Raw genomic sequence first — 112,736 nt, forward strand, 5'->3', positions numbered from 1 at the left:
CGTCGTCCCCACAGTGACTGTACGTACATACCCCAACCAGAGACCATGGATTACAGGCAAAATTCTCACTGAGCTAAAGGGTAGAGCTGCCGCTTTCAAGGTGCGGGACTCTAACCCAGAGACTTCCAAGAAATCCTGCTATGCCCTACGACGAACCATCAAACTGGCAAAGCGTCAATACAGGGCTAAGATTGAATCATACTACACCGGCTCCGACGCTCGTCGGATGTGGCAAGGCTTGCAAACTATTACAGACTACAAAGGGAAGCACAGCTGCGAGCTACCCAGTGACACGAGCCTACCAGATCAGCTAAATCACTTCTATGCTCGCTTCGAGGCAAGCAACACTGAGGCATACATGAGAGCATCAGCTGTTCCGGATGACTGTGTGATTACGCTCTCCGTAGCCGAAGTGAGTAATACCTTTAAACAGGTCAACATTCACAAGGCTGTGGGGCCAGATGGATTACCAGGACGTGTGCTCCCGGCACGTGCTGACCAACTGGCAAGTGTCTTCACATGTCCCTGATTGAGTCTGTAATACCAACATACTTCAAGCAGACCACCATAGTCCCTGTTCCCAAGAACACAAAGGCAACCTGCCTAAATGACTACAGACCTTGTAGCACTCACGTCTGTAGCCATGAAGTGCTTTGAAAGGCTGGTCATGGCTCACATCAACACCATTATCCCAGAAACCCTAGACCCACTCCAATTTGCATACCGCCCAAACAGATCTACTGATGATGCAATCTCTATTGCACTCCACACTGCCCTTTCCCACCTGGACAAAAGGAACACTTATGTGAGAATGCTATTCATTGACTACAGCACGTAACCAAGACTAAGGAGATGGTTGTGGACTACAGGAAAAGGAGCACCGAGCACGTCCCCATTCTCATCGACGGGGCTGTAGTGAAGCAGGTTGAGAGCTTCAAATTCCTTTGTGTCCACATCAACAACAAACTAGAATGGTCCAAACACACCAAGACAGTCGTGAAGAGGGCACGACAAAGCCTATTCCTCCTCAGGAAACTAAAAAGATTTGGCATGGGTCCTGAGATCCTCAAAAGGTTCTACAGCTGCAACATCGAGAGCATCCTGACCGGTTGCATCACTGCCTGGTACGGCAATTGCTCGGCCTCCGACCGCAAGGCACTTCAGAGGGTAGTGCGTACGGCCCAGTACATCACTGGGGCAAAGCTGCCTGCCATCCAGGACCTCGACACCAGGCGGTGTCAGAGGAAGACCCTGAAAGGTCAAAGACCCCAGCCACCCCAGTCATAGACTGTTCTCTCTACTACCGCATAGCAAGCGGTACCGGAGTGCCAAGTCTAGGACAAAATGGCTTCTCAACAGTTTTTACCTCTAAGCCATAAGACTCCTGAACAGGTAACCAAATGGTTAACCGGACTATTTGCATTGTGTTCCCCCCCAACCCATCTTTTACGCTGCTGCTTCTCTCTGTTTATCTTATATGCATAGTCACTTTAACTATACATTCATGTACATACTCCCTCATTTGGCCTGACCAACCAGTGCTCCCGCACATTGGCTAACCGGGCTATCTGCATTGTGTCCCACCACCCGCCAATCCCTCCTTTTACACTACTGCTACTCTCTGTTCATCATATATGCATAGTCACTTTAACCATACCCACATGTACATACTACCTCAATGAGCCTGACTAACCGGTGTCCGTATATAGCCTTGCTTCTGTTATTTTCAAATGTCTTTTTACTGTTGTTTTATTTCTTTGCTTACCTACAAACACACAGACACATTTTTTTCTTCACACTATTGGTTAGAGCCTGTAAGTAAGCATTTCACTCTAAGGTCTACACCTGTTGTATTCGGCGCATGTGACAAATAAACTTTGATTTGGTTTGATTTGTTGAGCAGCTAATTACTAAAATCAGGTGTGTTAAATTAGGGTTGGACTGAAAACCCACAGGACGGTAGATCTCAAGGAAGAGGGTTGGGCAGCCCTGATTTACAAGATATATTCTTCAAGAATCAATTGGTATGTATCATTTTTTAAATTATCATTGTACATCAGTAATTGTTTAGAATGTTCATTTATTTTTTACACCTAAGCTTTTGGAATGAGACCACACCTATGCATGGTCCTTGTGAGTGTGGTCAACCCCTCCTACACCACACAATAATCTAAATAAATTTAACATAAAACTCACTGTTCACTTGCTAAGCACATGGTTTCAGCCGGCGGAGAGCATCAATTTACAGTGGATGCCATGTTAGATCCGGAAGCCACTTATTCTGGATATCTACAATGATGAGTATTATCAGTATCTCTAACCTCCTCTTTTCTAGATAGTGGTGAATTACAAGAAAACATGGAGGGGTCTTAAAGATTTTTTTAGAGCCCAGAGTAGACTGCCCTTCTCCTTAGGTTTTATTGCAAGGTCTCAAGTAAGCTAAGCAGTCTGCCCTGAACCAGCCATCTAAAGCTATCTTTAGCCCATGCAAGCAAGTGAATGGAAGTGCCCAACTTATCTTCACTGCTGTCATCAAGGCTGATGGTATTTTTAGGGGACAGCAGCAGCTGCAAAAGCATTTAACGTTCTTCCACGAACAATGACACTCGGGGTGTCTCAGGGTTGAACGCCACAGAGATTGGGGGACCGCTCTGGAGTGTAGAAAGGGCGCTGAGGGGGAACTACTCAAATTCTCTTTACTTTTCTTGGATGGGTCTGGCACAGGCCCGTCAATATATACTAAAAGATCACTTGGAAACTGTGAAAACAAAGCTCCACATTGGTTGATATTTGAGAGAAAGAACCCCAACCGGATTACAGTTGGTGTCGGGGAAAGAATCGACCAGTAAGTGACATTACTCAGCAGTTTGGAGGCGGGGAATATAGCCTCAGTGGCTTGAAGAAGAGTGCCAGTGCGGAATGTATGTTGACGGTCGCTCCTTGGGACCAAAGAGAGGTAGGTCATGTGAGGAGTACGTAGTGCAGATTCACTGGGGGCAAGGGTCCTTCCAATTAAACCAGATGAGTAAACACAAAGGTTAATCTCCTCTTAAACCCCCAGGGGGAATATTGAGACCACTTTCAATGTATTGTCCTCAATCATTTTTGTGGAACAGGTGGCTAACAGGGAAATAATTACTGGCACCTGCCATTGGAGGTGATAAAGTGGATATTACGAGTTCTGACTGATGAAAGGGTTTTTCAGCATATTGACGTCGCACAGGTTCGGGATGAGAGAAAGGGTTGAAAGGGTGACAGAATAGCGATGATTTTAGAGGTAAACCAGACTACTACACATTGTCATATTGGTTTCTAGTTATACAATTTAAGATTCAGTACATGTATCACCATATACTACTCTTATTATATGTGCCTTTGACTGTGTGTGTGTGTTGCATGTGTGTGCACACTGTGGCCCATGCAGTAAACTGGTGGACGCATTGACAAACATGGCTCGGAAGCATTCTAGATTTGGCTCACCTTCCTTGAGACCCTAACCATGCATCAGAGCTTACAGAAAGCAAACATACACATTGAGCTTAAAGTGAATAAAGTCATAGCCTGACTATAGATGGCTCCAATGTCCATCAGGGCAAACCTTCAACTGCTTCTACCAAAATTGAGAAAGCCGAAAATATATACAATTGAGAGGACCAGGTTGTTCAATATGCCATAACACTGTGAAGATAATTTATTTATGCTAGGGAATTGTTAATCCCTGCATTCTATTTATTTTGGAAAATGACAGAGAAAACCAATTTTAACAATGATATTTAGAGTATGAATTCTTGAATAAGAGTGCCAACAACGGGTGTGATGAAGGCTTAGCATATTTTGACTGTAAGTTCTCTAGGGGTGTGAGCACTGAGTTAGATCTATGTTTGTGTGGGCACACTGGTTCCAGGGTGTGCTTTGTGATACCTGACACAGGCTCTCTCACAGGTCTTTATTTAGGGCATACTATATTAAGCACTTTCCCATTGAAATACAGCACCAGCTGTGCTGGCTATGTGTTGTGGTGGCTGCTGTTGCAATAGGACTAAAGTAAAGGCCGTTCACCCCTGAAAGGCTAACTTGCGCCTCTGTCTTACACCCCCCCCCCTGTAATTCAATTAACACTAATAGTAATGCCACCTAATCACCCAAAACACATCATGGATACTAAATGGTGCAATGTTTTAATGATACAAATATTTTTTACACTAACATTTTAGTGTTATAAGCTGTTATGCAGTCTCCACCCTGAGACAATATATACTATTCTGAACTAGTGTAGTTGTCCAAGTTCTTACGCTGTATTGTCCTTTTAGTTACATTTTAAGTAAAAAAAATAAAATTGATCAAATAAATGATATCCTCGGCAATCTACACACAATGCCCTGTAATGACAAAGCGAAAACAGTTTTTTAGAAATCTTTGCAAATGTATTTACATAAGTATTCAGCCCCTTTGCTATGAGACTCAAAATTGAGCTCAGGTGCATCCTGTTTCCATTGATCATTCTTGAGATGTTTCTACAGCTTTATTGGAGTCCACCTGTGGTAAATTCAATTGATTGGAGATCATTTGGAAAGGCACACACCAGTCTATATAAGGTCCCACAGTTGACAGTACATGTCAAAACAAAAACCACATCATGAGGTCGAAGGAATTGTCCGTAGAGCTCCGAGACAGGATTGTGTCGAGGCACAGATCTGGGGAAGGGTACCAAAAAATGTCTGCAGCATTGAAGGTCCCCAAGAACACAGTGGCCTCCATCATTCTTAAATAGAAGACGTTCGGAACCACCAAGACTCTTCCTAGAGCTGGCCACCCGGCCAAACTGAGCAATCGGGGGAGAAGGACCTTGCTCAGGGGGGTGACCAAGAACCTAATGGTCACTCTGACAGAGCTCTAGAGATCCTCTGTAAAGATGGAAGAACCTTCAAGAAGGACAACCATCTCTACAGTACTCTACCAATCAGGAATTTACGGTTGAGTGGCCAGATGGAAGCCACTCCTCAGTAAAAGGCAAATGATAACACACTTGGAGTTTGCCAAAAGGCACCTAAAGACTCTCAGAGCATGAGAAACAAGATTATCTGGTCTGATGAAACCAAGATTGAACTCTTTGGATTAATGCCAAGCATCACATCTGGAGGAAACCTGGCACCATCCCTACGGTGAAACATGGTGGTGGCAGCATCATGCTGTGGGGATGTTTTTCAGCGGCAGGGAAAGCAAGACTAGTCAGGATCGAGGCAAAGATGAGCGGAGCAAAGTACAAAGAGATCCTTGATGAAAACCTGCTCCAGAGCGCTCAGTACCTCAGACTGGAGCGAAGGTTCACCTTCCAACAGGACAATGACCCTAATCACACAGCCAAGATAACGTAGGAGTGGCATCAAGACAAGTCTCTGAATGTCCAGCCAGAGCCCGGACTTGAACCCGTTCGGAATCTCTGGAGAGACCTGAAAATAGCTAGGCAGCAACTGGTTTTTGCTTTGTCATTATGAAATGTAGATTGACTATGGAAAAAAAAACAATTTAATCAATTTTAGAATAAGGCTGTAACATTAAAAAAAGTCAAGGGGTCTGAATACTTTCCGAATGCACTGTATATTCCTTGATTACCTGTTATAACATTGAGCCATTATACTTTCTTATAATTTTATTGTCTTACTATGTCATGTATAATCATGTAGTTGTATAGTCACAATCATATATGAAGTAAGACATAAGTAGTTCATATACTTATGACACATCTTACAATGCATTTTTACTGCAGTATTATCGCAAATAGCTACCGTACTGTCCATTCTGTCATATATTGCCACCCACTGAAATGCCATAATACAGATAATTTATCCTACAACGCCTGTGAGCAGCTAAATGTGTACAAATGCATAATTATCAGTGGCCTAGGGTGGTCTAGTGGTCTAAGCCCCTGCCTCTGGGACACATATGTACTGCTGCAGCATGGGTTTGAATCAGGCCAACAACTATTTCAGCAGCTCTCGCCTCTAAATTTCTTCTCTACTCAATAAACAATATATATAGGTGAGGAATGTCTCTGCCCCACTCCTTATAAATGCATAATTATCTAAGAATAGCAGAGGCTGCTTAGGTCAATGTGTCAGAATAGTTCAATGTTCCTGATTTAGCCTGATTTGAATAAATTACACAGCGCTCTTAACATTTTTGAAAATGAAAATTCCGTAATTAACATGGGCATACCCAGAGAATGAATCAAAACATATTTGAAGAGTCTTTACATTTTTTATATGAAACAATTCCTAGTTATTTCTTTGTTCATTCCTGCTCCATTCCATCTTCAAAAGCAAATTATCAAATTGCAGCAACACACAGATGCAGGATGTAGGGGTGCTGAAGTTGCTGCAGCCCCCCCTGAAATATTTGAATAAAATCAAATCTTAATAAATAAAATAAAAACATTCTCAAAAAAGTGCACTGGTCCTTTACTAGTCCTGTATTAGCGGACCAATATAGCCGTCTGTAACGCTGGCAAAAAACATAGGTATGCCAACACATTGTCTGCCAGGTATTGCATCATATTGTATCTTTCTGTTTCTTTTCTTTTAGAACCTTATACAGTACATAAGTGGGCAGCCCAACTCCAGTGAGGGAGCAACTGCATGCCGGTGGCCTGCCTATGGTGAGGTGAGGCTGGCAAACTAGCAGAGATGGATGTGTTTGGTGGTGCCCCACGTTTCCTGGCCTACCCTCGCCCCGTAGTAGTGCAGAGTGGCACTGATGCTGTCCTGAAGTGTCAGATTGGCGGGGACCCCAGGCCAGCGGTCATCTGGGAACGAAACAACGAGCAGATCCACCCAGAGGGTCGCTACCGTCTCTTCGAGGATGGAAATGTCTACAATCTCATAATTTCATCGGTGACCACAGAGGATAGCGGCCAGTACACATGCAAAGCCAAGAACAGCATCGGGGAAACATATGCCGCGGCGACCCTGAAGGTGGAGGGTGAGGCCCAAGAGATGGAGCTCCGGGAGGAGAACAAGCCTCGTTTCCTGATCAAGCCCCTCTCCACCCGGGTGGGCCGCGGCGAAGACGCCGTCTTCTCCTGTAAGCTGTGGGGAAACCCGCGGCCGGACGTGGTCTGGGAAAAGGACGGGAGAAAACTCAATGAGATATTTGAGAGTACACATTTCAATGTGGGGTACCAGGACGGGGGATGGTTCCAGCTTAAAATCTTCAAGACTCGTGCACCCGACGGTGGAGTGTACACATGCAAGGCCAGAAATGAGTTTGGAGAGGGGCTGGCTGGAGCAGTGTTGCTCGTCGATGCAGGCCCGGGTCACGAGGAAGAGGGAAACCGTAACGGTTACACAAACGGCCACTGGAAAGGCCATCAAGGCAAACAGAGGAGTGGTAGGCAGCTGACCACACGGCTCAAAGACGACCCAGTGACCAACCAAGCCAAGCAAGTGAAAATGTTTGCCGTGACAGAGGGCAAGCATGCAAAATTCCGCTGCTTTGTGACTGGGAAGCCCAAACCAGAAATAATATGGAGGAAAGATGGCAGGCTGATCATGTCCGGAAGACGGTACCTGTTATATGAAGACAGGGAGGGTTACTTCACACTTAAAGTGCTGTATTGTAAGCAACAGGACAACGGGGTTTATGTTTGCGCTGCATCCAACACTGCAGGACAAACCCTCAGTGCTGTACATCTCTCTGTGAAAGGTAAGTCAAACTGATATTTGTCCATTGCTACAGAGTTGGCTGTTAAAATACTTCAGTAGAGAACTAGAATGACTTTCATGGAACAATATAACATGTATAAAAATATAACTCCATCCAGGTGTGTACATCTCCCCTTGACTTAATACCATATATAAGCCTTTTAACAGGTAATCTAAATGAATACGCTAACAAGTCAATTAGCTGCATATGGTCAGTGTAATCAGCAGCCAAATCATTTGGCTCCTGCAAAGCAATTCAATCCCTAATCCACCAGAGGATTAATGATACATCTTAATTATCTGAAACTTGAACAGAGATATTTCAAAGTACCTGACCTGGCCAAGCTCATCGACATGAAGTGGATTCCAACCGGTCCAATGTCTGCAAAGTCACTTAGGTTTTTAAAGGTCTGGGAGGGGGGGGATCCATGTGATCGAAGTCTCTAGAGGTGGGATCATGTTTCGCACATGGTGCAGAGAAAAGCACTGGTGGCAACATTGTATTGGAGCTAGGGCAGGCTACAAAGCAACGTTGTGTTAGAGCTATGGCAGGCTAGAAAGTATATGTTTACACACTGCTATCCTGGTAATGCAGATGGGTGTAGAGGTTTAAATAGGTGAATTTGTTAAGAGTCTTTCCTCAATTATTGGATCATCAAGCTCTTTGTGGGTCAGATATAGTCAGCTAAATACACATATAATTCAAAGAGCAGTTCACATTCTTTAGTTTATAACTGGTACTGTCTGATGGTGTCAGTTACAAACAGTTTATTGCCTATCCAACGCCCCAATGTGTTAATGGTCTTTCCATACCAACTGAATGAAGCCACTTGTCTCATATTATTCTTCTTAACTTGTTTGCTATATTGGTATTTACTATGAAATATATTTCAATTTACAGATTATAACATAGTTCTAGACCAAGGACACAGATTAAGTGCAGTTGTCAGCTATTTTTGGAATTTCACATGGACAGTATTTACACGAACAGTAGTGAGTGTTGTCTGAATTTAACAGGAGTTATTCCTAGTGTAAACCAGCACTATATAAAGTAACATCTTTACCATGTTTTAAAACTGCAATTCAAATATTTAAACCAATAGAATAAATACAAATGAGCATGATTTCCCACTGGGTACAGTCAAGACAGTTTTGGGGTAACATGTCTAAAACACCACATTATAGTGCACTAAAGTGATTTATCAAAAAATAACTAGTCTTGCTAAGTCAGTAGACTTTGTTCTGTGTCAGAGCTACCTCTTTACAATGTTATACTACTGTATTAGCTTTGAGGCCAGGCATCTCTGATAAAAGGAACATATGAATTCCTTGTCTGAGTAATTTTTTCTTTTACCATGTCCTTCGATTGAGTCCTACGTAGGTGGCCGTTAACCCGCTTAATGGTATCCCTCTGTCTCCTTAATGTCAGAGCCGCCTGTGCGGTTTAAGCAGCCCCTCATTGATCTGGAGGTGTGGGAACGGGACCTGGCTGTTCTGGAGTGTGAGGTTCCTGAGGACTCTGTTCCCATCACATGGTATTTGGAGGACAGGCGGCTACAGCCAGGGGCCAAATATGGGATGGAAGAGTGGGGAACAAAACGACGACTCACTATTCGTGACATCGGAGTCGACGACGATGGGATTTATCTTTGCGAGATGGCGGATGGGGGGAGGAGTATTGCTGAGGTGGCAGTTAAAGGTAAATTCTGTATTTATATATACTACACACAGTATCTGGACTGATACACACAGGAAGCCATCATTAGAATGACATGGATTTAGGAAATTCATGTAAGATCTGGTTGAGTTGAATGAACAAATTTGGCACGCTTACAGTTTGACGTCACACCACAGTACAGCGCAGTTATTATTTTACAGCTATTGATGTCCTTACAAGTTACTCTGTCCCCTTGTAGGCACAATCGTGCGTAAGCTTCCACGTAAGGTGGATGTTTTGGAGGGGGAAAATGCTGCCTTCTGTGTTGAAGTGGAGGAGGAGGAAATGGACATACACTGGTACAAAGAGGGGACGGAGCTGCGTGAGACTCATCAGACCATCCTGAAGTCCTTTGGAAAAACTCACATTCTGGTTTTTGTCAACACAACGCCCCAGGATTCTGGCCTTGTGACCTTCTTTGTGGGAAGATCCAAAACCTCCTCTCAGCTGAGGGTAAAAGGTACAATACTTGTGGCATCTGTTTGGGATTAGATTTTGTAGGTGGTGAATTTGTCAGACAAAAGGGATAGAAATTGTGTTCCTAAGGTGGTCAAGCCTGATGCTACTGAATTCATATCCAATTTCACCAATATGAATCTATATCCAAATATAAGAACATGTGCTAGCGTTTTATACATTACATACAGTATATAGTATATTCTGCTTTCAGCGGCCAGGCATAGCCCACCCAGCTGTCCAGTGGGTGTGCAAATCAACACAGAGCGTGCCAACGCTGCCCTCCTCTCCTGGGTTCCGGCACAGGACACCCGGAAGAACCCCCCATCGGGTTACGTGTTGGAGAGGCAAGAGGTGGGCACCGGCTCTCAGGAGTGGCTGCAATGCTTGACCACCGACTCGGCCACCTCAGTGGAGATTCTTGGTGACAGCGTCCCCTGCGAGGCAGATTATCGCTTTCGCATATGCAGTGTCAACAAGTATGGCAGGAGCAACAATGTGGAGTTCCCAAGGGCAGTTCACCTGGGTAAGCAGAAGCCCTCCCAACTGAAAATCTGCTACATATACCTTTCGATTGGCACATTAGCGCCAAGCTGTATTCAAGCCAAACTGGACTAGATGGCAAAGCTTAATTTGTATTTCCATTGCTATGTTTTTTTTACATTGCTAGCTAGCTAATGTAACACTTTAGCTAGCTAGGTATGCTAATGTAAATGGTGTAACATGATAGCCATTGCTAGACAACTAGCTAGAGCTAGTATGATGTCTGTCAAAATAATTCACTACTGTAACTACTCCCATTCTGCTAGCTAGCCAAATGTTTAGCCAGCAAAACATTGGTTAGCATTATCATCTACTAGCATAATATTAAGCTAGTATTGGCTAACTATCATTCTTACCATGCTAGCCATTCGGCAACTAGCTAATGATCCAAACCTGATCCCTAAAAGCTAGCTAGCTAGCTACTCTGAGTTCAAATGACTGAACTGTGAGATAGTTTGAATGCTGTGCTCAGCAAACACCATTAGAACAAGTGTAGACAATCAGAAATCAAGCCGGCTTGAATGTGGAGCAGCTCTTAGCGGAAACAAAACCCTAAAGATACTTAACATTGTAAACCTTTTGAAACCTGCTTTGCATAAGGGGTGACCGAATTTGAGTTTGAAGTAGAATGCAGAGCGTAATTGAGGTGTAATATTGCTATGTTTTTCAGTCCCTGTGACCAGAATACAAGCCCCACTGCAGGATGCCTTGGTGCCAGAAGGCCAGGATGCATGCTTCTCAATTGAGCTCACTGCCTCAGTTATTGGCTCATGGTTCTTGAATGGCACTCAGCTTCTGGAGGACGACCGTTACTCCATGCGGCGGTCTCGAACGCACCAATCCCTACGCATACAAGGGGTACGAGACACCGACAACGGGGCTGAGATCACATTCATTGCCTATGGAATACGAGATTCAGCAGCACTCTATATTCAAGGTACGTATTAATTACTGCCAAAAATTAGGTGTATGAGAAAAATGTCCTTTCTTACTGTATTGTACCAATTGAATTTTGGTCAAAGTGTTATAATTGTGATGAGAAAAATGCTCATGATTTTTCTGAAATTTGCAGCTCCTCTAGTGAAGTTCACACCACTGTCAGAGATGGATCGTAATAAATTTGTTGAACTTGGCAACCCCATTGTACTCTACTGCGAGTTGTCAGACCCCGCAGTTCCAGTACACTGGTACAAGAATGGGGTGGAGGTACACACAGTCGAGGGTCTTCATATTCAGTCAGAAGGCACAATGAGGAGAATTGTCATCCAATCGTCAGAGTTCTCCCATTCCGGAGTGTATTGCTGTGATGCCATTGATGATGTCATAAGGTTCAATGTGGAAGTTGAGGGTGAGTGGCAAGTGGTTTCTGTTTAACTCATTTCTTCTGGCAAGGTTACTAACACATTTTCGTGTGATCTTCTGACATGATAGACATCTGTTCCACAAGTATGTGTTAAATTTGATGATTGCACTTGAACATCACAAATCAAACATAAGATGAATGTAACACACAGACAAAAACACATCATAACATCTAAACACCCATAGCTCCACCTGTGAGGTTTTCAGCACTTCCAGAAGCTGAGAGGAACAAGTCCATTGAAGCAGGCTGCCCCATTGTACTACAATGTGAGATCTCAGATCCAACTGCCCAGGTGTACTGGTACAAGGATGGAACAAAGCTCCTACCTCAAAGTGGAATAGAAATCCAGTCAGATGGCATCACAAGGACACTAGTTGTCCAGTCAGCAGAGATATTCTACTCTGGGTTGTACAGCTGCAAGACAAAGGGTGATGCCATCAAGTTCAATGTGGACGTCAAAGGTGAAAAAGTTTTATTTTGGGCTCTACAAAAAATTAACAAGATCCCTCTTAACAAAGCTACTAACAATGATGGTCTTGTACTGTATGTTTTCTGTCGCTCTTTTTCTTGCTGCCTATTAACAATGAGCTTTATGATCATCCCTTCTTTTATTACAATACAATGCTTAACCTGCTTGATCTTCGATAATAAAAAAATTTTAAACTGCCATTTTAAACTGACAAAAGTCATGAAATCATGATTTCTCTAATCAAACCAACAATGTAATTATGGATTACCATAATCTAAGACTTAAACATATCTATAGTTCCGCCTGTGAGGTTCTCAGTACTTCCAGAAGCTGAGAGGAACAAGGTCATTGAAGCAGGCTGCCCCATTGTACTGAAATGTGAGCTCTCAGATCCAACTGCCCAGGTCTACTGGTACAAGGATGGAATACAGCTCTTTTCAAACCATGAACTAGACATCCAATCAGAAGGCAACATGAGGACGTTGGTTGTTCAGTCAGCAGAACTGACTCACTCTGGCACTTACAGTTGTACCACAGTGGATGATACCATGGAGTTCCATGTGGATATCAAAGGTGATATTGCCCTTTCTGCCTTTGCTTTACATCCTTTAACAGTCGTGTCCTTTTCCAAATGCAACTAATAATCCCTGCTTTCTCTGTGTTCATGAACAAATCACTTTACAGAACAGAATACTGTATATAGCCTTGCTTCCTGTGCTCGATTGATTTGCAATGCTGTGGCTATCTATTTACACATACTTGATGATCACTTTACTCATTTTGTATTCTCAAATCATTTGAAGCCACATAAAAGTGTATATACTGTATGACATACATTTAAATATGTATCTCTATAATATGGTATTTCATTCATCCTCATTGCTAGCTGTGCCAGTGACCTTCTCAGCTATCTTTGATGTTGAGAAGACCAAGTCGGTTGAAGCAGGCTGCCCTTTTCAACTGCAATGTGAGGTTACAGATCCCACTGCGCAGGTCTACTGGTGCAAGGATGGGGAAAAGCTCCTCCCACAGACTGGAATGGACATCCAATCTAATGGCACCATGAGGAGGCTCATTGTCCAATCAGCAGAGGTCTTTCACTCAGGGCTGTACAACTGTGAAACTTCTGACGACACTCTCCAGTTTACTGTGGATATCAAAGGTGATTTGTGGCTTTTTGGTTCAAATCTCATACAGAGTAACCCTAGACAGTTTTGTGGAGATTAGATGCAACTAACATTGGTGGCTATTTGTGTTGTCTGTCTGTGGGGACTTACTTCTTCTTCTTCTTAAGTTAATTGAGACAGTTGCTTTTCATCTCATTAAATAAGGAAATATTTGTTGTTTGTTTACTGTTGAAGCAATAGGTTTACCTCTTTGAAACTGGTTTGAGAAATGACAGATTAGTCAGCTTGGGGAAGCTTTACTGTAAGCCCCCTCCCTCCCCCAAAATATTGTTAACTGTTGTAAATTCCACAATTATAACATGGATAATCATCTTTAGCTCCACCAGTGAAGTTCTTACCTTCACCAGAGGTTGTGAAGAGCCAGCCGTTTCAAGCAACCTGCCCCATTGAACTACCCTGTGAGATCTCAGACCCCATTGCCCAGGTGTCACGGCAGAAGGACAAAGTAGAGCTCATCTCTGACACTGGACCTTTCGAAAAGGGGGGAATCAGGAGGAACCTGGTTGTCGAACCGGCACACCCCTCCAACTCTGGGGCGTATTATTGTGCTACAGCGGAAGATGTTGCCCCGTTAATTGTACAGAACCAAGGTGATTTTTGTCAAATGTTTGTTTTTCTCTAGTTTCAGTTGCGACTAACTCTCTTTTTGTAGCTTTTGGATTAATTGTCTTCTTACATGTTCTGAGCTAATACTTAAAAAGCTAGATGCTTTTGTGTTGATATTGTCTCTTTACATTAGCCATTTTATAACCACTCAAAATAATTCACACTGAATTATCCCCTCAATGATTACCTATAGCTCCACCCATGACATACTTGGTTGCCCCTGAAGTTGAGAAGAACAAGTCCATAGAAGCAGGCCTCTCAATTGTACAACAGTTTGAGATTTCAGACCCCATTGCCCAGGTCTGCTGGGACAAAGATGGAACACAGATCTACCCACATAGTGGACTTGACAGACAATCAAAGGGCAGCATAAGGACTTTGTTCATCCAACCAGATGACATGTCCTGTGGTGGGAGGTTTGACTGCCAAACAACTGGCGATACCACACAATTTAATGTGGCCATCAAAGGTGGTGCTCCACATAAACCCTTTTCTACTCCATATCAAAATCTGACAGAAGCATTTACATGGTTGAAGCTATCATCCAGCTTACTGTTTTCTCTGTGGCTTTGTTCAAACAGCAGAGCTGTCTCACCCTGGCAGTGAGAAGGGTGAGATATCTGATGAGTCTTCCCAATACACTATGGATATAAAAGGTGATATAATGCTATTTCAACATTAGCACTCTCCATTTTAACCCAACATATACATGCCACTAACAATGGTGGTGAATTAGCTAGTGTATTCCATCCTTCAAAGCATATAAAGACAGTAGTTTAAATGTGTTTCTTTTTGTGATCCTTTCACCCCCCCAATCTCATCTGATTCCCTGCTATTTTGGCTTTTAATCAAACATCTGAATGGTCTGTGAGCGGCTGAATTTCTTCATACTAATTCATGTTAATTGTTTAGTATATCATATCGTCATTCTTAACAGAGTCAAACAACAATGACGCTTGTAACAAGCAGCTTTGCCATTCTTATGTCTTGCTCATCATCCAATCTTCACATTCCCTTTGCTGCCCAGAATCTGTACCTGTCTCAATGAGCCTTTATCACAAAATGTGAAAATGTTTGAACGAGTGGCTAAACAGGAATGAGTGATGTAGTGAACTGAGTTCTGTGTTAGGAAATGTACTGTTAGGTCTTATTTATCTTGTCTTTAGACCAGCTCTTAATCTGGTCGCCTCTCTTAATTGTTAACCTTTGCCATCGGTTTTCTCTTAACTCATCCATGCTAACACACAATGATGTGTAGTACCTTTAGAAAAGGATTTTTAAATAAGAGAAGGCACACAGAACATCAATTGAAAACCTTTCTCTGTGTGCACCACAATGCATATAGCTGCACCTGTGAGGGTCTCAGCTGACCAAGCGATTGAGAAGAACAAGTCCATTGAAGAGGTCTGCCCCGTTGAGGTTCACTGTGAGCCCTTAGACTCTACTGTCCAGATCCCCCACTACAAGTACGGTCAACATCTTCAAACATATGGAATATATTCCACAGAGACGCCAAGTCTCCAATCTGTGGAGCACTTTTCCATAGAGACACCAACTGTCCAATCAGCAGAACACTATTCAATGGAGACAGCAACTCTACATTCACCAGAGCTCTATGGCTCCATGGAGACAGCAACCTTCCAATCAGCAGAGCTATATGGCTCCATACATACACCAACTCACCAATCAACAGAGGTCTGTGGCTCCATGCAGACACTAACTCTCCAGTCTGCAGAGCTCTATGATTCTATGCAGACACAAACTCTTCAATCAGCAGAGCTCTATGGCTCCATACATACACCAACTCACCAATCAACAGAGGTCTGTGGCTCCATGCAGACACTAACTCTCCAGTCTGCAGAGCTCTATGATTCTATGCAGACACAAACTCTTCAATCAGCAGAGCTCTATGGCTCCATACATACACCAACTCACCAATCAGCAGAGGTCTGTGGCTCCATGCAGACACCAACTCTCCAGTCTGCAGAGCTCTATGATTCTATGGAGACACAAACTCTTCAATCAGCAGAGCTCTATGGCTCCATACATACACCAACTCACCAATCAACAGAGGTATGTGGTTCCACACAAACACCAACTTTCCACCCAACAGAGGTCTGTGGCTCAATACAGACACCAACTCTCCAATCAGCAGAGCTCTGCTGCTCAATGAAGACACCAACTCTCCAATCAGCAGAGCTCTATACCTCCATGAAGACACCAACTCTTCAACCAGCAGAGCTCTATCAATTAGGAGAATGTGACAGTCAATTGGATGACGATGACATTGCATTTAAGGTGGATGTTGAAGGTGATTAAATATGGTTAGCTTTATCAAACAAAACAACTGACAGGCACAATGTTGACATTGTGTAAAAATCAACTGATTGCTATAAGTAATCTTTTACACTTGACAATTGCTACATTTACTCTTATTCAATTTATCTCATACTAAAATAATACTGAAAATTAGTCATTGTGATACTTTGAGCTTGGGTGCTTTATAACGATTTGTCTGATTATTCTATATGTAAGATTCAAAGTCACATTAACTTGTATTCATAGGTATCACAGTCTAACCAAAAATATCCTCCCCTTACATTTTATATATCAACTCTAATAAAACAATTAAGTTATAGTTATATGGTAAACGTGACAGAATTAGTGATATTTGCTTATTCATTTGAGATTCTTGAGAGTTATTGGCATGACTAATCTCGGTAGTGATATTTGCTCTTAAGATACTTGAGTCATTTTATTGTAGCACATATTGCTTAATGGTGATGCGATTCTCTCTTAATACTACTTCACACACCCCCAGCACCTCCTGTGAGGATCACAACACCTTGTGAAGCTGAGAGGAACAAGTCCGTTGCAGCAGGCGGTCCCATTGTCCTGCGTTGTGAGATATCAGACCCAAATGCACATGTTTCCTGGTACAAGGATGGAACACTGCTACATGAAGAGAATGGACTAGAAATGCAATCGAAAGGTTCCATAAGGACATTGGATGTGGAATCTGCAAGGCTGTCTGATTCAGGGAGCTACAGCTGTAAGACAACAGATGATGCAATGCAGTTTCATGTGGATGTGAAAGGTAATCATTTTTTCAGTTTTTTTTGGACAGTTTAATAATTTACTAATGAAAGGATACAGTAATTAGACCTTTAGAGGTGTGTTAGGTCCAAAGCTAATGGCTAGGCTTTAATTTATCCCTGTGGTGTGCAAGAGACCTGGAATCACTCACTACAGTGACATATAAAATCGTCTTCCTCAATTGTCTTTACGAAGACCTTGCTCCCGAGTAGTACAGCTGTCTACGGCACTGCATCACAGTGCTAGAGGCATCACTACAGTCCCTGGTTCGAATCCAGGCTGTGTCACATCCAGACGTGATTGGGAGTCCCATAGGGCAGCGCACAATTGGCCCAGCGTCGTCTGGATTTGGCCGGGGTAGGTCGTTATTGTAAATAAGAATTTGTTCTTTACTGACTTACCTAGTTAAATAAAGGTTAAATAAAATAAAACATATAAAGTAAATTGACAGATGTAAATGTATGTAGAAGAGCACCATTTCAGACTTCAAATTGTAACCATGACAGCACCACAGAGTTAAATACATAGTTTTCCGTTTTTACCCCAATATGTTGTCTCAAATGGAGAGAAATCCTTTGACGACTTCAGAGCAATCCACCATTGGTATGTTATAGTGTTCATGTTAGCATATTGCTACTATTGGTATCCAATTTATTTGCATTGGTTCTCTAAAAACATCCTAAAACAGCTCTTTCTTTATTCCAATTTATATCAGGATTATCGCAACAGAAGAAAAAGTTGAAAGCCAGTGCTAGCCAGTGCTAGCATTAGCACAACATAGTAATATGCTAAGATACATTGCATGTAAAAATGGTGGATTGATGTTGTCAAATAACTTCTCTTCTTTTTTTGGTGACCAACATTTTCTTTGTTTTGTATTTTTTGTTGGGGGGGTATAAACAACCTCCCAACAACACCGCGTCTCATTATTTATAAATCGCATCATTGGTTTCCCAAGGGACTCCATAGCCAGCATAGCTGACCTAAATTGTAAATATTGAAAAAAAGATATGCCTGTTAATTTGTGTCTTTCAAATATTGCAATATTCTCAAACCATTACTGTCCATGATATCAGCAAGGGGATAGATTAACACATTTGGACCATTGGGCGGATGCAAAAGGCCACCCTTCAGATCGCAAAGCGTTGTTGTGAAATATTTGAGAATGGGCAAGCCAGTTCCCAGTTACATTGTTTTAAAATGTTGTGCCAAATAGAAATTGTGCGCACAATAATAGGACCAAAGCATAGTTTACATTATTTAAAGGATATATCAGCGAAGACCACCTCTTTCAATGCAATAGGAGACACCATATGTCTCTCTATACTCAGCCAGGGGGGCGGAATAATCATGTCTAAACAAATTTAGGATGGGACTAAATGCAATTTAAAGTTTGGTACAGATAGTACTCCTACGTCTTTCCCTCTTTGCTTTGTTAATTTTATCCGGCCCGATTACCTTGCAATATACATGTTTTAATCCGCACTATGGATTTTATCCCAAAAGCTAGAAGAGGGAGTAAAGGGAAGCATTGAAATACAGAAATGTTGATGTCGCAATGTAGTATATTTGACAATAGATATTAGTCGATCTACTGAGGATGAATTTAATTGATTTGAGCGTTCTGTTAAAGTTCTGCCAGTGGTTTTATTGAAGGGAGGACATATATCTATTCTCAAATATCTAAATTGGGAAACGATTGGGATTCCATAATTAGAGTCCTCCATCGGGGTCTCGAGAGGCAGTCAGGCAGATTTCGTTAGATTTATTTTAAAACTTGACATCGAACTGAATTTGTCTATGGTCTTCAGAGCTTTTGGGAGGGATTGAGATACATTGCCGGCATATAATGAGATGATGTGATCCGTGGAATTGAGAGATGATGTTGTAATTCTTTTCAGTTGTCGAATTGCCTTGGCCAGGGGTTCCATAAGCAATAAAAATAGCAGAGGTGGGATGGGATCACCTTGCCTACAACTTCTAGTTATTCTGAACGGAACAGAGCATTTATTGCCTGTTATGATTAGGGCTGAGGGATTGGCATATAGTATTTTAAATATTTGAATGAAATTGGAGCCAATTCCCCTATGTTCCAAAACCAACCGAAGATATGACATTTTAGTCTATCAAAATAATTTTCTGCATTGAGAGATAGAACTGCCCAAGGAGCTTTCATTTCTGATGAAGCATGTAAGATATGTAATAAGCAACGGAGGTTATCTGAGGATAATATTTTTTTAACAAACCTGCTTTGGTCCAAATGTTTTCTCTCTATAAAAACAAACATTTGTGCTGTGTTAATAATTTCAATTAATAGTGGACCTAACTGGTTCCAACATGTTAAATAGACCTCAGGAGGAATACCAGCACAACCAGGTGATTTGCCTGTATTCATGTTACCCAATGCCCTTTTGAGTTCATGAAGAGAGATGAGGGCTCCCAGCAAGCCAGCTTCCTCAGTTGAAAGAAGAGGAGTTCTTATATATATTTTTGAATTACTCAATCGATGTATTTACAATACGAGGTGTACAATATACGAGGTGTACAATATAGACGCGGGATAATCTTTGGTTGATGAATTTTGGTTCTACATTTACATTTAACATTTTAGTCATTTAGCAGACGCTCTTATACAGAGTGACTTACAGTTAGTGCATTCATCTTAAGATAGCTACTGTAGACAACCATGTATCACAGGCATTGTAAGTACACTTTTCCTCAATAAAATAGCAATCAGCAAAGTCAGATCTAGAAGGGGGTGGGATGGGGGAGTCAAGTGCAAGTATTGGTTCAGGATTTTAAAATTATATATATACTTTTTTTCTGATAGTAATTCACCTGATTCAGATTCAATACTTGCAATATCCGCTAATTGGAATTAATGGTTGCGTCTAATTCGATGGATGGAAAATTCTGCTGTTTGTGTTACCAGTAGATTTAGTTCTGTCTTGACTTTGATAAGAGTAGTCGCTACCTGGTCTGAAAAAGTGTTCATAACTTCTCCAATTCTGAAATTTTCTTTAATTGTGATTTATTCAGCACAGATGTGAATGCAGTTGCACTGGTTTTAATAACACCTTTAATGGCATCCCATAACATCTGGATCATTGAGGATCATTGACTGCATTTTTGTTAATCATTGTGGATACATTCAATGCAGTTTCAGTGGTCACCCCCCATTCCCTTCACTACCCCCCCCGACAGATTTTGGGTGGATTAAACCCTCTCTCTTTTACTCTTTTCCTCTCTGCTGTAATTAAAATAAATTCCACTCAGTCATACTCAGTCATTTTATTGAATCTGACAGGTCCCACTTCCAGATGCCAAAGGATATATAACTTTTCTCTGGAAACAGTGTTCAAATACTCTTTGAACCTTAGTGCTTGGGATAACCAATTCTTTTTCCACCAACAATTTCATTTGTTTGGCTTAGTTTTGAAGGCCTCAGGGTCAACTTGATCGTTAAAATAATTCTGAATTGAGCCCAACCCTGATTTAAATCAGATATAATTGTTGGTTTAATGTTACAGCAGGTATTAGGTCTGTCATGCTTGTGACAGTGTTTTGTAGGCGTTATATCACACATTTCAGTTTTTCCTTCAGATTTCTCGATATATGAAACAAGTCAATGAATATTCAGTAGAGAATGTTGCAGATGATTTCAGATGATAAGCCTACATTACATGTTCAGTAACCCACATTTTCTTCATATCAAACCCTGTAGCTCCACCTCCGAAGTTTTCAGCAATTTCTGAAGCTGACAAGAAAAAGTGCATAAAATCAGGCTACCCCATTGTACTGCAATGTGAGCTCTCAGATCCTACCATCAAGGTGTACTGGTACAAGGATGGAACAAAGCTCCTAACCCAAAGTGGAGTAGACATACAATCAGATGGAACTATGAGAACTCTAGTTATCCAATCAGCCGAGCTGTCTCACTCTGGAGTGTACCGTTGCGAGACAATGGAGGATGGCCTCCAATTCACTGTGGAAGTAAAAGGTGATGTCAAAACTATCTATAAATTAATTAAAAATCAACCAATCATGTTCTGCAGTGGTAACTAACTGATGGCTGGTGGTGTTTGGTGTTGCTTGGCAGAGTATCTAACAGAAAAGATATTACTTGTCCGTTTCCATTGTTTGTTGATCTTATACAGTAGATACTCACACCTGAGATCTGCACGCATAACTCACAATTAATAATTAACGTGAAAGTTAAGTGCACAGATCTCTAGTCTGTATACTGCCCTAACTGGCCGAAGCCAAACTTAATCATGTTACAGATAGCCTTGATGATGGGGTACTTATTTCAGCCACACAATTAGTGGATAGTCTTCTATGAAGGCTAAACAATCACATGAAGACACAACCATTACTAAGATGACAATATGTTCAAGTAATATGGTGACAGAATATGCAGATAAAAATAAGGTAGTGACGACTCAATGGACAACATTTGAGGAGAATTTGTTCATACCTATTTGGCTATTGAGATTAGTGTACTGGTACATAACTTACAATTGGTTGTATGGGGGATATTGCAAATGCCAAACCATTCTGTAAGTATCCATTGATACGCATGTGAATTATGCCCTGCTGCCTACTTACCACATCTTGACTCATCTTTTATTTAAACAATTACCTTTATCTTTTGTTTAACAAATTCCTTTTATCCTCCTTCATTCTTATGAAGACACCTCTTTGTCATTTGTTGCCTCACTTGCCTGTCTCTTGTCCTTCATGTTATTCTCTGTAAACCTTTAGTGGCTTTGAGATTGCACAATCCTTGACTCTTGCACTCTCTGCTCTTCGGTTCTTGTTTGTTCCTGCTTTGTGTCTTATCTTTGTTAACTGTGTCTGGCATCTCGTTTTAATGTTTTTCTGTCATTTGAGCCAGGCCTTAATCAGTTTGCTGTGCTTGCAGTTTCTTCCCTCATAATGAAATACATGTATTGCATATCTTGAAAATCTTTGAATAATTTAAAAACATGTAAGAAAATTAACATTGTGATCCCCTTTATAAACATTGACACCCATAGCTCCACCTGTGAGGTTCTCAGCACTTCCAGAAGCTGAAAGGAACAAGTTCATTGAAGATGGCTGCCCCATTATACTGCAATGTGAGCTCTCAGATCCAACTGCCCAGGTGTACTGGTACAAGGATGGAACAAAGCTCCTATCTCAAAGTGGAATGGAAATCCAGTCCGATGGCATCAAAAGGACACTACTCATCCAATCAGCTGAAATATCACATGGTGGAACATATGAGTGCTCAACAGCAGGTGATACCATCACATTTAAAGTGGAGATCAAAGGTGATTTGCATCTATTTTGTAGCTACACAACACATAATAGGAGCTTATGCTTATATTCTCATTGGTGTAGCCACTGTTCATTTATTGCAATATTTTCCTTAACTCTTACAGTATCTAATGTGTTCTTATATTTGATGGTCTGGGAGGACATTAACTACTACTTTCCTTCCACAACTACTTGAACTTTAGCATCGCTAGATCAATATGTGTTTTTTAATCAATGAAGTAGCCTAACGTCACGTGCACACAGGTTGCATTATTACATTGCCGTACAGTACATTTTACGTAGTCTTCTCAGTCCATGCGCCACAACATAACAAGAAGAATCACGCTACACATTAGCAACTTTTTCGATGGTTTATCTACTTACGTGTCTGATACCACACCGCAAAGCAAGTTGGTAAAATCCTCTGTGTGCGACACACAGAGCTATGCACCGCAACCTAGTCCGGCAGATGAGTCAGAGCAGTTGCGGATTGCCTTCCATTGAAATAAATGGACTTCCACCAGAACACATACAGTTTGACGCAACCGGTGTGCACAAGACTTAATACAATTGTCTTGCAACACAACTTCAAAGCCATACCATTTTCTCCCCACACATATTCATACCCTTTAGCTCCATCACAGAAGATCATGCCACTTTCACCAATGGAGAGGAACAAGTCGGTAGAAATTGGGACTCCCATTGTACTGCAGTGTGAGCTCTCAGATCCTCTAGCCCAGGTCTGCTGGTCTAAAGATGAAATGAAACTATTTCCCAAAACTGGCCTCGATATCCAAAGTGAAGCCAATGTGAAGAGACTAGTAATTCACTCTGCGGAGCTCTCTGACTCTGGGCTCTACTGCTGTAGTCTTGCTGACGATGCAATGACATTCAAGGTGGATGTTCAAGGTGATTTTCCTCTTTATGCATCCCTTTTTAACAGCTTTTTAGGGGTGTAGCACATGTTCTATATGACTTACAAAGAACCAATAGTAATATCCATTTCATTACGTTTTTGTATTGTAAACTAATAGTTGTGATACAGTATATATATATATATATCTTTGTAATAATGAGTGTATGCCTGAAAAACGGGGATCTACAGTAGGTTTTAAAGGTACCCATAACTTTTTAATATAACATAGAACAAGAATCAGCACTTTGAAACAGGTGCATTTAGTGTTTTGTTAAATATTTTTCCTAAATGCTTTGAAAACCCCATAGCTCTTCCCGTGAGGTTTTCAGCACTTCCAGAAGTTGTGAGGAACAAGTTCATTGAAGCAGGCTGCCCCATTGTTCTACAATGTGAGCTCTCAGATCCAACTGCCCAGGTGTTCTGGTACAAGGATGGAACAAAGCTCCTCCCAGAGAATGGAGTCGACATCCAATCAGAGGGCGCTTTGAGGGCTGTGATCCTCCAATCAGCAGAGCTCAGTCACTCTGGGGTGTACAGCTGTGAGGCTTTAGATGACTGCATAGCATTCAAGGTGGATGTTGCAGGTGATCTAAGAATTTTGAGTTTGGTCAAAATCACTAACTAATATGTTGATTAATGCTTTGTAATGTGTGCAAGCTTTCGGTTTGTATTGAACATCAAATCTTCATTTAAATTCCATCAGTTGTTAGTAGACCTAAGCATCGTTTGGAAGAGGTAGTTAAGTGATATACACAGTAGAAAAGTGGATCCTTGATAGTATTTCTAGTAGCAGATTCGATTAAGAGAAATGCTGATTTTGATTGCATGGAATTAAATGAATTCATTTAATTCAAAGGATCTGTGAGATTTACCACTAAATACTCTCGGAAAAGCAATACCTTTTCAGGTACAAATTGGAAAGCTATACTCAAAGCAGTGTATCTAATAGCTTCAGCATTCAAGTGTCTAACCTCCTGTGATGAGTGAAGTACCACTATCTCCTTCAAATCATCTCGTGATATTTACAAAATATAAATTTGTTAAAGCAATAACTTCAACTCTGGTGACTCTAGACACAACTATTAATCAATTGTGCCCTCTTTTTATTATCTAACAAGTAGGCAGGACGGTAGCCACATAATATCATACATCTTCAGATTTACTTAATCCAATTGCTTTTGTATGTACATGTTAATGTTAGAATGATACCTCCATTGAATATATTTCTTTAAATTAATTAAAGCACCTATAGCTCCACCAGTGAGGTTCTCAGCTGCCCCAGAGGTTGAGAGGAACACGTCCATTGAAGCAGGCTGTCCTATTGTACTGCAATGTGAGCTCTCAGACCCCAGTGGACAGATCTGTTGGTACAAGGATGGAATAAAGCTCCTCCCACAATATGGAATACACATCCAATCAGAGGGCACCATGAGGACCCTGGTTATCCAATCAGCCACATTTTCAAGCTCTGGGGTGTACAGTTGTAAAACAGCAGATGATATCAGCGAATTCTATGTGGATGTGAAAGGTGACATGTAAAGCTTTTCCGTTAATGTCAAGTTCGGCGTGACTAATAACTTCATGTTGCAGATAAAAAATTCCTTTTCAGAGCACGCAATCTTTGGACATTGGACATGTTCATTGAGTTTTGCTTTTAGGAGCTACTTATGCATCTACCCTTAGAAACACATAACGTAGGAGCCATTTGTGTTCTTACACTGAGCTATGGTCATCATAATAGTTTTTTCCCTTTTGTCATCTCTTGTTGCCATTCATAAGATATTTTGATACTTTTCATTAAAGGCTAAACACCTGAAGAGGCCATCGGAGGAGAAAAAAAGCATGTACCGTGATCTGTCATTTTCCCAATGACTTAATTGCACTACAGTTCATCCTTGCACAGCTTTTATTAACCGTTTATCTTTGCTTCAACAGTGGACGCAGACTTCTCTAGAACTATCCAGGCAATCCTCGGCAATGCTTGAAGTCAATGCATCATCGTCAGTGCTTGAAGTCAATGCATGTTCAACCTGCACAAAGCAGGCCTTTTACATCTAATAAGACTTCTCTTGTTATTTCACTCCACTGAACCATTTGCATTGCTTTCTGCAGCACCTCCGGTGACGTTTGTTGATATACCTGAGGAAGACCTCTTCAAAAGTGTTGTGGAACAAGATCGTCTTGTTATGTCCTGTGAGGTTTCCAGGGTTGACGCCATTGTCCAGTGGTACAAAGATGGGGTTGAAACGCAGTCTAGTGACAACATTGCTGTACAAGCAGATTGCACTGTTAGGATGCTGACCATCCAGTCAGCTCAGCTGTCAGACTCTGGGACATACACATGTCGTGCCGGAGACAGAGCTTTAATGTTCAAGGTTAACATACGAGGTAATGACTTAGCAAGGACATTTCATTCTTACTATGAATGAAGTACAACATCAAATCAAGCCTACAGAATATCATTTTTGTGAATGATTCATAATCTAGTGGCATACTGCATTCATAAGCTATGTGACTAACTGTAAAACAAGCATTTGGCAATTGTGAATTGCGCTTTGAAGACTATGCTATGACTTGTGATACTGAGATGTCATGCTTGCTGTGATGTTCTCACTCACGTAACTCTGTGTCATCTACAGAGCCACCAGTGATGATTGTATACCCTAAAGAAGATGTCCACCTTGATCGGCATGTGCCGGAGGAGATCATTCTCAGCTGTGAACTCTCACGTCTAAATGGTGTCGTAAACTGGTTCAAGGATGGGCAAAAGTTGCAAGAAAGCGAAAACATTAAACTTAAGATTGAGGGCCCTTACAGGCGACTGAAGATTCTTTGTAGTGGAGTCGAAGACTCTGGCGAATATGTCTGTGACACGGCTGATGATTCAATATTCTTTAATCTCAGCATAACAGGTAAGGAGAGCAATCAAGAGCATAACATCTTGTTTTCATGCAGGTTCACAATGCTTGCTGTAGTAACTGGCTTTCTCTGTCACGAGATCACTATTTACTCAAACAATAAGTGTTTTGGTCATACTGCATGTCTTGATGCATTGTCGGTGCTGTCTTTTTCTAGAGCCTCCAGTACAAATTATATCTCCAAGTCAGTCGCAAATGGAGCTCTGCCAGCAAACATCTGAGAGGATGGTGTTGAGCTGTGAGATCTCAAGGCCCAATGCTGTGGTGCGCTGGTATAGGGACGGGCTTGAGGTGGAGGAAAATGACAACCTCATCTTAGAGGTGGATGGGGTCTACAGGAGACTCATTATACCTGAGACCACAGTCAAAGATTCAGCCGAATATGTGTGCGATACGGCTGATGACAACATGACGTTCTTTGTCAACATTGCAGGTGCAGATGTCTACTATCATATACTTTTTTCAAGGGCACTTGATATCCAAAGTAGAAACAGACAGATTACTTATGAGTGTTGACTTATTAATGGTACCTTAGTGATCTGTTGCTGGTGCAGAGTGAATCATATGTCACAAGAATAAACCCCTTTACTGCTGAAGAGATGCTTAATTTTTAAGTGATTATTTTTTATGCACAGATCCTCCTGTCCGTTTCGTACGCCCAAGAAAGATGGCAAGTCGGGTCGAGATGTTTGTTGGAGATTCTTTGGTTCTTGACTGTGAGGTGTCCAGATCAAATGCCACTGTAAGCTGGAAGAAGAATGGGGAGGAAATGGAAGAGAGCAGCAATGTCACCGTTATTGAGGATGGCGTCATGCGGCAATTAACCATCCACTCCATGACATTGGAGGACGCTGGGCAATATGTCTGTGACGCCAAGGATGATGTGATGGACTTCCAGGTCAAGATCAAAGGTAGATATATAAATTGAATCACATATTCATGTTAGTTCATACAACTGCCTGTTACAGTACCTTTCACTTGCTTTGTCACTGTTCATGTTACTCTTATACAGATGCCCATTAGAATACGTTTCACTATATGTTAATCCATACAGCTGCCCAATAGAGTACCTTTCACTTTATGTTACTCAATTCAGGTTCCGATTAAAGTACCCTTCACTTGCTTTCTCACTGTTTTCATTCTCAGAGACACCTGTAAAGATCCTGAGCAAAAACGATGTGAATACTCAAAAGCAGTTCTTCGCATCAGATGACATTGTCTTAGGGTGTGAGCTTTCAAGAGCCAACTGCATGGTCGTCTGGTACAAAGACAACAAAAAAATAGATGACAATGAGCGCTACTGTAGTGAGGAGCAGGGTGTTTTCCGTTCACTGGTGGTTTTAAATGCTGAGATCGAGGACTCTGGAGAGTACACCTGTGATGCCGGGGATGATAAGATGGTGTTCTGTATCACCGTGAAAGGTACAAATTCTTGTTTCGTAGGTTCATGCTATCTTGTTTATGTAACGTCACATTCTAAAAAAATCCTGAAGTGTCTATATGGTCCTTACGAAAGGTTTATGAAGGCTTCATGAAGCATTGCATGTTTGTGTTAGTTAACAGAGAAATAAATACACATGTCAACTTCATATTCATCATCTCCAGCACCACTCCAACATCAACATATGTGAAAACAGCACATTTCTATGTTTTGTAGTGAAAAAGATAGAGGAAGACAAGTGTTACCGCCATCATCTGGTGTGATTCATGATTTTTTACTAACTTTGAGAAAGCAAGGGGGACTTTACTAACCTTTGCCTGCTCATAATGGGTTAAAAGAGTAAAGTCCCTGATCTGTTTATTTGAATTGTTTTATCAAGGCAATTTGCTTAATGAATCAGTCCCTGTAAAGCCTATTAACTTCCAGACGGTTTTGTCTGAGAGCCCCGTTTATTTATTATTTAATACATTTTTTAATTTAGGGGGTAGACCAGCTTTAATATTACAGATAGATTGTAGCTTCGATCAATGTAATTGTCTGCATCATTTCCAATCCCCCATATACAGTTGAAGTCAGAGGTTTACATACACCCTAGCCAAATGCATTTAAACTCAGTTTTTCACAAGTCCTGACACTTAATCCAAGTAAAGATTCCCTGTCTTAGGTCAGCTAGGATCACTACTTTATTTTAAGAATGTGAAATGTCAGAATGAAAGTAGAGAGATTTATTTATTTCAGCTTTTATTTATTTCATCACATTCCCAGTGGGTCAGAAGTTTACATACACTCAATTAGCATTTGGTAGCATTGCCTTAACTTGGTTAACTTGGGTCTAACGTTTTGGGTAGCCTTCCACAAGCTTCCCACAATAAGTTGGGTGAAGTTTGACCCATTCCTCCTGACAGAGCTGGTGTAACTGAGTCAGGTGTGTAGGCTTCCTTGCACGCACACGCTTTTTCAGTTCTGCCAACAAATGTTCGATTGGATTGAGGTCAGTGCTTTGTTATGGCCACTCCAATACCTTGCATTTGTTGTCCATTTTGCCACAACTTTGGAAGTATGCTTGGCGTCATTGTCCATTTGGAAGACCCATTTGCGACTAAGCTTTAACTTCATGACTGATGTCTTGAGATGTTGCTTCAATACATCCACATAATTGTCCTGCCTCATGATGCCATCTATTTTGGGAAGTGCATCAGTCCCTCCTGCAGCAAAGCACCCCCACAACATGATGCTGCCACCTGCGTGCGTCACGGTTGGGATGGGGTTCTTCAAGCTTGCAACCCTTCCCCTTTTCCTCCAACCTTAATGATGGTCATTATGGCCAAACAGCTTTATTATTGTTTCATCAGACCAGAGGACATTTCTCCAAAAAGTACGATCTTTGTCCCCATGTGCAGTTGCAAACCGTAGTCTGGCTTCTTTGTGGCAGTTTTGTGGCAGTGACTTATTCCTTGCTGAGAGGCCATTCAGGTTATGTTTATGTAGGACTTGTTTTCCTGTGGAAATAGATACTTTTGTACTTGTTTCCTCCAGCATATTCACAATGTCCTTTACTGTTGTTCTGGGATTGATTTGCACTTTTCGCACCAAAGTACGTTCATCTCTACGAGACAGAACGCATCTCCTTCCTGAGCGTTATGAAGGCTGCCTTGTCCCATGGTGTTTATACTTGCGTACTATTGTTTGTACAGATGAACCCGGTACCTTCAGGAGTTTGGAAATTGCTCCCAAGGGTGAACCAGACTTGGCCTTGAAATACATCCACAGGTACACCTCCAATTGACTCAAATTACGTCAATTAGCCTATCAGAAGTTTCTAAAGCCATGACATCATTTTCTGGAATTTTCCAAGCTGTTTTAAGGCACGGTCAACTTAGTGTATCTAAACTTCTGACCCATTAGAATTGTGATACGGGGAATTATAAGTGATATAATCTGTCTGTAAACAATTGTTGGAAAAATTACTTGTGTCATGCACAAAGTAGATAACTTTGTAAGTCCTAACCGACTTGCCAAAACTATAGTCTGTTAACAAGACATTTGTGGAGTTGTTGAAAAACAAGTTTTAATGACTCCAACCTATGTGCCTGTAAACCTCCAACTTCAAATGTGTGTATGTATGTATGTATGTACGGTATATACAAAAACATGTGGAAACCCCTTCAAATGAGTGGATTTGGTTATTTCGAGCACACAGCCATGCAATCTCCATGAACAAATGTTGGCAGTAGAATGGCCTCACTGAAGTGACTTTCAACGTCGCACCGTTATAGGATGCCACCTTTCCAACAAGTCAGTTCATCAAATTTCTGCCCTGGTCAACTGTAAGTACAGTTATTGTGAAGTGTAAACATCTAGGAGCACAACGGAATGGTACCGCCGAGTGCTGAAGTGTGTGGCACCTAAGAATCGCCTGTCCTTGGTTGGAGCACTCACTACCGAGTTCCAAACTTCCTCTGGAAGGAACTTCAGCACAAGAACTGTTCATCTTTGAGTCAGACTTGTTCCTTCAAATTCGTGGTGTAGCCATGAACTCCCCTTTTGTCCCCAACTATGTGAACCTGTATGTTGGACAATTTGAGGAAGCACTCATTTACAAAAGAGAGACACACCACCTACTTTCTAAAATCATCCTATGGAAGAGATACATAGATGACGTCTTTGTGCTCTGGGAAGGAAGTCAGCAGGAACTAAATGAATTCCAAACTCCGGAGCTCTGAATATCTCAAATTCACCATGCAGATTGATGAGATAAAAATAAATTAACTGGACTTATTGATCATCAAAGATAATGATGCATTACATACAGATTCATACACAAAGCCCACAGACCGCAATACCCTGCTACGTGCGGATTGTATGCATCCCCTTTCCCTCAAGAATGATCTACCATATAGCCATCTACCATATAGGTTAAAAGAATCTGTGGCCACCAGTCAGATTTTTACAGTAATAATAAGAACATGAAAGATACATTAAAAATGAGAGGCTATGAAGACAAACCTCTTAATGCTGCAATGATGAAAATATCTCAAAAACCAAGAGAGGAATTGGCTCAAAATTAAACCAAAGAAGAAAAACAACACAACAGTGTTTTGAAACTAAGTACATCAAGTGTTTGGAGAAAATGAAAGCAATCCTGAAAAAGCACTGCATATTCTGCAATCAGACAAAAAAAATGCATACCTCTTCAAGGAGCCCCCACTGGTGGTCTATAACCATGGTCGCAATATTGGGGATAGATTGGTTAGATCTGACCTGGCCACTCAGACATTCATTCACTGACACTCAGCCACTGACCCCCATTACAAATGGGAACTACAAATATTGCTCATGCACACAGTGCAATAGCACTACAAAGACATCCTTCTCCAGACACCCACATACGGGCCGAAAAATCCCTGTTATGGGCATCATCTCATGCAAGACAAAGGGAGAAATCTATCTCATCACCTGTACACATGGGAATGCCTACGTAGTAGAAACAAAAAGACAATTAAACAACGCATAGCTGAACACCGCAGCTCAATCAGGTGACTATCCAGTAGCAGCTCACTTTGTTGAAGCTAACCATCCCAACTCCTCCTCAAATACACAATAACATTGAGATCCTACCTCTACAGAGGGAGGCCTACTTGATATCATATTTAAAAACATTGACCCCCAGTGGTCTGAATATTGACTTTGATCTCTGGCCCTTTGTATGACCAATTGTATTTTCTGTCATTAGGTCTGGTAAATGAATGTATTCTTTCTACAGCTCATCAGAGAACACCCGTATGTTCACCCTGTTGATGATGCTTATTATGCATTATGGTTGAACCAAAAGATTACATGTAAGAATTTTTGAATGAAATTGGAAATATTTAATAAGTGAAATTAAATCATTCATGCTAATGTTATGCTAATGCTAATGATAACAATGGCATAATATATTCAATATGCTGTAGGTTATTGTCTTTTAACAATTTAGCTCAATTAATTCTGATCAATGTAGCAATTATGACACACCCCTTACCTATTGTCATTGGTTGCACTAATTGCACTGTTTGGCTACATAACCTGATTCAAGCATTCATGACAATACCCTGAAGAAGGCACAAGGATGCCGAAACATTGGTGTTTTTTTACCCAATAAATTACTGGGAGGTTATAAATATGGAGTGTGCGACTCTCTTTGTTTTTATAGTCGGGAGCATCATGAAATGGGTTTCCATGGCCGAGCAGCTGCACACAAGCCTAAGATTACCATACGCAATGCCAAGCGTCGGCTGGAGTGGTGTAAAGCTCACCACCATTGGATTCTGGAGCAGTGGAAACACGTTCTCTGCAGTGATGAATCACGTTTCATCATCTGGACGAATCTGGATGTGGTGGATGCCAGGAGAACGTTACCTGCCCCCATGCATAGTGCTAACTGTAAAGTTTGGTGGAGGAGCAATAATGGTCTGGGGCTCTTTTTCATGGTTCAGGCTAGGCCTCTTAGTTCCGGTGAAGGGAAATCTTAATGCTACAGCATACAAATACATTCTAGATGATTCTGTGCTTCCAATTTGTGGCAACAGTTTGGGGAAGGCCCTGTGCACAAAGTGAAGTCCATACAGAAATAGTTTGTCGAGATCGGTGTGGAAGAAATTGATTGGCCTGCACAGAGCCCTGACCTCATCCCCATCGGACACCTTTGGGATGAATTGGAACGCCAACTGAGAGCCAGGCCTAATCGCCCAATATCAGTACCTGCCCTCACTTATGCTCTTGTGTCTGAATGGAAACAAATCCCTGCAGCAATGTTCCAACGTCTAGTGGAAAGCCTTCCCAAAAGAGTGGAGGCTGTTATAGCAGGGGGGACCAACTCCATAGTAATGCCCATGATTTTGAAATGAGATGTTCGAAAGAGCAGGTGTCCACATACGTTTGGTAATGCAGTGTACTTACATGATTTAGAAAATATTTAAGACCCTATACAGCCTTTTTTTCATGAAAAGGCTGTTCATAGCATATGAAATCATCACATTTTCATAATTGATCATATTTGTACTATTTGCTAGTAAAGTGGTGAAAAGTGACTACATCTCATGAATAAATTAACCTGAAATGTGAAGATCAGATCAGAGCTAAGTATTGTTCATGGCACTCTTTAGGAAATTATCTTATCCAGGCATAGCCAAACAGGTTTGAACCTTTATTCTGAACAGGTTAAAATCACTTGATGCTGACCAGAAGACAAGTGCTTCCTACATCATCCAGAAACACTTTTGTTTCATGTGGTCTCTATCTTTTTATTACAAAACTTAGAGTGCAGTCATTTTCACGTGTTGATGTTGGGGTGGTGCTGGAGATGATGAATATGAAGTAGAAAAATTGGGAGATTTCAATTTAATTAAACTGGTGATAAAATAAGACTGTTGTTTTTCTCCTTAGAACCCCCTGTGACCATCATTGGCAACTCGGGTAACCCAGAACATCATAGCCTGGTCGCAGGTGACAAACTCATCTTGGAGTGCGAGATATCTTGTCCGAATGCCACTGTCCAGTGGCTTTGGAATGGAAAGTTACTGAGTTCAGACGCTCGCACTCACATAGACAGTGACGGTGCCACCAGGAAACTTGTTTTGTCAGGACTTCAGCCCTCGGACTCTGGAGAGTACATATTGGATGCCATCAATGACAAAATGGTAACCATAGTTGAGGTCCAAGGTAAAAGTGTTTACATTTTCAATGCATGTAATAAATTACAAAAACATACCTATGTTATTGACATGACATAAACATAAAAGTCACAAGATGCCATGTTCAAATTATGTTGTACTCCTCAGAGCCCCCAGTCAAGTTTGTGAACAAACAAGCCAGAACCACCATCTCAGGCTACGAAAATGAAAGTGTGACACTGTGTGCCATGGTAAACCGGGAGCAAGTCTATGTGCGATGGCTTAAAGATGGTGAACTATTGAATGGGGATAATATTCACATCTCCAGTGCGGGTAAAATGCACACCCTCACCATCAACCCCCTGAAACTATCAGATAGTGGAGGGTTTGTCTGTAACATCAACACGGATGAAATGTATTTCATTGTCCAGGTCAAAGGTAAGATTTTTTGGACAAAATGCCTAAGAATAAGGTTTAACATAGTTAAACACAGTATTTATGCTGCCATAACTGGAAAACTGATTATTAAACTTGTTTTGCTAGAAATGAAAGTGAAATTCTCCAGACCTCTGCAGAATATCGTAGCCCTGAAGGACAGTACCCTTACCCTGAGGTGTGAGGTCAACAAACCTAAAGGAGATGTTCAGTGGCTCAAAGATGGCCAGGAGATTAAGCCCAGCCGTCGACATACGATAAGGGCACAGGGTCGGGAGCGAAGCATCACTATCCACCAGCTAATGCTAGACAATGCTGGGGAATATGCCTGTGAATCCACAGACGATAAGACTTTTGCCACTGTCGGCGTAGAAAGTAAGGATATGGGCAGTTACGGTTATGCTAATATTTTAAATAACTAAATTAACATTATTGGGTGATAATCATATAAATCAAACTTTGTTTTTAATGTCAGCGCATGTCTAATGCCATGCTCATTTGCTATCGGAATTATCAGATGCTCCTAGTTCCCAGTGGGAATTTCACTTGAATGACCCTCCAAGTTGGAATTACAAGTGGGAAACTGAGAAAATGTTGTTACCTGACATTTCACCACTGACCTTTTTTTTTTTTTACCTATTCAACCAAAAGATTAGAACAAATCAGTTTTTGACAATTACAACCTCATCAATATGTATAATATAGCTAGTCTGAACATATTGTCAATGTTAAGCAAGCTAGCTAACTTTATTATAAGCAATTTTAGCATGCTTATACTCCAAAAGCACTTGAATACAATCATGTCAGACTAACTGCTTTCCAGTTTCCTATATCCAACGAGCATGTGAAGCCAGCATGACTCACATTATGTAAAAGGCTCAGTGAAGTTAAAAAGCGTGATTTTCCTATGTTTTATACACAGTACCAGTCAAAAGTTTGGACGACTACTCATTCATTTTCTTTATTTATACTATTTCCAACATTTTATAATTATAGTGAAGACATGGAAACTATGAAATAACACATATGGAATCATGAAGTAACCAAATAAGGGTTAAACAAATCAAAATATATTTTATATTTGAGATTCTTCAAATTAGCCAGCCTTTGCCTTGATGACAGCTTTGCAGACTCTTGGCGTTCTCTCAACCAGATTCACCTGGAATGCTTTTCCAACAGTCTTGAAGGAGTTCCCACATACAGTATGCTGAGCACTTGTTGGCTGCTTTACTTTCACTCTGCAGTCCTACTCCAACCCATCTCAATTGGGTTGAGGTCGGGTGATTGTGGAGGCCAGGTCAACTGATGCAACACTCCATCACTCTCTTTCTTGGTCAAATAGCCCTTAAACAGCCTGGAGGTGTGTTGGGTCATTGTCCTGTTGTAAAACAAATGATAGTCCCACTAAATGCAAACCAGATGGGATGGCGAATCGCTGCAGATTGCTGTGGTAGCCATGCTGGTTAAGTGTGCCTTGAATTCTAAATTAATCATAGACAGTCTCACCAACCAAGCACCCCCACAAAATCACATCTCCTCCTCCTCCATGATGGGAACCCCACATGCGGAAATCATCTGTTCACCTACTCTGCGTCTCACAAAGACACAGCGGTTGGAACCAAAAATCTCAAATCTGGACTCATCAGACCAAAGGACAGATTTCCATTGGAAATTTCTCGTGTTTTTTGGCCCAAGCAAGTCTCTTCTTCTTATTGGTGTACTTTAGTAGTTGTTTCTTTGCAGCAATTGACCACGAAGGCCTGTTTCACGCAGTCTCCTCTGAACAGTTGATTTTGAGACGTGTCTGTTACTTGAACTCTGTGAAGCATTTATTTAGGTGCAATTTCTGAGGCTGGCAACTCTAATGAACTTGTCCTCTGCAGCAAAGGTAACTGGGTCTTCCTTTCCTGTGGTGGTCCTCATGAGAGCCAGTTTCATCCTAGCGCTTCATGGTTTTTGCGACTGCACTTGAAGAAACTTTGTCAAGAAAGTTCTTGACATTTTCTGGATTGACTGACCATGTCTTCAAGTTATGATGGACTGTCATTTTTTTATGCTTATTTGAGCTGTTCTTGCCATTATAAGGACTTTGTATCTTACCAAATAGGGCTATCTTCTGTATACCACCCCTACCTTGTCACAACACAACTGATTGGCTCAAACGCATTAAGAAGGAAAGAAATTAGTCAAATTAACTTTTAACAAGACACACCTGTAAATTGAAATGCATTACAGGTGACTACCTCATCAATTTGGTTGAGAGAATGCCAATAGTGTGCAACGCTGTCATCAAAGCTACTCTGAAGAATCTCAAATATAAAATATAATTTGATTTGTTTAACCCTTTTTTGGTTACTACATAATTCCATATGTGTTATTTCATAGTGTTGATGTCTATTATTCTAAAAATAGTAAAAATAAAGAAAAACCTTTGAAATAGTAGGTGTGTCTAAACTTTTGACTGGTACTGTGTATATATATATTTCCACACCATGAGGTTGGAATAATACTGTGAAATTGTGAAACTTTTGACAATGCCCCTTTAGTATAAGAGCTGTTTAAAAAAGCTGCCTGTGTCACGAGTTACTAAGGTGGGTGGAATCAGGCGCAGAGAGCAGGTTTCAATTATTAGACAGTTTATTCTCCGGCACACAAAACAACGGTCAACCCAACACACAGGGTGAATAATCCAAAGCAGGACCAGAATAGTCCGGAGAATAAAACTCATGAACACCACCAAATAACAGGAATACAAAAACAATCCCGCACAAAACAAGGGCGGGACAACCTACTAAATATAAGGAGGCTAATTAAACTAAAATACACACAGGTGAAACTAATAAGACAAAACCAACAGACAAACGAAAAAGGGATCGGTAGTGGCTAGTAGGACGGTGACGACGACTGCCGAGCACCGCCCGAACAGGCAGGGGAGCCAACTTCGGCGGAAGTCGTGACAGCCTGAAATGTTTTTGTGGGATGTAGTTTTGGCCTTCGATGGTGATAGTTTTGTAATTTTACATTTTTTTTATTAGGGTCCCCATTAGCTAACGCCATCACGCTAACTAATCTTCCTGGCGTCCAACAAGACTTCAAACATTCAACATCTAGACAATACAGATAATTAAAATACAGTAAATTAGGTCATAGACCAAAAAGAAAGTGCGTTCCAAACTTCTCTGCCAATAACAGCTAATTTTCAGTTTTCCCCTCCCCACTCAGACTACTTACTCTCAGACAGTCCTAGCAAAATTCTTCCTTGAGAAATTGTCATTTGCTAAGAAGCTATTTTTGTTTATTTTTAACCTTTTTAATTGTAAACAATCACAGTAAACTACTTAATTGTTACCCAGAAATTATTTTATACTGAGATAATAAAAAAAAAGCTGCATTGGACCTTTAACTCTCAATGGGACAAATCCTTTGAGAGTAAACACATTTCCGAGCAAGGCTTTGCAACAAATTAAGTTGTGTACTGTTTTCATACCGCCCATTGACCTCTCATTGCATGATTTACGCAGGATTTATGCAGAAGTTGTGTGAGTTAAGCGCATGGATCTCATGTTAGGATTTGAAAGAATGATACAATGTCTCAATGATATTCATTGCAAATCAACCCTGTGTGTCATTTTCATGTTCTATCCCTTAGTGCCTCCACCTACTGTTGAGATTATCGCAGAGCTACACAATATCACTGTACTGGAGGGGGAAGATGCTACATTTAAGTGTGTGGTTTCGCCAGAGGACACACAGCTAGTGTGGAGCCTGAACAGCCGGCCTATAGCTCCAAATGAGAGGTTTGTCATTTCAAGTAATGGACTGTGCCACATGCTGTGCATTTACAACTGCCAGGTCTCAGACTGCGCCACGGTGACTGCCGAGGCAGAAGGGCTGGTGTCTGAAGCAAACCTCCAGGTTCAAGGTGAGACACCGTTGGTAAACATTGTGCTAGCTTGGTACTCAAGATATTCTGGTCCAGTTTTAAATGTGCTATATGCAACAATTCCACCTACAAATAGACCTAAATGTCAACGATATATTTGTAGTAGTAAAGAAAAAAAATCCCACGGGATAAAAACATAATTTTAGAATGGCATTTGAAGCTAGTAAAGTTGCTTGTTTTTCCTGGAATGTCACCCTTCAAACAGCAGCATCTTCCTTATTCTCATTCTTGGAGGTTGAAAACAATGGATGTCTTATTTAAATGATGATGAGATAAGAAAGTAATGCTAACCTATTTCAGGTTTCTCTAAGCTAACCAAAATATAAATATCATACAACAAACAGAGCACCTTTAAATTGATAAGTAGCCCCATGACTGTGCTCTTATGATTATATAGTTACAGTTTGAGAAGATGTTATTTTCCCTGATTAATTAGGAAATTGAAATTTCCCCCCAAACCTTTTATTAATTGTATTAATTTCCCTTGATTCTCATAGTTGCGCTGTTGAGACCATTGAACAACAGTGTATGTCAATGTTTTAGAGACATTTCATTGTAATCGTCATTCCACATTTGCAATAACTTTATACAACTGTTGATTCCTTGAAGTCATTTTTAAGTAAGCTTTGGCAAAAATGACTTTCATCATCCTTGCCTCCCCTTCCCTCCTTAATGACACAACATATTTTCAATAAATAATGACCTCTTCAGGCAAGATCAAATTGTTGAAGGGGCGCCTTTGACGGCTAGCGCTTAGCAGCGTCTCCTGTTAGAATTCCTGGGGTAACTGACAGAGACAAATGGTGCCGGAGACATGCCACAACACTTAGGAAATCAGGACTATTAAGATGATTGAATCGCCTCTCCTTAACAGAACTTGTGCTACATTTTTGTTTGTTTATCATATAATTTTATTAGAATCTTTATATAGTTATAATGTAGCTTACAAAGCGCTCTTTTTTCACTTTGTGTATGGCAGTCTGGATATGTAGTTTAATGTCAATTAGAGTTCAAATATAATACTTGTGTGATACCAGTTGCTTTACACACACACACACACACACACACAGTAATTGTGGGTATATCTGTTCAGAACAACAAGTGTTGTTCACCAAAAACATGGTGCCCGTTGTGGCTGAGCAATTCGGGGAGGCTACCCTGGAGGTGGAGGTGGGTCTCGACTCTGGAGAGGTGCAATGGATGAGGCAGGGTGTAGTCATCCACCCGGGGCCAAAGTTCACCCTGAAGCAAAAGTGCCGGCGACGGAGCCTCACCATCCACAAGCTCGCCCTTTCTGACCGGGGCACCTACAGTTGCGAAACTCTCCACGACCGCACGCAAGCCCAACTCATCGTGGAACGTGAGTGTGCACGTCTTGTCACTATGCGCTGTTGTTGTTTGTTTACCTCCGTTGCCGGCAACATCGCTTTCGCACGCTGCCCCTGTTGTTGCCGTTGTTGCTTTTGGAGCAACGTCAATAACTGAGTAAGAGTAATTTGAACGAATGGGACCGGGGTGGCACTTGTTCCTCCATGGTGATGGCTGCAAACAGGTGACGCACAGACAGACCGCTAGCCCACCCTCTGGTTCTCAGGGAGCAGATTTGTGTATTGACACAGGATCACTGGAGCCATAATGATTTCATTGAGTGTGTCAAAGGGGAATCAGATTGGAGGCTATAAGGAAGTACTTGTCAGGAACTATTTAAGCCCCTTTTGCTTGGCACTGAAGATATAGATGTTATCAGACGAGCACTAGGATTACATTCACACAAGCACAGCTCTCTGAGAGCGTTCTCTTTGCTTACTATTGCAGAGTCGAGCTATGTCTAAGGGCTGCTTTAACCCCAAAGGGTCTAATAGTTAAGATGTACTGTAGCTCTTTTCTTCTTACTTGTTTTGTGGGTGAGTTAGTGCTGTGAGGTGCGGGTGAGATAGAGCTTGTCTTTTCAGCAGCAGCTTGGTTGGGAAGGGGTAAGTCTGGACTTCGGCTGCTGTTGGCACCGCTTATGAATTTGGATCTCCTCTCATTGCATCTAAATTTATGCACTGGCCTTCAAAATCGAGTTTGTTGTCATCAAGTCTAAGAAATGAATGCTTCTTCTCCTTGGGGAATGCATATCTGTGTTAGAATAAGTAAAAATGTTGGCAGATTTGAAACAGGCTTTGGTGTAAAGTACTGTTTTTGAATGATAAAAAGACTTGCTTCTTTCATTCCAACTGGCTACATGTTTTATTTGTCTGTCTATCACACATAGTGTAACATGACTTCTGTTATAGTGACGTTCTATATGAAAATGGAAGAAACATGAAAATAAATGCTAAGAAATAGCCTTTGGATTTGGTATTTGTAGTACTTGCAGAGGGATCATATTGTATTGAATGCTTCTAGAGATTAAATACATGAAATAACAGATGATTGAATAAAACACTTCTATAAGGGAAGTTAAAACCATATATAAAAAAAAAGGTATATATCGAGTCCCTTTTTGCCAAGTTCCTCTCTAGGTTTCTTCCTTCTAGAGTTTTTCCTAGCCAATGTGCCACTGCTTCTGCTTCTGCTTGCTCTTTTTGGTCTAGGCAGTGCTACGGTAAAAGCGACTGCTGATATAAAAATGGCATCATACACATGATTTCTTTGTTTGTCCCTGTCAAACATGCAACATGTAAATCTGTTGATTTAATTATTGATCAGGGGTAGGCAACCCTGTTCCTGGAGTATCACAGGTACTGCTGGATTTTATTCCAACTAGACACCACACCTGACCAACTGAGCTAACTGATCAGTTCAGTGAGTGCCTGAGGCACTCCAGGACAAGTGTTGCCTACCCCTGTTATAGATGATTTACATGATTTATATGATTAACTTACTAATTAAGTGATTATTGTTGTTAATATTGCTTTTGGCTACAATACGATTTTCTCCATTCAGCCAGAAAAATTACAATTCGGAGAGGACTCACTGACATCCAAACCATTCAACGTGAAACAGCATCCTTCGAGGTGGAGCTGTCTCACAGCAATGTAGAAGCCACTTGGCTAAAAGATGGGAACCAGCTAAAGCCCAACAACCACTGGCGCATGAGTGCCAAAGGGTGTGTCCACAGCCTCACCATCACCAACCTCACCTTGGACGACACAGGCACATTTGTGTTATCTGCGGAAAATGTGAAATCATCTGCAAGGCTCATTGTTAAAGGTAGGGCACGGACATAGATGGTCAGACAGCAACAGTACACTAGTTTGCTGTCAGAGTGGGCAGCCTAGCCACATTCAGTGTACACAAACAGCAGTGTCTTTCTGATTCAGCATCGGTTCTCAAAATAACAATATTTTATGCCACTACGCTTTTTCTACATCAAATGCAATTATCGCAAAAGATTTACAGACAACAGCTTTATATAGTAGTGTTACAAGCAGTGTGAAGGTGTGTATGCAATACAGAATGAGAATATGTATTTGACACCTAAGCTTTTGATGCCGAGGTGTCATATACAATTCTAGGAAAGCCTGAATTCTCGTGTTGTCTACTCCACTGGGGTCTGCCAGCCAGGGCTTGTAAGGCTTAATGACAAGTTTGTTTTTGTCAATGTTAGAATAAGTGACGGCATGATAAAGAAATGGAGTGACTGCTCTGCTACCGTTCTTACTGCGCCTCATGTTACAAATACAAAATAGCCACGTACTATACATCGCAAGTAGGTTACTTATTCTTCTCAGTCACTCCCTAACTTAACCTCACACTGTAAAGTAATCTCTCCCTTATACAGCGTCACTCAATACGTCCCATCCAATTGGAATAAAATGTCATCCCAGTAAATAATTCAGTTGCCATACCAAACACGTCTTAACACTAAAACACAGGCTATTGTACTGATGATGTCGTGGTGCAGAGCGTGTGTACTGTAAGTATAGTGCTCCCAAATTTGTGTCAGGCATTCAGTTTGGCTTGAACCTCTACTAACTCCCCATCCCGCATGCGGGAGCGTAATCATCGCCTGACACTAATTTGTATAACGCATCGGACATAAATATCCCTAGAAAATATTCCTATTCATGAAAATCACCAATGAAATATATTAGCCTTTTGTTAATCACCCTGTCATCTCAGATTTTCAAAATATGCTTTACAGCCAAAGCTAGACAAGCATTTGTGTAAGTTTATCATAGCCTAGCATAGCATTATGCCCTGCTAGCAGCAGGCAACATTTTCACGAAAATAAGAAAAGCAATCAAATTAAATAATTTACTTTTGAAGAACTGCGGATGTTTTCACTCACGAGACTCCCAGTTAGATAGCAAATATTCATTTTTTCCCAAAATATTATTTTTGTAGACAAAATAGCTCCGTTTGTTCTTCACGTTTGGCTGAGAAATCGACCGGAAATGAGGTCACTACAACGCCAAACTTTTTTCCAAATTAGCTCCATAATATCAACAGAAACATGGCAAACGTTGTTTATAATCAATCCTCAAGGTGTTTTTCACATATCTATTTGATAATATATCCACCGGGACAATTGGTTTCTCATTAGAAGCGATTGGAATAATGGCTACCTCTGTACTTTACGCAATATTTTCTGCGGGAGCCATCATGTGACCACTTTCTCAATGTGGTCCCTTACGGCTATTCTTCAACATAAATGCGTAAAAAGACGTCACAATGCTGTAGACACCTTGGGGAATACGTAGAAAGCGTAAGCTCATTCGTAGCCCATTCACAGCCATATAAGGAGTCAACACATTTTCCAAAAAGTAGTAGCATTAGTCACGTAAACACAGAAATAAACAAATGGCACATTGGATTCCTAATTTAAAAAATAAGTGGTGCTTTTCTTACCGAGGAGACAAAGTTAAATAAATTACTACCATGCAGCGCTTTCAAAATATGGGGCACTTCCTGATTGGATTTTTATCTGGGTTTCGCCTGTAACGTCAGTTCTGTTGCACTCACAGACAATATCTTTGCAGTTTTGGAAACGTTAGAGTGTTTTCTATCCAAAGCTGTCAATTATATGCATAGTCGAGCATCTTGTCGTGACAAAATATCCAGTTTAAAACGGGAACGGTTTTTATCCAAAAATTAAAATACAGCCCCCTAGTCACAAAAGGGTAATTACTGTCAGAGGACATTGTAGTTGAGATTTTAAGTTAACGGGAGAGCACTTTCACTTTTCAAATGATTCATACTGGTAAAACAGCACTGTATGAATCAGCTTGGAACTCAAACAAATAAGTTACAATTTAAAGGTTTGAGGAAATACTTTCAGTATGAGAGCAACAAAAGCAAAGTGAAATTTAAGTAACTGTCCAGTGAAAATCTCACTGTTAAAAGTTCATATTCTGTTAACTCAGGGGCTCCTGACTGGCGCAGCAGTCTAAGTCAGTGCATCTCAGTGATAGAGGCATCACTACAGACCCTGGTTCAATTCCAGGCTGTATCACAAATGGTGGTGCACAATTGGACCAGTGATGTCTGGGTTAGGGTTTGGCTGGGGTAGGCCGTCAATGTAAATAAGAATTTGTTCTTCTTAACTTACTTGCCTAGTTAAATAAAGATTAAATAAATAAAATAAAAACTCATACCAGTATTGTAGTACTCAAGACTGGATTTGTCTTGGTGTTGTGTAGGATAAAGTTGTACTCGGTCTCGGACAGTGAGGCCTCCTAATTTCTTCCCGACCAGCCGAGATGAGTGAAAAAAACTCATAATTATCACCTTCCATTCATTCAGCACATAAAACCACTTCACCAGGCCAAATATATATACTCCTTTCTTGAAACATTAATATCAGCTTTTATATCTATTACAGGTAATTTTGCACAGTGGCAAACCTATAGGCCTTCAGTGTGTGTGACAGGTTCGTGATTCTGAAAGGACAGCAACCATAATCAAATCAAATTTTATTTGTCACATGCGCCGAATACAAAAGGTACCTTACAGTGAAATGCTTACTTACAAGCCCTTACCCAACAATGCAATTAAAACAACAAGTGTTAAGTAACAAATTTAAATAACAAATAATTAAAGAGCAGCAGTAAAATAACAGTAGCGAGGCTATATATAGGGGGTAACGGTACAGAGTCAATGTGTGGGGGCACAGGTTAGTCAAGGTAATATGTACATGTAGGTAGAGTTAAAGTGACTATGCATAGATAATAAACAGAGTATCAGCAGCGTAAAAGAGGGGGAGGGGACAATGCAAATAGTCTCGGTTGCCATTTTATTAGCTGTTCAGGAGTCTTATGGCTTGGGGGTAGAAGCTGTTAAGAAGCCTTTTTGACCTAGAATTGGCGCTCTGGTACCGCTTGCCATGTGGTAGCAGAGAGAACAGTCTATGACTAGGGTGGCTGGAGTCCTTGACAATTTTTACAGCCTTCCTCTGACACCGCCTGGTATAGAGGTCCTGTCTCTCCTACCTTACCTGCCTACCTTAACACCACCTGGCGCGATAACCAAAATACAGGGGGGGGGGGTGGTCCGACCAGGTCTTACCTTGTGTGCATAGACAGAGTACATACTACGGGTAGGCCTCTTGTCTAAGCACTCCCAAGTTGTCTTCCCCTTCCCCCCAGGAACAAAATCAAAATAAAACAAACTTAAAGTGAACAATTTCAATAATCAAAAACACTGATTCCTATTGGCACACACATACCTCAGAAGTAGCGGCTACAAAATACTTAACAAAACCTGTCTCTGCGCAACAACCACACAGGACATCCAAGAAGCTCTATCTCCTAACAAAGGAACACTGGCTTTTCAAGCTGTCGCAGGAGTCGGTAATTTCCGACAGCTGTATCCCCTAACGAGAGGGCGGGATCCAATCTGCAATGGGGCCGACCAAGCAGTTGCTTGAGGGAATCCAGGAAGCCATTTCCTGAAATACACACATACATACACAAACCCACAACACAGAAACTGGGGAACGTCACACGCCCACCCCAAAACCGTATCAAAAACCAACACGCATCCCCAGTTACTAAACCCGTGATAATGCTTCGGCGATCACATTCGCCGAACCATTCACATAGTTAATCTGTATATTGCATCCTTGTACAATCAGAGCCCACCGCATAAGGCGGCGATTCTTATTGTACATTTGCTTCAAAAACACCAAAGGATTATGGTCCGTGAAGACAAGTACAGGCAAGGCACTGGAGCCCTATATATACCTCGCAAAAACTGTAAGGTTAGCAATAAAGCCAGCGTCTTTTGTTCAATTGTGGAGTACCTTGACTGACATGAGTTGAATTTACGGGAGAAGAAACTGACGGGCCGATCCACTCCCTCTTCATCTTCCTGCAAGAGAACCGCACCCACCCCCACTATACTAGCGTCTACCACCAACTTAAAAAGTTTGTCAAAGTTGGGGCGGCAAGCACTGGGGCATTATAAAGTAGCGCTTTGGCGGACTCAAAAGTATAGTTACAGTCCTGGGACCACTTAAATGGTACTTTGGGACTGAGCAGAGATGTAAGGGGAGCTACTACCGAAACATTCTTACAGAACGTATGATAGTACCCTACCATCCCCAGGAATCTGCGCAACTGGCGGTGAGTTGTGGGAGCAGGAAAAGCAACAATTGCTTCCACTTTGCCAGTTACTGGGCGCCCTTGACCTAGTCCCACTTGCTTCCCTAAGTAAGTCACAGAAGCCTTCCCAAACTCACACTTGGCCAAATTGAGGGTTAAAGAAGCATTCTCCAACCACTGAAACATACATAAAGGTGGCGAGATGATCAGACCAAATAGACGAATGAATCACCACATCGTCAAGGTAAGCAGTACAATTTGGCACATCCGCGAACACAATGTTAACTAGGCGCAGAAAAGTAGCAGGGGCATTACACATTCCAAAGGGCATCACAGTGTATTGTGCTAAGTTATCAGGCGTGTGTCCGGCAGGGTAGCCTAGTGGTTAGAGCGTTGGACTAGTAACCGAAAGGTTGCAAGTTCGAATCTCTGAGCTGACAAGGTACAAATCTGTCATTCTGCCCCTGAACAGGCAGTTAACCCACTGTTCCTAGGCCGTCATTGAAAATAAGAATTTGTTCTTAACTGTCTTGCCTAGTAAAATAAAGGTAAAAAAAAAAAACGAAAGCTGAGATGTCAGAGGCACCTGTCAACCTTTTAGCAAATCTAACTTACTAACTTAAGCAGCAGAGCCAATTCTATCAATGCAGACATCTAAGTGAGGTAGAGGAAAAGAATCAGACTTTGTAATGGCATTCACGCGACGACAGTCCATGCATAAGCGGGACGTACCGTCAGGCTTAGGAACAAGAATACACGGGGAACTCCAGGAGCTGTTACTGGGTTTTGCCATGTCATTCTGTAATAAATAAGCTACCTCACTTTTCATTACCTCCCTTTTCTCAGCGTTAACCCGGTATGGATTCTGATGTATAGGAGCAGCGTTCCCCACCTCAACGTCATGTTCCAAGATGGACGTACGACCTGGAATGTCCTGAAACACATTGAGAAAACTATTTATCAATAGGATAAGATCATTAGTTTGATCTTTATCCAAATGTTCCATTTGAGAGGGTAACTTTTTCAGCTTCTCCGAATTACATAAGCGTATGACGTTACTCCAACCCGTCCTCCTTATATTCCTCTAGGTCCCAGCCAGGCTTCAGCACCACAACAGCCACACTGGAGATGGGCTGGACCAGCTTACCTGAGGAGCTGTCTGGAGAGTCACACTTATAATATGCTTTCAGCATTTTAAGATGACACACATGGGAAGAACGCCTAGGATCTGGGGTCTTTATCACATAATTGGTGTCACTGAGTTTCTTTTCCACAAGATATGGCCCAGAAAAACGTGCCGACAGAGATGAGCCAGGGATTGGCAAAAAAACTAAAACTTGATCCCCTGGTGCAAAAGAACGGCCAACAGCCTCTTTGTTATAATTTGTTATAACTTCATGCGTTTTTGAGATGATGAGAGAGTCTTTTGGGCTAACGCACATGCGGCATGCAGTCTCTCCCGCATCTTCCTGACATAATCCAACACATTTAGGGGTGCTACTGGGTGTAGGAGATATGATATGCTCCTTCAAAACTTTTAGCGGACCTCGTGGGTTGTGTCCAAACACAAGGTCAACAGGGCTGACCCCCAGGGCTCTTATTGTATTGTTTCCCTGATAGCAAATAGGACAAAGGGCACCCCCTCATCCCAATCGGTACTGGTGTCCATGCAATATTTGCGTAGCATCGCCTTTAGCGTCTGATGCCAGCGTTTGAGGGCCCCTTGACTCTCCGGATGATACGGACTGGAGACATGATGGGAAATACAACCTCTTAAGCTGACCCCCTACTTTTTTGAACATTCTGTTAAAAATCGCGCAACATTTTGGCGTCCTGCTACTCATGCCAGGAATATAGTATATGCATATGATTAGTATGTGTGTATAGAAAACACTCTAACGTTTCTAAAACTGGTTAAATCACGGCTGTGACTATAACAGAACGTCTGTTTCATCGAAAAGCGCAGGAAAATCTGATCACTGGAGATGGAAAAAAATATCCATGCGCCACTTCAACCCATTGTTAAAGGTGAACCGTATTAAATGAGGCCGAGGTTGCAGTACCTACAGCTTCCACAGGATGTATAGAGTCTTCTCATTTGATTCTGATTTGATTCTTGGTAGATCCGACCAAAGGGAACCGATTCCCTCCGACCACCAACTTGATGCATTGGCTCTGTGTTTTTCCGGACATTTTTTCCAGACGACCAGCTATCGAATTTACATCGCCTCCTGATGATTTTTATAGCTTATTAACGTGTACTAATACCTAAAGTTGCATTAGAAAGGTATTTCGAAGTGTTTTGTGAAAGTTTATTGTCGACTTTTTAACTTTTAAAAATGACGTTACGTTATGAAACGCTATTTTTTTCCGTTTATCACACAGTCTTCATAGATCGATATCTAGGCTATATATGGACCGATTTAATCGAAAAAAAAGACCCAGTATTGATTATGGGACATCAAGGAGTGCCAACAAAGAAGATGGTCAAAGGTAATGAATGTTTTATATTTTATTGTGCGGTTTGTGTAGCGCCGACTATGCTAATTCTTTTGTTTACATCCCCTACGGGTCTTTTGGGGTGTTACATGCTATCAGATAATAGCTTCTCATGCTTTCGCCGAAAAGCATTTTAAAAATCTGACTTGGTGCCTGGATTCACAACGAGTGTAGCTTTAATTCAATACCAAGCATGTGTATTTTAATGAACGTTTGCGTTTTAACTAATACTATTAGCGTTTAGCGTAGCGCATTTGCATTTCCAGAGCTCTAGTTGGGACGTCTGCGTCTCAAGTAGGATCAAGAGGTTTTAACACATTTGAGAACAGTTTTCACATAAAGTTGGTTCCCTGATCAGTTTGGATTACTTTTGGGAGTCCAAACGTAAAGAACTTCACCACAGTCTTATCCGTTATATTACAGAGAGGGATTGCCTCTGGGTATCAAGTAGCACTGCACATTATTGTTCGTAAGTACTGGTTACCTGACCTGGTTTTCGGCAACGGACCTACACAATCGATTATCATGCGTTCAAATGGTTCCCCCACCACAGGAATCGGGCAGAGCGGCGCACCAGGAACTGTTTGATTCGCTTTGACATGTTTTACAAAATTGGACCACGTCAGACTTCAAACGTCAAAGGACTCGGTTATAAGTCTTCATGATCCCCAAATGTCCGGACCACGCCTGGTCATGGGCGAGTGACAGCACCTGTTGTCAGAACTACTTGACACACTTTACTCCAGGCACTAACTGTGTTATGAGCTGCCCATTTACGCATCAAAACTCCTGCTTCCATAAGTAGGCGGTCTCCCTAGTTTTAGCTTCCTCAATGGAAATTACCAAAGCAAAACACTTGAGAAGACTGGTGTCTCCCTTTTGACATTCAATCAACTTCTCGGGGGTGGCAGACAAAAGGATGTCATGTAATTGGGGTGCGATTTCGCTTTTCGTTTTTGTCTCTATACCCTGCAATATGACATGCGAGCCACAATACGGTTCAGGAAACCAGGGTAAAGCAGCAGACAAGCCAATGACTGCCAAAGACTGGACTAAACCCACGCTTTTCAATTTAGGGGATGGTGACAGGGACTGTTTCGGTTTATTTTTCAAAACCGGGCAGTCCGCAATCACGTGACCCTTTTAGTGACAGTAAAAACAGTCATGGATCTTGTGTGAAGGCTTAGGGTTGTCGGAGGAAAATTGACCCGAATGAGGCACTGATGACGTAATCGTTCGGCCTTCAAAACGAGGCGCACCAAAGACAGTCTTGTGTGTCAAAGTGTACTCATCTGCCAACACTGCCTGGGCCAATGTCACCACTTTCTGTTAATTTAAATGAACGACAATTCTATCAGGCAGGTTGATTTTAAAGTCCTCCAACAGCATCAACTCCTGAATATCAGCAAAGGTGTTGGCCGTTTTTGGCCAGTTTTTGTAAAAACGGTCCCATCCAAGTCAAAATGTGATTCGTTGATTCCACTGTCACTACAACATTTTGCCCTAATACAGTTGAATGGTAGATGCCATTATCTAGCTTCTGTTGGCCTAGCCAATGGTTGACTTAAAATCAGAACATCATTGAAAATAGTAATAGAATTATTATTATTATTTATAATTCCTTAGCTCTTCTCTGAAGGCGTAGAATGCCCATTGTTCACCACTGTGTTTGGGTTAGTAATAATTTGTAGCGTGTCTCTATTTTCCATCAGCATGCATTTATTCTATCTGAATGTCTAAAGAATCCATATGTTGTTCTGAAATATGAACACAGAAATACTGGACATTTTGATCTCTTATTATGGTGGTGATTTGACAAAATTACAATCATGGTTTTGAATTGGACTCGAATTTTTCTGGTCTGGGTCTTGACTCGGTCTATCATATTACTGCCACAACGGCGGTCACGAGACATGACGGCAGTCAAATTCCACGTGACCATTTTAGTCACGGTGATTAGGCTTCTCCAAGCTCTGATGCTGCTGATTGTCATTAGTAGCCTGAAAAACTTGCTAACTGCCTGGTACCCCGCACTCTATTGTTCCTCTAATCACTCTGACATCAATGCAAATGTGATCAAAAATCTAATCAAACACTTCATGATAGCCCATGAGCTCATGTTGCGCAACATTTCTGTAGGATATGCAATTGCGTGAGAAAACAGTGATTGCCTCTATTAAAAAGAGGAGGATCCCATCAGCTTTCTATATGCTAGGCCTACTATATTTATTTCTCAACTTTCCTAATATTAAGCCTGGCTGGCATGAAAATTAACCATGGGAAATTTGCTATTAACGTGCATCGATGACATGTATTTTTTTCCCACAGCCCCTGTTCTGAGACAGGTGCATGATAATGGTCCATTTTAAATCAAAACAAATTGCACACATATACTAAATAATATATGTAAAGATTATATCGAGAATAGTGTGATGGGTGACAATATTAACCTATCACTTGAATGATGCCCAGCTTAAGGCAAACATCACATGCTTTTTTTTTTTGTTGACTTCTTCAAATCATAGTTGCACGCCTCATGTAGCCTACCCCGTAATCATATATGCTTTAATTTGTATCACAATGAAACTGGCCATAAAACTTCTTAAAATGATGCACAGAAATAGCCTAATCGTTCAGCTTAAAATGTTGATAAACTTTCTCATCTGTTGCGTCAAGCTCCTTACTTTAAAACAGTTTCTTTGATACTTGTGGTTGTATTAATTTGGGATCTATCGCATCCCACTACTGTCCCAGGCTATGTTTGGAGTATTTATTTTCATCTGCACTGTTCCTAATGTAAATGTGTTTTACAAAAATGTTCAGTGGTAATTGTAAAAAGTAGATTTCTGCATATAGGTGTATGGTTTGTTGAACTTTGCAATCAATGGTTTTTGCTTGGCATACATTTAAAAGTTTAAAAGTGAGTCTCGGCGTCAATCTGTTACCGTGTAATTGCCCAGTAGCAAGGGAAATCCGGCCTTCTAAAGACTTCCTCGGAATGGTATTCTCAAAGCCAACAAAAACCTTACTCCTTTGAAGGGTGAGTAAAGTCCACAAATATGAGCAGTTTATCGACTTAATTAATGGCTATTTCGAAGCTTTTTAAGCCAATAAATTCTCAGCCCCAGGTACACCAAACATTTCCCCAAATGCTACTTTTTCTTAAAGGGACACATTCACATCCCCTTTTAAATAAAGGGACGTGCAACATAAATGGTATATGCTAAGTTGCTAAGAGGAATCCTTGGGATGACCCCACCAGAACCCTAACTTTAACCCTTACATTTACCCAAACCTTAACCCTTACCTAACCCTAAACGTAACCTTAACCCTTACCTTAAACATTTTAAATGTCAAATTCAATGGGGTGACATCAGAGTTGGACGTCCCAAGGATCACACTTAGACTTTTCCCAACAGAAATGGATTTGACCAGTCTTGGATTTTGCCAGTCCAAATAATGCAGTCAGAACTGGCAGATACTTTACGTAAACATTATGAAAATGAAAAGATACAAAGGTTTTATAACTTTAAGCCAGTGAAATATGTATGTGCTCATGTCACCTCACACTCGAGGCAGTGTCACAGTACACAAAGCTTTTAAAACTCATTTCAGACTCACACTAATTATACAGTTTCATCTCTACTCTTTCTCTCACCTTGATTTTGTTCTCATTTTGTTCTCAGAGCCACCAGTGACAGTCATTAAAAAACTGGAGGACTTGCGCTTTCCAGAAGCAGCTGTGGCATCAATGGATTGTGAGCTATCAAGGCCTCATGTTGAAGTGAAATGGATGAAGGTAAACAATTCATACCCTTTCCACCCAATAATTACACTATTTTGTTAGCAACCTTCCACTCAATAATACTATGGTGCATGATGCATCGCATGAAGTCATATTCATGGGTTGTACGTTTCGTCACAATGTTGTTTTAAACGGTAGTTTTGGGACTGAGCATTCTACTCAGTTAGGGGTTAATTAAGATTGAGTCTAAAGTGCATTACTGTGGCTTGGAAACATGATGACATTTCAAAATTAGGTATATATATTGTTTATTAATCTGGTCAGTCAATGTCATTGAAAGAGCAGTGGTCCTTAATGTACACTAAGTTTATAGACATACATACATACATCCATACACACACACACACACACACACACACACACACACACACACACACACACACACACACACACACACACACACACACACATACACATACATACATACATACATACATACATACATACATACATACATACATACATACATACATACATACATACATACATACATACATACATACATACATACATACATACATACATACAGTGCATCCGGAAAGTATTAAGGCCTCTTGACTTGTTCCACATTTTGGTACGTTACAGCCTTCTTCTAAAATGGATGTAATAGTTTTTTCCCCTCATCAATCTACAAACAATACCACCATAACACATTTACATAAGTATTCAGACCCTTTACTCAAGTACATTCTTGAAGCAACTTTGGCAGCGATTACAGCCTCAAGTGTTGACGCTACAAGCTTGGCACACCTGTATTCAGGGAGTTTCTCCCTTTCTTAACTGCAGATCCTTTCAAGCTCTGTCGGGATGGATGGGGAGCATTGCTGCACAGCTATTTTCAGGACTCTCCAAAGATGTTTGATGTTCAGGTTCAAATCCGGACTCTGGCTGGGCCACTCAAGGACATTCAGAAACTTGTCCTGAAGCCACTCCTGCATTGTCTTGGCTGGGTGCTTAGGGTTGTTGTTCTGTTGGAAGGTGAACATTCGCCCTAGTCTGAGGTCCTGAGCGCTCTAGAGCATGTTATCATCAAGGATCTCTCTGTACTTTGCTCCGTTCACCATTCCCTCGAATCTGACTATTCTTCCAGTCCCTGCCGCTGAATAACATCCCCACCCCATGATGTTGCCCCCACCATGCATCGGCGTAGGGATGGTGCCAGGTTTCCTCCAGGCGTGACTCTTGGCATTCAGGCCAAAGAGTTCAATGTTGGTTTCATCAGACGAGAGAATCTTGTTTCTCATGGTCTGAGAGTCTTTAGGTGCCTTTTGGCAAACTCCAAGCGGGTTGTCATGCGCCTTACTGAGGAGTGGCTTCCGTCTGGCCACTCTACAATAAAGGCCTGATTGGTGGAGTGCTGCAGAGATGGTTGTCCTTCTTGAAGGTTCTTCCATCCCCACAGAGAAACTCTAGAGCTCTGTCACAGTGACCATTGGGTTCTTTGTCACCTTCCTGGCCAACACCCTTCTCCCCAATTGCTCAGTTTGGCCAGGTGGCCAGCTCTAGGATGAGTCTTGGTGGTTCCAAACTTCTTCCATTTAAGAATTATGGCAGCCACTGTTCTTGGGGACCTTCAATGCTGCAGACATTTTTGGTACCCTTCCCCAGATCTGTGCCTCAATCCTGTCTCGGAGCTCTACAGGCAATTCCTTGGACCTCATGGCTTGGTTTTTGCCCTGACATGCACTGTCAACTGTGAAACCTTATATAAACAGGTGTGTGCCTTTCCAAGTCATGTTCAATTAATTGAATTTACCACAGGTGGACTCCAATCAAGTTGTAGAAACATCTCAAGGATGATCAATGGAAACAGGATGCACCTGAGCTCGGTATCGAGTCTCATAGCAAAGGGTCTAAATACTTATGTAAAAAAGTATTTCAGTATTTTATTTGTAATATATTTGTAAACATTTCATTATTGGGTATTGTGTGTAGATTGATGAGAAAAAAACTATTTTGAATTAACAAACAAAACAAAAAAAATCAAGGGGTCTGAATACTTTCCAAATGCACTGTACATACATAAATATACTGAACAAAAATTTCACGCACCATGCAACAATTTCAAAGAGTTACAGTTCATATGAGGAAATCAGTGAATTGAAATAAATTCATTCGGCCCTAATCTATGAATTTTGCATGACTGAGAATACAGTTGGTCACAGATAGCTAAAATAAAATGGGCCTCACAGTAGGCCTTAGGATTTCATCATGTTATTTTTGTGCATTAAAATTGCCATCGATAAAATGAGTTGCGTTTGTTGTCCGTAGCTTATGCCTGCCCATACCATAACCCCACCGTCACCATGGGGCACTCTGCTCACAACGTTGACATCAGCAAATCGCTCGCCCACACAACGCCATACTCATGGTCTAAGGTTGTGAGGCCAGGTGGACGTACTGACAAATTCTCTAAAACAACTTTGGAGGTGGTAAAGGATAGAGAAATGAACATTAAAATCTCTGGCAACATCTCTGGTAAACATTCCTGCAGTCAGCATTTCAATTGCACGCTCCCTCAAAACTTGAGACATTTGTGGCATTGTGTTCCGTGACAAAACTGCACATTTTAGAGTGGCCTTTTATTGTCCTCAGCACAAGGTGCACCTGTTTAATGATCATGATGTTTAATCAGCATCTTGATATACCACACCATTCAGGTGGATGGATTATCTTGGCAAATGAGAAATGCTCACTAACACGGCTGTAAACAAATTTGTGCACATAATTTGAGAGAAATAAGCTTTTGTGCGCATGGAACATTTCTAGGCTCTTTTATTTCAGCTCATGAAACATAGGACCAACACATGTTTCATATATATATTTTTGTTCAGTATACATACTCCGGTATACATTATATTATGTGTAGTGTTTTCAATAATACCATTACCGACCATGAGCTCTTTAATCCCACCCCTCAGCTACTCTCAGCCCATCCCACCTATCACCGTAGACCACCCTCGTTTGGTTTCCATGTGCCATATATTTTACTGTGCTGTGATGTTTTACATATATTTTTAACCTTTCTAACCGCATAGTATCCACAGATCCACTCCCGAGTTGTGCATCGGTTCAAGGCACTGCATCTCAGTGCTAGAGGCGTCACCACAGACCCTAGTTCGATGTAAAACAACTGGCCGTGATCAGGAGTCCCATAGGGCGGCGCACAATTGGCCCAGCGTCGCCCGGGTTAGGGTAGGGTTTGGTCGGGGTCGGCCATTATTGTAAAATATTAATTTGTTCTTAACTGACTTGCCTAGTAAAATTAAATAAATAAAAATATTGTGAGTTAAGATGAAAGCCTTTCCTAAGAGTATTATTATATTGTTGATTGATTGACTATGGCTTTCAAAATAATTTGTAGGACAATCTTTCATAATCATTGTGATGTCGCCAGATTGACTTTAGATGCAGTACAACTTTAGTTAGCTAGCTAAAATTGAGGGAAGAACGGCAGATTTTTAGTTAGAACCTCTTAAGGATCGTACCCTTTTTTTCAATTCTTGCCTAAAATGACATACTCAAATCTAACTGCCTGAAGCTCAGGACCTGAAGCAAGGATATGCATATTCTTGATACCATTTGAAAGGAAACACTTTTTTTCCACAAACACCAGTTTGTGGAAATGTAAAAGTAATGTAGGAGAATACAATACATTAGATCTGGTAAAAGATAATACAAACAAAAAAAACATGTGTTTTCTATTTCTTTTTTTTCTCCATCATCTTTGAAATGCAAGAGAAAGGCCATAATATAATATTGCAGTTCAGGCGCAGTGTGTGTGCACAGTTTCATATTGATCCAGTGAAGCATTACAATACTGGACAATATTTTGTACCAAGTCTGCCCAGATGTGCCGAATTGGTCAATAGCTACATTTTCAAGTACATAACCACAGAGAACATACAAAAATGATATGGCAATACAACATTTAAGTTTACATCCTCCCAGGAATGTCATAGATGATGGATCATTAACTTATACACTAACTTTCACACATCTAGATAGCCGGGATGGGTGGGTGTGGAGCCAGAGACTGTAGGGGTTCAAACTGTAGAACCCAGTTCCTACATTTGAATATAAAAATAGATTTTATCAGACCAAACTATGCTACGTTTTATCTCTGGGACCCTCAGGAAGACAAATCAGAGCAAGATTACTGAATGTAGTAAGTACATTATTTACCTTCAGAGGTGAATGTATCAAACCAGTTGCCATAATCATTTTTGTGGTTGTTGTGCACTCTCTTCAAACAATAACATGGTATTTTTCACTGTAATACCTACTATAAAGTGGACAGTGTAGTTAGATTAACAATCATTTAAGCTTTCAGCCCGTATAAGACGTCTGGAAAGCTTGCTGTTACTTACAACTGTCATGTTAATCACGTTAGCGCACGTTAACACAACCGCCCCGGTATAGGAACAGCGGTCCCGTAGAGGCTCTAGCTAACATTAGTATTGCTAGCTATTTCTGACAAACTTTGCTAGCTCATGGCAACATTGCCATCTCTCTAAAGTAAACTTGATTACGTCATAATGGTGTCAAAATTGTTTCCTACTAATTATTTGTCAACTTTAGCAATGTCATTGTATTTCCAGGTCACGATAGTATAATTTTTACCAAACAGTCATTAACAACCGTTCAAAAAGACTGAGCATTAACCATCAGTCGTACATCAATATGCTGCGGCATCTGTAGAACGTTGATAACAATGGCAATGACGGGAAGTGCAGTCCATGAATAGCTAGGTTTGTAAAATACAACATTGACAATGGTCAGTTTACTTATACATTATTCATTTACTCAAATGATATGACAGATTTCTGTGGATATGATGACTATTTCTCAATTAAAATGTTTTATCTTCAGAATGGGATCGAGGTGAAACCACGCAAGGATTTGCGTATTTATGCTATGGGAAGAAAACACTACTTCCAAATCCTGAAGTGTGAAGTCAGTGATTCTGGCACATACACATGTGACGCTGGAGACTCCAGTACATCCTGCAATATAGCGATCTACGGTACTGTCTGCCGCCTTAATAATCTCCCATATGAACAATATTTTGATGACTAACTAAGCTTATAATAAAACCTGCTAGTCATTCATTGCCTCACCTCTAGGTTTGATCAGATATACTGTACTTTATGTTAACACTTCAGTGTTAAAGTATGGCAACACTACAGTGTTAGGGCTTTGTTTTCGGCTGGCGTTAAGGCGGAGCTAGTGTCAAACACAATTTCGTCATGTACAATCTGGGGCACTGGCATTTTCCAGCCCTAACGCCAGGTTCGGCAATTTACCTGTCTTATATCAGCTCGCTTGTGCTCAGATGGGCGGGATGGAAATGTTTGTGTCCTTAAAAATATGATCCAAAGAGCTAATTTCAGGCAGGGATATTTATGACCAACCAAATGCTGGTTTTAGCGGTAACACAGTTGGTTATGGTATGAATTTTGAAAGCGTAAATGCAACCTATCCAGCCGTGAAACATACTGCCCTAATCTGCTTTTGGTGCCTGTATACCTTGTACTTAGAAACATATTTTTTTTAAATAATATTTTTTTTTTAAATTTGATTTAAAACCAAGCATAGCCTCCCCTCCTCTCAATTCAGTTTTTTTTGCCCAATGCAATCGCGAAGTAGTTAAGATTGTCGATAAAGACTTTGGCTCTTGAGACCACTTGGAAATAAATCTTAATCACCAAAGCTTTATTAAAATATTAAGTTTGAGAGGAGTAAAACAGTTAGCTGACATTCCCATTTTATATCTGCGTTGTAAGCAGGCCCGCATTTTTTAAACCATGCAGGTCACGTTTTGGACTTACGTAAAACCCCCTCCATGATGTGACCTACGTGTCCATGCCCATCATGAAATGAGAGATGAGAATGTAGACGTTTTCTGTAACCTGTAATAATTTGATGTTGGAGTAGAGGCAGTCCACATCCATGGTGAATAGGAAGTCGCTGGTGCCAACCTTGGCCAGGAAGGCCACCGTGTCCTATGAGCCTCTGGTAGTTGTCCTCCTAGCCGAGTTGGCGTTCCACCTTCTTCACGTATTGACCCCTGTCCAGGATTGATGGTGATCGTCACGTTCCTCTCCAGTTGCCTGAGGGCGGTCACGTCCTCCTTGGGCAGGTTGCTCCGTGCCCCTGGTGGGAGAGGGACGCGACACTCTGCAGCAGGTCAGTGTCGGGTGGTTCCCACCCTGAAGGTTCCGTGAATAGTTGTTTTCTGGTGTGTCCATTCGTATCTGTCCACAGAGCTCTGTCACCGCGTTCATGAAGATGGCATTGTCCAGGACGTTAAGGTCCTCTTGATCCATGGGCGAGGGGGTCCATGAGGGGCAGAGGGGAGACAGTTATGGTCAGAAGATCACCGGGGGGCGGACGGAGAGGTCATTGGAACATTGGGAGGCCATCCCCCTTGGCTGCCAGAAGCTCAACCATCCTCCCAAACCCCGGTGTCACCTTGTTTGGGGTATGACGGATCGGTCCGGTCGGCGTTCTGCGTGGGGTATGGCTCTCTGTCTCCTTCCGTCCCTCACTGATGTCCATGGGGTCTTCTGCCCCCCTGGTTGGCGTGTGGCCGAGGGCCTTTTTGTGTCCAGTCACCCTGGTCGGGGCATGGTCTGGGCCGAGGTCAGACTGTGTCGTGTTCCTCATCGGACGCCCTCCCTGTGCCACCCGGGATTGGGTTTGGCCGGGTCTTGGGTGTTCTGGGGATGGTGGTGTCGGCCTATTGGTCTTGCCGGTCCTGTTTCCTCCTCGTTGTGCGGTCTGAGGGGCTCTCTCTTTATTCCCGCGTCTGCGTGTCTGTTCAGGTGGTGTCTCCCAACGTCCTCCTTGTGGCCCCTAGTCTCCTTTCTCCATGCGCTCCAGCCAAGTGGTGTTTCCGCCAGGTTGCATCTGTTCTGCCTTGAGTGTGGAGATGGACTCCTCTCCTCCTCTTCCGATGAGGCTTCCATTGTTGCCGCCAATGCCCGTGTGTCGCCCTCGCTCCATCAGACTCCCCGTCCTCCGCCTTACTTTCTGTCAACGCCCAGGTGAGAGGCGGGACAGAGCTGCTCCTGTAACTATGCCACAGCCACTCCGACGAAGCCACTGACAGTCCATCGATCATCTCCCTCGCCTTCCGCTGGTATCCTGGTGACAACGGCTCTCCCTAGAGGTGGTTGTTGATCTCCTCCAGGTAATGTCAAGATCTGATGAGCAGTGTCTTGGCAGGGCCTTGACACTGGGGTGGAAAAAGAAGGTGGCTACCGACTCGGCCCTACTGTGTTTTGGATCATTAGTCGGTAGTTTATCCTCCATTGTGATCTCCTGCCTCCGTGTCGTGTCCAGTGTCGTGTCCGGTGCCATTTGACACCGGACACCGGTGCCGTCTGCTCCGTGCCTGCCAACCATAGGGTGTCTGCTGGAAGATGAGGGGAAGGAGGCGTAACCCCATACGGTTGGCAGTGCGCTTTCAGAGGCATCGGGTATGTGTCGGAGACTGTTGCCTCCCCACTGTCCCTGGCTGCCCCGCTCTGAAACAGGGGGCCTTCTAAGTTGGGTGCCTTGACCTCCATTTTCCTATTGGTCTCTCTATAGAGATTTGGGAGTGATGTACTCCTGCTCCCGTTGTGAGGTAGCGACAGGCTCAGGACCTGTTGGAGGCAGTGGTCCACCCTTGTGGAGTTCTAACCAGCCCAAGGGGAAGCCTCTGTTCGGTGTTCAGCAACCTCACAATGTCTTCTAATTTGGGTTCCGATGTACTCCTCCTGTGTTCTTTTGGTTCCAACCCATAGTGTGGGTTAGCGACAGACTCCATAAGTGTTGGAGGCAGTAGTCAGACCTTGTGGGGTTCTAACTAGCCCAGGGGGCAGCCTCTGTGAGGTGTTTTGTGGTCCCATGGGATCTCCATAGCTGTGCACCTTGTCCTCTGTTTGGTGAATGGTCGCTACCTGTGAGTCATCTGTTCGTTCAGTGTGCCACCAATGCTAAGAAGATACTTACCTGGGGTGGGCACACTTGTTCGAACAATACTTACCTGGATGGGTCCTCATGGTTTTGTCCTCTTGGTGAAGTGTTGAGGTTCTGTTGTATGTTTTGTATGTTTTGTGTGTGTGTGTGTGGCCCCATTCCAATGAAAGGTGTCTAATGAGCTCAGGTTCCAAATCACCACCTCTAACCTCTTTCCCTGTTGTTATCATCCAACCACTGAAATCCACCATAGACACCTCCATTGTTGTGTTTAACACCCTGTGTTGACCCACCATGTGTCGTAGTTGGTTCTCCTGTTGGGCTGTGTGTCCAGCCGTTGTCGAGTGTTGGTCACCCATTCATAGTAGCCACTCCTTCGGCTAGGGTAAGGGTGGTAGTTCCATTGCGTTGTTGAGTGTTGGCCACCTGCCCGTCTTAGTCACAAGGTGGTGATTCCATCCCTTTTGTGTTGTTGCACCAGCACCCATTGTCCCACACCTGTCCGTTCTGGTCCACCTTGTAGCCGTAGAGTGGAGGATTCTGTGTTAGTGGGGTCTTGAGTAAAGATGGTGGTTCCATCTCCTGTATGTTGTTGTAGCACTTGTTATTCAACACCTGCCCGTTGCAGTTGCCTTTCTATCTGTAAAGCAGTGGTTCCGTTTAGTGGAGGTTCCGTTTGGTGGAGGTTCCGTTCGGTGCAATGGAACGATGCTGGGACTGACTATGTCCAGGCCCCCAGGTGCACAACACCCAAGAGTCTGGCCAGGTTATGTTTTGGATTATGAATCCGCATGGTCGATCTGACACCTTCAAGCTGTGCAGAGACCGGGGGGAGGGGCACTCTGCTTGCCGAGCAGGAGCGCCAGGGGGGACCAGGCACAACCAGCCCAGGACTGTAGAGTGGGGTCTTGAGTGAAGGTGGTGGTTCCATCCCTTTAGTGTTGTAGCACCAGTTGTCCTACACCTGCCAGCTGTAGTCAACCTTTATCCATAGTGTGGATACAAGGGGGAGGTGCACCATTCCGCTTGCCGAGCAGGAGCACCGGGGGGTCCAGGCACAACCAGCCCAGGGGTGAAGAGTGTGGTTTTGTGTACATCCTGTTATTGCAGCAAAAGTTATCCATCTCATGCCACCGCCAGCACACCAGCCGCCCGCGTCTGGCAAGTTGTTTATGGGGTGCGATGGTTAAGTAGATGTGTTGTGGGTTCCTCCTGAACATGGGTTCCATCCATTCATTAGCGTTAGGGTAGGGCCAGGGTTAGGGTTAGGCTTAGGTTAAAGGTTAGGGTTTGGTTTAGGGTAGTGTTAGGGTTAGGGAAAGGGTGTTCCCCTTGCATGGGGACAAGTGAGGTGGGCGATCCCCGGTAAGGAGGCAGCTCCTGTTTGGGACTGTCACTCCCCGTCAGGTGCCAAGTTTTTTGCTTCCGGTTGCTCACCGTCCATTCCTGGGAGCGATTGTTTGTCTAGTGTTGGAAGGTGTCCAGATTGGGTGCAGATGCAACTGTTTCCTTCCTCTTATGCAACTGAGTTAGGAATGACACCTGTATCTTTGTATTGACTGGGTATCAATACACCAAGCTCAAATTGATATTCAATGTCTGCGGTCTCACGGTATATCAGCACGGTCAAACTCAATGTCTATAGTTCATTCTTAATGTCTAATTTAAAACATTATTGGTATTGTTGAAGTTTATTTAACTTATAGCAATCTTGGATTAATGGTTTGGTTAGCTAAACTAGCAAATTTGTTTGCTTGGTTACCACAGCAACTACTATAGCTCATTTAAGGACCAAACAAATCAACAGCTGTGCCAACGCTGTGTACTACTCCCTTCACAGAGCAGTGCAAACTGCCTCTAACCAGAAAAGAAAGAGGAGTGGGAGGCCCCAGTGCACAGCTGAGTAAGAGGACAAGTATATGAGAGTGTCTAGTTTGAGAAACAGATGCCTCACAAGTTCTCAACTGGCAGGTTCATTAAATAGTAGAAGGCCAGCATCCCGGAGTCGCCTCTTGACTGTTGACATTGAGACTGGTGTTTTGTGAGTACTATTTAATGAAGCTGCCAATTGAGGACTTGTTAGGGTCTGTTTCTCAAACTAGACCCTCTAATGTACTTGTCCTCTTGCTCAAGCAGAAAACTTGGTCCTTAAATGAGCCAGACTCCCATCTCATCGTCCAGGAAGCGGTGGAAGATCGCACAGGGGGAACACGGTGGCTTCCCATTCTGCCAGGTAGATGTTGGCGTAGGCGGGGGCGAACCGCTTTCCCATGGCCACTCCTTTGACCTGCAGGTAGGTGTTTCCATTTAACTCAAAGTCGTTGCAGGTGAGCGAGAGCTCTAACAGCCGCAGCAGTTGCTTGTCCGGTCTACTGTTCTGAGAGTGGCGCTCGAGGTGAGCGCTGACTGCGGCCAGGCCGGTTCCAACTTTGATGTTGGTGTAGAGGCTGTCCACGTACATGGTAAACAGTAAGTCGACCGGCGCCCACCTTGGTTGCTGCCACCTTGTCCAGGAAGTCCACCATGTCCTTGATGTAGCTGTCGTGCCTCATCGCCAGCAGGCATAGGTAGGCGTCTAGCCACTCCGACACGCCGTAGGTTTCGCTGCCGCAGTCGGACTCGATGAGTCAGCCGTGGGTCACCGCATGGGGCACCTAGTGGATTTTTGCAAGAGGTAGAGGTTCCTGCTCTTGACCAGCGTGGTTCCCACCAGGTTGGCGCATTGCTTGGGCCCCAGGGTCCCGTCCGTCACCAGCCCATCGAGCACACCTCTGATGAGCAGAGCCATCCGTTGGAAGATGGGCTGCTCCAGCCACCAGTAGGTCTCCTCCTGGTCGAGTTGGAGCTCAGTCTTCTTCACGTACTGTCCAGGATGACCACAGCTGACCCTTTATCCGCCGGTTTGATGATCATCGTGTCCCTCTCCAGTTGTCTGAGGGCGGTCACCTCCTACTTGGGCAGGTTGTCCTGTGCCCCTTGTAGGTCGGGGAGGGGGGGTCGAGTTTAAGGTTTTCCAGTTGGTTTCCAGTAGGTATTGGACGGCCTGCGGCAGATTCGTGACGGGCGGCTCCTTCCTGAAGGTTCTGTGAATAGTTGTTTATTTTCTGGTGGGCCCTCTCCACGGTCGCTGTTCCCTCTGGGTTCCGCGGTGTGCATTGCCTTTGCGGCTGTCAAAGTAATCGGCAACTTTGAGCTGACGGTGGTAGTCGGCAATCTCAGGGAGGAACCGGATACATGCCTCCTTGCCCGGGTCGAGCGTGGGCATGAATGAGAGGCCTCGTCGGGACAGGGAGAGTTAGGGCTTTATGGGTGTGAAGATGCATGACAGGACCACTACCTCTATGCCGGTCTCCCCCGTGCTTCGATCAGAGTGTGGTGGGTGCGGTGTGGTAGAGTCCAGCCCCCTGTTGTCCTCCTCTTAGTTCGGAGGTGTGGTGGTCATCGGCGGGGTTGCCCGTCAGTGTCGGTCTCCCTGAATTTGGGTCGGAGGCGGGCGGGTGCGTGGTCCCCGGCGCCCGAGTCCATCTGAGGGTCTTGGTCTTGGTCATGGTGGGGTACGGCCCCGACGGTCGGGGCATGGGAAGGTGGGCAGGTGGCTTGGTGCAGTCAAGAGGGTCACACTCCCTCTGGTCTGGGCCAGTGAGCGGAATGCTTAGTTTAAACAGCGGCTCCACAATTGCCACATCGCCATGACCGGGGTCCAGTGCAGGCCATCCTGTCGGGAGTGGAACTGTGATGAAGGCAGCAGAGGGACATGTTGTCTGTGGCCGATCAATCCATTCAGGATATCCAAGTTGATCCGGTCGGCCAATGGCATCGTAGGAGAGTAATTGATCTTCAGCACGAAGATGGCATTGTTCGGGAAGGCTGGGATAGTTGAGGCCTTGTGGGAGGTGGTAGTCATTCCCTTTTCTCGGTTGTTGAGGCCAAAGGAGAGGATGACCTTGGCCACCTCGGGACAGCCCTTGGTTCGCAGGTAGTCGAGGAGGAGGATGCCGTGGCAAAAGCGGGCGACGGGGATGGATTCCACTTAGATCTGGTCGGAGAAGATCCGAAGGAGCCTGGCGATGTTGGAGACTCCCAGGATGAGGATGGGACAATGGGGTTGTACCCTCCACTTGGGCTTGTAGCGAGCCCCGGGATGACACAAGAAGCGGCTTGTGTCGGGCGTCGACGGTGCTTCCGTTACTGTTGGTTTGGTTGGAGTGGCGGCGTCGGAGGTGGTTACGGCGTTGGGCCGATGTGGCTGACAGGGCTGTTGCGGTGGCAGGTGGGCCAGCCCGGGGTCTCGCTGCTCAACCTTTGATGGGGAACAGGGGAATCCTGCTGGCCGGGGGTTGACAGGCCTTGACGAGTCGCTGACGGATGCTCTCCGTCAGAGTCGAGGAGATTGCCGGGGATTTCCCCAGGTCCACCACCGGATGGTGATATTCCAGAGGCAGCAGCGAGGTCGGTGGGATGTGGGGAGGCATTAGAGGGGGAGGGTGGGGGGTGACAGGGCTGACAGGAGTTTGGAATTGGAGGCGGTGTCTCCACCTCCAACCTGCCGGTGGGGTAGCTCCATCTGTATCTGTTGGGAGAGCTCGGTCTGTTGGGAGAGTAACCGTGCTCATCACCGTCGTCCAGGATATTGAGGTCCTCTTGATCCATGGGCGAGGGGGTCTGTGAGTGGCAGAGTGGAGACAGCGGTGACCCCGAGATTGCTGGGGGGTGGACGAAAAGGTCTTAGAACGTTGGGAGGCCATCTCCCTTCGTCGCCAGAAGGTCGACCCTCCTCCCAATCCCCGGTGTCACCCTGGTCGGGGTATTTCGGAAGGATCCGGTCAGCGTTCTGGGTGGGGTATGGGTCTCCATCTCCTTCTGTCCATCACCGATGTCAATGTGGTCTTTTGCCACCTCGTTCCAGGCCTGAGGTCTGGCTAGGCCTTTTTCCTCGTCGAAGTCCCTCCCCATGCAACCCTGGTTAGTGTTTAGCTGGGTTCGTGGTGCTCCGGGACCACAGTCACTTACACAGGCCTCTCGTGTCCAGTCACCCTGGTCGGGGCCTTATCTGGGTTGAGGTCGGACTGGGTCGTGTTCCGCATTGGAAGCCCTCCCTGTGCCACCCGGGTTTGGCCGGGTCTCAAAGTGTTTTCCGAGTATGGTGGTGTCAGCCTGTTGGTCTTGCTGGTCCGCTTTCCTCCTCGTTGTGTGGTCTGAGGGGCTCTGTCCTCAGGGCCACATCCCCTGGTCTGTTTTGGTGGCCCCCGATGGGGTGAAGACGGCGATTAGCTCCCTCGCCTTCCGTTGGTATCCTGGCGGCAAGTGCCTGTCCAAGAGGTGGTTGTTGAGCTCTGATGAGCACAGTCTTGGCAATATGAACAGAGATGAGGTAGTCATTAAAAAATCATGTTAAACACTCTTATACCATGTTATTGTTGAATACTTGTTTCTTCTTCTCTTAAAGGGCATTCCAGTGCATGTTGAATTTAAAACATTATTGGTAATGTTGAAGTCGATTTTCACTACAGCAAGCTTGGACTGATGGTTTGGTTAACTAAACTAGCAAGTCTGGTTGTTTCATTACCACAGCGACTACTGTAGCTCTCGAGTAAAGTTGTTGGCTACTTCAGTTGATGTTGAACAGGAAGGTCAGAAAAACACATTCCACGTTGTTCATTTTTTCTCTTACTTGACCAATCAGTTCAGATGGAGCAGATTGCTATTGAGAGCAGCTTGTTATTTCCTATACATATTTCCTGTACATTTTTACTCCTGAATTTATTTAGGCTTGCCATAACAAAGGGGTTGAGAACTTATTGAATCAAGACATTTCAGCTTTTCATTTTTTATTAATACATAAAAAATACATAATGAATAAATAAAAACAATTCCACTTTGACTTTCTGAAGTATGGTTTGTAGGCCAGTGGCAAAAAAATCTAAATTTAATCCATTTCAAATTCAGGCTGTAACACAACATTTTTAAAAAGTCAAGGGATGTGAATACTTTCTTAATTAATAAAGCATTGTACATCAGAGGGTCATATGAAGACACCACAGCACTGTGGATTACACACATTTTTGCACACGACCAACATCTTTCGGGGGAACTAAGGAACTAAGTATTTTCTTTTTTAATTATGTCACCGTAATCCCCCCAAAAAGAGTTTAAAAATATCACCTGTTGATATTCTGTCGTACAGGCAGTAACTACACTTTTGGTCAACATTTAGTTGAGAATGAAATTAGGCTTTTTAGTATCTGTTTTATCTTGTGACAAAGTATCCGGATTCAATTATGTTCTGTTTCAGGGAAAATGGCGTGTGAAATTTTCAGTAACTACAAAATCCAAGTAAAAACCAAGGCAAACAGCAGAAACTAAAGTTACTGTACTTTGGCTTTGTTCCACTATGAAACTGATAAAAATAGCTTTAAAGTTTATTTGCTGTCCAACAAAATATGTTGTAGGTAGACACGTGACAATACCCCGATTTATTATCTTATTATGAAGTCATTTTTTATGCATATCAACCATAACCACTGATTTGACCTATGACCCCAAAGTCAAATAAATGACCATACAAAGCTAAACAGAAAAACAACAATAAAGTTGGATTAACACATTTAGATTGTAGATACTGCACTTTGCCCATATAGTTGTTTCAGGTCATACAAAGGTATCTGCATTTAAGGGGTCATAGGTCAAATCAGTGGTCATGGTTGATATGCATAAACATTTTTAATATAAAGATGATACATCAGTGCATTATCACTTTACCTACCTACAACATATCTGGCTGGTTAGCAAACATATTTTAAAGCCATTTTTCTCAGTTTTACCATTGGCATAGTTACTGAGTTTTGCCTTTGTAGGGCAGTATTGTTACATGGGGTCTTTATGAAAAAAAGTACCTTTTTCCCACTATTTTATTGTTTTGAAGGGGTAATATATTGGGCTTGCTAAATGTACAGTAGACCTTATCCAGCTATCCAGTTAGCTAAACACTCATTCGAATAACTCCGTGGGAAGCAGGGTGCCGTTTTGGAAGTTTACTTGAATCACAGTGTTAAACTGCAACAAACACAAAAATACATGTTTTCAGTTACAGTAGTATAGAGCACAGAATGTCTTCCACAATAACTGCACTAAATGTACAAAATAAGGATTAAGAGTGCTCAATCTAGAGTCAAATATAAAATGAAGTTACTAGGATGCAACTGAATGCTTGATATTGTTCAGCTAGGTGTCCCTAGTGAGAAATAGCACTAAATCTAATGCAAAGTAGCTAACAGCTAACTCAATTAATATTTTACAGAAAAATGACAATTAAATGTGCTAAACATGTATCTTGTGTTAATAAACAAATGTACTTACAGACATTGCTTTTACAAAGCTTATAAAGAAGTGCGTTGAAAGATTATAACTACTCTGTCACACTTGCACATCTAAAACATCGCTTCCCTTCTGAAACTGCTTCCTTTCACATGACACAAACAGGTTAAAAGAAAATTCAACCTTGTAAAATATTTGAATGATGTGTTGACATGAGAGCTTCTGTCTTTACCTCCCTTGGCAGAACGGGAGCTTGTGGTCCTGCAAGGCCTGGAGGACCTGGACATACAGGAAGACCAGAATGCTGTGTTTGTAGTTGAGATCTCCCTGGAGGATGTGCCTGGAGAGTGGTTCAAAAATGGAGTGAGAATTACACCAACCAGCACCATCAAGATCCGCCAGGAAGGTCATCCTTACAGTTGTTATCATCTCTTATGACACGTAGTAATCATTTGGGGGTTTACACTTTATAATAACTTTCATATATAAGCCTTTATAAATTCTTAGAAATTCTTATATATATTATCAATCCATATGCATTTTAATGCTTATAAAAGTATTTATGTTTACAACTAATGATATACTCATTTATCAATAGTATGTGCTGTATTTATAGTTAGTAATGAAAGTTATTATAAAGTGTTACCTGCCTACCTTTGAAAACTTACATTATTCTGTCTTGGTCCAGTAAGACATCTGACTAGGATTTAAACATGATATAAAAGTCTGTGCATGTCGATCTGTAGATAGTGAAAATACTTTCTATGAGCAACTAATTTATTTATACATTATAGGTATTTATATATGTTTGAATAGTCGAGGATCAGCTATGAGTGTTTAAAACAAATATTATGATACATTTTACCACCTATTATAAGTGCTTATAATACATTTTATAATGCCTTATGGGGTGACACTTCGCACCTTAAAGCTAGAATCCTTAGTTGCTAAATGCATTTTTGGACTAAATTCATGATATATTCTTCAAGAATCAGTGGGTATACAGATATAACTTATAAATGCCTCATGAGCTTAGTTCAACTCATCGTACCTCATCAGAACCCAATATATGAGCTGGTTTTACTGGTTAAAACTATACATTTTATATCATGTATGGTCAGTCCCTTGCATCCATAGCGGTCTAAGAATTTGAGAGTTGTTACATTTGTCCAGCCCCATCCCTTAGCTTTTTAGCGAAACAGGGGCAGGGAAAAGCTTTGTTATTGTTTAAATTAAGGATTCTAGCTTTAAGTGCATGTCTAATGCTTTGTAAACATGTGGCTCTTAAAAACATGACTTTATTCTCAACACACTAATATAGCCGGGAAAAAAACAAAGCTTCTATGGTAACTAAATTTTGCATGTCTTTTTAGGGACCAAGCATTTTCTTCTAATGTGCAACGTGAGAGGAGAGGACTCCGGAGAGATCAAGTTTGTCGCCAAACACGTGGAATGCACAGCCTATCTGGAGGTGGAGGGTAATATGATTACTTCATCTTTGTATTCCCACTCCTTTCATACTTGTGTGGTTTTATTGAATGGATAGGCCAGTGAAGAGACAGGAAAGGTAGGAGCAGTGCGAGTCGGAGGGGCAGTGGTTCAGATTTAAACCCCGGTCAACTCTGGTAGCACTAACCATTCTAGACCACCTCTTCTTTCCTGTACATATCTAATGTAGTCAAATCTCCTGATGTAGTGTAGGCAGGAAAATACTGGCCCACGTTTAAATATCAGGTAAACTCATCCCTGTAGCTCAGTTAGTAGCGCATGGTGCTTGCAATACCAGGATAGTGGGTTTGATTCCCGTGGACATCTATACGTAAAATGTATGCACTCACAACTAAGTTGCTTTGGATAAAAGTGTCTGCTAAATGGCATATTATATATATGTATTATAAGCTGGATGGTTCGAGCCCTGATTGCTGATTGGCTGACAGCCGTGGTATATCAGACCGTATTACGCGGGTATGACAAAACATTTATTTTTACTGTTCTAATTAGGTTGGTAACCAGTTTATAATAGCAGTAAGGCACCTCTGGGCTTTGTGGTTTATGGCCAATATACCATGGCTAAGGCCTGTATCTAGGCACTCTGCGTTGCGTTGTACATAAGAACAGCCCTTAGCCGTGGTATATTGACCATATACCACAACCTCTCGGGCCTTATTGCTTAATTGTACCAGTCAAAGTTTGGCACACCTACTCATTCAAGGTTTAAAATATATGTATATATTCTACATTATAGAATAATAGTAAAGAGGTAACAAAATGTGGAAAAAGGGAAGGGGTCTGAATACTTTATATATATATATATATATATATATATATATTATTGTAGTAACAAAATAATATTTTTGGGGAAAATGGCATATGGGGGCGGATATAGAAAATCTATGTCAATATCAGATGCTTTGTTCCCAATTGGATAGACCTACTGTACCAGTCAAAAGTTTGGACACACCTACTCATTCAAGTTTAAAAAATATATATTTACTATTTTCTACATTGTAGAATAACAGTGAAGACATCAAAACTATGAAATAACACATATGGAATCATGCAGTAACCAAAGAAGTGTTAAACAAATTAAAATATATTTAAATTTGAGATTCTTCAAAGTAGCCTCCCTTTGCCTTAATAATGACAGCTTTACACACTCTTGGCATTTTCTCACGAGGTAGTCACAAGGAATGCATTTCAATTAATAGGTGTAGCTTGTTAAAAGTTAATTTGTGGAATTTCTTTCCTTCTTGATGCGTTTGAGCCAATCAGTTGTCTTGTGACAAGGTAGGGGTGGTATACAGAAGATATCCCTATTTGGTAAAAGACCAAGTCCATATTATGACAAGAAGGGCTCCAATAAACATAAGAGAAATGACAGTCCATCATTACTATAAGACATGAAGGTCAGTCAATCTGGAAAATTTCAAGACCTTTAGAAGTTTCTTCAAGTGCAGTCGCAAAAACCATCAAGCGTGATGATGCCACCCATGAGGACCGCAACAGGACAGGAAGACCCAGAGTTACCTCTGCTGCAGAGGATAAGTTCATTAGAGTTAGCAGCCTCAGAAATTGCACCTAAATAAATGCTTCACAGAGTTCAAGTACCAGACACATCTCAACATCAACTGTTCAGAGGAGACTGCGTAAATCAGGCCTTCATGGTCGAATTGCTGCAAAGAAACCACTACTGAAAGACATCAATAAGAAGAGGACTTGCTTGGGCCAAGAAACACGAGCAATGGAAATTAGACTGGTGGAAATCTGTCCATTGGTCTGAGACTTTTGGTTCCAACCGCTGTGTCTTTGTGAGACGCAGAGTAGGTGAACAGATGATCTCCGCATGTGTGGTTCCCACCGTGAAGCATGGAGGAGGTGTGATGGTGTGTGGGGGCTTTGCTTGGTGACACTGTCTGTGATTTATTTATCAAGGCACACTTAACCAGCATGGCTACAGCATTCTGCAGCGATACACCATCCCACCTGGTTTGCGCTTAGTGGGACTATCATTTGTTTTCAACAGGACGATGACCCGACACACCTCCAGGCTGTGTAAGGCCTATTTGACCAAGAAGGAGAGCGATGGAGTGCTGCATCCGATGACCTGGCCTCCAATCACCCAACCTCAACCCAATTGAGATTGTTTGGGATGAGTTGGACCACAGTGACGGAAAAGCAGCCAACAAGTGCTCAGCATATGCAGGAACTCCTTCAAGACTGTTGGAAAAGCATTCCAGGTGAAGCTGGTTGAGAGAATGCCAAGAGTGTGCAAAGCTGTCATCAAGGCAAAGGGGGGCTACTTCGAAGAATCTCAAATAGAAAATATATTTTGAATTTTTTGTTAATACATGTGTTTTTTACAATTATTCCGCAATGTTGAAAATAGTAAAAATAAAGAAAATCCCTTGAATGAGTAGGTGTGTCCAAACTTTTGACTGGTACTGTAGGTAAATATAGAATTATTGATATTGGTGCCTGCCACTTGTCCAAATCAATTATTGTCAGGTCTCAGAACACACCTTGCGACACATTCGGAAATTAAGCAAATTTGTATTTTATCCTTGCAGAGCTTCCATTGAACATAACGAACCCTCTCCAGGACAAGGTAGCTCTTGAGAGGAGTCGTGCAATTATGGACTGCTCAGTATCCAACCCTCGGTGCAGTATCCGCTGGTACAAAGGCAGCAATGTCATCCTGCCCTCAGAGCGCTTTGAGATCTGCAGTGAGGGCTGCTATCGCAAGCTGGTCATTCAACAGGTGGCACTGGACGATGAGGGAACCTACAGTGTGCAGGTTGGAGAGCACACATGCTCTGCGAAACTGACTGTAGAAGGTAAGATAATCTATTAAAGTGTCACTCCACAATCAAAGTTTTTCAGATGTTTGACATGAACATTTGCCTTTGGTCATAATGAGGCCACGTCCCACTCCATTTATTGTGTTGATACAGCCACAGTATTTGTCTCAAATTCAAATGAATAGAAATTGTATTCAGTAATACAGCAAGATCAGTAATATAAGTTAAGTTTTGCCTCCCCCTAATTGTTAGGATTTGGGGAGAGTAGGCTGATCTTAGATCTGTCTAAGGGCAACTTCTACCAGGAGCGTAGAACGATCGGTATCCTGAATATCAGCTCCATCTACTGGGAACATGGCAGTAAGACATTCCTATTCATTACACACTGCAGCTCACTCAGTTCAGTATTTGATAGGATTATAGGTCAACTCTAGTTCTGTGCAATTATAATGCAGTTACTAAAGTACTATGTAACAACATTGTATCAACATGTTGTTCCTAGTGTACTTTGTGTTACTCAGGTATGAAAGTAAAGTGCTATAAATTCAATTCAAGCATTGTTCCATGCCCCTTATCTGCAATTAACTTGTGTACTTTTAAGTGTTCCCTCAATGTATTTATCTTTCTCTGGCCAACACAGCCCAGTCTCTCCTGATGGTGAGGGAACTGAAGAGCGTGGAGGTGGTTGCCCCGGATGAGGCCTGCTTCGAGTGTGAGGTCTCGGTCCCCGTCCTCAAAGCCCCCGTGTGGAGCCTGAAGGGGGAGGCCCTGCAGCAGGGGCCCAAAGTCAGCCTAGAGAAGATGGGCATGGTCCACCGCCTCACCCTCCGACAGACCTCTGTTGACATGAACGGCTTGGTGGAGTTCACATCGGGAAAAGCCAAGAGCAGCGCCGAGCTCCACGTCAAGAGTAGGCAAACCCTTTAACTTTTACATGTGATTTGGCATAACAGCGGCACATGGCGAGAGAAGTGTGACATACTGTAAGCTATGTTTGGTGTTTATGTGCAGTTCTCCATTGGCATTGACATCTAGGTCAGACAAGACGGAATGTATTTCCCGGGAAGACGTCTAAGGCTATATTTACAGGCTGACAGTAATAAAATACTTGTAATTTTATAACATGGTCTAAAATTGAATAAGTATTATGTTCCTTCATCACATTAAATGTGGTAAGTTTGCCGTAAGTGTAACCGATTGTACATACAGACCCCCTTTTTACCTAAAATATAAATATTTTAAGTCAAGCTAATTTCTCCTACTGTATCACTTGAGCCATTATGCGAGATTTAAGATTACAGGCTACTTATAGCGTCCTTTACTGTAGTATTTATGCAGTTGCAACATTTATACTATATTTTGGATTATTGTTTTTCAGGAGACCGAAGCTCGGCTCTTATATTAGGATTTGGCTCATGGTGGCTACTTGAGGATTACTGGATGTCCCCAATTCAATTGAACCTGCATTGTAGTATTTATGCAGCTGCATTAAAATTGACAGTTTGTCCCTATTCAATCAAAACCATTGTGTTATTATTGTATTTCAGGATAAAATAAAACAAAAACAATTGTCATGCCAAAGAGATAAGGTGCTTTCAAAACAATGCACAACTCTAGATTTCTCTCATAGTTGTATTATAATTATATTTATTCTGCTATTTTGAGTTAAGATATCACCCCAAACAGACCCAATTTAGATTTAAAAAATTGGATAGCATTTATACTTTCTGAACTTAAACAATATTTATACTGAACAAAATATAAATGTTTTATGAGCTGAAGTAAAAGATCCCAGAAATGTTACATAGGCACAAAATACTTATTTCTCTAAAATGCACAAATTTGTTTACATTCCTGTTAGATAACAATTTGTTTTTGCCAAGGTAATTCATCCACATGACAGGTGTGGAATATCAAGAAATGAATTAAACATCATGATCGTTACACAGGGGGGATAACTCTTGAACCGTTTAAGCTAAAGACAAACTTTCACGTGTTCAGGCTATCTTAACTTCAAATCCCTTAAAAAACTTGTATCAACTATAACTATAGACATTTGTGTGAATTAGCATAACAAATGCACATTCTTGTCTTATTGGGAAACCTGTTTACCATTTCGCTTGAATAGAACATACTGTACATATAGGATTGACAGTTCTTGTGTATTTGTGTATTTTTTTCTACTCTTCAACAGGTGATCCTTGACAGACGCAGTATCGTCGTGATGCAGTGTCAACATCAGAATGAGATGGATCGATATTTTATTCACCAATTTATTTGTGTTCATATTTGTCATGTGAAATTGGAATGTATGGAATAGAATTGTAAGATATATTCCTGTCTTTAAAAAGGGGGTGAATATTGTGTCAAAATTAACAATAAGTTATTGAAATATTTTGTATAATTATTTCCCAATGCAGATACCCCTATTCACTTGAAACAATGTCCTCTAAAGAGGCTCTTGGTAAATATCAACCAACATAAGTACATAGTTGACTAAATTGTCTCTCTGAATACGAGCAAGTAATTCATCCATAAAATGACATGTAATATAAACATTTTATGTAATATAAAAATGTGTTCTAAAGTAAATCGTAAAATACAGTTGGAGAATGCAATTGATTACAGGCATGGGACCGAATCCTAACTTGAGATCCATGTTTGAGTGGCATTTGCTTGCAAATCTCACATAGATATGAATGCATGCTTTATGCAAAAGTCTGAGTTGTGCACTGGCATCCTATGTCAGAATTTGGGCCATAATGGTTACTTATAGCAAGTATTGAGAAACTGTAAGTTGTTTAGAAGTGACGAATCCTAACAAGCTACCAACTTTTTCACATAAATCTCCCTTTGACATCAATGCATTTATCTAGAACTTTGAGATACACATTTTTCTCAAGTTAGGATTCAGTCCTAAGTTTAAAAAGGTTCTTAAAAGGTTCCATTAGTTCTATTTACTTTAAGTGTCAATTTAGTCAGTCAGTCAAGCTGTTTGAGGAACAGCGCCATTCTCACTCTCAAATTTCTTTATCATCATTACTTATAATTGCATAATTTCATTTGTATTTTTCATCACGTGTCCACTGTATAGACATCGTTTTTTACATTTTGAAGTTGTTTTGTGGAGGCAGAAATTCAAGCTACTATGAAGAATGGGTTCTGTCAAGTAGTATTGGGCTTGTAATATAAATACATTGGGCCAAAATTGGTTAATTTAGAAAGGTAGTTAATATTGATCATTTTATTAGATTATATTCAAGTTTAAATGCAGCGTTACCTGAGTAATATATATTGTATTGAATAATTAATGAATATGGTTTTGATATGAAGTGAAGTCAGTTCCATATTATTTTTTCTTTTCAATTTAATTTGTTTCCAACACCCCCCGCATTGTATTGAATTGCTCCATTAGTGTATGCAGGAATAATTGTAATGGGATATTACCTCTTTCAATAAATCATGCTTTATTATGGTAAAGTACAAATCGTTTTCTACTTCTTTCTATTCTTAAAATTGACGAGCAGCTCTAACTCATTCAAACACTTGATTTAGCTCAAGTTTCTTTACTCGGATGTCAACACTTGTTGCATGCAGTGAAACAAAACAGCAAATTATTATAGTAATTGAAAGATTTTTTGTATCGAAAGATGTCTATCTTGTCAAATGAATGCTGCATTTTACTTTTAAGGTAACGCAGACTCGCATGCACAGACAAGTAGTCACGTGTAAGCAAGCACGGCAGGAAGTGTCATAAAGTAAATTAGGATCTTTACAAGGCATGTAATACAAGGAGCTATGAAAAGGCTCCCCACTCAACTGACTGTACAGGTTGAATGACTACTACATTAGACTTGCAATATGATATCACATATCAAAAAGGTCAAGTACAAGTACTTGTTAAAAACCAAATGTCACACATACATCTCCAGCATATGGATTACAAACCATTTCCCCACCTGGACAGCGTACTATAATTATTCCAAGTTAGCACATATTATTTTGCCCATATCAGTTAATCCACAATATAAAACATGACATCTTTAACATAAGTAAAACAAAGTATCAAAACAACTGGCTAAATACTGAAAGCTGTCCAAATCTTCTCACCACATCCACATTGGCACTTGTAGTTCTAACCATCAGATATTAGGGCTGAAATACCCATCAGTCTATGGTCATTCTGTCCAACTACAAGGCATGTGGTCATTGGACTACTCTCCACTCTAAGGTCACACAGGTATGCCATTGCCTATCCGTATACAGGGATGTGTATTCTGGGATGTGGAATTATGAATGTTGCAGATAGAAATACAATGAATAGAGCTGATAATATACAGCACATTCGGAAAGTATTCAGACCCCTTGACCTTTTTCACATTTTGTTATGTTACAGCCTTCTAAAAATCGATTTAAATAGTTTTTTTAGCCTCATCAATCTACACACAAATACCCCATTATGACAAAGCAAAAGCAGGTTTTTAGAAATATTGACACATTTATAAAAAATTTAAAACTGAAATATCAAATTCACATTAGTATTCAGACTCTTTACTCAGTACTTGGTTGAAGCATCTTTGGCAGCAATTACAGCCTTGAGTCTTCTTGGGTATGACGCTACAAACTTGGTACACCTGTATTTGGGGAGTTTCTCCCATTCTTCTCTGTAGATCCTCTCAAGTTATTCAGGGTTGATGGGGAGCACAGCTATTTTCAGGTCAGTCCAGAGATGTTCGATCGGGTTCAAGTGCGGGCTCTGGCTGGGTCACTCAAGGACATTCAGAGACTTGTCCTGAAGCCACACCTTCATTGTCTTGGCTTTGTGCCTAGGGTCTTTGTCCTGTTGGAAGGTGAACCTTCGCCCCAGTCTGAGGTCTTGTGCGCTCTGGAGCAGGTTTTCATCAAGGATCTCTGTATTTTGCTCCGTTCATCTTTCCCTCGATCCTGACTAGTCTCCCAGTCCGCTGAAAAACATCCCCACAGCATGATGCTGACACCACCATGCTTTACCGTAGGGGTGGTGCCAGGTTTCCTCCTTCCCCAGATCTGTCTTGGAGCTCTACGGACAATTCCTTCGACCTCATGGCTTGGTTTTTGCTTTAACATGCACCGTCAACTGTGGGTCCTTATATAGACGACAGGTGTGTGCCTTTCCAAATCATGTTAAATCAATTCAATTTACCACAGCTGTACTCCAATCAAGTTGTAGAAACATCTCAAGGGTGATTAATGGAAATAGGAAATAGCTTAATTTGTCTCATAGCAGAGGGTCTGAAAACTTATGTATAAGGTGTCTGTTTTTTATTCTTAATACATTTGCAAAAATTACGAATAAAACAGTTTTCACTTTGTCATTGTGGGGTATTGTGTGTAGATTGATGAGGAAAAACAATTATTTTCACTAGTTGCAACAATCACAAAGTAAAAATAGGCTATATCGTACAAATCTATGAAAACTAACAATAGCTTTTTTGGTCATTTAAAGTTAGGGTTAGGCTTTTGGTTAGCAATTTGGTTGGGGTTTGGTTTAGGGTTAGGATTAAAAACATTATACATTTTAGAAATAGGTGGGTTAATGACTTTGTGGCTGTGGTAACTAGTGAAGACCAAGGCAATTCGAGCCTCACTTGATAATGTACAGTACTCATTTAAAGTAACTGCCCAGTGTTTCCAGATTTCTATGAAATATGACCTATAATTACTTACAATATAAGTGAAATAGTATTCCTTCCAAAAATGTTTTCATTCAGTATGTTAAAAAGCAGCTTTTCTGTGTTGGAATGGTATGGGCGTACCCAACCAACAGAATGGTGTGGGCGTATATCGTCATTCAAAATATTAATGCAAGTAGACCGCTGACTGGCCAGCTCATCCTCCTCAAGACCGCTGATTGCTCTGCTCACCCTCCTCGGGGAGATTATATTTTGTTCTATGAGGAAATCGCAAGCATTATTTAAACGGTCTGTTTGAGACATACATTTGAGGTGGCTCTTTCTTTTCTCCAATTTATGCTTTGGCCACAAATACGAGTATAAGACAAGCCAACAGCATTAATTTGGATATGAGTTAACAGAATATTAACTTTTAAAAGTGAAATTCTCTGGGCAGTTACTTGAAGTGAATGATTGGCAAATCATGAATAAGGCATTCTCTGTGTGTAATACATTTCAAACGGGCATAAACACTTCACTGATATAATGGCTAAATATGTCATCATAATGTGTCACATCATATGTCACATCTGATGTGATTCCAGTTTTTATTCAACTTGATTAATGATGAAAAGAGCATAACTAGATATAATGAATTGCTGTTACAGTTAATATCAAATGCTGACTATTTCACTAAGGTGAACATTATTGCTGTATCTTTTTCAAATCTGATCTTAAATCAGCTGACATGGAATAAAAATACAAACACAGACATACACGTGCATGTGACAGCTTTTCCAATGTTCAAAATACGATGATTTGCTGTGTTGCTACATAGTGCATCCTTGTTGATAATCGTACATCCTTGACACAATCACAAGTGTGCATGTTGTAGTGAATAATTTACTAAAATAGTATTGAAGGTTGAAAACACTCGATATACAGTAACGTTCGGGTAAGGAAAAATGGTTATAATAATGGTTATAAATAATATAATTGCGGTACATTAGGACATTTTTGGAAACAGTCTTTGAACGATTGGGTTGAGTTATCTTGATCTCAAGATAAACACCCTCAGTATTTCACATCGTATTCACCAATTGCTTTGCAAAATTACTTTATTGCCTGCTTAAATGATCACCGTCCCACAAAAAAGGGCTTTGTTCAACCTTCTCTTCAGGAGGAAAAGTTGTAACAATGAGGGGATTACTGCATCAAAATTGAAAAAATGACTTATAACACTCTTTTCGATGTTTGTCATGAAGTAGTTCCTCCCAGTTCTGTCTCTGTGCCAAACTGAGTGGCCTCCATGAGGTTGTGTGTGAATGGAATTTGCTGGGTGACAACGACCGAGAGACACTAGCTGGTCCTTCTAGTGGGAAGAAACTTGAAGCTTGTTAACCACCAGCCTCCTCCATGGCCCCCGTGGTGAAAAGTTGTAGCCGGTGTTTGATTACACACTAGCTTGCAGTCCTCTGCTGCTTGAGCGTATCGTAGACATCGTCCACTTTGCTTAGTCTCTCGAAGAACGGGATGAGATCTAGTAGCTCTGTGTCAGCCATGTCATCAAACCAGGATGCTACAGGGACCTGTGTGTGTGAAGAGGTGAAGTCATAAACAAAGTCAGGTTTAGACAAAATCTATGTGAACCAGTGATTTAGTTATATCGAATACCCTTTATTTACATTTAGTAATGGTATATGCGGATATGAAACTAAATCATAAAATGAACAGTTGACCTATTCATAAGAATGTAAAAATCCACATTATTATGAATAGGTCATATATTGAAAATACATTTTTATTGACGTTAGATAATCCACGAAAGCACTACATCCCCACCAGAAAGTATGGGTCGAGAGGGTGCATGCTGTTCCGTACATTTACACCCATCTCCCATTTCTCCATTGGAGCAAATTCTTTACCTATATAAGCACCAAAATGACATAACTATGGAAGCCACAGACATTATTTTGGTGCAGAGAAAAGATAAGTTATATCACACATGCTGTTCTGAAAAAATATACAGAAACAAATCTGTCTAAACCAAACACAATGAGTCAAAGTGATAGTTGACGAATGCTTTCAATTCTGCATGATTATAGCAGGTTTATGAACAAATTTGTTATATTAGCTATGTTGACAATGACGTTATTTTAGCTAATATGGTGACAACGATGTAGGCTGTGTGTAGCGGTTTGGCTTGGAAAGGTTTTTTCGCCTGGCCACATACAGCTGATATGTTGTGCATTGAAGTCAACAAGCGAAGGGAAGAGGTGAGAGGAGGAGAGCGCATAGATGCAAGAAGGAATATAACGTGGCTGCTATGAAACTGTGTTTACGCGTGATCAGTGGTGTAATCATTACGCCGATTCTGTTGAAAAACATTTCTTAAATGGAAGCAAACAGAACAAAACGGGGATAAACATACATGAATTTGTCCTATAGAAACAGGCAAGAGTGTGCAAGACAATATTGAATGTCACTGTCTGTCACCTCAATTTTGTCTTTCAACCTGTGTGCACCTATGTTGTAAACTTTCATTCATATGCTAGGTTGTAGCAATCTCATGGTGGGTATAGGGAAATTAGAGTAGCCTGAACCTCTCTCTGTTACATTGAACTGGGTGAATGGAAAATGAATCAGAGTCATCCAATATGCTGTAATAGAAATAAGGCCATGCTCATAAAAATGTTGTCCTCCCTCATCTTAAATGACACTGATCGCCACTGCATTTAGTTATGGTAATTAATTTTAACAGAACATACAATTCCTGTAGCCATAAAGGAATCAAGGATAATTAGCTTCTTTAAGACAATACAGTGCCTTCAGAAAGTACTCTCACCCCTTGAATTTTTACATATTTAGTTGTGTCTGAAATTAAAATATATTATTACATTTAGATTGTTTGTCACTGGCCTACACACAACACCCCATAATGACAAAGTGGAATTATGTTTTTCATTTTTTTTTTTTACAAATGAATAAAAACTGAAAAGCTGACATGTCTACAGTCAATAAGTGTTCAACCCATTTGTTATGGCAAGCCTAAGTAAGTTCAGAAGTAAAACTGCTTTAACAAGTCACATAAGTTCCATGGATAGTGTCTTTGTCTTTCATTATGATTCAACCATGCTGTTACGGCAAAATAAATATTTGCTCATAATGACTTTCCTATACTGATTAAATCGCTTACCTGCTGATTGGTGAAGTAATTTAATGTTGAGGTTCAGAAGTTTATTTTGCTGTTTGGAAGAGTGGAACGTAAGGAAACAAAATAATGTTTCTGTTCAGAACGAAATGAAACAATTGAAAATCATTTTGGTTCCAACCCCTGGTAAAAATGTTAAAATCAGACATTGATTATCCCTTTTAGCATGGTGAAGTTATAAATTACACCTTGGATGGTGTATCAATACACCCAGTCACCACAAAGATACAGGCATCCTTCCTAACTCAGTTGCCAGAGAGGAAGGAAACCGCTCAGGGATTTCACCATGAGACCGATGGTGACTTTAAAACAGTTACAGAGTTCAATGGCTGTGATAGGAGAAAACTGAGGATTGGTCAGCAATATTGTAATTACTACACAATACTAACCTAATTGCCAGAGTGAAAAGAAGGAAGCCTGTACAGAATAAAAATATTCCAAAACATGTCTCCTGTTTGCAACAAGGCACTAAAGAAATACTGCAAAAAATGTGTCAAAGCAATTAACTATTTGTCCTGAATACAAAGAGTTACATGCTGACCAGACCGGATACGTTACGTGCGCAAGCGTATCAACGAGCGTCTGTGATGCCAAGGGCTAAAATAGAACTCATTCCTATTTCTGACGCAGATTGCGCTGCAAGTCCGGCCTCTCCCATCTCCTCATTGGTTTATAGAAGCAGGTACCCACGTGCCATCTCCTCATTGGTTATACCCATGTGGGTCATTGAAAGACGAACTGTTTTGCCGGTAGTCGTGGTAATACAATGAAAGTTTAGATGGATCACCATATAAGTTAAATGATGAAAAAGCCTGGAAGGAGAAGAGATGACTAGAAACGAGTTGTTTGGCCGTTTTATGTGTGGATTAATTGTCGGAGTAGACGTCGATGTGCATTTCAGGTAAAATAACAACTCAATGTTTTTATCCCGGGACAAAATAGCTAGCAACAGCAAGCTAGCTAAATCGGACAAATTAACGTTAGCTAGCAAGTGCAAGTTAACTAGCTAAATTGCCATACATGTTTAATGATTTTCGACCTGTCCCCAAATTAATGTCATTGGTTCAGAGTTTGTTTTGATATTTTAACCTGCGTGACGTGATCGCGTTTAGTGTGGGGGGGCAAAATAAATTTATGCACGATAGCGCACGATGGCGCATGCGCGCAGCAGGTTTGGGTTCCGTGTTATGTTTGAGTACCACTCTCCATTACTGAGTACCACTCTTCATATTGTCAAGAATAGTGCTGTCTGCATCAAATTACGGATATGCTTGTCATCGTTAAGGACAGGGGAGTTTTTCAGGATTTAAAAAAATACAGAATGGAGCTAAGGACAAGCAATATCCTAGAGGAAAACAAGGTTCACTCTGCTTTCCACCAGACACTGGGAGATGATTTATCCTTTCAGCAGGACAATAATCTAAAAGACAAGGCCAAATCTACGCTGGAGTTGCTTACCAAGAAGGCAGTGAATGTCAAGTTAAAGTTTTGATGTAAATATACTTGAAAATCTATGGAAAGACCTGAAAATAGTTATCTAGCAATGATCAACAACAAATTTAAAGAGATTTAAGATATTTTGGCATTGCCCTCGCATTAGTTGAATATTTAACTTTGAATATTTAATATTGAATATTTAACTCAGATTTATATGACTGACCAGGTGACAATGCTTTTGAAAAACTAAAACGTTATTATTGAAATTAAACGGTTGCATGAAAATGTGCATATGAAAATCATAATTGCCATGCAGATTGGTAGAAATGGTAGGATAAATAGTAAACTTCCCCAAACTGGAAACACATGCGCTGCTTATGAAGAATGTATAAAATAATTGCCTCCACTTTTCCATAGTTGGATTTTGTCTATAGGCTACTATGAATCAAGGGAAAGCATGCATCATAATATGAAGTAAAACATGCAGGTTTCAAAGAATTAAGTATGTTTTCAAAATGCATACTGACTCCAGCTCACATGTTGACACGCGGATAGCCTGTTGCCTGCACTTCAATTGTGAATGGGAGGCGCACATCAATTACCAGTTGAGAAAAACATATATAGTAGCTCTTTTTAAATCGTGCTCCAAAACTGCTAACACATGGTTGCATTTAGAAATGGTTGCACAATGAATGGGCTTATAAATGCACATGCTTTACTCCAGCAGCAACTAGCTAAGGAGCTGCAGGAGAATTCCCACTGTGCAGGTGTGATAGTTGTGCTGGATAAATTAGATAGAAGACAACAAAATTATGCAAATGAACCTATTGACCGATAAGCATGATGGTCAAATGTATTTTCATCGACTGGTTTTTCCATCAATTATTTTGCAATGAGATTTTTTTTTTCCTGGTCATTTTGGCTTGCAACAGTTTTATTGATTGGCTTTTCATTTTATTTTATTATCGGCCAAAAGCCGGCTAATGGAAACCCTGCTCCTGACATACCAAAGTATGAAATACGTTACTCACTCCCAGGAATGGCTATTTCTTGAAATTCCATTGGTCTCTACCGATTTAGGTAAAACGTCCTTTAGTATTTATGTGGCACATATATGGAATACATTTCAGTATACTCTAGTGCCTTTTGGTAATTTCAGGACATTGTTAAATGACCCGTTTACAGAGGAATGTATGTGTTTTTTCTAATAGTATTTTTCCCGCTCTCGCCTTTGATTTTTTGTAATATTTGTGTCACTAATTCACTTTAATGTACTTTGTATTGTTATGCTGCATTCTGTGAATCAGGGCAACACTTGCAAAAGAGACATGGGTCTCAATGGGACTTCCATGATTAAATAAAGGTTTAATTATAGACATGACAATAGATAAAATTCACAAATTAACTTTATAGGTGCAACAGTTTTTATAAAATGTATAATTTATCACTCTCACGTGCACATTTCCATCTGCTAAGAAATAAAGATGCTTTCTGACAATGCTAACATATTTTTTAGCTGAAGCTCAGACTTCCATAACACTGGGTTGGTTGCTCGGCAACAACACAGCTGCTAGCACCATGCTGCCAGTCATAAGATGTGTATGCAAATAAACCTGGGCTAATGTATATCTAGCTAGTTATATGGTGGTATTCAAGCTGAGGTTAATCAATAAATAGAAACAGATATTTTGATTAGCTAGGTAGCTAACGTTAGATAGCTTGTACAAAGTCCAGCAGCTAGCCTCTGTAACACCAATCATCTGAAAGCTAGATAGCTAACAAACAGGCAAATAAAGGTAGCTAGCCAAATAATATGATTTTGTTTTGATTAGCTAACATATCATACTAAATGGACTGAGAGAATAATACAACATGCTATGAGATCAGGTTACAGCAGCATACAGTCAAAAGAAAATTAAATGCTAACTTGGTTAACTACTTGATTAAATGAGTCTGTTGTCAACAAATCAACTGTTTTAGACTTTTTATATTTTAACAAAGCAAGATAAATCAACATTACTGGGAGAATGAAGATTTTCTTGGGGGGGATGAACGCTTACAGACATTTAAATGGTCTGTTGAAGAACAGGATTCAGAGTATAATGGTTAGGGTTCCCACCTGTGGATCAGAACATTGTAGGTTTGCCTCTTGTAGGAGATATTTTGACCATTCTTTCATTACATAGTTTTGACAGCACCCTCCCGACACACACACACTTATTTAAATGTATTGGGTGGCTCTTAAAAAGAGCCTTTGGGTTCGTGGAGAGGCAAACAAGTGGCACTGAGTGTTATGGTGTGTACTACTGCGTGCATCTTGCTAGAACAAAGGATAGACCAGGGCCTGTACCCACAAAACCTCTCAGAAAAGGTCCTAGGAACCCTGTTAAAACCAGTTTTAAGACAACAACAAAAGACTCTCAGCTCAGAGTAGGTTTAACGATGATGTTAAGACACTGCTCTGACAAACTTTGAGCCAGGAGTAAAATTAACTCCTAAAAGTTTCTCAGCTGGTAATCACGACAGTTTGAGGTACATCAAAGGAAAGATAGTGATGACGCTCATTGACCTGTTGCAAATGACGGGGAATAACCAATCACGATGAGGCTTTGCCAGCTGTGAAATGTATAGCATGCTTCAGACCACCACGGTGAATTTGACTGTACAGTACATCAAATGTTGCAATGGTAAAACGTTTTAAATCATTTTCGCCTGACACGATCACTTTGCCTATTCTTTATTCTTGCTTAAAACTTCTTGGTGACAGGTGGGAAGAATTGCGTAGCTTGGATGAATATGATGCCCAGAGTAAACTGCCTGCTACTCTGTCCTAGATAGAAATATATGCATATTATTAGTAGTATTGGATAGAAAACACTGATGTTTCTAAAACGGTTTGAATGATGTCTGAGTAAAACAGAACTCATATGGCAGGCGAAAACCTGGGAAAATCCAACCAGGAAGTGGGAAATCTGAGGCTTGTAGTTTTTTAAAAACTCAGCCCCTATTGTAGATACAGTGGAATATTGGTTGTGTAGCACGTCCTAAGGCTTCCACTAGATGTCAACAGTCTTTAGAACTTTGTTTGAGGATTCTACTGTGAAGTGGGGGCTCATAAGGGCTGTTTGAGCCAGGTGTCTGGCAGATTGCCACAGGCTCTGAGACACGGTCACGAGAGAGTTAGCTCTCATTCCATTGCATTTCTACAGACAATGGAATTCTTCGGTTGGAACCTTATTGATGATTTATGTTAAAAACATCCTAAAGATTGATTCTATACATAGTCTGACAAGTTTCTACGGGCTGTAACGGAACTTTTTGAACTTTTCGTCCGATGTTCGGCGGGACCTGAACGCGCTTTTGGATTTGTTTACCAAACGCCCTGACAAAAGAGGCTATTTGGACATACAGTGGGGCAAAAAAGTATTTAGTCAGCCACCAATTGTGCAAGTTCTCCCACTTAAAAAGATGAGAAAGGCCTGTAATTTTCATCATAGGTACACTTCAACTATGACAGACAAAATGAGAAAAAAAATCAAGAAAATCACATTGTAGGATTTTTAATGAATTTATTTGCAAATTATGGTGGAAAATAAGTATTTGGTCACCTAAAAACAAGCAAGATTTCTGGCTCTCACAGACCTGTAACTTCTTCTTTAAGAGGCTCCTCTGTCCTCCACTCGTTACCTGTATTAATGGCACCTGTTTGAACTTGTTATCAGTATAAAAGACACCTGTCCACAACCTCAAACAGTCACACTCCAAACTCCAATATGGCCAAGACCAAAGAGCTGTCTAAGGACACCAGAAACAGAATTGTAGACCTGCACCAGGCTGGGAAGACTGAATCTGCAATAGGTAAGCAGCTTGGTTTGAAGAAATCAACTGTGGGAGCAATTATAAGGAAATGGAAGACATACAAGACCACTGATAATCTCCCTCGATCTGGGGCTCCACGCAAGATCTCACCCCGTGGGGTCAAAATGATCACAAGAACGGTGAGCAAAAATCCCAGAACCACATGGGGGGACCTAGTGAATGACCTGCAGAGAGCTGGGACCAAAGAAACAAAGCCTACCATCAGTAACACACTACGCCGCCAGAGACTCAAATCCTGCAGTGCCAGACGTGTCCCCCTGCTTAAGCCAGTACAGGTCCAGTCTGAAGTTTGTTAGAGAGCATTTGGATGATCCAGAAGAAGATTGGGATAATGTCATATGATCAGATGAAACCAAAATATAACTTTTTGGTAAAAAACACTCATCATGTTTGGAGGACAAAGAATGCTCAGTTGCATCAAAGAACACCATACCTACTGTGAAGCATCGGGTGGCAACATCATGCTTTGGGGCTGTTTTTCTGCAAAGGGACCAGGACAACTGATCCGTGTAAAAGAAAGAATTAATGGGGCTATGTATTGTGAGATTTTGAGCTAAAACCTCCTTCCATCAGCAAGGGCATTGAAGATGAAACGGGCAACGAAGGAGTGGCTTCGTAATAAGCATTTCAAGGTCCTAGAGTGGTCTAGCCAGTCTCCAGATCTTAACCCCATTAAAAATCTTTGGAGGGAGTTGAAAGTCCGTGTTGCCCAGCAACAGCCCCAAAACATCACTGCTCTAGAGGAGATCTGCATGGAGGAATGGGCCAAAATACCAGCAACAGTGTGTGAAAACCTTGTGAAGACTTACAGAAAACGTTTGACATCTGTCATTGCCAACAAAGGGTATATAACAAAGTATTGAGATAAAGTTTTGTTGTTGACCAAATACTTATTTTCCATCATAATTAGCAAATAAATTCATAAAAAATTCTACAATGTGATCTTCTGGATGTTTCTTTCTCAATTTGTCTGTCATAGTTGAAGTATACCTATGATGAAAATTACAGGCCTCATCTTTTTGAGTGGGAAAAGTTGGACAATTGGTGGCTGACTAAATACTTTTTTGCCCCACTGTATGTGTGTGTGTGTGTGTGTGTGTGTGTGTGTGTGTGTGTGTGTGTGTGTGTGTGTATATATATATATATATATATATATATATATATATATATATATATATATGTGTTGAACAGCTGTGACGATGACCGAAGAGAATTCTCTCGGTAGGTAATGCAGACGGCATTTGATCGTGAGGTATTCCAAATCGGGAGAACAAAATGGCTTGAGCTCCTGTACGTTACCACAATCACACCTTGAATAGTTAATCAGGAAACATACACTTATGCCTTTCTTTTTCCTGGAGAGTTCTTTCTTCCTGGCCAAGTGATGTACTGACAAACCCGTACCTCAATCACGAAACATGTCTAAGTGTTGCAATAATTGGGACAGGGATGGAATGATTAAATGTTAGCAATTACTGTCAGATTAGACGGAATATAGATGTACCACATTTAAACATGTGAAAGCAACAGCAACCATTTCAAAAAGAGAACAAAGCACTCTCCACGGGCGAGAGTTTGGAGTGCGCAAGTGGAAAGAAAAGCCTTTGGTGCATCTTCGCCACAGTGATAATGAATTTTATCAACAAACACCAAATGCAAGTTTCATAAGTAAATTACTAATTCCAAGCAATTTTGACATACCAAAATACCATTAGGCCTATGCTGGCAATTGTTGCTTGATGCCCTATTGCTGGTGAGCTTGCAAAGTAAGCAGTTAAAATGATTGATCGCCACATAATTCCTCCCTCCCTACAATTTGACTTTGTGCTGCACGCGATTGTATAGCTGTACAGCAAATCAGCAATCTGTTCAGTAGCTACCTGTGTTTATTGGCAGTTTGATGGTCCATTCTGAGGGTTGAGTGTTGTTTTCGCTAGCCAATCTGTTGTACATTTTTTGAAGGGACGATGCTGCTTGGGGAGAATCTCAATTGCATACTCCTCGTGTCCTCTCACCTTCTCAAAACCCATTGGAGGAGAAAGCCAGAAGTCCCCCCACCCCTAAACAGCTTCCATCACCTAGTGATAAGACTGTTAAAATGGCTAACAACTACTGCTCTCCCTCAGCCTATCGAGTGACTCCATTACACCACTTTCGATTGATTATTTTGCCATTAGTATTTATCTATTTATCCTGCTACTGGTAACTATTACTCCTGTTTACATGTATATATTACCAATAGTGTAGTACCATAAGTTTTTATATATTTGTACTACCAGTCATGTTTTATGTATGAAACCCCCCTCAACCACTCCAGTATCCCTGCACATTTAATAAGGTACTGGCATTGACCTGTATACACAGTACTTGCATTTCCGTGATTTTCGTGATTCTAACCCACCTCATATGTGGTTTTTATTTTAGTTAAATGTTTTATTATCCTACTACACTGACTCTGACGCTCTTCGGATGTGGCAGGACTTGCGTGATCACACTCTCCGTAGCCAAGCAAGTGTCTTTAAAACAGGTCAACATTCACAAGGTCACGGGGCCAGACGGATTACCAAGACATTTTCAACCTCTCCCTGACCGAGTCTGTAATGCCTACATGTTTCAAGCAGACCACCATAGTCCCTGTGCCCAAGAACACCAAGGTAACCTGCCTAAATGACTACTGTCACAGCACTCACATCGGTAAACATGAAATTCTTTGAAAGGCTGGTCATAGCTCACATCAACACCATCATCATGGAAACCCCAGACCCACACCAATTTGCATACCGCCCCAACAGATTCACAGATAATGCAATCTCAATCGCACTCCACACTGCCCTTTCCCACCTGGACAAAAACAACACCCAAGTGGGAATGCTGTTCATTGACTACAGCTCAGTGTTCAACACCATAGTGCCCACAAAGCTCATCACTAAGCTAAGGTCCCTGGGTCCATACACCTCTCTCTGCAACTGTGTGGCCAAGCACGACTCCAACACCATCAATAAGTTTCCTGACGACACAACAGTGGTAGGCCTGATCACCAACAACGATGAGACAGCCTATAGGGGGAAGGTCAGAGACCTGGCAGTGTGGTGCCAGGACAACAACCTCTCCCTCAATGTGAGCAAGACAAAGAGATGATCGTGGACTACAGGTAAAGGAGGGCTGAACAGGCCCCCATTAACATCGACGGGGCTGCAGTGGAGCAGGTCGAGAGTTTCAAGTTCCTTTGTGTTCACATCACCAACAAACTATCATGGTCCAAACACACCAAGACAGTCGTGAAGAGGGCACCACAATACATTTTCCCCCTCAGGAGACTGAAAAGATTTGGCATGGGTCCCCAGATCCTCAAAAGGTTCTACAGCCGCACCATCAAGAGCATCCTGACCGGTTGCATCACCACCTAGCATGGCAACTGCTAGGCATCCGACCGTAAGACTCTAAAGAGGGTAGTGCATACGGCCCAGTACATCACTGAGGCCATGCTTCCTGCCATCCAGAACCTAGATACTAGGCGGTGTCAGAGACTCCAAACACCTATGTCATAGACTGTTCTCTCTGCTACCGCACGGCAAGCGGTACTGGAGCGCCAAGTCTAGGTCCAAAAGGCTCCTTAACAGCTTCTACCCCCAAGCCATAAGACTGCTGAACAATTAATCAAATGGCCACCTGGACTCTCTACCGGTACCCCTTGTATATAGCCTCGTTATTGTTATTTAATTTTTTACTTTAGCTTATTTAGTTAGTTGTTTCTTAGAAACATAATTAAAAGCTAGAAACATAATTAAAACTTTAAAATGTGCATATTGATCTGGAATAGTGTGCTTGTACACACATTTTGATCCTGTATCTTTTATACTTTTTAAACTATATTGAACAAAAATATAAACAACATGTAAAGTGTTGGTCCCATTTTTCATGATCTGAAGTGTAAAAGCTCCCAAAAAATGTCCCTATGCACAAAAAGCTTATTTCTCTCAAATGTTGTTTTGCATCCCTGTTAGAGAGCATTTGTCCGTTGCCAAGAAGCTGATTAAACAGCATAATCATTACACAGGTACACCTTGTGCTGAAGACAAAAAAATGTGAAGTTTTGTCACACAACACAATGCCACAGATGTCTCAAGTTTTGAGTGTGCTTGCAATTGGCATGCTGACTGCAGGAATGTCAATTAGAGCTGTTGCAAGAGAATGATGAATTATGAATTATAAGTCATTTTAGAGAATGTCAGTACATCCAACTGTAGTTACTAAACAAAGCCACTGAACCACACACCTACTTAGCAAAACTACTGACCATTACTGACCACAACCACAAAACTACCGACCACAACTGTTGACCACTACTGACCACAGCTACTAAACACAACAACAACTGCTAAACCACAAGTACTGACCACAACCACAAAACTGCTGATCACAACAACATAACTATTGCCCAAAACTAATGAACCACACTCTTACCACAACTACTGAACCACACACGTACTGTACTTACCAAAATGATCGACCACTTCTAACCACAACCACACAACTACTGACTACAACCACATAATTACTGACAACAACAACAGACCACACAACTAATGACCACAACCACACAACTACTGACCACAACTAATGACCAAAACAACACAACCACCTACCACAACTACTGAACCACAACCACACAACTACTGAGCACAACTACTAACCACTACTGAGAACAACTGACCACACACAAAGGTAAGGTAAGACCACAAAACTACTGAACCACAACTACTATTCTGGAATGCACTAGCTCAGGTCCAACTCTGGTCCTAGGTGTTGCTAGCTAGCGCTGGTTCGCACTATGTCCCGTTCTGACCATAGTTCTGTTATTTTATTCTTTATTTTAGTATGGTCAGGGCGTGAGTTGGGGTGGGCAGTCTATGTTTGTTTTTCAATGTTTGTTTTTGTGTTCAGCCTAGTATGGTTCTCAATCAGAGGCAGGTGTCGTTAGTTGTCTCTGATTGAGAATCATACTTAGGTAGCCTGGGTTTCACTTTGGTGTGTGGGTGTTTTTTTCCGTGTGAGTGTTTGGGCCACACGGTACTGTTTCGGTTTTCGTTATGTTCACATCGTTTATTGTTTTGTATTTCAGTGTTCAGGTCATTTTGAATAAATCATCATGAACGCTTACCACGCTGCGCTTTGGTCCGATCCTTCTTCCACCTCTGAATGCCGTTACACACTAACTCTGGTCTGCACTATAAATTATAACTACTTAAATGTGCATAAATTAGCATATAATACCTGCCAACAATAATTGTAACTTTTGAACTCATCATGCTAGAAAAAATGAATAAACTTTCACAGGTTCTTGCTCTCCTAACTTCAAATTCTTTCAAACATATTAACTAATAACTATAAATGTGCATTAATTAGCATAATGTTACTCACGAACAGTATCTCTTGAACTGTTCACGCCAAAGCCAACATTCATATGTTCAGGCTATTCTAACTTTTCCAACTATAACCAGTCTACTATAACTATAACCATTACTAAATGCAGACACTACCACAACTATAAAATTTTTCAAAACCATACATACTTAAATATGTTTTGCTTTAAATAGTAAAGTGAAACTTTTAAAACTTTTACCACAACAACAAAAATATTGGTTAAACAAATCCCATAAATTGTACAATAACATCTAGTTTCTATTATTATTTTATCACTGCATTGTTGGGAAAGAGGTCTTAAGGTAAGAATTTCACTGTACTGTTTTACACCTGTTGTATCCTGTGCAAATGGGAAATAAACGTTGCAACTTGAGAGGAGAAAGGGCGTGAGGTGTATGCAATTGAGATTTTCCCTCTGTGCCACAAAATGTACATTTACATTTGTAATTTAATAGAAGCTCTAATCCAGAGCGATTTATAGTAGTGAGTGCATACATTTTATACGTTTTTGTACTGGTCCCCTGTGGGAATCGAACCCACAACCATGGCCATGCTCTACCAAATGGGTGACAAAACGTTGCAAAACCTGGCCAGATAATTTCAAGTCATTAGTCTCAAGTCAAAGTCAGGTCCCAAATCTTGAGACTCCAAGTCAAAGTCAAGTCTCAAGTTATTTTATTTTATATCAAGTCAAGTCTCAAGCCATCTAATGTGTGACTTGAGTCAGGCTCGAGTTTAAGTCATGTGACTCGAGTCCACAACTCTGGTATCAAGCCATCTAGCTTGCTAATTAAGTAGGTCTACAGTACGTAAATAGATTAGCTATTAGCCACAATCTTGTGATCATTATACTTTTTTAACTAGCTGAATTGATTGTGTTGAGATTCCCAATCACTGCCATTTCTGTCCAAAAATATTGAGCAAATTAAACAAACAGTGCATCACCTGAATGGCTGGAGGCAGCCAATTTACTAGCTGTGATTTACAACCTGATAGATATATTTATTAGACTACTTGAACTGTAAGTAAATATATGTTGATTCAATATACAATTGTAAGACATCCAGCTGCAATAGTATTACGAGTTTGCTCAACAAAATTCACACAAATTCACGCAAACTTTTTGTTGTGAGTTTGCTCAACAATGTTTTTGCTGAGTAAAACTCACAATCCTATTGCAGCTGGTTGCCGTACAATTGTATGTTGAATCAACTATTTTTTTTGTATGATTTAGCGCTGAATTAAATTAATCATGCATTGACTGCATCCATATAATGCTGCCAACCATGCTGTACTATATGTTATAGAATTTTGAGTCAAATAGAAACAATTTGTAAAAACTCTTGTAAATTACATTTGACGAATAAATCACACATTTTATATTTTGGGACAATACTATGATTATCTGTTTGTTTCATTCCTGTAAAATAGTTAAAAGTGTCAGTTTCTCTTAAACACCGCTGAAACAACAGCAATTTTCTGAGTGAACCTGCAGTGCAGTTTCGCATTTATCTGCAGTTGATTGAATAGAGGGCTTAGTATAGTATACTGGTAGATAGAAGTATGAATGACATACAGCATTATCAGAGTGGAAGATGTAGGAGGCTGGAGAGTTGTCCACAATGATGACCTTGTTGAGGTCCCTGCCCAGACGACTCAGGTCTTTCACATAGTTTCCTTGGTGGAAAACGCAGGACTCCCGGAAGAGACGGTGTTGGAAGGCACCCCATTTATCCAGCAGGTCGGAGACGGGATCGGCATACTGGCACAACAGGAAAAAACACACAACATTGTCACTGATGGTAGTTCACAGAAAGCTGTGTGTGTGTGATGCATATGTAAATGTAAATGAAGTCCGTGTCTATGAGTAGGATATTAGAATGGCAGGGCTAAGTTTCTAAGAATTGTAAATAAAACATGTCAAACACGTGTCACAATCTTAAAGGGAACGTTCAGTATTTTAGATGCCCCCGTCACTTCCATTGATTGTTAGATAGCATGGACTTAAGTTAGCTTACATTTGTAGTGGCTGTTTAAAGTAAACAGAACCATGGATTACAGTTTATCCTTGCCCGTAGACTACTTTCAGGATGGGGAACCATCTAACATTTAACTTGTTAAATCCCGAATTTCCCTCTAAGCCTAGTAGTTGACTAAAAGTTAGATCCTTTCAACCTTTAATGTAGTTATGTCAATCAGCATTCAGTGAACATGATCTCACCTTGGATAAACTCGCAGTGAACAGAACACACTCAAACAACTCCCCCATTCTTCTGAGATACTCATCCATATGGGGTCGCTTCAACACATACACCTGAAGTAATAGAAACACAAGACATGGGGAAATACTTCCGATTATTTACAAAACGTTGACTGTATTTTTTCTTTGCTCAAGACGTTAATGCTTTAAACTACTTTTTGAATAGAGGAATAATTTTAAATACTTTTTGGAGCAATAGTTGTGCCTACGCCCTCTCATCTGTGACTTTTGGCTGCACCTTGCCTTGCTTGTCCAGGTTTACTGTTATGGGGTGCCAGATGATATTGAGGTTAATGGGTTGGGACATAAAAATGAGACGTTGAAAGAGACTGAAAGAGAGGTTAACACCTCTGACAGCATATCAGACTTCATAAATGCCAGATGACCCTACATTTCCACGTGGAATGGTCAATCAGGTGTAGCCTATTATCTGTATATGGAAGGATATGCCTGTCAATATATAACTTTTATTCAAGTTCTGCTCGATTCCTCGAAAGAGCATGACGCTATCGGCAATGTTCCTGAACCAAGTCATCCCGAATAGGCTCTCCCTGCTTAAACAAGCCTATCCTAGATTACTTGAAACAGACCCAGGCCTGGGGTATAAAACAGGTGTTATATTCTGTCTTCTGGCCAAAATTGGCCTTTAAACTAAGCAAAACTGCAGCAGTATCTGCAATCTCCAATGTGATCTCCAATGGGCTGGGCAGATTCTGTTCTAGGGACTGAGATTGATGGGCCCGGTGATTTCTGAGAAGCCAGTCAGTACTTCCTTGTTTCGTCAGCCCACAGAAATAGACACCGGCTGCTGAGACCCGTCCACAGAGAAGGCCAAAGCTCTGTCAGGTTGCTAGGCTAGTGTACTAGCACTATAGCACCGGTGAGTAAACAGTGGTAGGAAAAAGGTAAAAAGAAAAGAGACCACTTTGAACTAATGGCACACTTTCAAAACTGAGGAGATAGCATGGATAACACAGAAAATAGATTATATAATTGTATTTGAGGTCAGGGCAACTTTACTGCTTATTCCATTGTGGAGCTATGAAGGAGAGAAGGCTAAGAATTTAAACTCAAAAGAGTCGTGCTTACCTGGTGAACTGTTCCATCGATTTCCACTGGAATTATAAAATCAGCGTTGTTCAATGGCTGTTGAGAGCAAGAACATACGATGTAAGAATCAAGTACGGAACCCATTTACTTAAAGCTGCATTATATCACTTTTTGGGCGACCTGACCAAATGTACACAGAAATGTGAGTTATAGATCTGAAATTCTCATTGAAAGAAAGTCTAAGAAGTGGTAGGGTAAGTGTACCTATTAAGCCCACCAAAATCTAAATTTAGACATTTCTAACATATACTGCCCTAATTTTGTAAGAAAAGTTCATATAAAATGAAAGATTCATCTCTCGTGAAGTTATGACTTTACTTACAAAATGTTTTAATAACACAAAAAATATTAGATAAAATATGTGAAAAGTCTGGACTGGGCTTAGTGGGTACTGAGTGTACCCTTTAAGCCCATGGGTGTTCCAAATACGCCCATCTCTTAAATAATACATTTTAATTCATGTCCGGATGTTCAAAACGTACAAACTGACATTTCTTATTTATAATGGGATTATATTAATCTCCCCTAAAGTTATTGAAATAAACAGATCATTGCTATTCATCATGAAAGTAGCACTTATAACAGTGGGGGTCCAATCGTTTCCACACAGATCAATGTGGACTTAGGTTTTTGCTCTTGCCAACCAGTACCCACACCTGACTCAACAAATCAACTAATCACAGACTTCAATCAAGACATGATTAGTTGAATCAGGTGTGTTATTGTTTGGTTAGAACACAAACCTGCACCCACACTGGCCCTGTGTGGATAAGAAGCCATGCAACAAAGTCCATAACACACACAACCTTCAATTCATTATCTGAAAACTGATTCACATTTGTTGTACTGTTAATCTTGTTAATTCGTTCAATTTGTCTTCCTAAAGCCTATCTGAAAATAATTTAAAATATCCCTCTCTATTGTGTATTATAAAGGTACAGGTGGTAGACTAAAAAACTGAATCACATGGATGAAAGACAACAATATGACAATGCCCCACCCAAAAGTGCATGAGTAGTCACCTAGCAGTGGTGAAAAGTACTTATTTAAAAACACTTTAAAGTACTAATTAAGTAGTTTTTTGGGGGTATCTGTACTTTATTTTCTATTTTTGACAACGTTTATTTTGACTTCACTACATTCCTAAAGTAGATAATGTACATTTTACTCCATATATTTACCCTGACACCCAAAAGTACTTTTGAATGCTTAGCAGGACAGAAATGGTCCAATTTAAACACTTATCAAGAAAACAACCCTGGTCATCCCTACTGTGTCTGATCTGGCGGAATCACTAAACACAAATGCTTCATTTGCAAATTATGTCTGAGTGTTGGAGTGTGCCCCTGGCTATTCGTAAATAAATAAAAAACAAGAAAATTGTGTCTGATTTCCCTAATGTAAGGAATTTTAAATTATTAATTATTTTACTTTTGATACTTAAGTGTATTTTAGCAATTACATTTACTTTTGATACATAAGTTAATTTAAAACAAAATAGTTTTAGACTTTTACTCAAATAGTATTTTACTGGGTGACTTTCACTATTACTTGAGTCATTTTCTATAACAAATCTATACTTTTTCTCAAGTATGACATTTGGGTACTGTTTTCCACCACTGCTCAATAGTCCTATTCATGTCCCTCATTTGTTCGCATCTTTGTCCACCACTTGTAGGTCTTCTATCCCTGATATCCTTCAACCCTAATCTTATTCTTCTCTCTCTGCATCAACGACTCCAAACATCTTAGGGAGAGTAACGAGGTTTCTAATTGTTCCTAATAGTTTCCAATCTTGGTAAAGGCACCATGGCTAGATGCATAATATGGATCAAGTAAAATAAAATTGTATTTGTCGAATACAACCTTACCATTAAATACTTACTTAAAAGCCCTTAACCAACTATCTAGTTTTAAGAAAAATAAGAGCTAAAAAAATATTTACTAAATAAACTAAAGTAAAAAATAAACGAGCAACAAAATAAAATAACAACAACGAGCCTATAAACAGGGGGTACCGATACCAAGTCATTGTGCGGGGGTACAGTTGAAGTAGTTGAAGTAATGGAGGTAATATGGACATGTAGGTAGATGTAAAGTGACACTATGCATAGATAATAAACAGCGAATAGCAGCAGTGTAAAAACAATACCAATACAAATAGAACGGGTAGCCATTTGATTAGCTGTAAAAAAAAAAAAGCCTCTTGGATGTAGACGTAGTACTCCAGTACCACTTGCCGTGCGGTGGCAGAGAAAACAGTCTATGACTAGGATGGCTGGAGTCTTAGGCAATTTTTAGGGCCTTCCTCTGATACCGCCTGGTTTAGAGGTCCTGGACGTCAGGAAGCTTGGCCCCATGATGTTCTGGGCCGTACACACTACCTTCTGTACCGCCTTGTGGTCATAGGCTGAGCAGTTGCCATAGCAGTCGGTGATACAACCAGTCAGGATGCTCTCGATGGTGCAGCTGTATAACTTTTGGAGGATCTGAGGACCCATGCAAAATCTTGTCAGTCTCCTGAGGGGGAATTGGCATTGTCTGGGCCTCTTCACACCTGTGTTTAGACAATGATAGTTTGTCGGTGAGGTGGACACTCTCAATCTGCTCCACTACAGCCCCGTCAATTAGAATGGGGGTGTGCTCCGCCCTCCTTTTCCTGTAGTCCACGATCAACTCCTTTGTCTTGATCACATTGAGGGAGAAGTTGTTGTCCTGGCACAACACTGCCAGGTCTCTGACCTCCTCCCTATATGCTGTCTAATCATTGTTAGTGATCAGGCCTACCACCGTTGTGTCATTGGCAAACGTAATGAGTAGCGCTTGTTGGAGACGTGCTTGGCCACGCAGTCATGGGTGAACAGGGAGTACAGGAGGGGACTAAGCACAAATCCCTGAGGGGCCCCAGTGTTGAGGATCAGCGTGGCAAATGTGTTGTTGCCTACCCTTACCACGTGGGGGCAGCCTGTCAGGAAGTCCCGTAAGGAAGAACAGGATCCAGGTGCAGAGGGGGGTGTTTAGTCCTAGGGTCCTAAGCTTAGTGATTAGCTTTGAGGACACTATGGTGTTGAACGCTGAGCTGTAGTCCAAGAACGGCATTCTCACATAGGTGTTCCTTTAGTCCAGGTGGGAAAGGGAGCGTCATATTTCAATATGTTGGGGCGGTATGCAAATTGGAGTGGGTCTAGGGTTTCTGGGATGATGAGGTTGATGTGAGCCATGACAAGCCTTTCAAAGCACCATGGCTACAGACATGAGTGCTACCGGTCGGTAGTCATTTAGGCAGGTTACCTTGATGTTCTTGGGCACAGGGACTATGGTGGTCTGCTTGAAACATGTAGGTATTACAGACTCGGTCAGGGAGAGGTTTTAAATGTCAGTGAAGACCCTTGCCAGTTTGTTAGCACATGCTCGGAGTACATATCCTGGTAATCCATCTGGCCCTGCGGCTTTGTGAATGTTGACCTGTTTAAAGGTCTTACTCACATCGGCTACGGCGAGCGGTGATCACACAGTCGGTGATCACACAGTTGTCCGGAGCAGCTGGTGCTCTCAAGTATGCTTCAGTGTTGTTTGCCTTGAAGCGTGCATAGAAGTCATTTAGCTTGTCTGGTAGGCTCGTGTCACTGGGCAGCTCGTGGCTGAGCTTTCCTTTGTAGTCCGTAATAGTTTCCAAGCGCTGCCACATCCAACATGTGTCGGAGCCGGTGTAGTAATATTCAATGTTAGTCCTGTATTCACATTTTCCTGATTGATGGTTCACCTGAGTGCATAGCGGGATTTCTTATAAGCATCCGGGTTAGAGTCCCACTCCTTGAAAGCGGCAGCTCTACCCTTTAGCTCAGTGCGGATGTTGCATGTAATCCATGGCTCCTGGTTTGGGTATGTACGTACAGTCACTGTGGGGACAACGTCATCGATGCCCTTATTGATGAAGAAGGTGACTGATGTGTTATACTCCTCAATGCCATCTGATGAGTCCCGGAACATATTCCAGTCTGTGCTAGCAAAACAGTCCAGTAGATTAGCATCTGTGTCATCTGACCACTTCCACATTGAGCGAGTCACTGATACTTCCTGCTTCAGTTTTTGTTGTAAGTAGGAATCCAGCAGGATGTATTTATAGTCAGATTTGACAAATAGAGGGCGAGGGAGAGCTTTGTATGTGTCTCTGTGTGTGGAGTAAAGGAAGTCTAAAGATTTTTTCCTCTCTGGTTGCACATGTAACATGCTGGTAGAAATTAGGTAAAATGGATTTAAGTTTGCTCCGTTAAAGTCCACGGCCACTAGGAGTGCTGCCACTGGATGACCATTTTCTTGTTTGCTTATGGCCTTCCTTAATATTAGATTTTGTGCACTGTTACTGACAAATATACACAGACGTCACACCTTGTCTTACCAGTGGCAGCTGTTCTGTCTTGCCGATGCACTGAAAACCCAGCCAACTGTATATTATCCATGTCGTCGTTCAGCCACGACTCAGTGAAACATCTTTTAGTGCTTTTACAGTTTTTAATGTCTTGTTGGTAGGAGAGTCTTGAACAGAGGTCATCCAGTTTATTCTCCAATGATTGCACGTTGGCCAATAAGACGGATGGTAGAGACGTGTTATCCACTCACCGACAAATACTCACAAGGCACCCGGACCTGTGTTCCCTGTATTGGCGTCTATTCTTCATGCAAAGGACAGGCCTCGTCCGGTATCTGTAGTAAATCCTTTGTGTCCGACTCGTTAAATAAAAAATCTTTGTCCAGTTTGAGGTGAGTAATTGCTGTTCTGATATCCAGAAGCTATTTTCAGTCATGAGAGATAGTGGCAGAAACATTATTTACAAAAGAAATGACAAACAACGTAAAAAAAATAAAACACAAAGCAGTACAATTGGTTGGAACCCCCTAAAATGGCAGCCGTTTCCACTGGTGCCATTATAACTGTATTTGTGTGTTTTAATTAACTTAAATCTGAACAAAAAACATATATATGCTCATGTTCATTGAATATTACAGATATCATCACAGGATATCAGCATATCCCCATGTGTCTCAATGCAAACCGGACTTAATAGGACCATACTGGGCTTAATTGGAACAACAGTCATGGTAAAAAAAAACAGAATAGCAAAGTCTACTAATAAAATATTTGGAAACCAATGATTTGGTGTATCAATATACACTATATATCACAATATTATGCAAAGTTAGTATTGAGATTATTTTTCTACAATATTGCTTTATTGTAATTTACACTCTGTATTGAGGTAGTGCTTTTTGTGCTACTATACCGTTTAGGCCCACCTGAGATAAATGTCAAATTTACAAAAATGGCTTCTGTGTAAAACAACGCAAGGTTAATTTAACAGTAAAATAAGACAAAATGCATACTCCTTAGAGCTGCAGGGGCAGTATTGAGTAGCTTGGATGAAAGGTGCCCAGAGGTGCCCAGAGTAAACGGCCTGCTACTCATTCCCAGTTGTTAATATATGCATATTATTATTAGTGTTGGATAGAAAGCAGTCTGAAGTTTCTAAAACTTTTTGAATGATGTCTGTGAGTATAATGGAATTCATATGGCCGGCAAAAACCTGAGAAGAAATCCAAACAGGAAGTGAGAAATCTGAGGTTGGTCGATTTTCAACCCAGGCCCTATTGATTTCACAGTGGGATATTGATGAAGTTGCACTTCCTAGGGCTTCCACTAGATGTCAACCGTCCTTAGAAACTTGAATGAGGCTTCTACTGTGTTGTGGGGCTGAATAAGAGCTGAATGAGTCAGGTTACTGGCAGAGAGCCATTTCCTGGTCATGCACATTTCACATCATAGCCACCTGCGTTCCATGGTTCCTCTACACACAAAGGAATTCTCTGGTTGGAACTGAAGATTTATGATAGAAACATCCTAAAGATTGATTCTATACTTGGTTTGAAATGTTTCTAAAACCTGTACTATAACTTTTTGAAGTTTTTGTCCGAAGTTATGCATGGCCTGCACGAGCGTTTGGATATGTGTACCTAACACGCTAACAAAAGTAGCTACTTGGACATAAATAATGGACATTATGGAATATATCAAGCATTTATTGTGGAACTGTGATTCCTGGGAGTGCATTCTGATGAAGACCATCAAAGGTAAGGGAATATTTATAATGTAATTTCTGATTTCTTTTGACTCCAACATGGCGGAAGATTTTATTTGTTTTCTGAGCGCCGTCTCAGATTATTGCATGGTTTGCTTTTTCCGTAAAGTTTTTTTGAAATCTGACACAGCCGTTGCATTAAGGAGAGGTATATCTATATTTCCATGTCTAACACTTGAATTTTCATCGACATTTATAATGAGTATTTCTGTACAATGATGTGGTTCTCTGCAATATTTTGGATGTTTTTGGAACTAGTGAACGTAACGCGCCAATGTAAACTCTGATTTTTTTATATAAACTTCATCAAACAAAACATACATGTATTGTGTAACATGAAGTCCTATAAGTGTCATCTGATGAAGATCATCAAAGGTTAGTGATTCATTTGATCTCCATTTGTGCTTTTTGTGACTCCTCTCTTTGACTGGAAAAATGGCTGAGTTTTTCTTTGGCTTGGTGGTGACCTAACATGATAATTTGTGGTGCTTTCACTGTAAAGCATATTTGAAATCGGACACTGTGGTGGGATTAACAACATTACCTTTAAAACGGTATAAAATACATGTATGTTTGAGGAATTTTAATTATGAGATTTCTGTTGTTTTGAATTTGGCGCCCTGTACTTTCACTGGCTGTTGTCATATTGAAATCTGAAATCTACTATCTTGTTGTAGTTCGCCAAGTTATGTTGTTACTGTGTGATTGTGACATGCAGGCACGAATACAAGCATGGGAAAAAAAAAAACATTTTGAATTGGCAAAAAATTGTCATACATGCTCATGAAATATGCCATCATATCAGCACGTGAGTCTCTTAATTTTACATAAAGTATGATCACTTATCTGAAAAGTTACAACAGTTGTCAGAAAAATATGTGTATCTAAGGGATACCTCAACAGTTTTTTTTGCAGCTTTGAAATTGCCCACTAGTGGGAAATTACACATAACTGTCAATAACTTAATAATAAAACATTTGATTGGTTAGAAGTTATGGATATAACAACCAGATTATTTAGTTAGTGGAAAATGTAATATTTTTGTTAATGTTTTTATTTATACAACAGATTCTCAATTGGATTGAGGTCTGGGCTTTGACTAGGCACCTTCCAAAACATTTAAATGTTTCCCCTTAAACCACTCAAGTGTTGCTTTAGCAGTATGCTTAGGGTCATTGTCCTGTTGGAAGGTGAACCTCTCTCCCAGTCTCAAATCTTGAAGACTGAAACAGGTTTCCCTCAAGAATTTCCCTGTATTTAGCACCATCCATCATTCCTTCCATTCTGACCAGTTTCCCAGACCCTGCCAAAGAAAAACACCCCCACAGCATGATGCTGCCACCACCATGCTTCACTGTGGGGATAGTAATCTCGGGGTGATGTGAGGTGTTGGGTTTGCGCCAGACATAGCATTTTCCTTGATGGCCAAAAATGGCAATTTTAGTCTCATCTGACCAGAATACCTTCTTCCATATGTTTTTGGAGTTTCCCACATGCTTTTGGTGAACACCAAACATGTTTGCTTATTTTTTTCTTTAAGCAATGGCTTTTTTTCTGGCCACTCTTCTGTAAAGCCCAGCTCTGTGGAGTGTACGGCTTGAAGTGGTCCTATGGACAGATACTCCAATCTCCTCTGTGGAGCGTTGCAGCTCCTTCAGGGTTATCTTTGGTCTCTTTGTTGCCTCTCTGAATAATTCCCTCCTTGCCTGGTCCGGGAGTTTTGGTGGGCGGCCCTCTCTCGGCAGGTTTGTTGTTTAATAATGGATTTAATTGTGCTCTGTTGGATGTTCAAAGTTTCAGATCTTTTTTTATAACCCAACCCTGATCTGAACATCTCCACAACTTTGTCCCTGACCTGTGTGGAGAGCTCCTTGGTCTTCATGGTGGATTTCCCTTACTTAGTGGTGTTGCAGACTCTGTGGCCTTTCAGAACAGGTGTATACTGTATATACTGAGATTATGTAACAGATCATGTGATACTTAGATTGCACACAGGTGGACTTCATTTAACAAATTATGTGACTTCTGAAGGTAATTGGTTGCACCAGATCTAATTTAGGGGCTTCATAATTTTTTTTAAACAGCTTATTTTTTGCATTTTCACTTCACCAATTTGGACTATTTTGTGTATATCCATTACATGAAATCCAAATAAAAATCCATTTAAATTCTAGGTTGTAATGCAACAAAATAGGAAAAACTCCAAGGCGGATGAATGCCTTCGCAAGGCACTGTAAAACCAGTACTCAGAGTGTAGAGAATCATTGTACCACCTAAACCGTTGTGAAATAACACTAGAACCGCCATTTGATTTTGTACATTTTACAAAATTCGGACAAAAAAAAGCTATGTCTTGCTCCTTCCCTGACTTTTCCTAAATATTTGTATTTTACACTACTCATATGTCAGAATTTTGAAATCACAAGTATTTAGAGCCTTTTTCATACCGATCCTTAATTTACCCCGCCAAGACAATGTATTGTAGGATGTTGATACCCAGCCAGGCGCTAATACGTCTCTCTCTTCTCACTGAATGAATGACAAATGTATGAATGGGTGATAATTGTGCACCTTACTTCAAAATTATATTTAAATTAGGCTTAACAGAATGATGAGGGTGAAGAGGTTGATTTAATTTAGAAAGACGATAGTGTAATGATGAGTTTGTGTTATGCCTTTTATTCAGCAGCAAATAACTTGATTGCGCCTCTTGGGGTTGATCATTCTCATTAACATTTTTTCTTTGTAAAAATAAGCTGTTAAGGGACTGTTTTATTTACAATATCTCTATTACTAATCACATTTATTGTCAAGGAAACCAGAACATGCTACATGTTGCAGTAGGCCTTTAGAAGGATGCAAAACATATCCTTGACTCTATCCAGCGAAGCAAACAATGCCAGCCCACTGAATGAATAACACATGGATGGAATGGGCAATAATTGTGCAAGTTACATCACAATCAAATTTAAATGAGTCCTAACTGAATGATGAGGTTGATGGAATTTACAAGAACAATAGTGTAATCATGAGTTTGTGTTATGCCTATATGTGACTCGTTTCAGGAAACGAGGTGTATGCCTGACGCCACTACTCACAGGAGCGGCATTTGAACGTAAACATTTTTTTTTTTTGTTTAAAGGAAGAAATGCTTTCCTGAACATGTGAAGTTTCGTTTGCTTTAATAACAACCTTGTATTCCAACCATAAATAAGAATGAAATTATTAAATGATGAGCCTAGTTGGGTTAGCCATGGAAAAAGACAGGAACCTTCCGCTAGACATGATTGGCTGAGATAATGGTCTGCCATGTAACATGCTTCTGTTTATAACGTGAGCTGTTCAGTATGTGTTGACAGTCCTTTCTTCCACACCATTTTTGAAAGATATAACGTTAGCCATTGAGAACTACAAAAGTTCTGCTACTTTTTTCAACAAAATTAATGCCCTGAATTCAGCAGGCGCTATCGATAGATCCGTTGGCAAAAGTGATGGGCTACTTTCTGCACACGCCACGGTCACTGTGAATCGGAGTGAATTGATACAACTCTGGCCAAAACAAGATGTAACTATAAACAAACAAAGTTAAATGGTTCCACACACTGTTGCTGGTATATTGGCCCATTCCTCCATGCAGATCTCCTCTAGAGCAGTGATTTTTGGGGGCTGTTGCTGGGCAACACAGACTTTCAACTCCCTCCAAAGATTTTCTATGGGTTTGGCCACTCCAGGACCTTGAAATGCTTATTACGAAGCCACTCCTTCATTGCCCGGGCGGTGTGTTTGGGATCATTGTCATGCTGAAAGACCCAGCCACGTTTCATCTTCAATGCCCTTGCTGATGGAAGGAGGTTTTCACTCAAAATCTCACGATACATGGCCCCATTAATTCTTTCCTTTACACGGATCAGTTGTCCTGGTCCCTTTGCAGACAAACAGCCCCAAAGCATGATGTTTCCACCCCCATGCTTCACAGTAGTTATGGTGTTCTTTGGATGCAACTCAGCATTCTTTGTCCTCCAAACACAACGAGTTGAATTTTTACCAAAAAGTTATATTTTGGTTTCATCTGACCATATGACATTCTCCCAATCTTCTTCTGGATCATCCAAATGCTCTCTAGCAAACTTCAGACGGGCCTACAATTTCTTATTTATGTTAATATTCACTTATTTTAAGATTATATTGAAAATATTCTATAAAAAACAATATTGTTTGTTTATACCTCATTCTGTTCTGTTCTGTATAGGTCTACTTATTCTTAGACCGGGTCAGAGGGCCCCTTAGCAGAATTTTGCTTAGGTCAGGACCGGCTCTGGCCAGAGCTTACCCATGATGTTGCACAACAATGTAAGTCAATAAGGCATCATTTTAGTCAAAGTATGATATATTGCCAAATCCAAATGTGTGACTTCAGATGTTTCCGTGACTCTTACTTGTCTTTTCCCATGAGGTTACATTTTCAGCCTATTGTACATTTTGTTTCAGGTTCGGTTTAATTTCAATGTTACCACCCACCAAAATGGCAATGTTTATTATTTAGAACCACTTGCTGCAAAGTTCTTTCTATTCACAAGTCATCTGAGAGGCAAACAGCTTTTCTCTAAAACATTGCAAAGATGACCATTTTATAAATTATGCATTTTAGAAACCGCTCCCCACGTCGCCCAAAGATTAATGGTTTTGACCACTAACGTTTTAGGCAAATTCATTTTGCATGGCCCGGGTGTGCAGGGTTTGCTCATTTTCAACCATTCCATTTATCTTAATGAGAAAAGCATGCAAAACTCCATTGCTTCAATACACCCTTCAAACCATTCAATAGGCTATCCATATTACCAGAGGTTATATTTTTTCTATTTCTATGGCAGATTCGCAGCTGCAATTTAGAAAATTCATTGATATATAGCTGCACAATTTAGATAATGCATTGCCTTCAGAAAGTATTCACACCCCTTCAACTTTTACCACATTTTGTTGTGTTACAGCCTGAATTTAAAATGAATTACATTAAGATTTTGTGTCTCTGGCCTACACACAATACCCCATAATGTCAAAGTGGAATTATGTTTTAAAACATTTTTACAAATTAATTAAAATCTGAAATGTATTGAGTCAATAAGTATACAACCCCTTGTATACAAGCCTAAAAATGTTAAGGATTAAAAATGTGCTTAACAAGTCACTAACAATGTGCTTAACAAGTCACATAGTAAGCTGCATGGACTCTGTGGGCAATTCTAATTTTCAACATTATTTTTGAATAACTACCTCATCTCTGTAAACCAATCTGTATGGTACCTCAGTCGAGCAGTGAATTTCAAACACAGATTCAACAACAAGGACCAGGAAGGTTTACCAATGCCTTGCAAAGGGCACCAATTGGTAGATGGGAAAACAATTCTAAAAGCACACAATGAATATACCTTTTAGCATGGTAAAGTTAATAATTCCACTTTGGGTGGTTATATCAATACACCCAATCACCACAAAGATGTGGTATAAGTCAAGGGGTATGAAACATTTCTGAAATGAATAGAGAGAACAAAGAATATAGCTATTTGATCATGTTCGTGTGCATGTTCAATATTACTGACATCTGGAATCCAACATGGTTTCACTGAAATTATCAAACGACAAGAGTCAGACAAACGTCAACCCTCAACATGTCAACAGCTCGTATAAGCACAGTTTAGCTGAGACTCATCTCTTGACAGGTAGGCTGATAGTCTTTTTCGTAAATAATTATTTTCACCTAACACCTAATTATCTTAACTGAAATGTCCTCACATAACTTTCATTAGCTGGCTAAGGTTAGCATGCTAGCTAATTACACTGACAGAATTTCAGTTCTAGGACAGGAATTACATCATCAGCAATCTGATGGGACCAGGGGATATTTCCAAATGACAGCAGTTTGACTGGTTTTATGGAAATTAAAAGCTGTGAAAATAATCCAACATGTTTCTAAAAAAAATTCAGTTAATCTTGGATGCAAATTTTATGTGGTTGAAAATGAAATACTGTCAGCTTTTCTGTCACAAAGAAATTGCACGTTGAGTCTACACAACAGGTCCCTAAGCACACATTTGCATTCTCTCATACTTCTCCACACCTGTTCCTGAGACAAAATTGACATTTGGTCTATCATTTTACTGTGAGGGACACTTAATTCTGCAGGAGTTAATATTATAATAGGCTACATGTGAGGTTTACAGTCAGAGTCCAGACTTCAGTTACTATTCCCACCATTAGGCTACTTCAATTCCGGCATCCATACAGTGCCATTTGATAAATGTTTCAAGTTTTAATGTCACATGAACAAGTAAAGTGAAATGCGTAGAGACTTAACTTACAAAACACCAAAAGGTGTTATGAATGACATTTGGTGATTGTCATTCATTAGGACTACACATGTCTTGTAACCTGAATGATGCATACACTGCTGTAAACGTGTGTCTCGATCTCAGCCACTCATCTCTGCAATGGCAACATTTTAGTGTTATCAAAGAACAACACCACATTTTGGAGCGTATTCCACACGTTTTCATGTCTATTCGCAAATTTTTCATGTGACTCAAATGCGGCAAAGATAAGTAGTTCAATATCCTACCGTTTTCTTTATTAATTTCTTTATTAATTATTGTGATAAGTTTATGTTTTACTAGTACGTCATACCCCACTATTTATTTTGCTGGTACTCCATACTAGACCTTTCTAGCTTACTTTGAACCGAGTTGAACTTACTTATTGTTTTCATGCATCAAAATGTAGGTTTACATCACCTAAATGTACAGCATTATTCTAAAATCAAAACAGCCATATTATGAAAGAAAACAAGCCAACTTAAGTTAGAATAGGGCATATGTCTCTCAGAGAATAGGAAATAAAATATGTATTTCAAATAATCAAGATCTTTAATTTACTATAAGTTTCCCTCCATAACTTATTTGGACAAACAGACATTACAGAACTGAACATCAATCCAATTATATACACCCTAATCAAAACTACAAGTGACTCAAAACAGCACCACTACAACTTGTGACTCGCCTTCAATCAAATGCTGCCACTTTCATTGATAGTTTAGACCTGTGGCCCTATCCGGTGACATCCTTTGGGACAGACTGTGATTAGATTGAAAAACCACCTGTGGTGGGCAAGAGTACATAATGCCCATTACGCAGCCAATTCTGGATTTACCGAGTAGCATAGAAAAGAATACTTGCTAGAAGCCACACAACAAGGAGTCTTGACATTTTTAATGGTGCACTCAACCATAAAGAGAGAGTTCAAGATTGTGGCAATTAAGCCCTTTATCTTCTTCCCCAGTGTCAGGTGAACTCGTGGATACAATTTTTATGTCTCTGTGTTCGGTACAAAGGAAGTTAGAGGTAGTTTTGTGAGCCAATGCTAACTAGCATTAGCGCAATGATTGGAAGTCTGTAGGAACAGTTATTGCTAGTTAGCAATTGTGCTAATGCTAGTTAGCAACTTTCTTCAAACTGCACGCAGAGACACACAAATAGTATCCACAACCCACTGGGCACAGACGTCAATTCAATGTCTATTTCACGTTGGTTCAATGTCATTTCATTGAAATGAAGTGGAAACAACGTTGACTCATCCAGTGTCTGCCCTGGGGGAAGTTAAGATAAAGAGCTTCATTGCCAAAATCCCGAACTATGCCTTTAACAACTTGTTAAACATTCATTAACAACAATTAACATTCCAAATAAATCTGATCACAAGCAGATACAATCATTCAATTTGTATAGGCAAGTTGTGAACACGAAGGGACATATCATATGATATGGACTACAATTTCAATACTAGGCGTAAAAGGTCGCTTGAAAGTGAAATGTATTATTTAACCATGGCCATAACAAGAGTAGTGATCTGACCCTGAAGAACTTGCTTGAATTTGGCAAAAAAATTGTTTTGTGATCCCTTGAATATAGGATCTCCTAAAAGTACGTTTTCTTTTGAAGCTTTTTTGAAGAAATTAATATTGATATGGACATAGAATAAAAACAATGCTGTTAGATCAAATAAATTGTTATTTGCATTTTGCTTTACTAATTAGTACAAAAGAGAGAGTTGAAAACAATCAACTCTAGTACGTTAGCATTTGTCCTTAAAGAGCCGGTCACACACATCAGCTTACCTTGAATGAACTGTGCACTAATGTTTCATCCAAATCAATCACCACACAGATCTTCCCTGCGTCTTTTGACTTGATTTGAGGGAGCAAAGGTTTTTCTGGGACCTGAAAGCAAGTAGGTAAATGTTAGGTTAATGAGCCAAATGATGACATCATATTAATAGATGCAATTAGATTATTTTGCAATTTTTGTGCTCTAAAGCAAATAAAAAAAACACTGTGACATGATGCAAAAACCATTAAAAAGTTTGCAGGTGGGTCATGAATTAAACTGATAACATTACCTCATGAAATTGTAGTGCGAAAACACACTGATAAAAGGTTTGCTTGTGAGGTTGAGAGAAATGAGTTATAGAGGAATGTGTCCAGGGGGGGGCATAAGACAGCAATTTCCAAACAGCTGGTGTTCTGTTGATGGAAAAAGTTAATGTCAATGTGACTGTGGGCTATCATGGGTCTGTGGGCTGACTATGAGCTAACCCTTCCCTCATCAAGTAGGCAATACCGACTATACTAGCAAGAGGAAATGTGATGACCAAATAAGCAGCCTATAATACTGTGCAATCCAAATTTGTTTGCCCCAGCAGAGTAAATAACCAGGTCAGGATATCATAACTTTTATAGGCTGACATTAATACCACCTGCTGTGTCAAGCAATAAGAGCCTTATGTTTAGCCATATCCTCCTCTTTTTCAGTTGTGTTGCCACAAATTTTATCCAACGCCAACACAGCCAAAGCTAAAACTGAATGGTCAATACGTTAAAAAAAAACTGGCCAAATACATTGACAAACACATATTTTCTCTGTCAAATTTCAGTTTGATGCAACACCTGAAACGTTCATATATCATTTGAAATTTGAAAGCAGAGCTCTAATCAAATTAGGTGCATGCTATTCAAATGGATTTAAGAAAGGTGCAAAGACCTTGAAATACCTGGTCGCTAGGCGGAACGCAGTACTCGCATTCACAGGACTCCTCAGACTCATCGTCATTCAGCTCCTCGTCAGACTCTTCACTTGGTTGTTCAGAGGCCACAATCTTAAAAAATTCATGCAACTCTGTTTTCTCATCCAGCTCACTTTTTTCAGCGGGCTCTGTTTGTTCGGCATGATGTTCATCTGGCTCGCTGACCATGGAGTTTTTACTATGTTCAGCACCATCAAAAGGGGGGCTTGTTTTCTCAGACACCTGCTCTGAAAGGTCCTCGGACTCTGGGGGTTGGAGGTACTCTGAGACAACATTGTGTTCCTCCCAGCCCTCAGACATATATGGTGTGTTCAGATCCTCACACAATTTAGATGACTTGTTTTGCTCATCTATCTCTTCCGAAGAGGTTGTAGAGGAATCAGTTTGATCTCCATTGAATTCAATACCATCAGGCATAGCTGGTTTGCTTCCTTCAGTGCATAGTATAGTGTCTTTGGTTATAACCTCAAGTGAGTTCGGACATTCACTCTCCTCAGCACATGGAGCAGCATGCTCTCCGTCCTCAGTGCACACTCCATCTTTAAAATATGTCTCAGGAGTGCTGTCATCAATTCCTTCATTAAAAGTATCATCAGAGTCTTCTTCATCACAGAAGGGATTAACACTAGATTCATTGGCTTTGCTTTCATATTCATGGTGCTCTTCATCACTTGGTTCACAGGCTTTCTCCTCAGCGCAGAGTGCATAAGCTTCCCCTTCCATGGAAAATGGTGTATGTTCACAGCCATATGCGATGCAATCTTCATCACACAGTTCATATAATCTATAAGCTTTGTCTCTAGCATATGGGATGTATAATTCATCTTCGGCAATGCGTATTTTCTGGTCTTCTTCATCAAAAGATTTCTCTTTTTCAAAGCATGGTTCATAAGTCTGATCATTTTGGCCCTCATATGTTTCATCATCTTCAACAAAAGACACTTCAGCAGAGGATCCATGAGAAGCTTCCTCTGCACTGTGTTCGTACATGTTGTCCTCATCAACTAAGTGTCCATTGGCATGAACCTCACCAGCTTTATCTTCAGCAATGCAATCTTCCTCAACAAAGGGCTTGTGGGCCTCAGCCTTAATAGCATTGTCTTCTGCTACAAAAGCTTCGTAAACGTCAACTTCATTAGCTGAGGCTTCTTCAAAACAAGATTCACATCTTTCCTCCTCTGCAAAAGATCCAGAGGCTGATGCCTCATCATCAGCACAGTCTACATGAAATGGTCTGTCCTCAGCACAAGCATCATAAGATTGATCAACTTCTTCTTGACTAAAAGCTTTATTCTCATTGATTTTCTCGTCTAAAGCAAGTGATTCAAGCCTTTTTTTGGCACAGGGCATATGTGTTTCTTCCTCATTCATAATGGGCACTTGAGGTTTAAGTTGTTCAAAAATCTGCTCATGAACCCCTCCCCCTTCAAAACAGGAGGTATAAGGTCGCCTTTGAGAAAAGGTATAAGTATCCTTTTTATCGAATAAGTCAAAGAATTCCTCAACGACTGCATCCAAGTGAGGTTTTTCTTCATCAGCTTTGCTTTCCTCACATTCTACCGCATCTGGACAACTGTCAAAAGATCCCCATATCTCTGAACAGAATTTAGCTTTATCATCCCTGGATTTGTCTGGTGCTCCTTCTTCCACTAATGCTTCATAGGATTCAGCTGAATCAGTTAATAGGTCTGAATTTATACAGTCATCGATGCAAAATTCTAAATAACTTGTTTCAATGGATGAGCACTCAGAAGACTTGTCTTCCTCAGAATAAAATGCGTTGCTAGGCTCATAGTATTTGTTATTTATGCTTGGATGTTGACTGGTATAGCTCTCACAAGAATTACATCGCTCAGTCAGTTCACACTGTACACTTGTCTCACTTTGCTCATAGAGATTGTTTTGCAGTTCACAGTGCCCAGAGGGTATATCATATTCAGCAGATAGATGACTGCATTGTTCAGCAAGCAACGTTTGCTCAGTGGGTTCACAAACTTTAGAGACATGTCTACTTTCATTGGGATCAACTTGTTCAGCATAGTGTTGAGAAGGCATGTTCAAATCTGAAGAATGTATAGGTTCTAATGTTGTGCAAAACTCAGAGTCAAAAAGCCCACAGATTTCAATTTGTTGAACTGTAGGCTCAGCGGGATTTAAATCATCATTATATGACGTTGTAGTCTCATTATATTCTGTTGGATGTTCAATATTATTGTATTTTCCTGAATACCCACAAAAACCAGTGCAGTGCTCAAATGATCTGATTGATTTAGTAGATTCAGAGATGTCAGGTATGAAGTCATATATCTTACATTGCTCAAAAAACTCAGAGCTCTCAGCAGGTTCGCTTGGCTCAAAGGACATACAGTGTTGATCAGAAGGCTTGCATTGTTCAGATGACTGAAAGTGTCCTGTGCAATTTTCGCAGTGTTGCCTAAAGACAGAAGCTAGACAGTCATTAGCACAGTGCTCAGAGGACTTGCTGAACTCAAAGCACTCGCAATGTTGAGTACATTCTTCAAATGATTTACTTAACTCAGAAGACTTACACTGATTAGTGTGCTTGTGAAGAGCTGGATAGTCCTCACAGGGCTGGTTGATCCATTGTTCAAAGCCCTCAGAATGCCTATTATAATGCACAGAAGGTTTACTCTCCTCTGCATGTTCTACATTCATGTTGTAATGATCGGCACTGTGCACAGAGGAATCCATTTGTCCATTGACCTTTTGGGGTTCAGTATAGTCCAAAGAGTTTTTTCTTTCGTCCACAATGATGCAGTGTTCAGCAGATTGCTCAGAAGGCTCACTTGAATCCATGGCTTCAATTAGTTCTGACACCTCACAGTGTTCAGCAGGCATGCTTTTGGCAGATGTGTCAAAAGCTTTGCTTTGACCAGAGTGCTTCTTTAGGCACACAGGGAGCTGACCTTCTCCAAATAGGTTTGTAGTGTTCAGAGGTTTTAAACTCTTCCAAGCATAGAGCGAGAGAGTTGTTTTCTCAAGGGAGGTGACAGAGTCCAGAGGGCTGGCAGGTCACAGACAGCTCCTTTGGTACTAGTGGCTTGCACTGCTGGGGGTCTTGACTGAGTCCACAGCCCGCCTGAGACAGCAGCAACCCCACTGAGCCTAGCACATAGGTCCCTTTCCAGGAGACCTAGCACTTTATTTTGGGGCTTCAAGAGACGTGACAAATAACTCCTGGAATATCAAATCACTATAAAAAGCTGAAGTAAGGCATAAATCTGAAACTGACACACGAGAAGCGTCTTGAACACCTGATCTGTCTATAGCGAGCTAACTGCCATGTTGTTTCCCAAGAATGTGTTCAATAGAGTCTTGA

At 41.0% G+C, this 112,736-nt stretch overlaps 2 protein-coding genes across 6 annotated transcripts; one reads left to right on the forward strand and one right to left on the reverse strand.

Annotated features, from left to right (window-relative positions):
- Window positions 1–2,607: 2,607 nt before the first annotated feature.
- LOC112225088 (obscurin-like protein 1) lies at window positions 2,608–74,067 on the forward strand. Of its 5 annotated transcripts, XM_024388713.2 has the most exons (35): window positions 2,611–2,956; window positions 6,583–7,701; window positions 9,130–9,399; window positions 9,617–9,877; window positions 10,088–10,399; window positions 11,087–11,353; window positions 11,489–11,764; window positions 11,965–12,240; window positions 12,546–12,821; window positions 13,135–13,410; window positions 13,753–14,025; window positions 16,863–17,138; window positions 20,862–21,137; window positions 22,177–22,452; window positions 23,072–23,347; window positions 23,663–23,938; window positions 24,598–24,882; window positions 25,467–25,742; window positions 25,994–26,266; window positions 26,430–26,705; window positions 26,908–27,183; window positions 27,419–27,694; window positions 33,138–33,413; window positions 33,533–33,802; window positions 33,908–34,174; window positions 37,449–37,721; window positions 38,836–39,102; window positions 40,674–40,940; window positions 51,460–51,572; window positions 56,451–56,604; window positions 67,105–67,266; window positions 68,234–68,338; window positions 70,928–71,194; window positions 71,799–72,068; window positions 73,353–74,067. In XM_024388713.2, the coding sequence occupies exons 2-35, from the start codon at window positions 6,684–6,686 to the stop codon at window positions 73,361–73,363; spliced, it is 9,249 nt and encodes a 3,082-aa protein (XP_024244481.1). In that variant the 5' UTR covers window positions 2,611–2,956; window positions 6,583–6,683; the 3' UTR covers window positions 73,364–74,067. The 5 variants fall into 5 exon arrangements, 4 of the variants coding, with proteins under 4 accessions (XP_024244481.1, XP_024244484.1, XP_024244483.1 ...); XM_024388716.2 differs by lacking the exon at window positions 24,598–24,882; XM_024388715.2 differs by lacking the exon at window positions 13,753–14,025.
- A 2,240-nt stretch (window positions 74,068–76,307) lies between these two features.
- On the reverse strand, window positions 76,308–112,510 carry LOC112225089. Its single transcript, XM_024388719.2, has 6 exons — window positions 109,364–112,510; window positions 108,432–108,533; window positions 94,110–94,166; window positions 92,982–93,074; window positions 92,337–92,522; window positions 76,308–78,398 (listed from the first exon to the last, which is right to left on the reverse strand). The coding sequence occupies exons 1-6, from the start codon at window positions 112,253–112,255 to the stop codon at window positions 78,270–78,272; spliced, it is 3,459 nt and encodes a 1,152-aa protein (XP_024244487.1). The 5' UTR covers window positions 112,256–112,510; the 3' UTR covers window positions 76,308–78,269.
- Window positions 112,511–112,736: the final 226 nt, after the last annotated feature.

The sequence above is a fragment of the Oncorhynchus tshawytscha genome, linkage group LG26, assembly GCF_018296145.1.
Source record: "Oncorhynchus tshawytscha isolate Ot180627B linkage group LG26, Otsh_v2.0, whole genome shotgun sequence".
In the NCBI taxonomy this organism is placed as follows: Eukaryota; Metazoa; Chordata; class Actinopteri; order Salmoniformes; family Salmonidae; genus Oncorhynchus; species Oncorhynchus tshawytscha.

Excerpts from the sequence above, each read along its gene's own strand:
- LOC112225088 (XM_024388713.2), top strand. The coding sequence starts at position 6,684 with ATGGATGTGTTTGGTGGTGCCCCACGTTTCCTGGCCTACCCTCGCCCC. Across the intron at positions 23,939-24,597 it reads ATTCAAGGTGGATGTTGCAG|CACCTATAGCTCCACCAGTG; the intron begins GTGATCTAAGAA and ends AATTAATTAAAG. Across the intron at positions 67,267-68,233 it reads CATCAAGATCCGCCAGGAAG|GGACCAAGCATTTTCTTCTA; the intron begins GTCATCCTTACA and ends ATGTCTTTTTAG.
- LOC112225089 (XM_024388719.2), bottom strand. The coding sequence starts at position 112,255 with ATGCCTGCTGAACACTGTGAGGTGTCAGAACTAATTGAAGCCATGGAT. Across the intron at positions 108,534-109,363 it reads GCGTTCCGCCTAGCGACCAG|GTCCCAGAAAAACCTTTGCT; the intron begins GTATTTCAAGGT and ends ACTTGCTTTCAG. Across the intron at positions 94,167-108,431 it reads TAGTGCACAGTTCATTCAAG|CCATTGAACAACGCTGATTT; the intron begins GTAAGCTGATGT and ends TGCTCTCAACAG.